Source organism: Pieris rapae, chromosome 13, assembly GCF_905147795.1.
Source record: "Pieris rapae chromosome 13, ilPieRapa1.1, whole genome shotgun sequence".
NCBI lineage: Eukaryota > Metazoa > Arthropoda > Insecta > Lepidoptera > Pieridae > Pieris > Pieris rapae.
In genome coordinates this window covers 8,223,129-8,345,024 of record NC_059521.1, presented here as the reverse complement: position 1 = coordinate 8,345,024, position 121,896 = coordinate 8,223,129, and the positions used below count along the sequence as shown (strand labels likewise).

General features: G+C 33.7%; 4 protein-coding genes and 1 long non-coding RNA gene across 12 annotated transcripts; 3 read left to right on the top strand and 2 right to left on the bottom strand.

The window, feature by feature from the left end:
• The first annotated feature begins 788 nt into the window (after positions 1-788).
• Positions 789-34,813, top strand: LOC111000188 (J domain-containing protein DDB_G0295729). Of its 8 annotated transcripts, XM_022269555.2 has the most exons (14): positions 818-1,255; positions 1,934-2,242; positions 11,328-11,485; positions 25,433-25,570; positions 26,072-26,177; positions 26,361-26,381; positions 27,035-27,126; positions 29,461-29,602; positions 30,566-30,819; positions 30,931-31,014; positions 32,247-32,372; positions 32,926-32,998; positions 33,300-33,352; positions 33,678-34,809. In XM_022269555.2, the coding sequence occupies exons 1-14, from the start codon at positions 1,099-1,101 to the stop codon at positions 33,780-33,782; spliced, it is 1,818 nt and encodes a 605-aa protein (XP_022125247.2). In that variant the 5' UTR covers positions 818-1,098; the 3' UTR covers positions 33,783-34,809. The 8 variants fall into 8 exon arrangements, with proteins under 8 accessions (XP_022125246.2, XP_022125245.2, XP_022125243.2 ...); XM_022269551.2 differs by having other exon boundaries at positions 793-1,255; positions 11,328-11,449; positions 29,461-30,819; positions 33,678-34,812; XM_022269549.2 differs by having other exon boundaries at positions 793-1,255; positions 29,461-30,819; positions 33,678-34,812.
• On the top strand, positions 6,777-11,027 carry LOC123689670. Its single transcript, XR_006750583.1, has 2 exons — positions 6,777-6,879; positions 7,484-11,027. It is a non-coding gene; the product is annotated as an uncharacterized LOC123689670 (long non-coding RNA).
• Positions 34,814-34,826: 13 nt separating the features above from the next.
• LOC111000190 (NADH dehydrogenase [ubiquinone] 1 alpha subcomplex subunit 11) lies at positions 34,827-36,138 on the bottom strand. The gene is made up of 3 exons (XM_022269556.2): positions 35,797-36,138; positions 35,370-35,624; positions 34,827-34,963 (listed from the first exon to the last, which is right to left on the bottom strand). Exons 1-3 carry the CDS (start codon positions 36,038-36,040, stop codon positions 34,953-34,955), a joined length of 510 nt encoding a protein of 169 aa, XP_022125248.1. The 5' UTR covers positions 36,041-36,138; the 3' UTR covers positions 34,827-34,952.
• A 480-nt stretch (positions 36,139-36,618) lies between these two features.
• On the top strand, positions 36,619-38,351 carry LOC111000169 (F-actin-capping protein subunit alpha). Its single transcript, XM_022269529.2, has one exon. It carries the CDS (start codon positions 36,653-36,655, stop codon positions 37,517-37,519), a length of 867 nt encoding a protein of 288 aa, XP_022125221.1. The 5' UTR covers positions 36,619-36,652; the 3' UTR covers positions 37,520-38,351.
• A 926-nt stretch (positions 38,352-39,277) lies between these two features.
• LOC111000178 (alpha-2-macroglobulin-like protein 1) lies at positions 39,278-76,290 on the bottom strand. Its single transcript, XM_045630945.1, has 29 exons — positions 76,111-76,290; positions 71,052-71,221; positions 65,538-65,610; positions 65,205-65,367; positions 62,505-62,675; positions 61,923-62,038; positions 61,172-61,364; positions 60,794-60,919; positions 60,225-60,410; positions 59,445-59,606; positions 58,655-59,002; positions 57,807-58,032; positions 56,886-57,049; positions 56,161-56,307; positions 55,439-55,546; positions 54,773-54,969; positions 54,581-54,663; positions 54,135-54,253; positions 53,213-53,351; positions 52,836-52,960; positions 51,735-51,857; positions 51,017-51,356; positions 50,251-50,408; positions 49,648-49,825; positions 48,963-49,120; positions 48,243-48,360; positions 40,951-41,138; positions 39,901-40,687; positions 39,278-39,534 (listed from the first exon to the last, which is right to left on the bottom strand). The coding sequence occupies exons 1-29, from the start codon at positions 76,182-76,184 to the stop codon at positions 39,428-39,430; spliced, it is 5,247 nt and encodes a 1,748-aa protein (XP_045486901.1). The 5' UTR covers positions 76,185-76,290; the 3' UTR covers positions 39,278-39,427.
• Between the last annotated feature and the right edge of the window lie 45,606 nt (positions 76,291-121,896).

Below are 121,896 nucleotides of genomic sequence, written 5' to 3'. Positions count from 1 at the left end.
GTTGTCTTTCAAATAAGATAGTAGATACTTACGACGCATTAAATTAAAAGTTTCATAACGAACATTACCGCGAATTAATAAGAGTATATACATAGTTCTACATTTCTAGTGCTTATCAGCAATCGTGTTAAGTGCGAAATGGCGTAAACATCTTTAATTATTCGCAGGATCCATTAACTTTAGGTAGCCCACATATAATATTGTTTACAAGTAAAGTTTTTCATACGTACTTAGATATGAATTTAGATAAAATATATACTTATCTACAATAATACGTTACATAAATATATTTACACCGACCGCGGTAAGGCGATTTAGTCCCAGTAAAGCTCGTAGGTACGTTACAACAATTAATAATTTAAATGGATTGAACGTATACGGAAGCACACTACCGTGTTTGTTCGTCATGTTTCATCGATTATGAGGTTACACTCATGGGTGTGACAGTAACATTCCATATTAATACAATCTTACAGCTCACGTGGAGCTTTATGGAAAAATACATCAAAGGTTAGATATACGAGTAGCCGACCATAAGCTACCATCTAATAACAAATGCCTACAAGCGGCTAATTGGTATTCATCTTGCGCGCGTAGACCATACCGCGGTGGGGAAGGGTTATTAGCCAGCGCCGCCTCCGCGCCCAGGCATATTGTACCGAGGCTCCAGAGCGCCGCACGCTCGCTTCTACTTGATAATTATTAAGTCAATATTTGAAACTTATTTAGTGAGTATAGATATCACACAACAAGCCGGTGGCTGGGAAGGCAAGATGTCGGCATAGCTGATTGACTATGATATACGGCTGTGTCACATCGAGCCAGCTCAATCCATCGGCGGTCATCACTAGAAGATTCAAGAAGAAAAGAAGATAAACGCACCGTTGATTCCACGGCTTTCCGATCGCTCCCGTAACGCGGGGTGGAGTCTGAAGGGTTGCCAACTGACAGCTGTGAGCTGTCATTCTAGAGACTGCTTTCTCGTCGCGCAATAAAATCGAGGAAAACTTTATTTAGATCACACACGAATATGTTCCCGTAGAGTGCAACCGGCTGTGCGTGAATTATCGATAACGATACGAAAAACACGACGAAATAATGGCCATTGACGAGGTGTTAGGTCCGCGAAAAACGATGTTGGTTTTAGTGATTGTTGTGGGATGTTTCGCAGTGTTGTGGCCCAGGATTCTGTCTCCTTTGATCGTGGGTCACACACAGGAGCAACTAAAACCGAACAAATTCGACCGGGAGGCAGGTAAATAAGTATTTTTAACTCTTAGCTCAATGTCAATAGTGCGACCTAGAAGCGCGTTAGTAGCGCTAATTATACGTTTTGTGTCCTATAAATTGATTTTGAAGGCTTTATTAAATAATTTTAATGCTTTCGTTATTTAAGCTATTTCGTAGGTTACTTAGAATATCAAAGTTAAGTTTTCTTAGGAATGGATATTCTAATGCAAATATTTCTCAGTCCAGTAACTTGTTGACTTTAAGCAAATGTTTAATTGTTTACATGTGGTGTCATAGGAATGTGCTAGATAATTGTATAACAATAAAATTATATTAAGCTTAAATACTACTAATGATGTGGAGAACCATATACTTGAAAGGAATTTATCATAAAATTATATAGAACCATATTATTTGTATTATTGAATTGGTTTGGGTAAATACTGGACTTCAAGAATTTGTTTTATTAAGGTCAAGCACTACATCCAGCATAAATATTAAACCGTAAAAGGTAGTGAGGTATTTTTTATAAACATGGTTACTGGTTTTCAGTTTCAAATGTAAAATCCATTAGTTCTGTAATTTTTTTATTATATTGTATTTATGTTTCATTATCAAGATTCCAAGTCATTAAACAATTACCAAGCTCATTAGCTTGGAGTATTGACATTAATTTATTTTTAAAATGTTTTTTTAAAACTAGGCTGCTGTGAAGTAATTTTCCAAACTGATGTTGCTGTACTAGAACTAGTAAATGAAGTATGTAATTCAGCACTTGGAGTTGAGAAAATGTCACCACAATCAGCTATTGAATGTAGAAAAGCAGTCAATGAAACTTGCGGTGTAGATATTGCCACATTTCTCAGAAAGGATGAAAATGTTGGAAAAACTACAAAAATGCTGGTTCAAGCTATGAAGAATACAAACAGCTCATGTTTGAGAGAGCATTTTGGTGTGCCAGTCTACAGCTTATCTTCACATTCACCAGCCAATTCATGGACACTCCAAGATTGTTAGTGATTTTTAATTTAAAGTAACAAGCATGAATATGTGACATTTTTCACCTAATCTATAACAGAGAAGATTTTAAATATAATCTAGGCATGGATTTGTTGTGTACTAACTAAAAGCGCCGTATCATACCTAATTTTTGGTAGATGGGTTCTTATATAAAAATACTAGATGCCCTGCAAATTTAGTTTCTCCTTAATGTCATTTTACTTGCCTATCTTTTAAGTACATACCAATATGGAATATTTTGGTGTACTACCTCTATTTAGTTTTCCAGAATTTAAGGTTTTTTTTTTAATTTTTCTCTGTATAACCTCAGAAGTCAATTACTTACTAAATAAAAATAGGGGTAGATTGTAGAGAGGTGATGTATATTTGTATGCGTCTACAAATATACATCACCTGGTATGGTCCACCGATTTTTTCTTTTTATTTAATGTTTGGAGGGTAGAAAAATGGATGCCCGATTCGCAAACCTTACCGATCCACACTAAATTTCACGAACATTGGTCGATCCCTTTTGGAGAAGTTTAATTTTACGGAATTTTTTTATACATATTAAGAGATATTTTATAACAAAAACATATTTTTAGCTACAAACTCCTAATTTTATTTATTCTAATACAATTTATGAACAGTATGAGTATTAGAGATAAATGGACATGTTATAATTTTCTTTAGTGTCCCGTATTGCTCTAAAATCATAGGTTCGCATCAAAACGCTGTTTAGATTACTTGCAAATTAAAATGTCGATATTTTATTTACAACCAATATGGCACATACTTAGGTCATGTGTTAAGAATGTTTAGACAAGTACAAAAATGAACAGATGTCTATATTACGCAAGTCTTGATTATACATTTGGTATAGTCGAGAAATATGTTTCTATGAAGTTCACATATTGCTCTTATTTCTGAGATATCAAGAATAAGGTTTTGATTACCCCTTAGTAATCAAGAGACTTATTTCGGTATAATATTTCATTTAAAGTGTGGGCAGAATTATTATTTAGGCTTATTTTTGACGAAATTAACTTACTCTACACATATGTATTACGTACCTCACACCAACCATTTTAAATATTTCTTAAAGATAATCAATCTTTTATCAATTCAATCATAGTGAGTGATTATCAAGTGTGCATATTGTATTGAGTAATATAATTATATTTGTGTAGGTACTTATTAAATTATTAGCCAATACAATAAACATGGCATTTGTTCGATAATTTTATTCGTCATTGACGATCGTCTAATGTGTTGAAATACAAATAACTTTTACGTGTCGTTTGTTGATATAAAAACCTGTTTAAATGCAGTATGTGCTAAGTGGTAAGGCACGCGTGGCCCACATGATTATATTATCAGATTTACATCAAATCTAAAAAATATCTATATATAAATATCTATATTAATTTTGTTTCAATGGTACAAATTTCACGATTAATTATAGAGAAGGTTAATTATTGTTAGAATATACTAGTATTATTTAAAATAGGAATAGCTGAGTTTTATTTATTAAACCAAATTTTATATAATTTGACTAATTTCATTATATCAGACACAGCGTGTCATTTGCGTAACAATATATCATTTTAAAATGTTGTTTTCTGTATTCCCCTGACTTCTTTGGCTCATTATTGTTTCATCCAATTCGAGTATATTATTTGTATTCATGTTTTAATTGCAGCAGTTTTGTCACTCAAGTTTTGATTGTGGGCCTTGGTTGTTGGGCTTAAACGGTCGCTCGTACAAGAACAAAGTAGTATTGTCCTATTGTCACTTAAGGTCAGCTAACGGTGAAGATTAAGTCATAAGAGTTAGCGATTTTTAAAACATCAAAACTAACCCACATTGATGCACATATTTGAAAGATTGGGAATTATTTTTTTACTTTTAGCTATCTCTAGGTTCCCGTTCGTCTGTTTCGGTAGTCGGTAGAGACCTTCCTTATGCGTCTAATTGCGTTTTAATTATACTCATCTGTCTCCACTGATCACGCTTAAACTCAATTGGACGGAAAGAGACACCACACTACCTTAGTTAATAGGGTGCAGTTCATTTATATGATTTTTATATGAGCGTGGTCAGGGTGGCTTAATTAGCCAAGACCTAACGCAGAACGGACCAAATGGGCGTCTCAGTGCAGAAACTGAGACCACTCTAGATACATTAAGATCTCTATTAGAACGTTCACCTAAACCACGTTTGTATTTTATAACATGGACGGTCTGAAACATCGAACATTCTTGTTCGTGCCTAGTGACCACGTAAGGCAACATTGCAAGAGCAGTTAGTTTTAATTCACGTTGAGCGCGATGTGCTAACGAGTAGGTACTAAATATTCTAAGTGAGGTGACATTGTTCACTGTGACGAAAGCACCCGGTTAGGTCAGCTATTTCAAGTACATGTGTACTTTCTACTTCCATATGCATTGTTTTAAAGCAAATTGTTTATTTATTAAGTTGACCACATCATACTTTAATTGCCATCCATTTAAAATGTATGACAATTAAAGTAACAGATTCAACTTTAATGACGTGGATTAATACTTACCTATATCTTATGTTCCATAATAAACATATTTTTATGTTTACAAAAAAAATATGTTTACTTTCAACAATTAAAATAAGCACACAATGAAATAAAATTACCAAAAATTTTTGGTCGAGCAAATAAAAATCATCAGCAAAACAGAAAATTAGGTTCAAGAAAGGCACCCAACGATGCTTTCTCTAGAAACCGATCAGCCCACTAACGAATATATCCAGCTCCGAATAAGCACTTTTCACTCCAGTCACGAAGAATTCGAACGAGAGGTGCCTGGGGTCTGGACTCCTAGGTTGGTTTTGACAGAAGGAATTTGGAAAATATTGGTGATTTTAGACCTAGGGAAAAAGTAAGGGACGCCAATTTTAATATCCACGGTCACGGCTCTGTATATATATATATATGTATGATTTTTTAACAATTTATATAAGAGTTGTTTAATATAATTAGTGAATTATTATTTAAATGTCCCGCTGTTAAAATTATGACACATGACACGTTTTATTTAAGTATCATGCAAATAAATAGCCTATGTTACTAAGGGATAGGGGTAGGTTTTTTGAAAATTCATTGCTAGCAAACAAGTCATCAAATTACTCCTCTTTAATATAGTGTACATGAAATATTTGATAGCAAAAGTTCACTTTACGTAACATGTTTACGTACACAACATGTACATGTGTACATTTATTAAATGTTTAGTATGGATTAAGTGAAAAGATTAGATAATATATTGATTATAGATATATATTTGAATATAATTTCGACGAAAGTATTTTTGTCAAATTAAACCTATCGTCAAACTAAATAATTTCTAAAAGAATTAATCTTAGAATAATTAGACATAGAAAGATAGTCTTCATACAAGCGCTCTGTCAAAAGTGACGCACTAAACCGGTTCACACAGGCGGGCCGATTACGTGCTTACGCTCGGCGACACGCACACATACACTTGTGTAATGTTGCCAGTGAAGGTCCAGTTTTCCCGAAAGTGGGGTAATGATTCGGCCACTGATAACCATTTGTTTTTGGCAATAATGCATAAATAGCTATGTGTGGTAAAGTGTGGATGTGTAATATTGTTATAATACGGGAATGTTTATTTTTAAGAAACGAATTAAAGAAAACAACAACACGTAAAAATATATATATTTTAATTATTGTATACAATTATGAATTTGTATACTGTGTAACTAAAGTAAACCAATCAAATCAACAATTATTTCTAATCGAATAGTCTTCATATTAAGAAAAAGAAAAAAATAATTATTAAAAAAATAATCAGTTTAGAAACCTGTGAACTGTATTTGTTTCCTGAGTAATTGCCGCTTTGATAGTGCTGTTTTCATTACATTGTCTTTTTTCGACTCGTAAAAAAGACGAATGCGCAAATATCTTTCAATAATGAGCCTTGACAAATTGTTAACATGATTTTTCTCATTTACATGTTCCTCTGCATCAGGGAAAACAGACCTACCAACAAGTTTTTCCATAATTGTCAAAGCAAGTTTTGTCTCTGATGTTTTATCTAAATTATTTGTCTCCGCCATATACTTCCGGAAATAATTTTCGGCTATGCCGCAGATTAAGTAAACAGCTTCTGATACATAAATTAAACCGCCGTTGTCCCTTAGAGTGACCAATTTGTGAAACCACAATTTTTCTTTTGTGAGCATGCTATCGATACAAAAATTACACTTAATTTTTTTCATTAAGTATCTCGCAACATTCCCTGCAATGTAGCCTACGACATAATTTTTGTAGTTTGGGTCATCAGTCGAAGCTATCAGAGAAGCAATGTCTACATCAGGTGCGTGTCTTTCTGATTCTTGGTACGGCTGTTCTTCGTCATCGTCAAAACGTTCAGAAAAAGTGGTTTGATTGATACATTTTATTGCAGAAGAACAAGTCAGGACAGAAATATCTTCTAATGGCACACAGTTGCCTGTTACCACTGCTTGTAGTTCCATGTGGCATAATAGTTTTCTGTATGCACCTTTGAACTGAAGGACATTTGGATTATCATTATGCCCTCCATTCATTCTTATCATGCCGAAGAACAGTTCCAAATGATCTTGGCTCAAACGGTACGTAGAAATATAGACCATTTCTTTTGTATCCTCAACAAGAGTTTTATACAAGTGTTTTAGGCTTTCTATGCATATCAACATTCCTTTAAAACCTTTATTACTTTGAACACTTAAGACTGACTCAAAACTTTTAACTTTTATTCTTATAGCAGCCTCATTTTCATGGTACGTACGCTTCCTAGTAGTTTTTATACTTAAATTTAAGATATATTTTTTGGCTTTTTCAAGAAGATCGAATATATTTACTTTATTATCTTTTGACAATGGCCGACAAAATCCGTATTGTGTTAATCTTCTTGAATTAAAAACATCAAATAGGTCGTTCAAAAGCATAATAAAATTTTCTGTGCCCGCAGATTTTTCAAATTTGTCCAGTTTTAGGGTTTCGCGGCAAAATTTTAGACTGATAGAAACACTTCTGCTAAGAAGTTGCATGGCCAGTTTAACTTTCATAATTGTATTTCTAAATTCTAAATGTCTTCGTGTTAGCTTGTTCGCAATGTTCAGTCCTTCTGTATCCTGCAAATCATTTAAAAGTACCAAGTAGTTCCAATCCACAACATTTTTTTGCTCATCGAGGAATTGGCTTTTGTCTTCCCAGTGATTACGGATAAGCTTAATCATGTGGCATGGATCTAGAAATACCGCCACTTCGTGATCTGATGAAGGGTGCTTAAAGGTGGTTTTCATATTTTTTGGATCTTTCACCCGACAACCTAACAATTCCATCGCTGAAATATTGGTGGGGTGACCATCAAAGGTAAGAGATACAACTTTAATTCCAGCATCATGGCATTTAGCTAAACATATGTTTATTAAATTTTTTTTATGTTTTCCCTCCAAACTGTGAATTAGGAAATATCCCAAAGGGATTTTCCAACGCTCATTCAGGCAAACAAGCATAAAAACATAAGCCTGTGAGGCTTTTATACCACTTGTTGTGCCTGTGCCAACATCTACATTTCCCAGACCTCCTTTAATATTTTGAGGTCTTATCGCCATTTCATCGGCAATCAGTCCACATATTAACGTTTTGTCCGAGCTTTGGGACTTTGATTTTAAAAGTTTAAAGGATTCATTTGTAAAACCCGGTGATCCATCGATGCTGCAATACCAATTATACAACGTTTTTGGGTGTGGAAGACACGTATCAAAAGTATTACGAACGTATGTATATGCTCGAGGACTATGGTAGTGCAATGTAAGACAGAATTTTCTGAACTCAGGTGTGTATTTTGGCATAGGACGCTTTTTATCTTTTTTAATTTTTTTTACCATGTTATTGAATAAATCGGCTGCAAAAACATTTTCAGACAATAAATTAGACACATCATTACTAATGAATCTCTTTTTTTGTAGTTCACTTAAAATTCCTTTGAGCGATTTATTCCTCTTTTGGAGACGCCGGGTCTTTTGTTTTAAAGTTTTTATAACTTTTCTATGTTTGAGATTAAGTAATGTGCTTTTCTTTAACTTTTTTCGAAGGAGGGCCTTACGAGGAGTGTCGAATATATAGTCGAATTCGTCGTCTGATGGGCGCCTCACATTCCCGCGTGACGTACTCTGTAAAATAAAAGTTCTTATAAGTTCATGCCACAATATTTACAAATTCTGGGTGCAACAAGGAAATGACCAATTTAAAAATCTACAGTTAAATTTTAAATACCCAAATTCAACACTTTTGATTGGAATTATTAACGATTACTTACAGGCTGCGATGAACTTTCAGTAACTAAATTTCTATTTGAAGCTCCACGAACACCTTCCGTTTTGTCTTCAGCAGCATTTAAACCCTAAAAAAAGTCAGGTAAGTAAGTTTACTACATAGACAGTTTACTAAAATTAAATAGTTATTAACAACTTCACTGTCTAAAAAACTACCAAACGTCTTTTTCGTTTCTGTAAGGTAAAATAGCATTCACACTAGCACTGTATTAAATAAATATATTTCATAAAAATAGTTGTTTATATTTTATTTTATGACTCAAAAATTGGCGTGGCTAATGGGCGTGGGGAAAAACATTTATTTTCCTAAGAGTCACATGTGACTCATTTGACAGTCAAGTTGTTTATATTAACCATTACACTCACCGATAGCCCATGAACAGGTGAAATCTCATCCACATTATCTTCTTCATCCAATTGATCATCTGTGCCTGTGCATGAAATATGTAAATCCTGAAAAAAGTAATTTTATTATCATTTGCTTCATTTATTTTTATCAACATTGTGTCACAAAATCCCAAAATACACATAATAAGTACTAAATAATGCTTTGATAATTATACCTTAACAGGGACAGCATTTCGACGCAACCTACACGATCCACCCTGTGTTATGTACTTATCTTCATTCTTAAAATGTTTTGAACATATTCGTGTATTTTTGGTTGGCTTCCAATATACTTCTCCACGACTAAGCCTTATATTTTTCACCCACTTGTCAGCAATAACAGGGTCGATGGGAATCCTTTGAACAACAACACGCAATACTCCTATAAGTTGTAATTTTAACAAGTGTGGAAATAAAGTTCGTTTACTTCTCAACTTTCAAGTAATACAATTTCAGGTATACGATATCGCTAAATCACACAAACACCTACATTAAACAACAACAACAGTAAGTAACAGTAGCAACTGTTTTAAAATTAATTTGTCGGAGCAATGAAGTCAGTTAAAATGGGAAAATATTTTAACAATCGGGCAACACTGTGCATTGAATTAAAACTTTTCTGTTTTGTTCTATTTTGACTTAATTAACTACAAGATACTATGAAATACTGAAAGCTTACCTGTGAAAAGTGATGTTATCACATTTCTTTTGTTTTTCAGATGTGTTGTGACACAATTTAACTGCACAAATCGTCATAATAATTTTTTTTTCGCGAGACACGTTCGCCGTGCGTTGACATTGAACACTACGGAGCGGCCCGGCGTTTGGAGCCATTTATGGCTCCAATTAAGGTGCTTCAAAATTGACGCGCGGACTTGGTTTCTATGTCTTATTATTCTAAGGAATTAATATACTGTGGTTGTGTTATCCGTTTCTTCGGGCATTCCAATTATGAAAGTGTCACGGATGTGTCTAGTGTTTGCGATGCGGTACATGAATGGCGAAAGTAAATGAAGTTGACAAACGTTAAACCTTTCGTAACGATATGGATATTCAAATAGAATTTGATGGACTTTCAAGAATTTGATGGCGTTTTCAGAACAGAACGCTTTCTAGATGTTGTAAACGCTATTTAGGCACGTTTTTTTTATAGAACAGGGGGCAAGCGGGCAGTAGATTCACCTGATGTTAAGTTATAAGATATAAACAGTTATGCGAGAACGATATTTATTTATTAAAGTACACAACATCATATAGGTTACAATCTATATATATTCTAAAATCAGTAATTCGGTGACTATGAATTTTACAAAAATATAAAAATTACACTTCCAATTTTTTAGAGATCAGCCTACTACCGAAAATATCATGCGAACGATAAAGATATTGATGTCGAACTTACTTCAAATTGCACAGCTTACATTGAAGAATGGACGACTGACATATTTCGTTATTATTTAAAAACTGTATAGTTAAAATTGGCACAGGTATACATAATCCACATATGTATATGGTTATTATTACTATGATTTATGTCTTCACACATCGGCCAGCTCTCAATACAGAATGTAGAACAGTCGATATGAACTGGCAAGAAACACTACATTTTCAATTTAAATTTGTCATCAAAGTGTTGTTTAAATTGCAGCGCCTTGAAACTGATCCGATCATAATTAAAGCGAAAATTGTTTGGGTTTAGTATTGTACAATGCGTGCCATTAATTAATCCAATATGGCGATAGAACATTTTCCTTATTGTAAGAGAAAATTTATGTATGTATTGATAAAATAATGTTGGTAATATTTGTACAGGTTTTTGCATATTAATTCATAAAACAGTTTGTCACTTTCATCTCGGCGTAAGTATAGTTTGTTAAAAAAAGACGAAAGCGTACTATAACTGCAGGCTGACTAATTTTTTAAGTATAAGCTATAAATAAAGATCCAAGATTTTTGATAATTGATTGTCTAATAACGCACGTATTGTTGATATAAGCATGTAATTGTATGAATAAAAACACATTGAAACTGAATGTTTTTTTACATAGTTTAACCCAAAAGTTCAAAATTAACATAACGTATGTACTGTGAATAATTCTTGCTCTTGTTCATAAACATATTATAAAACTATTTTAATTGTTAATAAATATGTTTTACCACTTTATATATAAAGGAAAAATTAATATTTTTTAAAGCTAGTACGTTTATGAATAAGTATAATTTTCTACAAAAATATTAACAATTGTTGTGCTAAAACCTAAATATAGCTCGGTTTTTCTATTAATTTAAACCTGATACTATCATCCTTCTCCTAACGAGTCTTCTTTCAACAGCAGTAAAACAGGAGCGGCCTGTACGCAGTGTGGGACCCCATCCAGCACTACGAGAGCGAGGGCGTGCCATACCCCCGGGTGTGCCTCCACCCAGTCGACAGCAGATGCCCCCACACGTTAGGGTACGGTCTCCTCTATCTGTGTACTTCGAACTGGAGGTCAGTAGTGATTGGTGCGTAATCGCTTAGTGAAGCAGATACCATCGGAAATCCATTATACTGGGTTAGACAGTGACGTTTAGAATTTATGTCAAATGTCACTTGACAATTATGTTGAAGATTATTTGCATGTATATTGCTAACGGGTTTAGTCTTAGGCAATTGAGTTAAAATAAATTCTTAACCTACATTACCGACTATATGGGCATAGTTTATTAATCTTACAGCTAACACACATATTATAAAATAAAATACTTAAACAATAAACAAAGCTAAAACAGATTACATAGATAAATAATATATATGAAATAGAAAACCAAGTACGTACAATAGCAGAAAACATTAGGTGTGGTATAGCGATTTTACCCTTAAATGGTATTGTCTAAGGTCAAATCTAATGAAAGAAGAAACAAGTAAAAATTAATTAGAAGCTATTTGACAGATTAAAAATCAAGTGTTTATTTTATTCAAGCACACAATCATATGGTTATTAGTCCATATGGTTATTTTATGTAAGTACAATATTTTTTTATATAATAAGAAGCAAATAAGCATCATCAGGGCATCATCATTGCTCCAAAGCTCTTTTAAGACTTAAGTACGCTCTAAAAAGCCCCAAGTCGAGTTAGTTCGGAAATACTTCAGTGGGCTGGTGGTTCTACTTTGTGGTGGTGCGCGGTAGAATTGTCAAGGCAGAAGCCTTGACGTCCGGTGACGAAAGTCAGTTGCAGGTATTATTAGTCTGAATAACTCTGAGCACTCTAAATATTATGCCAGATATACAGCTCGCTTAGGCAATAGGCATCAAGCGTAAAAACTTCCCCATTATTATTAGGAACTAGCGGACCAGACAGACGTCCTTTCTTAACTTAATATGTAATAATAAAAAAAAATGAATTTCGAATTGATATAATTAACTAAAAAAGAAAATGTGTTTATTATTATAATGCTTTATGATATACAACATTCTTTGTTTGTTTTTCTGGCGCATATATAAATAGTTTTGTTGGTTTTCCGACACGAGAACATACGACATATAACTGGCCATGTGAAAAACATGGATTTTCAAGATTAATGCCACAAACAATTAGCGACTTGAATTATTGTATATGTATTTTATCAATATACTCGGAATCACTCTGATTGAAGCATTTGTTTTAAGCAATATTATTTTTTCTTACATCCTATTTGACATTAGCAGCACGCATTCTGTCAATGTTATGTCAAACGTCATAACGATACATCGAAAAGTTTGAATTGTAAAAGAGCTCAGCACAGAAAAAAATTCTATCGTGACAAAAGTCAGGGTTACCTAATATTGTAGTTTAGTTATGATAATTATGAATGTTCAATTTCATATTCAATTCATTTTATAGAATGAAAAAATATAATTTGTGTCGATTATAGTCGCTATTAAAATATTGTGAGGTAGCATTTGTAGTGATTAGGTCTTTTTATTAATTGATATTTAAAATGAATGGATTGAATGAATATTAAATGGTAAATATTAAAATGGTACTAAAAAGTAAACGCATATAATCTGCTTTCACTAATGTAAGATGAAGATTAGGCACAGTTTGCACTGCCAAAGATGGTGTGTACTTGACCGAATTGCCCAATTCGGATTGTATGCATTAAACCTACATGCATATTACAAACCAAAACTTGTTTTATAAGCGGAGCGGAAAGTCTTGTTTACAGAAAATTTTATGGTACACACATATTCTTTTAAAATTTAATGACTCAAACAATATATAATATGTAACGACTTACAGGTTTTAATAATATATATAATAGCAATATTTAAATGCTGACTATGAGTAGGTATATGTAATTAAAACAAATATTTTTGAATTGGATTTCTCCAGGTTCCACCATATTTAAAATAATTTATTTCCTTTTCTACCGAAATAGCCCAAATGTAGTATACCTAATAATAATGGCGATATTGTTTGAAACGCTTTCGCTACTGTACTGCGCGTACGCAGTTTAAATCTAGTGGGATGAACTCCTACTTTTATCTAGCCTTTGTGTTTACTCAATGATTGCAACCAATGTATTATATATTCATCATATTGAGTTGAAAAAGCTTCATCATATCGTTAGTGCGTTAATAGTGCGGCTATCGCCTATGAGCCTTCTGGCAGTGCGAGTGTCCATAGGCGGTTGCTTAACATCAGGAGTGAGGAGAGCTTATTTGCCTCGTTCTATTAAAAAACGTGTTATAGTTCACAAATAGTCAGCTAGAGACTATATTTTATATAGAAATTACTAAAAATACCACTCCGTGTTTACTTGGAGAGCGTTCAGCGTTGTTCGGAGTAATACCTGCAGCTGAGTTTCATGATCGGACGTCGAGGCAGAATACGAAATTCCAACCGTATCACCTCGACGTCGTTTCACAACTGAGCGTTCCTTCAGGCAATTTTTGCCGCACCTCACTACTACGTGGAACTAGCTGCCCAAAGAAGTATTTCCGATTGAGGGTCCTTTAAAGACCGTACCAATTCCTAATAGGCCGACGGCGCTCTTGCGAGTCTTGTGGCAATTTGGGTGTCCATGGGTGATCCTTCACGCCCGTTTGCCTCTTGTTAGATTTTAAAAAAAACTTGTTTTAAGTAAATTCATCTTATTCATTTGCTTAAAAACGTGTAAGCTTACAAATAAATGTTAATTAGAAAATTAATAAATTATGCATTTGGGAGTCGTGTTTCGTTAATTTCGTCATTTATAAGTTTCCAATAATTATAAATGTTTATCTATAAATAATGACTAATATTTAAATATTATTACTTAGCGTCACCCGTGACATAGTTCGCGATACAAAATAAACACGTAATAACTCGTATACACAATACAATGTATGTCTGCAATCTAGTTTTTTAATATTTTTATCAACTGCCCAGTATAATGGAGTTCCAATGTTTTAACGGCAGCTTCGTGTATACTAATGGTGAGTATAGAATAGTTTTGTATTAATAATGCAAATAATGCTTTTTCTAAATGAAAACATTTACACCAATGCTTTTACATATTTTATTGCGTAAGTTTTTTTTCCATGATTTGATTACTTTGAATTTGGTTTAATATAACGGAGAAGAATAATTGAACCAAAAGATAGGGAAAGAATATTTTTTTGTCCCACAAATGTTTGTTAATGGAAACGTACCTAAATAATTTGATATAAAGCCAGAGTTCGCTCTGTAATCATAGGAAATTAAGACTTAATTTTTATGTTGATAACACCGAAAAAGTAACCCTTTAGGTCCCCTCAGATTTCTATATTTGTTACGTGATTTTATAACTGTTTTATCGACTTTTTGGGCAAGTGGCATGCCGGTCTTCTTACTTTCACCGAACGGGCTTGCTTGCCCACCACTAAATTTTCTTTAAATTAAGAAGTTTTATCACCGAATTATCGTCTCTGGTTCTACAGGTGCTTTGTAAATAGAAGTAATATGTTAAAGTGTGACACGCAAATCAGTATGAGTTAGAGTGACACGCTTGCGTTCGTGTCCCGTGAAATCATTTCAAAATAAAGCGACTAAAGATGTTTGACGGGTCGCTTCGCCGTTTAGCGTTGGCGTGGTGAGGATGGTCCAAGTTCTGAGCTTTTCCGGTTAAATTTTCTGAGGAAGCTTTAACATTTTCCTGATAGGTCTATGTTAGGTGAAAATAAGTATGTAGCCATTTTAATACATTGGATACATTCTTAAGATTTATAAACAAGATGATTTCAATTTCTATTTATCTTTAGTTATTCCAAGATCAAATGGGTTAACAAATCTAACCCAGAATCAACTATGTAATATGTCTCAGAATTTGGCAAGATTTACGAATATGATGTAGATGCGCTACGGCGTGACAACTGGGTGACATTTATGTACGCCGACCGACGAACAAGCTCATGACGACTGTCACCGCGCCGTTCGGTTTTCGTAGAAGTTCGCGCACGAGTGACACAATTGTCACTCTCAGCAACGTTCGTTCTCATTCAGATTCTCGACTTTGGTGTGAGAAAAATAGCGTCATTGTCTGCAGAAAAGCGAACATCCTCTTGGATGTTCGTCTACTCAGACGATATTGATGATGACGTCAATAAGACCAGGACTCTATGATAAAAAACTGAAAGTCTACTCTGACATTAATTTGAAAATTAGAGCATCGGAAGATAACATAGTGTAGAACGTAGTAGCCTGTGGGCACTTTGACCCCGTATTATTTTCCCTTTTCTTCTTCACAGTCTTCTAAGATGACAGACAACGACTATCTCTTAAAATCTAAAAAAATCTTAGAAATCCATATCGGAAAATTACGATTCCATTTCTAAAAAAATTGTCACTGGCACGTGCAGTGCGGCGCTGGAGCGGTGCCGCAACGTTATACTACATACAAATTACTACATCATGTCACGCCATGCGTCGCTCCGCAATTGTCTTGCGAAACGAGGCGGGGAGGGGTAAAATGTCAATGTCACACCGCAACATAAATAATTGCGGTGCGCCGCCGCATCGTGTGGCAGTGCGCTTAAGTAATATTTTGATCTAGTCCAATCTGAATAATAAAACGATATTCTATTGTTACGAGCTAGGGGATCGGATAGAAACTGCCGTCGATTTATTCAAGGGTTTATTTTAATAAAATCTACGAGGAATTCGTTTACACTAATATCTTGAAGTTACGCACAGAAAAGCACTAATAACACACACAATTAAACACTGTCACTAATCACTTAAAACACTCAGTACTTTATCACTGGTTCGCACTTATTCGCACTTTTTCTCTTCGCTGTTTATCGCTTGGAATCGCATTCAAAACTGAACTGAGTGATCGCGTTTTGGCTCGCTTATATAGCCCTGGGAAGAATCTCGAACGATGTTTACGAGAACTTTCTAGGCGGGAGCGCAACTGAGTAGCGATCGCCTAATTCTAGAACGCGCGTACTTGCTATCTCTTTCGCACATTGCTACGTGCTTGTCGTACGACGTTCTAGAGTTCTCGGTCTAGCTTCGAGAAGGTTCTTATCTTTTCTCTCTTTCGCGTATCAAACAGAGCTTGTTCCACACCTAGAAAATTCGTTCTAGAATATTCCTTCTTCACAGGGGTATAACCAGGCCTGAAAACGCCTGAAAACGGGTCTGCTGAAAAGTGTACTATTCGTCTATACGTGTTCTGAAACCGACTGAAAAAATGTTTCAGCCTCCTGAAAACTACGGCAACATTACGTAAATTTCGATTTTCTAATATGTGATTGACCCTCTCCCGAAACGTTCATAAATCATATTTCAGCCTGCTGAAAAGTTCTCTAAGTAGTGGAAAAATCTAAAAACATTGCAGTTGACCCGTCTTCGTAACACCACCCTCTCCTTAGACATGCTCGTCCCGAGCATCATCACTTCCTTTCATCATGATCCTTTTCCCTCGCGACCAAGTCTGCGGATCCTTATCGCCTGCACAAGCTTTACATTTCTTGATCCATTCTTCTACATCTTCACGATAATTAATCCAGTAAAATATTTCTTTAACCTTCCTAAGAGTCCCTTTTACTCCTAAATGTCCACTAGATAACTCAATATGACACATTTCTAGTATGTCGCGAACCTTGGATCTTGGCACCACTAACTGCAAATGATCGCCTTGAGCATTTTTCAATTTGCGACATAACACTCCATTATGTAGAACTAAACTGTCCCATTCAGCCCAGTAACTCTTAGTAGTGTTACTTGTAGATGCAACTTCACTCCATTGTGGCTTGACAGCTGAAGATTTCATCCAGTCCAGAATTGGTTTAATGTCACAATCCTCTTGCTGTGCTATCTGCATCAATCTCCCACCGAAATCTGAATGAATGGTAGCTGTTCGAAGCATCCTCACGTTACCATCCCTTCCGTCCTGTTTGGTGACTTTTTCACTTGGCCTTTGAGACGCATCATCTGAACACCTTCTTAGCTCTCTTTCATGGGTCGATAACAAATCAGAAAATTTCTTTAATTGTTCCTCTGCCTTTGCTAGATGTATTGACAAGGCTTCCTCATAGTTATCCGGAACTGTTCGAACTGCGTTCAACTCTTGTTGTTTACTAGCCTGTCCGTTCACATCGATTACTCTACACATGTCATAACCACAATTTGAAGAGTTGCCTTTAAAGGAGACTTCCTGTTCTCCACACTTGAATATCCCTTTTTCCAAATCTATCTTACATTTGTAAAACTTCATAAAGTCTAATCCGATTATACAGTCATCCACTATGTCGGCAAGAACAACCTTGTGTCTGTAAAAACGTTCACCAATCTTGAAGGTCGCGATACCTTCTCCCCGATCGGCTATGCGTTGACCCGTAGCTGTAACAAGCTGTGCAATTCCTCTAGAAGAGTTTCTAGAAAATGTCTTCAGAAGTTGGTGTCTGATTACTGTTCGTGAAGCTCCAGTATCAAGTGTCACATCACACTTAGTTCCATTGACTTCTCCGTCGATGACTAAGGTATTTCCACGTCTAGCCTTTACATCACCTCGGAAGTCTTTCTTAGGGCACGAAAACCTCATGTGCCCTACTTCCCCACAGATGTAACAGGTTGGCCCACGTTGACCAGTAGCTCTTTCCGTAACAGCCCTAATGCGGTAAGGTTGAGGATCTTTCTGAATCGCCTCTACCTCCAACGCATGGGCTAGAGCGTCCTTCAGGTTCTTGTGGTGACCAAGGTTCACTCTCAGCCTCACTTCACGATCTCTTATTCCATCTATGAAGGTTTGCACTAAAATCTTGTCTGCTACATCTGGTAAGGATGCGTAAGCTTTCCTTACCAGCTTCTCTATTTCCAGACCCCATTCTTGCAAGCTCTCACTTGATCGCTGCATTCTCTCCCGTAATTGAGCCCTGTAAACTGGCTCTAAATGTGAGTCTCCATAACGTGACTCCAAGGCATCCAGCAGTCGCGTCAGCGTCACATCTCCTGTCATAACTTCCAACACGTCCAGGGCTTCACCTCGCAGTCCCAACATAAGGGCAGCCACAGCCTGATTATCTTTCCAACCGTTTATCTTGCATAAAGCCTCAAACTGTACCTTGTAGGCGTCCCAAGAAGAAGAACCATTAAAAGTAGGTGCTTCCAGCGTTCCAGATGATTCCACAAATCCAGACATCTTAAGGCACTGAACCTCCTTTTCTAACTCAAGCAATCGTTTCTCCTGTTCAGAGAACCTACGGTCCAGGTTCTCCAACTTTGAATTTAACGTCTCCGTTTTCTTTGTCTGCATCTCTGCACCTGCTGCAGACACTGTCACGAACTTCTCTTGATTCTCCCTTGGAGTAATTGGCATTTTTCTATCCCCAATTCTGACACCAAAATGTTACGAGCTAGGGGATCGGATAGAAACTGCCGTCGATTTATTCAAGGGTTTATTTTAATAAAATCTACGAGGAATTCGTTTACACTAATATCTTGAAGTTACGCACAGAAAAGCACTAATAACACACACAATTAAACACTGTCACTAATCACTTAAAACACTCAGTACTTTATCACTGGTTCGCACTTATTCGCACTTTTTCTCTTCGCTGTTTATCGCTTGGAATCGCATTCAAAACTGAACTGAGTGATCGCGTTTTGGCTCGCTTATATAGCCCTGGGAAGAATCTCGAACGATGTTTACGAGAACTTTCTAGGCGGGAGCGCAACTGAGTAGCGATCGCCTAATTCTAGAACGCGCGTACTTGCTATCTCTTTCGCACATTGCTACGTGCTTGTCGTACGACGTTCTAGAGTTCTCGGTCTAGCTTCGAGAAGGTTCTTATCTTTTCTCTCTTTCGCGTATCAAACAGAGCTTGTTCCACACCTAGAAAATTCGTTCTAGAATATTCCTTCTTCACAGGGGTATAACCAGGCCTGAAAACGCCTGAAAACGGGTCTGCTGAAAAGTGTACTATTCGTCTATACGTGTTCTGAAACCGACTGAAAAAATGTTTCAGCCTCCTGAAAACTACGGCAACATTACGTAAATTTCGATTTTCTAATATGTGATTGACCCTCTCCCGAAACGTTCATAAATCATATTTCAGCCTGCTGAAAAGTTCTCTAAGTAGTGGAAAAATCTAAAAACATTGCAGTTGACCCGTCTTCGTAACACTATGTTGGTTATATTTTCAGCTGTGGAATGGCACTTGAACTCCGTTTCTTGCGTCTTGTGCGGTGTTTTGTACAAAGAATTGGTCATATGATGTCATAGTCATTATTTTTGGAGCGTTGTATTGTGTTCAATTCAATGTTACTTCGTGTGTCACTCGGTTCCATATGGCTAATTTCCTCACTAATATATGTTTCTAGTTTAGCCTCGCCGTGTTTACGCATTGAACTGTACAATGGACATTTTGACTTGGGCTTTGTAACCATTCTTTAAGTAACGTATAAACAATGATTTAAATGATTTATTAAAATCTGGGAAACAAGCTATAGATATATTTGGACTTAATTAAGATTCTGTCGTTCGACTCTGGGTTTTAAATGTGCCTATTACGTTAAAAATTTACATGTATCTGTGTAAATTCACTGTGAACAAAGACAAATCACTAATGAGCCGGGATCTAACGCGTTCTAAGTGTTTAGGTCCTCACTAATACAATGGTACTGCTATTATTGTCACTCCAGAATTGATTTAATGAATACTAAAAATATAAGTCACATTAATAAACTGTAAAAGGTAGCTCCATTTACTTTTGGCTTGCCTTATACAATATATGTTCAACGTCGCTATATAAAGTACCAGCAAAGCCTTGCGGTTTTACTCGCGTAGGTACCTACCGATCCCGTGGTTGAGGAAAGTATACTAAGTCGGTCTATAGTACAGTAGACTATATAGTGAAGTTATACTTATATTACCGCATTAGGGATGAAAATGATGAGAGTAAATTTTTACGATGCGTTTTAAAAAGAAACCGACACCCTGAAACAAACATACATAAAAACACATGTTTCGTCTAATATTATTAGTATATTGGTATAACTGCACTGAATATAGAATAGTGTAAAGTTTTATTATCAAGCGACAAAATAAGGAATGTTAAGTGTGCTTAAGCTAACGTCGACTGGAATTACAGTCGAGTTTAATTATAATTACCACATCAATCGCATGCCAAAGCGATGAATATTACTCGAATAATTTCCATCACTTAGTTTATGTACGGTATAGATTCTCTTTGGTATTTGTTACTTGGATCGTAAAATACTGGACAAATTGTTAAGGTATGCCACTGAATACTCGTAGATTTTTGGGTGCTTCATTTCAAATCTTAAAATAATAAATTTGAGGAAAACTTCCCAAGAGCTTGGTGTCTCTACTCATTAACAATCCTTTTTAAAGTCTGTAAAACAACATGAATAAGCAAGAAGGCCGTGTCGGAAGCACCGTTAGCCAAAGTTCCCACACAATTCTCATGTTAATACGACATGTCCACCGAAAGACCATATTGTGTTACACATGCTTCCCTAATGAGTGGCCTGTTGTTATGTAAAGCCTAGATAATAGATAACATTTTGAATAATATACAAAGAGTACGACTGCGATGTTTTTTTTTAATTCCATGATTCACCCGCTAGAATATTTTTCAGTCCCTTGGTGTATAGTAGGAAGGACCAATATAAAACTAAATTATAGTAACGCCAACTTTCTGATCAATCAAGTCAGCAATACAATACAATAAACTTAATAGGATCCTAAATGTTTACCTTATGAAGTTACGAATTTAAAATAATAATCACCAAGTGGCTGCACTAAACTATGAAGAAACTGAATTACTAGTTTAAAATTAATTTAAACACTAGCATCCTCCAACTCTCATCCCATCCATTCCTTCCAACATTATCACTGTCAGTCACTTCTGGTGTGTACAAGTATCTCATGCAAACCTATATATTTATTTTAGTAGTAAGTCTTAACCTACTAATTTATCAACTATCTCATTGAATCATCGTTGGAAGAGCGAAGTACCCTGGTGCACAGATCTCTCTAGATAATTCCCTATACAGTAACACAAGGAGCCAATTTTATGCTCATTTTAGTTTCATCAACGGACGTCAAGGCAGAATACGAAATTCTACCCGGATTGACGTCCGCAAGTGTTTCTACTGCCACTATTAAGCAGCGAGTGGTAGCTGCATTTTAACGGTTCTTAAAGAAAAGAGCGTACCAATTCTTCTTGATTCTTAAAGAAAAGACCAGCAAACGCACTCGCGAGCCCTGAACTTATCACTTAATATCAGGTGAGCCTGCAGCCCGTTTGCCTGCTTTTCTATGAAGAAGGGAGACAATTGAACAGGTTTAGTATCAGAGCGATAGTGATACTCTGTTATGATAACAATGTTAGAAATTCCTTGCGTTATTTGGTTCAATCTTATTCTTGCTTAACAAGTTCTATGCCAGCTATTAAGTAATATCTCGTTCCAAATTCAAATGTGATCCAAAAGCTAGTAAACGACCTCGTTAAGTCAGTCAGTATCAAGTTAACAATGCAGGGCAGTGCCACTTGCATCAGCGGTCAGCTAATCGATTTATTATCGCCCTTTGAATACCTGCCAAATGCTTGTTACGCTTGCTTGAGTCATCTGGACATGGGTAGAGATTAGAAAAATAAAAGCTATGGTACTCCGGTAGTGACATACTCACAAGATTAAAAATACGTTGCAACCTTTTTCATGTATAGGTATAAGGTATATAACCTTTGTTGGTTGTTATATTTACGTGATGTTGTTACTATTGCACGAAATATTTCTTATCGTAATTTTCCTTCAGAATTTCTCCAATCTACAATTATCGTACTGTTTAATACATGTAGCAAATTATTTAAATGATATGAAATATATTTTAAATTAAACGTATCCTATTAAAATTCTGATGAGAGTAACGAGAAATGTTGAGAGCTGATAAAACTGGCTTTAACCCTTTTTGGTTCTAAAGATTAAGAGAAGCCTTCGTAAACAGATATACTTATTACAGTTCTATGTCTATTACAAGATGTTCTTTGAGTTGACAATCATGTAAATAATATTGACAAATGTAATGATAATGTTAGTAGAATAAATTCTATTGACTGAGGCGTTTATGTGTCTAAAACTCCAGTGTAGTAGTGAGCACTATTGTTTAAAATAATCTCGTATACAAATCTGCTATATTAACCATCGTGTTTTGGCGATCATGAAAAGCGAAAAAAAAGCAATTAAGACTTAGGTATACCTAATATTATGAACGTTAAGTTAAACGTGTATTAGTCTATGAATAGAGGTCAACAATGGTAATAAAAGCCTAAAGCTATGGTTCCTAACTCTATGGTTTACTAGCCCGTTTGAGATAAGGCGTTAAGGAAACTAGCACGTTGTATTGACGCTGACATTGGTAACGACCCACATTGCCGGCCTAGACATACATGACAATATAAATAGACGCAACTCCCGCGCATCGCCCAATATACAACGTTACATAATTTTTGGATACTCGTTAAACTCAAACTCAAATCGACATCGACCGCCATTAGTCTTCGTACCCTCAGCGAAACCTAACCTCTCAAAAAGGGTTCAGATTAACAGACGTTCTAAATTGGCCGTAGAGTGAACTGACAAAAGATTTGCTTCGTGTCAGTTCCTATACTTTCAGAAATTTGTCTTTTTCTAAATTACACCAACATCACCTTGATGGCTGGAAGCCTTCCACAGTCTGTTTCACAAGGCGTTTTCTTTTGCGAACTAGCAAACTGTGGATTCCTGGTGGGGGTCTTCCCTGAGAATAACGACTTCTAACTCAAAATTCGATTGTACTCCTCCCTCAAAAGGCCGGCAACGCACTATTAAAAATTTTTGGGTACCCGCAGGCACCTTTGTCCCCCTATTATGTAATATTTATAAAGGTTTAACGTTGCGTTGTTTTTTAATGTGTTTGTGATGTAAATGTAAATGCATTGGTGTAAAGTCTTTTAGAAGACATCTTTGAGTTGGCAGATATTGATTTTCTGCGGCATTGATTAAAAATACGATGCGACACTTCAAAGCTTAAACAGAATTTGTATGACTGTCGTTGATTCGTCTGTGCGCAACGATTTGCGTTCCATATTTATGACTGTTGGTTTAAAAACGTTAGGTTAATGCGATCATTGGTGGCCCATGATTCGATTATAAGGAACAACAAATATATTTTTAATACTATGAGCCGTAATTAGTTAATTCATAAATCGTCAAGCTTATTGATAAAGCCTTCATAAGGAAAATATATTATGTTTATTTTATTTTATATCAAAAAGCTAACATGCTTATAGTCATTGGAGAAAATTAATATATGTATCGTTTCAAGATACCCCAGGCATCCCATCATCATCATTTGTCCCTCCTTTCAGGAGTAATTGTTTTGGCCAAAAACACCAAAACAAAGACTCACTGATATCCTGTCTAGTCTGGGATCCATAGTTGCTCCCCTCACACTTTGAAAACAATTCTCCTTTACTTTAAGAATCGATGTATTTATCTATTCGTGTTTATTGTTAGCCTATAATTGCTTGGTAAATTAAATCTTATATTTTTTTATGTACTATGTATGAGTGTCGTTTGTTAATAATAATAAATCCCGTTTAATTTTCAATCATGATAACAAAGATAGTATACATCTTATATTTTTTACATTATCTTATTAAAATTTTGGACCGTCGATCGGAACCCCTTCGCGGGTAAAAGCCTCCTCCAGCTTGTTCCAATTGACTCTGTTCATGGCTTTCTTTTTCGCTTCCTGTTCCAGCTTCTATTTCTTGTGCCGGGCCAGTCGTAAATAAGTAGGTGTATAAGCAAATACCTTTCGTCTAGTACAGAAAACATAGATGCAATAAGGCCATAGGTTTTTAGGGCCTTTAATGCGTTGCTAACGGTGCGACTAGTCGCAAGCTTACCCGGTTCTATAGAAAACAGGAAAGCATCAAACCACGACGTCGTAAACAGCTACCGGTGTTTATGAATTCAATTCAGTTTGATGTTCGTCATATCGACTGACGCGCGTTAATCATAATTTATTGGTTGCTCTTGTGAGAACATGGATAAACCTAGTGTGTACAAGGTAAGTGATTAGGAAAACCAGTGAGGGTGAGAATCAGTTGGGTCAGCGCTAAGCATGTCATATTGACAAGTCATAATCAGCGCTGTGACTCGATTATGAATCTTACTCTGACTCTTACGGGAATTTCTTCTCGAATGCTGCGGCAATAACATAACGCTTTAGCAAAGTTTTATTTAAGGTAGTAATAGTGTTAGTGTAGCATTTTTAAGAGTTAGTTATGTGTCGCTAATGCTTGATTGGTTTCAGTCTCGGATGGGACGAAAAATAACACGAACAAGTTCTTTTCGTTTAGAAAATCGTCTCTCAAGCGGTGGATCGCGAGCATTGAGGTCGAGTTTGTTTTAAAAGAGGGTGGCAGTCTTTTGAAGAATAATTAATAAAAAAATCAGTGGGGCTACAACCTCTTTAGGTCCTGGCCTCAGTTTTCTGAATCTATTTCATGATCATTTTTTAATCTAATAGGCAAGTAGGTGATCAGCCTCCAGTACCTGACACACGTCGTCAATTTTTAGGTCTAAGACATGTCGGTTTCCTCACGATGTTTTCCTTCACCGTTCGAGCAATTGTTAAATGCGCACATAGAAAGAAAGTCCTTTGGTCCATTGGCCCGGGATCGAACCTACGACCTCAGTAATGAGACTCGCACGCTGAAGCTAACACTGCTCTTAATAAATACAAACTACATATAAATACAACCGATTCGTTTCACTTTACATACCTACTACTATAATTTTACTTAAATTTTTGGCGTTTCGTCGGTCGCGACATAAAAATGGCTGAGAAATGATGGTTTAGACTATGTGTCCTTCAAACATCTATGCCTGTATTACGTGTTTATATGCTTATAGATTTACTTTAAATCCACAGCCACCACCAATTCCTGGCATGCGGCCACCGCTTGGTTCTCCAGGCGGACCGGTGACTGCTCCCAAGTCATCCATGGGTTTCGTCATGCCCATCTACACCATCTGCATCATTGTCTTCTTCGTGTATACGCTCAGTAAGGTGAGATATACATGTGGTCACATTTTTTGTATTTAACCAGACCTTGACACGATTTTGCTGGGAATCGAAACTTCCGGTACATATTGACGGCACATGAATATTTTAAATAAGCGTTATATATGAGGTTTCTAAAATAACAACCGTCAACCACACTCACACACGCCAATTCACATACTCATACATTTACACACACTTAAGATCCTACACGACTTTTGTTTGATTAAATGTAATCTAAGGGTTCACAATGTTTGAATAAAGTACCAAATAGCTATGCAACACAAATTATTCGGCAGATAAAGTTCAGAATAAAAAACTTCGCATTTCATGACGAATAGCGCTATCTGACAGTCATGAAACGCAACAAACACTAGTTTATCCTACCAATAAGTAATAAATAGCCTATTTGGAACTTAGGCGGACATTGTGAAACAGACTCTAAGATTGCTTTTTCTTTTAATTTTGTTTTAAACATGCCACATATACGTATGTTTTATTCTTCAGATTATATTCAAACGCACCGCGATTCCATACGACCCAGTTACTCCAGACCCTCAGTTCAGAAGACGAGTGTTTCGAGACGATTCTAGAACTTCGCCTGATAAACTAGGTAAGCATTGTTTTTTTATCTTTCATATTTCATTCACAGTAATGATCATAATTTTAGAATCTAAAAGGCTTGTAATGTTTCATTACATTGTGTAATTAGAATCATTAAAATACGCTACATGATATGACATATCAGAAATTATTATGGTTTGTATTTACACAATTTTAATTAACACGCTCCCAGGACACAAGGAAACTGATGCGAGTGAGTACTAATTATTTTATTTAGGCCATTTGCAAGGACTCGTATACATAAATTTTTAATTAGTACCCTTTTTTCCGGCGCAGATTAATATGATTTTAGTAACAGGCAAATACACTACAAAATGTCACACGTGTTGATTAAAAGAAATAGTGGAGAGACCGCGTGGAAGATGTGAAACTTCGTAATGTGGAATTCGTAAAATCGGAAGGGGTAGAACTTGATTTTAGTGAAATCATATTTTAAAATAAATTTTATCACAATGACCGCATCTTTGTGAATGAAATAATTAGGGATGCATCCGATACCGATATATCTCTCCATTGCATTGGAATATTGGACGCTAATCGTTGCTAACGCATGAGTGCCACGCATTAATACTAGCTGTTTCTTTCTAAAACAGCGCGTAGCTTTTTTAAACGTTTCACACAACCTTGATGGAAGTCGCATTAGAAGTTTCACTTCAAAAATATAAACTTTTCAAATATTGCGGCTATAGTCTATCGATACCGGATACCTAACACATCCCAATGGCACTACATATTATATACCTTACAGACATTACTTTATATTACACCTAGCCCCTAGAATGTTAGTTGTAGATAGAAATCCCTGCTTGCCCCATACAAGGTTATTGAAAGGAGTTTGGCATTCAGGAGATATCGAGATAGCGGCCCTGCGCGCCCGTTTAGAGGAGACGGAACGCGCAATGCAACGCATCATGGGTCAGCTTGCACAACGCGATGCGGTACTAAACCTGCCTTAGGTGGAAAGCGATGCGCTTTTCTCGTGTGTACGCGCCCTTAGCATGTTTATATTGGAGTCGATGATTTCGAGCATGTTACAATTTGAAAGTTATTATTTTGCCTCAGATTTAGAAGTTCATTCAAATTTCAATTCCCGTCAGTTCATTCAGTTTGCGATGTAAATATTTAGGCGATTTCTATATTTAACGTATACGAAAGAAGCTCGTTTGTTGATGCGTAATATAAACGATTTCGTATGCGAATGATATATGAATAATACGTTGTTAATCAGCTTTTGATTCTATACTCTTGCAGTACTATTATACTGTCTAAAGCAGGCCTCCCCAACCTCCGTGTTCTTCTCTTCTTCCTCTACATTATTTTTTTATATCTAAAATTAAATTGCTTACTAAAGAAACCTAAATGAAAGGTTTTAGGAAGAAATTACTGGAAAATTTAACGACACCGTAAGTATATATTAAAACAACTGAAAAACTGAAATTACAAATAATTATTCAATTGTTTTATTATAAATTCGAATAGCCCTAGAAGTAGCATTGTACAGTAGACAAAGAAGTCTTTGATTTGTAATATATTTTTTATTATATCTTTGAAAATTATCAAGGCTTATATTGCTCATCGTAATCAAACGTTTTCTAGAAATCGACAATTTGGTTTATTCATCGATTCTAATATTTTCGTGCTACGGGCTAAGGCTTGAATCCTCTGTTGATTCTATTTTGTTAACCTATATTTTGTCTATATTTAACACTTGAAATTGTAGTTTATTGCCAATGTATGAATGATTGATCCAAGTCCAATATTAGAAATGAGTTGCGTGATTTTTCGTTGGTTAGGCGTTTAGATGCTTGAGGCATGGTGACGGTTCTGAATGCTTGTAGAAAAGGATTAGGAGGGAAATAATAAACATATGTACCTATGTGAATTTAATAAGGTAATACGGATTTTATAAGAGTTTATGTCTGTTCACAATGTATGGATAAAGTACCAAATAGCTATGTAACACATAAATTATTCGGAAGAAATTTCGCGCTACGCAACAATAGTATTTATTCTACCAATAAGTAATAAATAACAAAACATCAGTGAGGATTTAATTGAAACATATTATAATGTATGCTAATACAGTATTCATTTTATTATTTCCCTTCTACCTCCATTCTTAAACAATCAACGATGTGTTATGGCGGTTTCTAGGCACATGGTCGGAATGCTTATGTACCCCGAAAAAGAAATATGTTTTGTACCTCCCACAAATAACCGTAACCATTATTATAGGACGTTATATTAATAATATTTTTTTTACAGAATTTACTTTCTAATTGAAAGTATTATATATGATGCGCAAATACTGGTAGTAAATTATCGTAAATCGAGTTTTGGCCGCATTCCAGGATGCAAGCGTGCTATATCAACGAAACTATTTTAGACATGTCCTTCATAATATAAATTACGTTTTTCCTTTATTATTGGAAACACAAATCACCAAATAGTTGATTAATAAGATGAAGTTTACCCTTTAAATCTAAGTAACTTATATACAGGATATATTTTTATGAATTTAATTCATTTCTTATTTTATCAAATCATTTGAAAATCTGTATGCATTTAACCTAGACGTAAAGTGCGGTAGAAGTTTTATTTTTGAATGCTCATGTCCTAATTATTGGTCACAGTTGTCACGGCCATATCTGGCCTGGTAGCGGAGGTGCAACAGCAGATGGAAGCGAGCCAGCAAAGACAGGTCTTGCATGACGTGGATATGTGTTGACAGCATCTCCTTTTTTATGTTTATCCCTTTCATCAGCCATTTTATGCTTTTTGCAGTCGTTTATGTTTTTATTCTTAACAAATGTATGAATAAGTTAATGATTTTGTCCGAGAGAGTTACCCTGAGGTATACCTAATTTCTTCATCTTGCGTCGAAATATTTTTTTATCACTCCATTTTTTAAATTCTTTTCTGTGGTCTTAATCGTCTACCATCTGTCTGTTTACGATGCTACCTCGCCCGATTTAACCTTAACTCTTTCAAATAAAATTAACAGTAAAAAAGATTTGTTAGTATTAGCTACTTAGTAATCAGTATTTGCTTGTTCTGCCTTGTCGTAGAGTTAAGTAGTTAAGATTTAATTAGCGTGATGTGTGTCCAAGACACTTGTTTTTGAATTTTTTTATCTAGCTTTAAACTTTGTTTGAAAAGTTGTAGTTGTTGAAACGTAGTAGATCTTAATTTTATATTACTTCTTTACTAATCAAAATAAACTCTCTTTAAAAGCTTTACAGAAGATTAATAATATTTTGTGTAAATTCCAGGAATCCCAAGATAGCCAAACACGCCCGTACACGAATGGAACAATTCTATTAAATACAGGTCCAGTTCAAATTGTGACCAGCGAATATCAAGAGCCGAAGAAACAAACAGATTCGCCGCAGTGCAAGCAAAATTTATCAGAATGTAAGGAATCATCCCCTGAGTCGCACTCCGCTCATAATACACAAGAACACACATCCAATAAAACCCTTACAACCATACAAGAAGAAATTGCTAAAATAAAAGAAAGTGTGAATGATGAACAGTCTGAAACAGACACAGGAGATAATCCTTCCGTAACTCAATCCTCAGAGGAAATCATTACTGAATCCGAAACTTCTGAATCTGCAGTTCAAAAAGAAATTGAACATTCAAAAGAAAAAAATAATAACTCATCGGAACTAAAAAATACAATCCCTATCCAACAAGACCTATCCTTAAATCAAACAGAAACTCACCCTGAACCTGAATTATCCTTTGACCAATCTTCAGAGCTTAAAAACACTTTCGAAGATCTCAAAGAGTTGTCCCCAGAACATATTACACCTAAATTAGAGGAATCTCTTAAAGAACAAGAAGATTTATCTGTAGAATCTGAAAAAAGTCCCCCAGATCCACTGGATGGTATCGATGAGTCGTTGAAATTGGAGGACTCACCTATAAAGTCTTTAGACACTTGTCTTGACCAAACAGAACCATATCCCAAACCTTCCAACATAGAAGAAATCGAATCATTACCAAAACAATTATCTTTTGAAAATAAACAGTCTTCCAATGCAAAAGAGCCAACCGAGTTAAAAGAAGATAAAGAACAGATGGAAGAAAATGAATTCTTTATAAAAGATTCATCCTTAGAAAAAGAATTAAAAGAACTCTACGAATCTTCCTCTGAGGAAGATGCCATTCCTGAACTTCTCAACCAGGAAGAAAGGGAGGTCTCTATATCACCAGAACCCGAAGCATGTATCACACCTGATCATGTAGCCCTGGTCAAAATTGACTCCATTGATCCTAAATTTACACAATCATCCAAAGAGCCATCTGACGAAGAATTAATCATCCTAGATACTAAAGAACTCACCCCAGAGCCAATTAAATCTCTTTCAGATGCAATTCCGACAGATATTGAAGAAAAACTGTTTCAAGAAAATGACAAGGTGGAAAACGAAAGTGGTAAAAATGATTTAGTTATAGAAAATTTAAAGGAGTCCAATACAGTAAAATCAACGGAAGATTTTCTCAAAGAGGAAAGGGAGGTTGCTACTAAAGATGGACCATCTACGCCAGAACTTTTAGCTGAAGCGCTAAAGGAAGATTCACCAAAGAACGAGATCGAAGATAACGAGGGCTCGGCTGTCAAAGTAAGTACCTAAATGATAAATAAATAGTAAGAAACCCAGTATCAAAATTCTATTTGTTTCCTCTGCTCCATTTATCCTCCAATGACAGAGTTTTATTATATAATGTTATAGGTATTAGGTATGGAGGTAACGGCTCACCCGGTAGATGGCAGCACATGGGCGGGTGAAAGACCCATCGCGCCCCCGAAACCTTCGGTGAGACCTCAATATACTGTCCATATCGTACAGATATTATATGATTAATAAGGAAATGTCAGATTTTGTACTCTATTAAGAAGCCTTACGATTGGACTGTTTATTATCATGGTTATTCAAATTAGTATACAAAAATTAATCTAACTTCAAATATATGTCAATATTATTTACCTAGGTAATTTAATATTATATCCATCAAAAATACTAAACCAATTTTGATTAATTTATTTAAAAAACAATTTGCGCTGTTTACTAAGTTATACATACTAGATGAAAACTCTGTCTTGATGTTACTTTTAGTTTCTCAGTATTTTTTAAATACATTTATAAATATTAAAACACGGCGAAATAGATAATTTTACAAATACAATATAAATCCAAATATAATATATTTTTGAAGTCGGCTTAAGACTACATTTACATTTTTTACATTCCAATTGAAGTTGTTTCAAAGAATAAAATGCTCAATGTTTCTTCTTTTTCACCATTAAAATATGTTCTTTAAAACTCAGTAGTGTAATTTAGTATTAACATGTTTTTCCTACTAATTTTCCATGTTATGTCTTGTCATCACTAGAAGTGTTTGTTTAATCCGTAGTTGATTGCTAATTAAATTTTCCTATACATTAATACATGACTATAAAACTAACAAAGGTAAGTTCAATACATATTAATTTAAAAATATTTTTTTAAATATTATTATTGTAAGTTAAGGAGGATAAATTTAAAGATTTTAATCAATTATAATTCATTTTACTAATGCTACAGAGATATAGGTATGCTATATGAATAGAACTTTCGTCTCAACTCGTAATTTCTTTTGTATCGAATTCTTTTATATGATATAAACGCAACTTTATTACATTTAACTCGCCATATTCTCTTATTCACTAACCATGGGTAGTCAGATAATTCCAAATTTGGACAAAATCTATTTAACGAAATTTTTAATATCAATTTTTTGCCATTTGTCATTGGTAAAACCAATAAAATAGCTGGAAATCTTCCACAGTTCTCTTTAACACATTTATACATTTCCCATTGCACAAAAAACGCGGGAAACTGTAGAGGTATTTCCATGGAAATACAACCTTGAGGTAAAAAAAAGAGCGTAATTCTCCCCCAAATATCGACATGGATGGATGTATTACTAATAAATTTGGTATCTATGGGTTGCGTTTGTTGCCTTTATACGGCCAACCCGCAGGCATTTAATTAAAAGAATTTTACAGCAAGAACACCAGGCTGAAGAAGTGAAGTCCATATTCTTGGAAACGGAGATCCCGCAGCAGTCCCGAGTGCTCATAACTGACTTTGAGGATCGTACACACACACAGAAACCCACGAAGAACGCACCGGTACGTACGTATGGGTCATATATAAATATATTATGATGATCGAAATTTTATTATATTAGACTGGGGATATTTAAATACTATTTAAGATCACGCTTCTACTCATTCTAGCGGAGATTAAATGATAACTTTATTTCCTTTCAGAACTTCTTTGATGGTTGACCTATATTTATATCGTTATTTTATTTCTTAAATCACTAATCAATATTGAATTGTTTTTATGAACATGATAAAAATTCATATTCAAATAAATACAGTATTTATAATTTAACCCGTGTTCTAGAACGTCGATCAAACTTAAAACTAGTTTCAAGAAGTGTCAAACCAATTTGTATGAATTTTGTATTTAATTTTTTAATTTAACAGTGCTCAAGACAATATTATGAGCTGAGACACAAATTAGAATATATACCTTCATTTTGTACGAAATTACCCTTGATATAATTTTAATGTCTGAAAAATCTGTTAATTATAATAGTGGAAAAATGTTAGTGGTGATTTTTTCTAAATTTTATTACTACATATTAGAAATTTAAGTAAATAGTTATTTTTACAGTTGGTTGTCAGTGGTAAAATGACTTTATCACTGATACAAGACGCACCGCGAGACACCCCTGAACGAGATCTCGGTATGTGGTGTTTTCTAATATCTTGCACAGTATTAGTCTTTCGTTTCCATCCGTTATCAAATTCCAGTCCAATTATATACGAAAGAATAGTTCTATTTTTTAAATGTACTTGTGAAAATAAGATTCATACAATTCAATTGTTATCGATGTTATTCCATAAATGCAGTTTTGCTCATTTTTCTTTAGTCAGGTTTCTGTGCCTGACTAACAGTCTTACAAATTCGTGATTATATTAACGGAACAAGAAGGCGTTAAGTACGAAATTTGCACTTATACAGTTCTTCGTATGTTTAACTTTCAGAATCGACATTGGATGAATTCACAACAGCAAGCGCCATGACGCAACCGGCAGAGGTCTGTATAATTCAGTGTGCTTGAGGCCAAATCTGACTTCTTGAATATATCATCTTATGCAATTCAATAATTAATATTCTATACGATCATTCAAGACCAGGGGGGTCCTAAAAAAAAAGAGCGTACCAATTTCGTAAAAGGCCAGCAACGCACTTGCAAGTCTTCTGGCTCAGCCAATGTGAGTGTCCATGGGCTAACTTGAAAAAATTCAAACAAGAATGATTTTTGTATAACCCAGCTCCAAAAACTTGTTTAATAATGTTACAATGAAATTAGTCTTAATTTCAGTGATTTGTGAAATATAATTAAATGTTTGAAATTTCAGAAAGAAGAATTTTCAGATGAGGAGCTGGAAGAAGAGTTAGAGGTAGAAGAGATTGAAGAGGAATTGAGTGATGAAGATGTGGATGAAAAGACAAAGGAAAAGTGAGAAGATATTAGCTGTGCTGAGGACTCAGTGACTGAAATAGTGATAACTCAATACCGATGATCTATGCTTATGTACTTTGAGAGCGTCAAGTTTTTATACTTAATATTTCAACAAAAATATTTTTTTTTCTAATAATGCGGACAATTACTTATATTAATACTTTTCTTAAAAAAAGTTTTAGTTTGAAAGGTACTTAATCAACTAACTTGCATCTGAAATGAAATGAGATAAAAAAATTAAAAAAAGAGTTTACATATTTTATTAGTCATGATAGGCAGCGAGTACTTTGTGCCTTTTATTTTTACTTAAAAGCACATCTTTTGCTCATGTACAATTCAGAATAAATTATTTGAATTAGATAATTTTCAGAGTCCTTAGCACATTATTTAGCAATAATAAAGTGTGTTTTAAGTAGCTAAAGACGTTTATCCTGAATTTTTAAACAATTGGTATTTCATTATGTGCCAAATTTTTAATAGCTTACATTTTTACATGTTATATTGATGCTTGTTAAACTTAAATTTATACCATTATTTAATTACTGCGACATATTGTGTGCAAGTCTGTTTGCCAAATTTTTTAAAGTATATTTAGAACTAAGATAACTAAATGTCATTTTCTATAAATTTTGTCTTTGCTTCACATACTTTATAAATCCGTCCCCAAGGTTTGTTTCCAAATTTTATGTTATCTGGTATTCAAACATATTTGTAGTGATACATTGTTTAGGTTTAAAAATACCCTATATTGACATGTTAAAATAATTGCATTTAATCTGTTTTCATTGTCTATGCTCATTGCTTTTTATTAGTTTATGCTTTCAGAATTTACATTTGTTTCCAGTTAAAAATATTAAGCTTGCCATCTGTTGAATGAAAAGGGAGGACTTTTATACACTCTAACATTCCTTTTCAAATACTTTATTGTAAGAATTTTTATTATTTGCACAGTTTTTGACTAATATTAAGTTACTTTTACTAGGTTTTATGTTGTAGTTGGCTTATGGAGTTATATTGTTTTCACTAGATGTAATAATAAATTGAAAACAAAAAATCTCTTTTATTTTGCAACAACTGAAGTAATCATACAATAAAGAAGAGCTAAATATGATCATTTATTATAACTTAAATAGTATTTTACTGTACACTACTTCCATTAACATTGTGGTATTTAATTGGAGCCTGAAAAAAAAAATCTTACTGGAGAGCTGGCTTATTAAAGATAAACTATTCTATTGCAAAAACAAAACAAGCACCTAAAACTTAATATGCTCTAAGTTCTATTTAAGTTAATTCTTTTAAATTTGAATGTCCATAGTAGTCTGTATAAGTTGTAAATCTTTACAAAAAGACATGTAAAATAACTCAATTTTTTATTGGATTTTAAATACAAGCAAAACTATTTATTGCAAATAGCCTTCCTATTTGGTAATCTATTGTGTTTGAATTACCAACTTGAATTAATTTTTTTATTTATCTAAGTATGAACCCAATCCAAACATAATCTCTGGCTAACTAAAATAGAGGTCATCAATACCACCTACTTGTAGTTTTAATAATACTCTATAACAATACAAAAATTAATTACCTTTTTCCCAATTCTTTAATCCATCTATGTCTTTAACAAGGGTCCAATCTCTCCTTACTGAGTTTATACTTTCTTTTCCTGAATGCATCTTAGGGAAGAAGGAGAAGTCATTGTCTATACCAGTTTTCTTCACTACACCGCAGGCTCCTAGTATAATAGCTGCCGGTAGAGCAATAACTGGCTGTCTACGCAGAGAGGCAAATACTGCTCCAGCAGCTGCTCCACCCAAGAAGTAGTTGAACTCATCATTTTTACCTGAAGTGTTAATGCAGTCTTTAATAATTATTAGCTTTGATAGCATTCAGTATTAAACAGTATCAAGGCTTTGAATCTTCTAGAATAATTTCATAAAGAGAATAGATTAGACCAGAAGTAATAACCGAATAAGTCTCTAGTGTTCGAAATATCAGAATATTATGATACCTACCTCTTACATTCTGAGCAATATTGGTAGTTAAAGTAAAAGCTGTTGCCATGCTAATTGCTGGACCAAGATAAGATCCATACCGCATAACAGTTTGGAAGATTCCCTTGGGGTGGGAATAGAGGAGCACATCAAAAGTAGCTACAGGTAAACTTGACAGGATTGCATATTTTGTCGTGACGAAGGTTTTTTTGAATATATCCTGGCCCTCTGGCGTATCGTAATATTTATAAGTTAGCAAAGACATATCAAAATTAAGGTATTAACAATTATTAATTGTATAATTTGTATATTTAGAGTTACACAACTTCTTCATCAATGGCTGGATAGGAAATTTTATTGAGAGTTTACATTTGGAGTTTGACATTGACACATAACATCATGAAAAAGTGGCCATCATAAAATTTTAATTCTCTTTTCCTTTATTAGCCCTAGAAGCTTTACTTAACTCTTTTTTACTTTAAGTCATAGTAATTGATATTTGACAAAAACAGCGTTGGCGCTGTGGTGTGTGAAGACGTTGGCACTTGGCAACCTTATATAATGTACTGGCAATAACTTCTATTTGACGAAAACATCTTGGTTTTGTAACAATTTACAAATTAATTCTAGAAATATTTATGAAATTTTAATTTAAGCCTTTTTTATAAATGCATTTTCTTTTTTTCTCAAAGTTTTTTACATAATTTTATTACGGACGTATTATTATTAAATGATTTCGTAGTTGTTTTGATCCGTTATAAGATGGTGCAGTCTGTAAGAAACATGCTTGTTGTCAATTGTCGTGATGTTCAAGAATGTCGCACTTTGTCGAATTTGAATTCAAAGTGTCAAAAACATAAAAGTACCAAAATCAAAAATGGCGGCGGAGGGTGACGAAGTGATATCGGATCAGGAAAAAGTTAGAATTGTGTCGGATTTTATTTTACATTCTCCTCCGGGTGAATTCAATGAAGTGTTCAACGATGTGAGAGTATTATTGAATAACGATACATTGCTCAAGGAGGGTGCGAGTGGTGCTTTTTCGCAGTACAACAAGGATCAACTCACACCCGTGCGTCTTGAAGGCTCCGAACTTCATACGCTTATTACAGACCATAATGAGCTTGGTGGTGGTCGATTCTTTGACCCTCGTTCAAAGCGGTCCTTTAAATACGATCACCTACGAAAGGATGCGTCAGAATACGAGCCATATGAACCCGACAAGGTGGCGGAGCCCTGGCGGGCCGCTCTAGATGTAGAGTTGACTAATTATGTTGCTGAGCACTACAAACACGGCGCTAGTTTAGTTGTGGGACGAGCATTAGAGTCTGGATCGGTTTCGCTTGTCGCTTGTATCGAAGACCATCAGTTCCAGCCTAAAAACTATTGGAACGGGCGGTGGAGATCTGTCTGGTCGCTAACGGTGGGCAGTGGCGCAGCCGAACTGCGTGGTATGCTGCGAGTGCAAGTACATTACTACGAGGATGGTAATGTACAGTTGGTTAGTTCAAAAGAGGTCCGTGCACCTCTCGTTGCGACCGGTGAGGTAGCCACTGCGAAAGAGTTCGTAAGACTTGTCTGTGATGCGGAAAATGCCTACCAGACAGCAATATCGGATAATTACAAGACTATGAGCGACACAACATTTAAGGCATTGCGACGACAGTTGCCAGTAACACGCAGTAAGATTGATTGGGCACGCTTGGTTTCATACACGATTGGTAAGGAGCTGAAGAGCCAATGATGTCTCGCCGCTGCGCTCTGAGTTGCAGCGTGGTCCATGCCTCTGTACATATTCATATAAGAGAAAATCTTGTTCAAATGTTTACTGGCTCCGAGGGGCGCATCCCCGGTGCATATTTATCTATGATATAGAGAATCGCTATTGTAAACTGTTAAATTTTATTGCATTTTGTTACTCTCAGTATGGAAGAATAATGAGTATTTAATTATTCCCAGCTTCATGTGCTGTTCCCAATAGAGTCCATGACAGATTTGAGTTTTCAATAGCAGAGATTATAGAAAGATTGTACATTGTAATTAGTAACCTCCTAGAGTTTATGCAGTACCACAGCCTTCATTCAGTTGTTTTTGTCTACAAATGGTTTGTGTAAGCAATGTCTCAAACTTCTTTGGTAAATGAATGTCAATTAAAAATTTCAATTTTCTTTTTCAGTATATCAGTTTCAAAATCCATCCATCAGAGGACAGTATTATTTGTATTTTTATTTGATATTGCTTGCATATGATATGTGCGCTGTCAGCTAAACATGAAAAGGTTTCTAATGGTGCATTTAATTATAGTTAATTTTAATTGTCCATGTAGCTTTAATGCAAGTTTATGGGCAGAGAGCACAATATATTGTCTTTGAAAATTATGCCTACAACAGTTGCTCAAATACAACAGTAAAATTATGTCCATAAATTATGTCATTGAGAGTGATTGAAAGCATTTTTTATAAGTAACAATATAACTCCCAATTAATAATTATTTTTATTGAAAAAAAAACCTTAAAATTATTCTGTATTGTATGATTTAATTAATTTGAATAAAAGTATATATAAAATGTTGCTAAGACATTGTTTTCTTTATTATTAGCAAAGCTAGTTCAATTTATAAAGATACTATTACATACTTCTACTAAACCATTATTATCATCATAATATGGACAGGAAGGAAAACCTAAAATAAATTTTACTGGTTTCTTACTAACTTTAGTAACAATGTATTCCTCCCTAAATGCAAAAAAATTACTATGATGACAATAGTTGAGAATCAATGTTCTATTTATACTGTTTCAAAATGCAAACTTGACTTAAAATATATTTTATTAGTTTTTAATTATTAAATAAACATTTTACTGCTATTTCATATTATGTCCGATGCATGTTGCGTGATTCAAGGCAATGTGGATGAGTCACAGTCGCCCTTCGAATGTTGCACGCTTTACCGGACGTCAACCTTTATCAATTCGTTCTTGTCGTTAATAGTCATTGATGGCAGTTATGTATTCCTCTTTTAATGTATTCAATCCGATGGAGCTGTCCATATTTAAAGTAAGATGAAAACAACTCTACAACTAAAGATAGTAACTTTCTGTAGACATATCCAGAGACAAAATAAAATAAAAAAATATTTTTGACAGATGGAAGTCATTAGCGTTAGCTCATGCAACTGCAACTTAGATTGCGTAAACCATGAAGATCTGTCTAGTAATTTTGTTAATGAAAAGAAATGAAATGTTGACTTCAAACATTCACCGAACTATCTGACGTCTGAAAATAATTTTATTTTGTTGTTTAGTTTTAAATGACACCATACTCAATGTTTAATGCAATTGAATTTGTTGATAAACAAAGAATAATTATCAACTTGTCCATACATATTTGTATTAGTCACATTTTTAAATATCGATTACTAAGAGATTAAGATAATGAAAATTCAGAAACCTTATCTTTTTGTAAGTACTCAAATCATATATAAAAATGTGTAGGGATATCGTAAATAATAACATTATTAAAAAATATTTTTTATTCACAGCCAACCCTTGCTGTCTTGTGCCTACATACAATAAATAAAATAGTTTTAATTTATAATTAGTTCACCTTAATTATGCCATTAAATAAGGAAATCAGTCTTCATTAACTTAAATTATATTGTCCTTATATTTCTATAATATTGATGATTATAATACGGTTGAATAAAATACGTTGGCGATGAGTATAGCTTACGTCTTTGTTCAAACTGCTGAAATTGGCCTGAAAAAAAAAGCCTTAGTGAATCGAGTGTTTCTAATTTAATTGTCGGCAGCATTTCTTTTAAGTATTATATTATAGTTCGCGTTATATAAGCTAAAAAATTGTACTGATAAAATTTCAAAATCGTTATTCCTGCCCATACAATACAGTTTATAATATTTATTTTGAATAATTATTTCTGGGTAGAACGGCGTATTTTGTCATACAGACATTTGTTAGCTTTCTTCTCCGGCCATTGGTATTCCACTAATTATTTATAGTAATCCGATATTACGACTCAAGAATGTTGACTCTTACAGATATAATTTAAATATTTTTACATAATTATCATTAGCGGCAATTATATTTCTATAAACAAGTACCTACCAGAATTTGCAAAAAAGTTATCCGGTGGTAGTACTATTGAGGGCACTGGTCCTTCTATTCCAGTAGGAACATCCAAATCTTTCTCTGAATCGATTACGTGGAAATTTGCAAACGGATCAGTGTCTTTGTTGCTGTCTTCTTTGAATTCAGAACCTGAAGTTGTTTCTTGTTCTGATTTTATCGCTTGAAATTGAGCATTTTGTTTTATATTTGAATTGTCTTCTGAATCTTGTATATTGTGTTTGTCAGATTCATCTGAAGCAACACCACCGTTATACATAACATTAATTTCTTCTGCTTTGCCTTTATTTTCATTATTATCAGTTTGGCTATCAACATTAAAAAGCTCGATGTTATTCGGTTTCGTTTCGGGACTATTATAGTCAAATAAGTCTCGTTTGCTTTCAATATTTCTTGCTTTATTCGTATCTATTTCCACATTAGCTGGAACATTTATGCTATCATTCATCGTTAAAGTTTCTTCATTGATCTTATCATGTGTTTCTTCCGTGTACTTTTTTTGGTATTTTAAATCATCAGCTCCCAATATTTCATTTTCACTGTCGATTGTTATGTTACTGTTTTCGTCTTTGTTTCTTTGAGTTAAATTGTCGTAAAGGGGATCTTCTAGTGGGAAGCCTTCTGGTATATCTTCAAAAGAAAAGTCGTAGTTTATCAAGATATCTCCATTTATAGATCGTGCTTTGTTAAATATATTCTCCGATAATAACATATCTTTGGTATCGTCGCTAATCCTGGACCGGCATTCTTCAGGGACTGAGTACATCTAAAAAAAGGAAATCTCTACAATATTTTGAGGATGACGATATTACTTTAAAGTTAAAAAAAATGTAAATTTTGCGTGGACCAATCGCAAAGTGTTTGAGTCAGTAAATTAAGACTAGCACTTCATACATATATTTTTTCACGCGCCTAATAATTTATACAAAATATAGTGCAGCCGATGTAAGGAAACTATATTAATATTTTATTAAGTTCATGGCCATTATGTCAATCAAATACTTGCAATTTCGGATTATTTAGTCTTACTTGTATATCATTGATTTCGGGGCGATAATAATCAAGTATCTTGGCGTAGGCAGGTTTGGTCTTTGCTTTGGGTCCCACTGCGTGTATTTTGTAGCACTGGTGCCCACCTCTTGAGGTATCGTCATTTCGTGAGCCCAGGTATAAAGTTACACGTCCATTGTTCGCCGATACTTCTATACGCCGGAGGACTATAAAAAAAGATAATTGTAAATAATAAAGTACAATTTTATAAGAGTACTAGCGGACGTCCTGTTAAATCAAAAATAATTAAAAAGAAACATCTATTTGTACATCTAAACTATTCTCGACTTGAATCCACTTGAACACACATATAAAATTATATATACACATAAAGAATAAATCGGTTTAGGTCATTAATAACAAATTAAAGAGATATATACAGTAACATTCAATATAAACCTTTGTTTATGATTATGGTTTTGGTTTTTATTATACATATACCATAACTTCCCCAATTTTTAAATTAGCCAAATTGGTCCAGCCATTCTCTTTTAGCTGGACAGTAATTAATTTATATAATGTAGATATTATAAGACGATTTATTTTCAATATGGCCATTTATGAAAAATACAGAGATATCTTTTTCGCTGCAATAAAACTTCGTTATTGATCGCCTATAAAAAAGATTGTCATCGAAATTAAACAACAAAATATCACGTATCATTTTATATATAAAAAATATCTTTTAATTGGATCTAGCAAAATTCAACTGAACGGCGTAAAATTAAATAGAAAGCTTAACATTGATGGATGCGTACTTCGCGTCAAGGGCTTTAATGATCTCACTACACAGGACGTGAATTGTGGGAAACCTGCAATGAAACCGGTCTGCCACCCTCTATTAACTCACTAAGGTAACAAACATAAATCCTGTATCTCAGACAAGTTCTGATATTTCATGGTGCGGATCATCGGTGATTCGACCGTGATTTACATAGTTAGGAGGAATAGTTTAAAAGTTTGGTAAACGCAATAAATGTAGATAGAGAGATAGAGATAAATATTTTAAAATCTGATGTTTTAACGTATACTTTTAAAGTTTGGTTATGAAATCTTTATTTGGTAATAAATATATGAAAACATTTATAACAGTTTGAATACATATTTATTAGCGTAAAAAAGTAGTTTGACTATTCTGTATTTGGCTGATATAAAATATAATTCTTAATAAAATAGGACTAAAATGCGAAAAAGACTAACGCAGTTAGCAAATGCAATCACATGTAAGCCTAAAGATATAATGCATTTCACATTTATGCTGTCTTTACTCAAGGATCTAGAGTTTAATGATATGTGCAAAGCTAAAGCTGAAATAGAAACCGCGAAGCTCAGCTATTCAGGTTAATGTGACATCAAATGTGGATTACGTCATGTCGGTCTGTGCATCATCCTGCACTCGAAATAGATATGTTGCTTTCGCTAAATTAAGTTGTGTTTATAGGTTTTTATACTTGGTGAAATTATTTATATAAAGTCTGGGTATATTATAAGGAAAAATATGTTATTTTAAAACATCTTTTAAGTATACAACAAAGCCCAGTAAGTCATATTCAATACTAAAACCAATTTACCTTCTATACAAGAACATAGTAAGTTTCGAACGCAAATTGAGTTATTTATTTATTTCGTAGTCCTACAACTAATTAAAATTATATAACAAAGAAATTTGGTTGTCTGTAAAGTCAGTTTACTGACGATAGTTGAACGTGATAACGTCCTAAGAAAATACCGATGGAATGGTTGCAATTTTAATTTTATTTGTTTGATAGATATTTTTTTACTTATTCAAATATTCAATTCAATCGAAAATTCAATTAAATGAAACGCCTCAGAGCTTGGTAACGCCCCATGCGTCATGTTTTCCGTGCGTGCAGCCGGCTCCATCGCATTGTAAGACGTTGTCTTGACCATTCTGTATCTGTTTTATGTCATTTTGTAATTGGCAAGTAGGTAACCTTCTGCGCCTGACACTTGCGGTAGACTTTTTGGGTCTAAGGACCTACCTGGAGCCATTAGGCTAACACTGCCCGTTTTGTACTTTTTAACGCGACAAATCTAAATGGCAGTTGCCTGTTTGGAATGTTAGATCTTTGCTACTTACAAAACATAGGGACTAAATAGTTACATCGCCATCCTGAGGCTTCCGTGATCAGTCAATGAACATAACTAAGTATCAGCGGTTAATAATTTTTCTAACTCAATCCTTTAAAGTGGAAACGTCTCTTTTATCATTCACAATTTTATATGAAATATTTTTAATTAGCGTTTTACTCTGTATTGTGTTCGCAGCCGTGACCGAGTGACCCGGTTGGGTTTTGTATACGTCACAACTAGACTTGCGTCGAGTGGACGAGATTGCTTCTGCAAGTCTTTGTTTGTATTTTTAGGATTTCGGGGTTTTCTGTAGTTGAGATTTAGAAAAGGACGGACGCCGCGGGTATGAAAGACTAATAAATCTCTGTTTTTCAAACAACAAAGACTTTTCTTTTTAAGTTATTGGGTGAATAATCAAATTTAAAAAAATCAAATCAAAGTGGCATATGGTAATCAGAAACAAAACTTAGTGCCAAGTCAGACGTTATATTCGGGAGTAATAGATTGCGTTATGTCTTGAGTCAATGTCACCCACAGATAACCCTATTTTTTTTATTATGATAAAAATGTGTTTATGAAGGCCGTCGTCGTCGAGCTTGCCGCGGGTAACATGGGCATCTAAACTGAAAGCCCTTTGCTATTCATAGGGTTACGAGACCCTACTTACTAAAAACACCTCAGCCCTTCCTTAAGATGGGCACTCCGGACCCACAGATTACCAGTATGTTATGCCAGTATAACCTTTATTCATCCTATCAACATGTATGTAACATTAAAACAAATGCTGGAATAACTTTATGTTACAATTTCTACAACGCTCCATTGTAATATTTCTTGCAAACAAATTAGGTTAATGGAAAGCTTTAGTTCGAGTGGAGTGTCATCGGAAACGGCTCTTGTCAATCTTGATAAGGAATATCACATATATAATGCAAGACTGATGAACCAGTAGAGCAGAAATTTAGCTTGTAATTTTGTATACATTATAGTGCCATATCCTCTCGAAGGTTGTATTTGTCCACACACGCACATTGTCTTGTATGATTAGTTGAAGGAGCTCGTGTTGTCTGGTGTTTCGTTAGACGTGTTGGAAATATTTGGTTTTCTTATACCGTCATAAGTTCTTCTGCAGTCCAGAACGACAATCCAGATTTAATATTGTATATAGAATTCCATCCTCCATTTGTATATGAAATTCCATACTAAGATTTTATTTTTTTCCATTTATCCCAAGTATCGATTTGCCCATATAAAATAAATATTATGTATAAAAGATTGTAAGGGCGTGTTGAGAATTAAACCCAATTGTCCTTAAGAAAGTAATTTATTGTTCTGCTTGATACAATATTGAGTTCATTACAGTAAGTAGATACATACAATTTGAGTAACCTAGCATTGAACCGTAGGGAGGACGCGGGGCATCGCAACCCTTATGTTCACCTAGCTACTGCTTAACTTGACGACGCCGGGCATCGGTCAAGAAAAACTACTGAAGATCCACGAGCAGACGACCCGGGGGGCTATCGTACTCGCAGACGTCTAGCTAGCGAATGCCACGAGCTTGGTCGGACATCGCATTATATAGCAGCCGCGCGCTTCTATGTGTGCGTTGCGTGTAAGCGTCTTGGCCGTAGTGTGACATTGTTTACGCCAACGCGAGTCTGTCGCGTTACATCCTCCCCCTCTGGTACTCGGTCAGTCGTCCCGATGAGAGTACCAGCTTTATCAATGGCAGGAGTTTTCCTTGGACGTCCTCTTTTTCTAATAGGCAAGACTGCTTCTGGAACATCTTCTTGTTCTCTTTGTTCAAACTTCCTTATTGCTGATGTATGAAATTTACCAATTGATTGACTTGGATTACTTATATTTGCAACTTCATAAAGTGAAGATCCTATCTTCCTTATGATTGTGTAAGATCCATCTCTTCTTGGTGCTAACTTTGATGTAAAATTTTTATTTTGATTACTTAATGGATGAGTTTCAATTAACACTAAATCACCACATTTGTAACCAGGATCGGGTGTACGTTTCATGTTAGCTTTGTCTCGATTGTATTCTTGTAGTTTTTCTACATTGACTTTTGCAATTCTTAAATCCCTTGTTAGTTTCTTCAATATACCCTCTAAATTTAGATACCGCCCAGACAATTGCAAGGGCTTCTTTTTCAGTCACTGTGTAGTTCTTTTCCGCTGCAGTTAATAATCTACTAGCATATTCTACAACATGTTCATTTTGGTCCTCCCCCTGCAATAAAGCTGCTCCAATAGCATAGTTACTTGCGTCGGTTTTTAAGGTAAATGGTTCGTCATTTATAGCTTGACGTAATATTGGTGCAGTAGTTAATGCTTCTTTTAGTAAATTGAATGCATTTTGTTGATCATTATCCCATAGCCAAGTCGCATTTTTCTTTGTTAGAAGAGTATATTTATATTATGCGCCAGTCGTAAGACGCGTTGATAATATTGCGGGTTGATTAAAATACACCCGTCTCTTTGTTTATATTGTGTTGAAAATATTGCAGATCTTTTAATTGTTATTAAACCCGTCTTCTTCTTTTTACGTTGCGTGCCAATTGTAAGGTGTTTTGACAAATTTGCGGGTCTTTTGAAAATTTTTCACCCGTCTTTTCTTTTACGTTGGGCGCCAGATGTAAGGGCGTGTTGAGAATTAAACCCAATTGTCCTTAAGAAAGTAATTTATTGTTCTGCTTGATACAATATTGAGTTCATTACAGTAAGTAGATACATACAATTTGAGTAACCTAGCATTGAACCGTGGGAGGACGCGGGGCATCGCAACCCTTATGTTCACCTAGCTAATGCTTAACTTGACGACGCCGGGCATCGGTCAAGAAAAGCTACTGAAGATCCACGAGCAGACGACCCGGGGGGCTATCGTACTCGCAGACGTCTAGCTAGCGAATGCCACGAGCTTTTTTTTTTTTTGAATGGAATCTCGCTGTTGGCCTTAAGGGCCTTTACAGCTCAGCACGGGCTGTTTGGCGAGCTTAGCTCAGCCGGAAAGGGGGGGTTTCCCGCGACTCGCGCAAGGGCGTCTCCTGTGAGACTCGAACCTCGGCTTGGGCCGTCGCGTGGGGTGCCACGAGCTTGGTCGGACATCGCATTATATAGCAGCCGCGCGCTTCTATGTGTGCGTTGCGTGTAAGCGTCTTGGCCGTAGTGTGACATTGTTTACGCCAACGCGAGTCTGTCGCGTTACAAGATATGATTTGATGATTTTTAAAAAAGACTTCAGGTGAACATATTATATAATCAAATCATTTAATCCAATCAGACCACTTAAAATCGAACTTTTGAACGCTATATTTATATTTATTAATCCATAGAAAAACACACTATCCTTTATCGGGACTAAAATACATTAATTACATATGATATAGGTACAATATCGGTACTGTAAAGTTCTGTATGCTCTTTTTTATATTATACGTATAGGTATAATCAATTTGTATAGTTAATATACGTAAAATTGTAGGTAGGTCATACTAGCATGAATTGTATTTTTAAAAATAATTTTTAGTTTACCCAAAGATAATGCCACCATTTAGTATTTACGGAACACGGTCCAAAAAGCTTTGCGACAATGCTTCATATTGAGGATGTTGTGAATTGTTCCTTTGTGTTCGTTACAATGGTGCATCCTGTCACGCGATATCAACGTTTTTGAATATTCAAGTACAAATAAATGCGGATTTTAAAATTATTATATATATTATAAAGATCATGCAGTTTTTCACGGAACAAATGGGACAAGGGGCTTATGTAATTTGTCAGTTTTGTTGATATTTTTCCAGTGCAAGATGACACACAACTTTTTAGGTCTAAAAATTGTTGTTTTCAAATGAAAATTTTTTTCTTATCTCCTAGTATGTGAACTCAACAAATATTTATGTACTATTGGAGCTAAACCGTACTTTGAGAATCGTTCGTTTTACCAGTAAGCTGCTATTTAATGTTCTCATTATCAATATGCATGTACGAGATTTCTCGTAAATAATAAAAAATATAAATCTATTCTCGTGAATACAAAGTACTTGCCAACTTGCATTTCACTTGGAATGACCCAGTGGTAATACAAATGGCGTCTTCCCTAATTTCTTACGATAGTAACATATATAGTACTTTATTAAAAATAGCTATACATAGTATATCTTTGTTATCATTTACGGAAAATCTCGTGCATGCAAATTGACATTGCGAACACTAAATATTAGAAACCTGGGAAGATGGAATGAAAGGAATAGCGGGTGCATTGGAAAATTGTGACGAGGAAGAGAGACAAGCGGAAGAATTTGAAGGAGGCTTTCACTCCTCGGAGGTCGAGTACTAGTGTAAGAGATGAGTGACATGGAGTTTATTTAACCTAATGTAGTAGTTATCTTTATAATACCGAAAACAATGATAGTAATAATTCTATTATAATTGATGAAATTCTAATCTTAGTAGTAATACAGTAAAATGAAGTAATTGTATTATTTGTATTCATGATAATAAAAGACTTTTGTTAAACTTTATTTAACCAATTTCTGTAAAGTTGCATACCTATAGTATAGCATTTTCGAAAAAAAAAGGTTATGAAGAAGTTTCACTTCTTACTAGTACACGCACACATTTTTTATTTTACTTGTTAAATTTAAATTTTCTGACTTTATAGATACAGAAGTGTTTTGATTTAAAAAGTGTCCTAATACGAGAGAATCGTATTTCACATGTTTTTTTTTTTTTTTCTTTATGTAATATGAGACAAAAGGGCAGGAGGCTCAGCTAAGTTAAGTGACAGTGAACCGCCGCCCATGGACACTCACATAGCCAGAAAACTTGCCAGTGCGTTGCCGGCTTTTCAAGAATTGGTACGCTCTTTTCTTGAAGGACCTTAATTCGAATTGGTTCGGATACTTCAGTGGGCAGCTGGTTCCACAAAGCATACTGTATGTGGCAAATACTGCCTTAAAAACGCTCAGTCTAAAGAATAAAGGTATTCTTTTATAAATGATATTTGTGATTACATATATCGAAAATGTTATTGCATAAGATAAACTTGATTTACAGAATATAAAACAAAAATAACGTTACAGCGGTCGTAGCGCTATAAAGCCATTTTCAAACAACCGTATATTGTGACGTGAATAAATCTATAAGACAATACTAATTACTTACGTGTATTGGTACGAAGCTGTTGTTGATAAAGAAGTTTTGTTTCGGCGCCAAAGCCACCTGGGAGTGAGATTTCTATCAGCGCCATCTCTGGGAATATTCCGCTCCATTCTGCACACACCTGCAAATATTAAATGAAAAATATTGTTATTATGTGTACACTTCAGCTAAGTCACACACATATAGGTAAACAAGTACACTTATGAACGTCAAAAATAAAAAAATTAATAAAAATTCCACAGAGTATTGAAATTGCGCGCCAAAAACAATAATAAAACTGCTTGGTGGAATTGACCTTTGACGTCGTTTTTTTAAGTTTGGCTATGTCTATGAACTTCTGTTACTATACAACTTTACAATCCGTTACAATAAAGCCATAAGATAACAACGCGAATATGTTTATTTTATTATCTTCAATATTATTTAAATTTTTTAACGAAAAAAGTATGATTTTCAAACTCTTCAGAGGCAGACATTTTGCGCGGGCTTTTGTTTATGTTATCTGTCCTGCGTTTACTTTTCTTTTACTTAACATAGGTGTAATAGATATGATGATCATGGAAGACGCACGGAAACCTTTCCAATGTTTTGATGACTGAAGATTTATTACAAAAATACTATGTATTATAATGTGACGATGATGTACAAGATTTGAGTAAAAATAAATTTGAGATAAATTCAAATTTGATACATATGTTACGTGCGTATTGAAATATTACAAACCTCCACAATGGCAGCACAGAAGCAGGTATTATTTCCATCACAGTTAAACGTTCCGTCGGTCTGTACATCCACTTGAACTTTGAGCAATTTGTTTTGTTTCTCGTCTGGCTTTAGAGTGTTATATTGGCGAGTTGCTTGGACTAACGCACATCCCGTACCTATGCGGAACAAGTAAAAATCTTCATAAAAATCATTTTCAAATAAAATTATTTAAAGATAAGAGGATATGTGATTATTTATTGTTTCAAAAATTCTCAATGTTTCAGTTAGTACTTGATATGTTTAGGAGGGCATTAAGCTGAAGATAGACTGAACTGTCCGAATGTTACGCGATATGATAAAGGACATGGATCATTATTATAAGATCGCGAGTATTGGACGGGGAATCCCCCACGACAGTGTCAGACTCTTTTGCGGGAATCCCCGAATTCTACGTAGAGCTGTGTGATAGCAGAGGATTTCTTGAAAAATAAATTTTTATGCTAGCGAATTTTTGTTTGTTTGATCTTTGCCACGCCACTGTAAATATGACTAAAGACCTAGTGGGTTTATAAAGAAAGCACATACAAGTCCATTGAGATCGAACCTACGACCTCAGTGATGAGAGTCACACCCTTTAGCCGCTAGGCCACATTGCTCACACCGAAACGTACCACGTATTATATTTTAATAGAAGATGACTTACCATCAACAGTTACATCGACATCCCCAATTGGTAGCTTGATGACCTCTGGCAGTTTGCTGGATGACGTGATGGCAACGGTTTTGCTGACCACCCCACTTGCCACCCTCACTGATAGACTACTGTTTGCGGGTACAATCGAAGACCATGTCGTGAGACCTTCTAGAGCGACAAGTGTGTCCTAGAAACATAGTATGATTTTTATGTAAAACTCTGGAATGCAAATAAATTAAAAGATCGTTGTGTTTAAAGGCAAAGTTTAAAATAATAATAAAGTTCTTATGACACGGGACATGGAGCACGAGTCTGTTTCTCTTTCCTAGGAAATTACAAAATATTATTACTAAGGGAATCGAACTCGATTTTAATAAAAACCTCTATATGATATACATTGGTTCCAAAACATACGTATTCTCTCTACAAATTTGAGATTCATTGGATTCCTACAAAGTAGTTGTTTTGTTTCCAATAAAGCAAGAATCCGTGAAATAAGTAAGTAAATAACCGCGGAAACTTGCGCGGGAGTAGTTTTTAAGTATTCAACTGGATTTCGAAAAATCTGGCGACACTAAAGAAATATTATACGTTCTATTTATACTAAAATACCTGTGTAGAAACGAATCCGCCGGCAGCGTTAGTGTGTGTAGCGAGCCACAAGGTGGCGCGAGTTGCGTCGCTTGCGCATGTATTGCGCAAGTCTGCCATGCACTCTGACAGCGCAAGCAGCGCATACCCAGTTGCTTCGATAGATGTCGCTAGGCTGCCTTTATGAACAATAGATGTTATTTTACTTATAAGTAACTTGTCAATTTTTTTTACTTTACACATACATTTACAAATTTTCTCAACCTCCAAAGAAATAATAAAAAAATGCAATAAATAGAAAATTAAAATAATTTTTAACGTTTGGTCCAGTACCTTTAATGCGGGCAGCATTTCCTCACTGTACTTATTTTGCATATAAGTGTTTTATTAAAATTAGACATTATTGTTACATTTTTTTAACAAAGCTGCAATTTTCACAGGCGTAGTGGTCGGAGACCAGTAGGTCGGCCTAGGTAACGCTTGATCTACAGAGTGGAGAAGGATCTGTTGCAGCTGAAAGCTAGTCTGAAAGTCAGTCTCCTTTTTGCGTTTAAGGCAAGCCGGTTTCCTCACGATGCTTTCTTTCACCAAACGAGTATTCATAAACGCGCACTTATACAGTCGTTGGTGCCGGGGTTTAAAACCTGAAAGGTTACCTTACCCATACACATTGCCAATTTTATGTCTTAGGCATGCCGATTCCCTCATGATGACTTCTTTCACCTTACGAGCAAGCATGCGCCCATAAAACTAACACTTTAATAAACCTTTTAAAATACAAACTTACCACTCTCCCACCACACGTAGTTGCCACTCCTCTTCGCCATCTTCAATAGTCCCACCAGCTCCCTCATCTCCTCATCAATCTCCAATCCTAATCCCCAACTCGTCGCCTCATTACTCTGCTTTAAGTCTCTCTCATACCGCCTTAACCTCATAAAGGCATAGGTTATTATGCTATACGCATATGCCCTAGAGGGGTTCTTCTTAGGAGGCAATGCTCTGAGGCAAGACAGGGAGTTCTGTATCACTTTATGGGGAATTGGTATTGTACTCTCAATGAGAGAGGTTATGACGTAAGCGGTAAGGGTAACACTTGCTATTTCTCCGTCTTCGTTGAGGCCACCCTATTATGGAAATAAATTAACTTATGTAACATGCTTTTTAATATGTATGATTTGTATATTATGGTAACGAAGTGCTATATATCACTAAAGATCGCTATATATCAGATGAAATCAAAATGTTATTTATTCGTGTGGATACATAATAATAAGTATATATTCTTAGGCGTAGTCTTGATCTTTCGCGAATTTTGTAAGCGTTTTGAACATTCATAAGCATGCGCATTTAAACTGAATAAACATATTTTGATTTTTATTTTGACTCCTAGATCTTTGATAAAATGGTGATCTTATGGCAGTAAAAGATAAATATTTAACGCTGGAATGTTTGAGGTTCAAGTTATGATTATGTTTTTCTCTCCGCTATTAAATTTGTGTTACCTTGAGTTCTCTGTGGAAGACTTGCCCCTCATTCCGGAAGCAGCCATTCTCCATTTGTTGAGATAACAACCATTTTTCTGCTGTTTCCACTGCTCGGGGTATGGGCTGTCCTGGTGATATTACCTAAGATAGATAAAAAATATATCTAAAGAAAATGTACTAAAAGTATTGAAATTTTTGTATTTGTATAAAAATTATATTTGTGTGTTAATTATACAAAACTAATTTTATATGTATTGTGTTACATTAATACAAACCACAGCGGCTTTCTAATGTAATATACTGTGATATATTATATTATTTTGTAAAATAAACAATAATAATAATAAAAATAAAGTTATTTTTGTACATAAGTTGAATTACTAACCACTCACTTTGATTGAGGATCTTTGACAATTTGAGACAAATCTTTGTTTTAATTTATATTATTATTATTTATTACTGAAGCTCTCATGTGTAACAATGAAACGAAAGAACGTTGTGTAAAACAAAAAGAAACTTGGCGATTAAAAAGAGTGGCGGAGAGTTTATTGCCAGTTCTTCTCTTCCGTTCTACGCCCTTGATTTGAGAACTGGCAATAAATGTAAAATTAGAAGCATTTAATGTATATTTTTTTGACGTTCATAAGTCCTACATTGTGTTACCTATATGAATAAATGAATTTTGATTTTTACTTAATTTCGTTAGTGTATTTATGTCCACAAATTTCATAGCAAAATAAGCCTCAAAGCTCAATAGTCAACATATCAAAATAATTAAAATCAGTATATATCGGAGTAGTGTTTGCTTAGAGGCTTCAGCGTGGGGCTCTCACTGGACTGTGCACCAATGGACTTTCTTTTTATGTGCGGACGAAAACATCGTGAGAAACCTGGTTTACCTCAGACCCAAAAAGTCCAGGGCGTGCGTCAGACACAATGATTAACTAACAAATGATCATGAAAAAGATATAGAAATCTGAGGCCCAGACCTAAAAAGGTTTACCACCGATTTATGAATTTTATATTAGAGAACAGTTCCAGTTTCATCAAATGGTTTAAAGAGTTTTTTTTATAAATGCGTTTCTTTTCAGTGTATTTTTTAATACAAATGAATCATACTTGATGTGCTCTTCTAAGATATCGCACAGAGAAAGCTGTAAGCCAGGTGGAAGGTAGAAGGTCGGAAGACCCGAACGCACTGAAGCCTCCAGAGGTATGCACATATTGGAGTTGACGAGCGAAACCTGGAAATAGCATTATTTAAGTAATTCTGAAAACATTAAACAAATATTAAAAGTGATTTTTTTTAATTTTTATCAAAATTTCAAAAGAAATGTAAAATACTTTAAAACCTTTTAGAATTTTTTAAAATAATATTTAATAAATTGGAAATAATAAAAAATATTCGCGTTGTAAATAAATGCAAAAATAACAAGGATTCTTCTGTTTCTCTTCAAAAAAGTGATAAATAATTATATATTATAAAATATACTGACCTCTTGCGACGTGATCTTTTGCGGTGTACGCAGCAGGTGAATTGGGATGGAGTTGCGCAAGCGCAAGCAAGTTGGTCGCGAGTCGAGCCATGTTCTGCTCACCACAGCCACGAGGCAACAGCACTAATGCGTCGGCGTCCTATACGATGATTATATCAATATATCTATTGGTTTTCTAAGTTTTGTACACATTTTATTATTTATTAATAATTACTAAAAGTATATTTTTTATGTATTAATATATAATAAAACGACTTCTTTGCTGAACAATTTGTTAAGTTGACAGAAAGAGACGGAGAAGTACCTACTTTACTTAAAAGCAATAGGACTTATTTATTATTATGAGTTAGTAATTTCGATTACTGCAAAAAAAATAACAAATTTAATGATTCTTAAAAAAACATTGTATAAATTCTTAATAGGTTGGAATCGTGTTGGTAGTGTATGCCCATGGGCGGTAGTGTCAGTTAACGTTAAATGAGCCTCATGCCCGTTTGCCTGTTATTATATATAATGGCGCTGACAATAACACCATTGCTCCTTCATTAATAAGATTACGATATCACTACAGACTATCAAAAGCCTGCTAATTTGTAGATCTTGTAATATTGGCAAATCACATAAACCACATAACAGTTTTGAACTATTTTGCCTTTGAAGTTATTAAATTATAATGACGATTGGAGCTGACACTAACAACATGATGATATTACTAGTTACTACAGACGGCGCGGCCACACAAGTTACAAATGCGGCGCACTTGCGGTGCAACGCTGTCGTGTGACGTGGTATAGCTGTCTGTCTGTCCGTTTGTCCCTGTATATGAAAAAAGTTTCGGAGCCAACAAACAAACAAAAAAACGTACCCCTGAATGACATTACAGTAGATTAAAAATTAAATGTTTTGTTAAGAAAAATCTTACAGCCAGAAGAGGTCCAGTGATATCACTCGCCGCCCAGACAGTCACAGATTCAGTTCCCGGTACAACATCCACTCTTGTCCAATTCCAATGGACTTTGGACTCTACCGACCCAGGCACGTCTGAAAATTTTGATAGTAGTACTAGAGTACTCGGTCTCTTTCTATCACAGCCTAAATATATTTTGACAGGAAGAGACGGAAGTACTTTTGTTAGTAGCACTGTTATTTGTATATACCTATTATTTTTGCCTCTTTATTTTTCATTATTGTCTTAATTGACCTGCTAATTATGCTAGTTGACTGCGACATATATAAAACAGTTATATTAAATATCAATTTAATTGTATTTTTTGGTTTGGTTTAAATACCTATAAACTCTATAAAAATTTAAATAACTTACAAAATAAGTTTTACGTAATTACCAAGTCTTTTAAATTAAAGTCTCACCTCTGTCACACAGCATGATAGACTTATGTTCTTGTATGGGGACACCTTCCGGGTCTACTTGAATCTGTACGACTACTTCGTCGCTGAAAGTATTTTAATAAAAACATATATTATATTTCCACTGCTTTTCAATATATAGTATTTTTTTAAATATTATTGAGTTGGGAATATTCCCCATGCTCCAAAACGTACCTTATTTGTTTATAGGTAAATCTCGTCTCATTACAGGATTGAGCGGTAGACGCGCGTATACTGAGGAAGGCTGCACCAGGTCTCTTGGCGATGACTTTGACCCTCCGCCCAATGGAACTACGACCTTGGATGCAAGCGGGTTGAGGGTCCTCGTTGATTGCTTCCAAATGAGGGCCTGTTATGATTTCCACTTGGACCTGGAGATGTTGATCAACACAAAATTTTACTTTTGACTTTAGGTCCTAACACGAAAGAAAAGTCATGTAAAAGTTTGCTTTTGTATTTAGAGCCCTTAAACGATATTTTACCAAATTTAAAAAAAAACGTGGTTTAAATAAATTGAAGATAAAAAAACCGTTCAAATTTAGATGTTAAGTTTTACTACTCAAATAACTTACAAAATGCGGTTAATAATTTAGAAGTACTTTTACTTTATATTTTATGTTAATACACTCTCTTAATAACCCCTAAATATAATCAAAGAGTAGTAAAACGATAACTATCACAATGCAATAATTATAAGAAAAGAACTCTCTTTTTTTAGCGAAATTACTCAAAATATAAAATAAACTTAATGACACAATAAAATTTGGAGTCGTGTAATTCCAGATAAATATTACAATAATATTTAATTATGGTTACTGATTAATTACAATCTGTACTTACACTAAGAGGCTGATAGAGGTAATTAAAGAGTCGATATCGTAGCACAGTCTCGTCTCCGCTACGCAGTTTGCGGGATGCGTCCGCATGAATGAAGAACTCGCGAAATACCTAAAAAAACATTTAAATAAATAAACTTCAAAAATAGAGACTCAAGGTAGATATTATTATATCGTTCGGCCGATGGCTGGCCATGCGTCATACTCGTGAACGGGTGCTACTTGTGGTGACTGGTCGTAATTGAATTCGTGTATGCGGTGATATTAATTGTTTATACTACGTATTTGCGTTGTTCTCACGAGTATGTAAGTGCGTGCTCCTATTTCACCATGCCTCCTGTTGATAGAGGCCAAATCTTTGTTTTTAATTTATTTTATTATTCTTTATTACTCAAGATGTCATATGGAACGTGGTGTAATGGTTGTAGCTCGTTACAAGCATTGTGTAAAAAAACTTGGCGATTAAAAAGTGGCGGAGAGTTTATTGCCAGTTTTTCTCTTTCGTTCTACGCCCTTGATTTGAGAACTTGCAGTAAATGTAAAATTAGAATCATTTAATGTATATTTCTTTCCTTTCTTTGACGTTCATAAGTGTACATTATATTACCTATATGAATAAATGATTTTTGATTTGTTTTGATTTTCTATTAAACAGTTAGACACAGCAATGCGAGCCGTGCGAAAGCGTGACGCTAGTATATTATGTTATATAAAAGATACACTTACTTGTAAAACAGCAGGCTGTGATATTGCGATTCCGGTCTTGGAAACACAGAAGGCGGAAGCTTCGAACCGTGTAATTGAGTCTGGAGCACGAGCTGTCGCCAGCACTGAGCCATTGGCGCCTACCATCACAAGCTTCCATAACCACGACTGTAATTATTTTAGTACCACAAAATGAAAATCTGTTTTGAGGAAAATTTTGAATAGGTTTTAAAATGTTAGAAATTTAGTCATCTTTACAAATTTTAACTCGTGTATTGAAAATGAGTTAATTCCAAAACATGTCCTGATAATAGTTTATTTATATATCATTGTAATAAGAGAGCAAGGATGACGTCATGTGATATGATTAATTTAAGACAACACCGACTATAACACAACACCATATCGCACAGAAATCATGTTGTGCGCATCAAAATTTATTGCTAATTTAATTGCTTATTTCATTACAATTCATTTACATGAAAATTCTTAAATTACTTTCCGCTGAAAAGTCAAGCAGGATTTTAAAATAAGCCTCCAAAACAACAACAACATTTCAAGCTAAAATTTTCATTTTCGAATGAATCACATATTCCATAAATTTCTCAAATTTTTGTATCAGTGATTGAGTGTGCCATTATGCGTTTTAAATCTCTTCGAAAACTATTTATGCCTCCCGTATACGCTCTTGACACAAAGGAGTCATACTTAGCGCTCAGTAAACTCTCAACACCTGAGCACTGTACCTCAGAGAAGTCACTCCTAAGCAGATTGTCATCGGCTGTAAGTAAGGCTGGTGGAGTGTCACACTGCTTCCGGAAGGTTTTTCCTCCCAAAAGTCTTACTCCGGCATTACTTAACCACATTTCGGCTAAGTTACTGCTGGGCAGTTGGGACAGTTCTTCAGAAGCTAAAAACAATTATGGTATAAAATTATTATAACAGGGATTTACCTGTGTCATTGGATCTATGCCCAGCAGATCTATGACCACAAATTAAATTTTTTAAAGGTTTAAGTTGGAGCTTCGAAAATAGTACTGGTGACCCCAGCTAGTGCTGCCAATGAATAGGTATCGTAATACAGCTAGGAATTGCTGCCAGCATTAAAGGTACACTGACACGGGGACCAAACGTTTTAAATTTATCTAGATCTCTGTTAATATGTTTTTTAAAAGGTATTTCTTCAATATTCAAAACAAATACATAATAAATAAAAATATACCTAATAACTAACCTTAAAATTTAATAATTAAAAAATATTATTAAAAGGAGTCCCGTTAGGCAAGGTTCCGAAGATACTGGCAGCTTTCCCCCTTTGAATAGCTAGACTAATTTAATTATGATTATTATTACTGTATAACCTACATTAAAGAATCAGATTTCTGTATCTGTTTCAAGATCATTTGTCCATCTACTAGGCACGTAAGTGATCAGCCTACTGACATACGCCGTCGACATTTTGAGGTCTAAGCCAAGCCGGTTTCCTCACGATGACCACCACGATCTCGCACGTTAAACGCGCACATAGAAACAAAGTCTATTGGTATACAGTCGGGTCAGCTTAAGGATGAGAGTCACAAGCTGAAGCCACTTGGCCAACACAACACACACACTTCATACGGGGCCTAAAAAATGTCCTATAGTATCTATTCTATTGAAATACTCACAAAAGAAACATTCCCCCGCCGCGTCATATTCAGTCATATTTCTGTGTCCATCAATCAATTTTCTAAGGCTCTTCATGATGAGGTCCCGAATAGTCTCTCCTGGCTGAATCCATTTTGATGCGGTATCCAGTACAGAAAGGGCACAAAGAGCCGGTCCTGGAGTTGATAGATGAAGGCTTGCCATAGAACCTGGTGCGGTTTGACGATTCGACCAGGTTGCTTCTACCTAAAGTATTCGTAATATTGGCCTCAACTGTCTTGTCAAATTCAATTGTTTTTAGTGGCATAGTGGGTAGTTTGAGGTATTCTGACAATAATATAAACCAACCTATATATAACCAACGTTACATACCTTTTGAGACTGGGTACGCTTTTTTCTTGAAGGACCCTAAGTCCTAACCAAAGTAATAAAGTTAGTCTTACTCATACCATACCCATGTTTAACGTCACTAGAATTCAGCAATTTATTTTTTCTGTAATATTACCACAGATTCGTATTATATATATTTTTTAAGTGAAACTTTAGGCGCATGAGGGTAAATTTTTATACGCACGAAACGTCACGAAGATGTGCAGCGTTTTTGTCGAAGGAAACTGAGAGAGCGTTTGAGACCGATAAGTGAGTGAGAAATGGAAATCGAGAAAAAATACACGTTATTGGTTGATCGGTTAGTAGTTTTTTTTATAGAACAGGGGGCAAACGGGCAGAAGGCTCACGTAATGTTAAGTGAAACTTCTAGTTTCACTTCTAACATATTAACTTTGTACGCATGCACTTTTTTATTGCAATATCTTTCACACTTCTTTGAAGGAAGTAAGAATTAAAGCTTTGATTTACCAATACATACCTTATTAGCAAAACACTCGTCCATCTCAAGATGTTTGCTTGCACTAATCAATTCATTATTATAATAAAAATACGCAACCAAATGGCTGTCTGGGCACATTTGGTGCGTCACTTTTATCGGTAGCATTATCTTCAGCAATTTCCCATCTAGAAGGGAGTCCATTGCATCTGTTGTATTCGACCCAACGGCAAAATTTTGGAAGCTGTCAAATGTTTTGCCAATGTTGCCAGGTTTGTTGCGGAGGTTCTCACAGTTGGAGTTTCTGTTTGCGGTAAGAATTTGGTCGGAACTGGATGGGCATTGTGTTGTAGCACCCCATCGGTAGATTATGCCCCCACGAGTGATTACCTATTGGTAATATGGGTTTTGAATTGTTAACTTCTTTCTCTTAGGCTAAATCGCTTAGGTCAACAAAACTAATGAGCAGGGTTTTGTTTATAATAGCGATTAAGATTTCAGAATGATTGTGAATGATTTCAGAGATTAAAACTAAATTGTAATTTAATTGAAATGCATTCTGCCAATCGGAAGTTGAGATTGATTTTACAGAGTTAACCCTTCTTAAAGCATTAATTTTAAATAAATTTTAATATTTATTTTTAGTGTGTATGAATAATGGTCATATTAATTACAAATATATTTACAGCTATTTATTGAATATATACTTATAGCCATAACTAAAGCAATCATTTCTTTCATTTTCTGTGAATTTATTTTTGAAGTGTTCTTAAATATATTGAAACAATCACAAAAACATATACCAATTGTATAAAAACTTATTTGTACTTACCACAAAGTGCACAGTGAGTGGTTGTATGACGTTGTCTAGATTGACGTATAGAGGCACTAAGGTTTTGGCCGAAGATTGCGCGCGCAACGGACCTAATGCCGCTCGACCAGTGCTCGAACCTACTATCAACTGGAGGCTTGTTGATGCATTTTTACATGTGGCCTGAAAATATACCGACTTATATCCTCCATCCATCTTTTATTTGAATTATACTAAACGTACGCCAGTCTCTTTTCATCACAGTGTTAAACACAATTCAACAGAAAGAGACAAAATCCGATTTCGTTATATTCAAGCGAATTAAGTAACGGAAATCTATTATTTTAGACTAGGACATTAAAATAAAATACATTAAAATAAGTTTACTATAGAATGTAAGATACAGGTATCATTTATTCCACGTCATTTAAATGGTATCGGTAGACATCCCTACTCATCGGCAAAGAGTAGGGATGTCTATATCTATATAAACTATACTATTTATAGCATATGTTATTTAAAGAAAGTTTACGTAGTATCAAATTTTGATTACAGAAAAAAGGTTCGAATTGATATTTTGTGTGTTGTTAAACTATACTGATCTTATATTTTAAATAATATGAAGCTAAACACATAAATAACACAAACACATTAATATTAATATCATGTAGATAAATACACTAGCAGCTTGCTACTACAGTAAATAAAATAAAAATAAGAATAATTGTTAGGAAATAGATAAATAAATATTTTTAATTAGAAACTATATATTGTGAGATTTTTAATTTGTAATGCACATACCTGAAATGCGTAGTACGGACCTCCATTTGCCGTAAACATAACTCTCGTAATGCCTTTATCATCTGTGAGTGACTCTATGCAAGAGGAATTATCTACTATGAATTTTTCTAGAGATTTAGCCGCCGATTTGCAGATTCGTATATTCTCGTTTGAAGCTGGTTTGTCATCCCAACGAATGGCTTTTACCTAATATAGATAATTTTAAAAATAAAAAGTTTACTATATTTATAGTATTTACAATAACTTCACCTACACACTAATAATAATAAAAGGCTGTGTTCGATGTGCTTAGGCCCTTATGAGCTAAATTTTACGTTACCAAAAATAATATTAGAAAATTTAAACAAATTGTAATAGTTATACAGGTACAATATAACAATTTTTTTACTAATTTATAATTTTTCTATGTATGAAACATCATGGTATACTAGGTAATAACAGTGAATTATGATTTAATCACTTGATTGTAACGAATTAAATGTATAGTTCCTAAGAAGAATTTTTTCCTAACAAGATTTTTTTTTAATTGAAAAAAAAAGAAAAAAAAACGCCAGTGTAAAATCACTTACTTTTAATTTGTACGGTAATCCTGAAGATATGACCGTCCTCTGTCTGGTCAGAAACTCCAACGTGACGGGATTGTCAACAACTTCAGAAACCACAGTCGTATTCTGCCACACCCTAGTACCTTCTTCCTAAAATATTAAAAAAATATTTCCTTAAATCTGTACGGAAATGGAACCGTGTGATTCGAAGTTGTAACGCTGTGACGTCATTATAGTTTGACAGTAATCATTTAGGTATATTTTTTACGCTGGCGCGAAGGCCTCGGTGTCTAAGAGTAGTTAGAAGAGTCATTGGAGGCCTTCTTTAGGGATATCAGGGTATGACGTCAATGCAACGTTTTGTAAGCGCAGATTCTAGGTGTGTTAATTCATAACTATTACCTGAAAAGAAAAATCAGCTACAATAACGTCTGGTGGGTTGTCTCCCAATAGACCGATGCGTCGGGCGGCGGCTGCATGTCGGTGGCAGGCCCTAGGTGCGCGTATACGAGTCGCTGTTCGGATACCGCCCGATGAACCAGCTCCACGGATTCGGATTACTAGCATCCCTTCTACTGCTTCTGACCAGGGATATCTTAAACCACGTTCAGTATAAATTACGCGAGCTCTTTACTCGCCTCTACTATAGTTTTTTCGTATACATATTTTGCTTCAAATTTATGATAGGCATAATTAAATAATGTATATAGTATTATTATTAAATTTAGAATTCCAGCCAGGACTGTGTAGAGTGCACAGCACGTTACTCATATATTTTTTTAATGCTGCGTAGGACAATTTTTTTTAGAAAAAATGGTAATAATTTAATGGACTCGGTGATTCGGGCCCGCAATTTTTCTCTAACCAAAACATAAATAGCGCCATAATCCAGGATGGCACCGCGCATGCGCAAAGTTTGCGCTGCCACAGATAAGTTAAATTTGGAATTTGCTATAGATGATGGAACCTTCTTGGTGAAAAGATAAAAAAATATTTTAAATTTGTTTTAGTTTTTTTTATATTTTTTTTTTGCGTGTTAATAATTTTCTAATTTTCAGTTATATTCATTTTCTAATTTCTTCTTTTAAATTGATATTTCCTTTATTATTTTTACGTTGAAATATCAAATTATTAAAATTTTAAATTATTTTACCTTACACAGACCGTCCATACAAGCCGTTCGCTAGTTCGGAGTATTCTTGGCGCGTGTCGAACCGTCAACTGAAATGGCGGTATGTCATAATTTCCTACTGAAAAAACGGCTGATCCCTGAAACAATGAGTTCAGTGTGATGAATCGTATATATAAACAGTACAACGTCTTATAAGTAAAAATTATAGGCTGTTGCTTGGTTTGGCGTAGATATATTTTCGTTAGAATTTTGTTACGTTAAGACGGAGAAACATTTTTATTAGATAAATATAGAATAATTAGTATTATACCGATTTTTGATAAGAATTTTTTTAACGTTTTTATTGAAAGAGTCAAGATTATCTTCACAATTATTTTCTTTTATTACTTTTTAGTTTAATTAGGGTTGCCTTGCCAGGCATTGTACACTTAGCGATAAGACCGCCCGTTGCCCCAGGTTTTAAAAGTTTTTTTACTATCATTTAACTGGGTAAATAAATAATATGACATTAATTAAGCCATTAAGGTTAGACAAATCATTAAGAAAATAACTGCACTATTTATAGAATATAATTGGCAAGTAGTTTATGAAAGAAATGTTAACCTGAGTTCCATCTGCAAGTCTGCCTCTCAAAGTCCACTTCCCAGTTGGTGACAGCTCGTCTAATTGATACTGAAGTTGGGCAACTCCGAGCCGAGTCCTCACATGTGACCACTGAGCTAGTCTCGAACCCTCCCAGGCACCACGAGGACCTTCTAACCATACTTCATCTAGCTGAAAAATTTTCAAATATGTTCCAAATAACTTCTTTAGAACGTGTTATTTTTTTTACAAGAGCGCATCATGCAATCAGTCTTCAGACTATGAGCAGATAGGTTGCAGGAGGATTGCACGATGCGCTCTTGAAAAAAAAAAGAACGTATTATTTTCGCTTATTCCAGTGAGCGTCCAGTCCTTCATGGCCCAAATCGGAAAGCCGGAGAAGCAGGAATCACTGAACATTCAGGTTCAGCCCCAGATGAGCTGTCAAAGCCTGACCGATGCAAAAAATTATTTCCAACGTTTTAGAACTTATTATCTGTATGTTTCAAAAGCTAAATTTATTTTTAACAGTCGTGCCCATGCGCTGCTTTATATTATCTCTATTAATTAAATGGAATCTAAGGGCGTAAGCCTGCTAAATGTAACTAAACTCAGTTCTGTGTGTGTCAAAAACATACTTTGACACTACAAGAATCAATGTCATTTCTGAATGTAAGCCACCCTTACAAATGTAAGTACTCCTGTTAAATGGTTTTTATCTTTAAAAGGCTGATTATAGATGGATAAAGAAAAATTCAAAACTCAATTATCAATCAGATCCCGTTTTAGTTGAGTATTTAACAATATTACACTTTCGTGTTAATTTTAACTTTTTACAGAAAGATTTACGACAATAGTATGCACCCGGAAGTATATTTTATGTATAATATCTTTCCTATTAGAAAGTTCGAGGAAATGTAATGGCTGACTTATTAAAACGTTGCAATAAATAATACTTGTGATCAATTAAGTAAACAAATTATTTGCATACGTGCAGAGCGTGTTCTAAACTGTGTCAGTGTGACGCAGACTTTTATAAATATGCTGTTGTCAAATTTGAAGCCGGCCTTTTACGAATAGAGCCAAATAAGAGTAAGAGCAAATGGCCATATTTTAAGGTGGAAACTGAAACTTATGCCCATTATCTTAATATTAGTAGTAGTTGTAAAAGTTCTAAGATTATATACAAATTAGGAAATGTAACTATTAATTGCGGATTAATAAATTTATAAAGTAAAGTGCAGGGAAATAACTGTTTTTCTAGATAATATAAAAATATTTAGTTAGGATGTCAAAAACGTATTTGGACATACGGTAGTTTTATAATCTATCTTATTAAACCTATCTATATCTTATTAAAACTATCTTAGCAAATAAACGATTTCATTTCATATGTATATAGCTTTTAGACATGAAAAGGAAAAGTGAAACATTTATATGCAATCTAGTGTTATAAACGAGGAGTAAAAAAAATGTTTTTTTCTAACAAAATCCGTATAATATTTCGTTGTTATAAGTCATGTTATTTGACGGTAACATGAATACAACCGCAGGACCGGTTGGAAGGCTTTTCAAATAATGGATATACTGTTAATACGAGTTGTGACACTAATGAACAGTTAAACTCTCTTTTCAATGTTTATTTTAATTTCTCTTAAAATTAAAAAGGTCAGTTTTCTTGTTTTTAAACTTATTCTCCGTAATTTTATTCGAAACTGTAGATGCATGCAATTTAAGGTTTAAAGCATATTCTTTTTCAAGACACTTTTTTTTTAATGTCTTAAAGACACAGAGTATTTACAATATAGACACAGAGTACTTACATAGTAATAATAATAATTCAATTTGGATAACTAAATTAAATTTAAAAGATCTCTTTTGTAGAAGTAACTTTAATAATAATACTTAAATGTAATTTATCTTCCGAATCTCAAAAAATCGTCAATGTAACGCACAATACTCAATCAAGATTTTATTATTCTTCATAAGCATAACTGAATACTAGTTTAATATACCGTTAATATGTACAAGGAATTGTTGTAAATTTAGAATTGTTAATGATTATTCTAAACTTTTTGTTTTTTAATGATATTTTCATTTGAGGAATTAGGCCATAAATCTAGTTATCGTAGTGTATAAAAGAATGTCGTCTAACAAGATAGGTTTTTATCGCGCATTGGACCCGTGTCCTTGCAATCCTTGGAGTTGAAATATTCCATACTAAAAATAAACAGACGGTTATCAGAGAAATTTAAATCTATGTATCGCGTTTTCGTAATAATAATGAATATTACGAAATTAATTACTTTTAAGAAACAATTTACTTGTGTTACTTTAATAAAATTGATGAAAAGAAAAAGTCTACTATTGCTTTAAGTAGGGTTTTTTTTTTGTTTTTTTTAGTAAATAATGCATATGTTTTCAAAATATTATTATGTTTTGATTATTAATCTTTATAAATATAAATTATTCACAAAGTATGTTGCTAAATGGATGGATAAATTAGAGTATTTTTTGTTTATTCCTCAAACTCCTGAAAGGGAGGATTTTTTACGGATAACCCAAATCCAGGTTTAATTTCGAAAAAGGGAACAATCTCTATGGGGTAGCATAGACAAATGTTTCATATGTACTTACTAAAAAGGTAGGTAAAGTAAAAAAATCGTATTATAGCAGACAGACAGCAATATTTATAAATATTAATATATAGGTGCTACTTACAGTAGTGTGTGCCGGCGTCAAGTCTGCTTTTAAAGCCAGGAGACGAAATCTCACAGAATCTCCAGGTCTGTAGCGGGCACGCTCTGAATTAATGACCAACAGTTTACCGCTGGAAATTCGGATTGGCAAGTGACGCTCCCAGGTGCAACCGACTTCTGGATATCTGTTTAACATTTAATTTTATACTTCTGTATTATTCTTACTAATCAAAACTGCTGATGCGATTAAAAATTGTGGGAAAGGTGAATATGCGAATTATGGTGACAAATCTAATATTTTTAGTACGACGACATGAAAAATTGTTATTGTCTAAAGTAATAAAAAATTTCTTACCTAATATTTACACTTAGTTCTGCTTTAGTATTAGGCTGGAGTGGCACCGAGATGTCCAAACAGCCTCCGTCACCTGAAAAATATTTAATAATATTTTTCATTTCATAAGGTAATTTCTATTTTTTTGTTTTTCTCTAGATTAAGGTTCCATATATAAATATAAAGAAAAAATAAATACTTTTTTCTTTACTTACTCAGGTTGCCTAAAAGAAATCGCTTGTTAGTGAAAAGGCCGCCCAAAGGGTCAAATCGCCAAAAGGGAAGCAACATCCCTTGTAATTATTATGTTTTTTTTTTTTTTTTTTTTTTTTTTTTCAAGAGCGCATCGTGCAATCAGTCTTCTGACTATGAGCAGATGAGTTGTAGGAGGACTGACGGGTGGAGACATTCCTCAATAGGAATATCTACCATAATAATATTAGCTCAGACAATGTTGCCGAGTTCAAGGGTTCTTCGTCTTTTGAGACGGCTTATACACTCGGGTAGGGTGAGTTGAACAGCTAGGTGGTTAGGATGATTTTCCAGCCTAGTCTTGTACTTCTGGGCGTACAATTTTATTTCCGCTTTAACTGTAGGTATGCCCAGGTGTTCATGTACTTCAGCGTTTTTAATAAACCACGGCGAGTTGCTTATTTGTTTAAGGATGTAATTTTGTGTTCTTTGAATTTTAGTTTTGTTAGAGTCGCATGTTGCTCCCCACAATTGTATTCCGTAGGTCCACACGGGTTTTATAACAGAATTGTAAATAAGGAGTTTGTTGTCGATGGACAATTTCGAGTTTCTACCCAATAACCAGTGCAGCCTCTTGTATTTCAAGTTTATTTCAAGCCGTTTTGCCTCGATATGCCTTTGCCATGTCAACCTACGGTCCAGGTGCAGTCCAAGATATTTGACTGTATCACTTTGAGGCAGCTCCCTTCCTCCTAGGTTGACAGGCGGGCATGTCCTTCTTCCCAGAGCGAATGTCACCTGCACTGACTTGCCCGTGTTCACCCCGATTCTCCATTTATCGAACCAGTTGCTTATTTCATTTAGGCTTCGCTGGAGCTTTAACGTGGCTTCTTCCGGTTGTTTACTCGAAGCCAGGATTGCGGTATCGTCTGCATAGGTTGCAATATTGACGCCAGGGGTACATGGTAGATCTGAGGTATATATGGTGTACAGCACTGGACCAAGTACAGAGCCCTGAGGTACCCCTGCAAGTATATCATGGAAGCCTGATGTACAATCCATCTCTTTCACTTGGAATATTCTATCGGTGATATAAGACTCTAGGATTCCATAGTAACTATGAGGCAGAAGTGACTTGATCTTGCATAAGAGCCCCTTGTGCCATACCCGATCGAATGCCTGATGAACGTCCAGAAAAGCTGAGGAGCAGTACTCTTTTAGCTCGAGGCTATTGCTTATGAATTTACACACCCTGTGAGTTTGTTCAATGGTGCCATGTTGTGCTCTAAACCCGAATTGGTGATCTGGAGTTACAGAATTTTCATTCATAGCTTGCAAGAGTCGTCGCAGTAATACCTTTTCTAGTACTTTAGAGACAATCGGGAGAAGACTTATAGGTCGGTAAGATGAGACTTCATGTGGCGATTTCCCGGGCTTATGGACCATAATCACTTGAGAAACCTTCCATAGCGCTGGAAAGTATCCAACACTTATAATCCGGTTGAAAAGGGTTGTCAAGTAGGTTATAGCCTTACGAGGCAATTCGGAAAGAACCTTTTTGTCAATGAGGTCGAAACCTGGTGCCTTTCTATTCTCCATTTGTTGTATAGTTCTTTGTACCTCCCTTGGTGTTACTGTCTTCAAGGGCAAATCCAATTGGAAATCCTGCTGGAGAATATCATCTATTTCTGCTTCATCCGACCCTGGAGTGGCTTCGTTTGGTACAAATACTTTAGCTAGATGGTCAGCAAAAGCATTTGCTTTTTCTAGTTTAGATCTAGCCCACTTGCTTCTATCTAGACGTATAGGTGGTTTAGGGTTTGTTGGTTGATTTAGATTTTTGCATGCCTTCCAGAGAGAGTAGTCGGTGTCTTTTGTAGCTGTTAACGACTTCAGGTTTTCCTCAATAGTAGCATCTAGATTATCTTTTATAGCCTGTTTAAGGTGTTTAGCGTAGATGTTTAGTGCTGTTTTGTCAGCGGGATGACGACTATTGTGCCACACTCTACGTAATCTTCTCTTCTCTAGGATCATGCCCTGAATTTCGTGGGGTACAGAGAGCTGTCTGGTGTTTTTCCGACCCACTTCCTCAGAACTCCTCCAGCATGCATCCTGCACCACCCTCGTAAATGCCAAGACTGCCTCATCTATTTCCTCCTCATTCTTTAGTGAAATCCGCAGAAGTAGGGCGTCCTCAACGAGTTCACGAAACATTTGCCAATTTGTTCTATTGTTATACAGTACTAGTTTCCGTTGGCACTCCAGGACGTTGGTACTAATAGTTAATATCACTGGGATGTGGGCTGAAGAGCCATCGAGAAAGCCATCAATGTGATGAAAGAGTCGTGAGAGACCCTTCATTAGAAAGAAGTCCAGGACATCAGGCAATCTTCCAGGGTCGCTTGGCCAGTGGGTAGGCTCGGGGGTGGAGATTGTTGTTAAGTGGTTTTTATCAACGCATTTTTTAAGTTCTCTACCTCGCGTGGTAATCAATCTCGACCCCCAATGCAGATGCTTTGAATTCCAATCTCCACCTGCTATGAACCTTGGACCGAGACTGTTTATATATGTGGTGAAGTGTTTCTCAGTTATAGCGTGCTTTGGAGGACAATAAGCCGAGGAGATACAGAAATTCCCATTTTCATCCTGTATATTTATTGAGGTGGCTTGAATGAATTCAGATCGAAATTGTGGGAGTTCATAATGTTCTATGGATGATCTAATTATAATAGCAGTGCCTCCATGTGCAGTGCCATCGGGATGATTTGTTGAATACACGTTATAGTTTTGTATATGAATTTGGCTGTTCGATGTAAGGTGCGCCTCAGAAATAAGCAAGACATCCAGATTATGCATTTTTAGTAGGATTTCAGCTTCACTTTTCTTAGGCGATAGGCCATCTATGTTCCAGGTAGCAATTTTGAGTTTATTTATTTTTGTGATAAGTTGGTAACTAGAGTAGTCAAGAGCCCCAGAATGGTGCTCATTTGTTGTAGGATTGTATCAATTTTTTGTGATTGCTTTATAAATATTTCCTCAATTCTGTTATTCATTGATTGATGATCCAGTACAGACTGTTGGTTTGTGCATCGATCTAAAGGATTACTTTTAGCCACTTCATTATACCTCTTAAGTGTATTACTTGTTGGTGGGTTCGAGGGTTGGTTTGTAGGTTGTGAGTTTGGGCTTATAACATTATTGGGAGAGCGTGACGTAGCAGCTTTTCTCGTGCTTACAGACAAACGCTGTGTTTTTCTGGCTAGGATTTCTTTATATACCTCGCAACCTTTATAATTCGCAGGGTGAGGGCCGAGACATAGTGCACATTTCGCAGGGGTACTGCGGTCCACTTTAGGACAATCTTTAGTTAAGTGTGATTCTGCACACTTGAGGCATCGACCTGGTCTCATACAGTAGTTTTTGGTGTGACCATACTGCTGGCATCTTTGACACTGAACTATAGTGGTCCTCTTTTTTGGGTCTTCTATAGTAACAATTTGGTGGAAAATATGTCTAATTTCCTTGGCTGCTTTATTATGCTGACTAGGCTGCAGGTTAACAAAGAAGGTTGAGGTAGGTTTTTTATCAGGCCCAAATCTGGCATTGATAATCTCTCCAACTACTATGTTTCCCGTTTTCTCAAATTCAGTTTTTATAGCATCAAGTGGAGTAGTGTGGTGCAAGTTTCTTACTACTAGTCTGTAATTTCTATCTTCTTTTCGGTTGAATGTATGGCCAATGAGACCCTTCTCTCTTACAGCTGTAATAAGTTTTTTGTAAACATCTATATCTTCACTAATAATTCTAATTTGTGTTTTGTTTACTATCTTAAACTTGAATGTGGATCTTTCAGTTGCAGATTCAAGAAATTCCGTTAGTTTATTTACATCTTGGACTCCATATAATATGATTGGAGGCGGATTGCTGGGCTTCTTTCCTTTAGTTTGAATAGGATCTTCAACTAGAGGTAGTCCGTCGAACATATTCGAAGTAGCTACACTTTCGGGGGACTGATTTGAGAGTTTCCTTTTTTTATTCGGCTTTCTATTCACTGGAGCCGTTTGCCACTCAGGTAAGTTGGTATCGCAGGCTACTTCTTGAGAGTTCTGTGGTGCCTTCTCCTCATTTCTGGTAGGCAGTAAATTCCCAACTGATACACTTCTCTGTCTTATAAACAGGCTTGGATGGAAGGCTTGTTGTACATATTTCTTACTTTGACCAGTTGCATTCACTGTCACGGGGGCCTGAGTACCCACCCTCGTGTTGTCTTCCAGCCCGGGTGGAAGGCACCGGGGGTTAGCCGGATCGCAAGACAGATCACATTCGCTTTCATTATACATTTGGTGTGGCAAAATTTTTGCCTCCCCAGAATACGAGGGATAGCCTGGGGATTGCTTTGAGATGTCGATTTTCGAAGATTTAGGTGGTGTTCTTTGCATGATGTTCCCACGAGTAGGGTCGAATAAACTGGTCGCTTCTAGGGTGACGCCCTTTTTCCCAGAAGAAGGCACATTACGACAACGTTTGCCAGGTTCGTTGAAGTTGGACGCTAGAGACTGAATTATCCCATCAGCCATATACACCCCATGTAGGGGCATACACATCCCTTGGCACGTTTCCCACCGTAGGATAGGGGTAATTTATTATAGAGGTTTTCTTCCTCGCGGCCCAGATGATGAAGTCCAGACTCCCGTTCCCGTAGGTTTACGGTTTGAGGTGACTCTTTCGAGACACACTTGATGCTTGATCGGTTTTGAGGCGCCGATGACTCGCCTTCGCCCGTCACAGTCAGCAGTACAGACCCCGAGGAGGATGTTTTGTGTGAAACCCGTTAACAGATCTGTACAGTACCCAGGGGAGGCGACGAGGACGCCCGTGAATCGGGCTTTCGGGTGCGCGCAATATAGCCAAGCTACACACTCGCAAGGCGTACGCTAGCAAACACAGCATTTTTTAAGCATGCATCCAGCATCGATGCACACCACCGTGTACTTGATACCCTTTCCCCCCCTAATTATTATGTAATTATTATGTATTGTTTTATTTGTGTTTCTTTGCAACGCATTGTGAATAAATAAAATAAATAAATAGGAAGACGGCATAATATGCAAAAATCTACAAAATACAAACACAATACACTACAATAATAACGAATAACGATAACAACGTAGATTTTTTTCTGTTTAATATTATTTGATTATATGACGTTAAAACGTTTTTAAAGTAAAATAATAAATCTTCATATTAATAGTAAACTATAAAATTTGAAGACACCTTTGAAACAAATATACATATTTTTCCATCCTAGGTACTTATATAGTATTATAGTAAAATGTTTCTTACCTGGATTCAGTTGCCTTGTAGATGTAACGGTTTCGCCATTAACATTTAAAGTGAGTAGTAATTTGGCGGGTCCATCTGGGTAGAAACGAGAGACACAGGCGCGGCTACTGCCTCCACCTGTCAATACTCCTGGGACCAGCACCAAGTGGTTCTGATCTGTACATGGATTGCTGAAAAAATATAATAGTATTTCTAAAATCTACACGCCACACTCCAACTTTTAAGGTTTCTATAGAATATGCCATTGGTAGTGCAAAGGTTTATTTAAAATACTTTTAAATAAGAAATTCCTTTTATGAAGTACGAAAATGTATTGATGGCGCCAAAAATATGTAGACTACAGATCGCCGCGATTGCGCTAAAGCGGTGGCCACAGTTTAAAAAAAATATCGTCCATAGACATGGCGTAGGTCGACTAGGCAGTAGGCACCCAATTAAGTTCCATATTCAAGTGAAATAATTTTGAATATCGAACACGGAATAACTTTAGACTTGGTCGTATTATAGTCAATTATAACATAGTTTTAGCGGAAGCACTTTGATATAGATTTGTTTGTTATTCGAAATTATGCTTTGCTAAATTCCAATAGTAAGTTATGAATATTTAAATTAATGTTAGATAATGATGTAAGACCCTTCGCATACTTATTATTAATACTTTCTTTTTACAAAGCCCAGGTTGTTGCATATAATTTTTTTTTCTGGTCAGATGCATTTGTAATTTTAAAGATTTTTGCCAATTTCAATTTTATTTATCAATATCGTCAGTTTTTTGTGCTTGTAATTATTATGTCTTGTTAACTTTTTGTATATTTATTGAAAGGCAAAGAATATCAAATTTTAATGTATCAACCTTTCCCATTGTTAATGTATTAATTAATATTCTGAAAATGGTGTGAATATTTCCCTAAGTGAGTAATATACATTGTTAATACTATATATTGTAATATATATTGTTAATATTTCTGTGTGTTTGTCGAACCGTTCATTGTTTTACAGTCATATAAATATGTTTTAACTCATTATTTTGAGAACTTAATAAATTTAACAGAGCTTTTATACTCCCAATAAATACATGTATACAATAAAACACCGGAAGATTACAGATGAATCTTCGCACATTATAAGGAAATGGTCGAGAGTGGGTCAATGCCATCTAGAGAGTGACGCTACAAGCTCACCTACAAGGTTGCTATTGAGGTCACGAAGACACAGCAAACAAAAATATATGGATTTTCTGCGCACTTTTTTGCCATCTCACCTAAATTAAGGTTTTTATTGAACTAGTTCTCTAGAATATGGAATATCTAAAGGAAAGAGTGTTTTATGTGAGCTTTGGCCAAGCTTAATCGAATCTAGTATGTATCTATGTTTATAAACGCTTATACGTTTATAAGACGCTGATTGTATTTTTAACAGTTTTTGTTATTAGTTACACTACACAAATTGTCGTTTTGTATGGGAGGAACGAACATTTTTTTAAACAGAATAAATTAATCGAAGTATGTACCATTGCTATCTATTCATTTTTGCCATCTTATACGTAGTTCATTGACCCCTTTACAAAAAACCATTCAGATGAGAATCAATAAAATCTTTAAGGAGGTTTTGACTGCCCTAACAGTATTACCCTTACAAAAAGTGAAAAAAGTTCGAAAAAAATGTTAATCTGTTGGAGCAAGGTCCGGGGAGTACGGTGGATGTCTTAGAACAATTGAAGCTTGTCTAATTTGGTAGTATGTATTGGTTCACAGAGCGTCAAAACTCAAAGCGGCAAGTATAAGAAGGCTTAAGTTGGGAACCGCCGCATATTGTTTAGAGAACCTAACGACATTAATACATATTTAACTTCTATCCCGAGCTTTATTGCATTTAACATAATGTGCATTATTATTATTAAGTAATCTTAGTCAGCGAATAACATTATTTTGTAAGTGCCTATAATAATTAGTTGATATTTTTCATTTTTTTAAATTCTTTAGTTTATTTTGTATATCTTTTTTATGAGATAACCATTCTTGTTTTTTGGGTTTAAGTTAATTAAGTTTTGTTTTTATTGTAAATAATGATATATCGTCTCACACAGAACCAAAGACAATTAGTCTTAGATATAACTTACGCATGCGTACATATTAATAGGTGGCGTATCGATAGCCAACAATGGTAATAAGCAACAACAATGTATCATTTTTATCACCTTCGATGAATTAAGTTTGGTGGCGATTTTTTTGTATCGATATGTTTACATAAATCAATTTATTTGTAGCTGGGTAGGAGCTGACTTTAATGGTTTAAATTTTAAAATATGAGCTTATTTTTTATTTATTTTATTTATTTATTTAATACTCCTACAGCTAACATAAATTATACATAATTACATACAAATACACTGAGAATATAGCCAAATATGGAATACATGATACATTTAACAATAAAAAGATTTATAAAAGGGAACAAACAAACAAAAATTATTTAATACATTTGACTAATTGTGATTTAATTTATTTAACTAAGCTGAGCTGAACTAACTGAGCTTATAACTAGCACAGAATTACGGGTAGTTGTTTTACGAAGCTAAAACTTACTTGGCTTATCTAAAAGTTTACAAATCTAAATGTCACTTATGTTATTCGTCATTTTCCGAAATAAGAATGTTAAAATACAATTTATGAGTGTGATAAAAACTAAATGGCTCAATATTGACGAGTGTGAGAAACAATTATTGTTTACATTTTGTTTACGCTTCTAATTTATATTACTAATCAAAATATTTATGCAACTTAGTAGTTAGGTTAGTAATTTATAACATATAGTTAAGTTTCATTGTTTTATAAGCGGATTGCATTTTGCTATATTTTCCGTTTAGTAGCCGATACGATTAGCTTTTTTATAATTGCAGTTGTTTTATATGCTTTCACATATAAAAAAAATATTACGTGTAGATAATTATGAAAAAGGGTTTCATATATACGAGCAATATATATTAAAGTGCGGATAGTGAAGTCGGGTTGGGTAGGATTTGGAACTGGACGTCCTACGTCCAGTTTGACCAAATCTTCCATTCTCTTATCAATATATATCCATTATTATATGTTACTAAATACATATGTTTATAAAGAAAACGGACGTAATTCAATCACATCCGTGACTATAAGGTTTCTTTGTTTGCAATTGAAATTGACCGCAACAGTTTATGCAGTTGACACTAAGCCAATGACTTCATATAACAAAGTATTTTGTCTCTGCTGAAAGTAATTTAGAAAACGCCGTAAAAAGTGTCACACAGTTGAAGAGCAGCAGGTCTCTGCCTCTAAAAAAATACTGACAAAACAATAACAATTAACGGATTAGATTTGAAAGTTTTGCTTTGGATCTCGTAAATAGAGGTCGAATATAATATACCATAACCGAAATCGTGATTGCAGTTACAGGGTAAGCTTGCATCATACAAACACGTTAAGTATGCATCTTGAAACCTGTGAAATAATAAAAACTTTATTTGGAAAATCTTCTTCAGTCGCGCTCTTCAATTCTGAAGAGTTTCGCCGGATAATTTATTTCACTTGCCCCTGGCGAACCACAGCGCCTGGGTGATGGTAATAGAGCATACAGCGAGTACCCTTTACTCTGGTCACAGTTTTTCTGGATCAACGTGTACGTCCAAAGAATTTCATGATCCGTTGGTAACAAAGTGTCGAGAGACCAGATTTTCACTGATTTAAATTTTCAACGATCTTAGTGAGGATACGATTGTCATTTTTCAATTTACTTGAAATAAACTAAAAAATAAACTGTATTTAATTTATTATTTATTTAAAAGTTCTTACAATTTGGTCTACGGATTTAATAAACAATATATGTTATCTAAATTCACATAATTATTGTCACTACACTCGTCCATTATACTTCTTATTTGTCAATTATCTTCGGAAAACACCATCAACGTTGTGGTTTGCCGATATCAATAACAGTTTGAAGAATTTCGTTTCGAGTTTGAGAGTGGCGGGAAGTACTGTTTGATCAACTGGCTGAATATCTTTCAGGCCGCTAATTAAACGGCGCTGTTTCTGTTAATAGGCGAAGCTGTTGATTTAACGGCTAACTAAACTAGTTGGCTACGACATCTAAACACAATGTTCTAAAACCGTTTTTAGTATAAAACTCGGTAATTGTAGCTAAAGCAACCTTCCAGTACTCAGGAAAAACAATCAGATTGCAAAGCAATTATTCAAAACAAAGGAAAAAATATTGTTATAGAACTGACTCATTATATTGTTAAAAGTTACCGTTTTGCTGAAAATCGCGAAAAACTCTTTTTTTATCTTTTTAACTCATTTTGACCTTGAATTAAAAATGTTCCAAACAGGGGAAAGATGGGGAGAATAAACTTTCAAATTTTTTTTGTCGTATTTTTAACAATCTTATTGATTTTCAGCTCGATTGGAATTTATGTACCTTTGCTCTAATTTTTAGGTCTAGATTGACCGGTCTATTATATTATTTCAAATTTTTTTGAAACCGAGAAGAACGAACATGGAATATTATCCTAGCACAAAACGAAATAAATTATTTTAAACCTGAATACTTTTAAGCAAACATACACAAAACAGGAATACGATAAATTGTTATCCACTTGAAGGGGTTTTAAAGTTCATTAAAAATGAAGGGTTACATATTAATTTCCATGATTTTTTCCTAGAAACTATTAATTAAATACTGTGTAGTAATTAAAATACAAGATTTGTTACGAATAATGTATAATATAAGGTAAGTAATTTTTGAGGTTTAAGTTCGTTACAAATATCTTTATAAAATTAGCATAGATTTACTTTTTATTGATTATTTAGAAACTGTAAGCGATTTTACTAAGTAGGTACGAAGAAATGGATCCACTTATTATATATTAAAATATATTATTGTACAACAATATCGGTTCTGTTTGTAGTTTGAGTATTTCAAGACAGACTATAGAACATTTAAAAAATTGAGTTCATATTCAAGTACATTGTGTAGAAGTTTTTGTTTATCGAAATTGTATTAACAACTAAAATATACTAACCTAGTAATATTCTCAGCGTAATTCGCAAACACAGGCGTCAAAAACAAACAAATGATAACAATGAACAACATCATAAAAATTTCAATACACGAAACACATAACTAGCACTTAATATCACGTTAAACATTTAAAAATTAAATATTAAGATGCGTCCGCGCAAACGGTCGCATTGCCACTCCGGCTGGGAATGTGTGAGTTCAGTCGTCTGCAACATTTTTTGCTTTATACAGATGATCACAGTTATATGAACTACAATATACATTACAGATTACTTTTAATAAATCTATTACAGTCTGCTATGTATAAGTTGGCGTGTGGCAAAAAGGAAATAATTTTAACAAATGTATATATTTTGACGATTCCAAAGTTTGGTAGTGTTCGAAGTGTCGATAATGTTGTTCACAAATTCCTTCTGAATCTGTGACAAACGCAAAATTTTGCATTTGTTATGTATATTTATATAATGGTAATAATACAGCTTACGTACAATAGACGCCATTGGATCGAACGACGGATTTGGAAATGGATAGGCACTCGGAATTTATTCTAATTATATCCCCAACAAAACATGCAAGCCTTTGATTGGAACCGACAAGGTAAGCGGAACTGTGGCAATCTCAAGCAGTTGCAGATGAGGCAAAGAGATCTGGGCATAAAAGACGTTAACTCAAGCCGAGACTAGATAGATATAAACTTATTTCATTAATCGATAGAACATATCTTTAAGTATTTATTAATAAACAAAATAAAAAAGTGTCGAACCAGGAGTGTTAGCCTAGTCCTTAAACGAAGCCTAAACCTGAGGAGAACCTATTTAAACCCCAATAAGCTTTTTGTAAGTGCGCTTCACTGTAAATAGAAGAACTTGAGAACGATTTACTGGGTATATGTTAACCATTAAATAAAAAAAAAATTACAATTTCTCACTCTGTCCCACTGAGGCTTGAAACTTCATACTATATTATCCCATACACAACTATAACTTCAACTTACGTAATTAAGATGAACACGATATATCTATAAGAAACAGTTAGAACAATCAAATTATTTTAGCATTGATTGACATACGGTTCACGATAATGATTTTTTTATGAGCGTAAATTGCCTTGTAATATAAGTGATTACAGTTCATAAATTCGTATAAATGTATACCTTTTGCGTCATGATAAAATTTCATTTTAAAATACATATTATATGACCATTGAAAAGGCTTAGTACACTACTACTGTTTTGGAAAATAATTTATTAATGGAAAACAACAATTAACTTAAAAATAGAAATGAAATATTGCGTTTATATTTATCTATAGAATATGCTTTTTAATATATGTATTAATGTCGATTAAGTATTAACTACGATGTATTAATAAATTATATATAAGTTCTTGTGTTGTTATTATATTAAATGTGGTGTAATTTGATTATGAATTCATTAAATGGTTGACAATCTCTGAATAGGTCAATAGAGCGTGCGTTGACCGAAGCAAATGTATAATTATTCAACTATTAATTAATTCTTTTTTAATCCCAAGTTTTAAAGATTTTTTCTAGTAGCTGGGCCATGACTTTGGTTTACTTTCAGAGAATGGTTCATGGTTACGCGCAAAAGCCGCCAACCAAAACAGTTTTCATTTTAATATTTTATTATCACGAAATAAATGTAAATTTACAATTAATTTAATTTTCTGACGTTCATAAGTGTAATCGTTTACTTATATGAATAAAGATATTTTGATTTTTTAAATTTAAATAATGTCTTAATTCTACGAAAAAATTCTAAATCATTCTGTTGCATTAGAATTCAAATTTATTTCGACTGACACATACAAGAAAAACAAATATAGAACATAATTAAATTTTATTTTATTCATTTAAACTGTAAATAAATTTATAAACATTATCAGATATATTTCATCTTTCTTTCTTAGGTTATATATAAATTTTTTTGAAAGTCAGAATAATAATGAAATATTTGTGTAAAAAAGCGACACCTAGTATTAATAAAGAAAACTAACCTTATAAGTTTTTATGTTTGGACAGGGCGACCTTGTCATTGACAGCTGCTATATTATATTAGTACGAAAGTATAAATCTAGATGGCAGTTTTTTAAAAATAATATTTGACGTGAAAAGTAACGTCACTAACATTTTAATAATGGTAGTATGATACATATTACTGATTTATTATCTCCAAATTCTAAAGTTCTGAAAAGATACCCTATGTTGCTACTCCTTCTGAAGACACTCTTCTTAATGCCACTTGGTGTTGACATATCGAACAACGTTCACTTCCGTGGTCATTTGGAGGAAAAATGTAAAGTGGTCTTCCAGAAGTTCACTTCCACTGCAACGACATAAAGCGCAAATTCCCCCACATGGAGTATTGTCCTCACCTCAGGGCGGGTGCTGATCAAAACGTCAACGATCAATTCTTATCCAAGCAGCTAAATACTGTGGGGTTGGTTAGAGATGTGGGGTCTCTCTGTATGAGGATACAGAGAGACCCCACATCTCCAGTCATCATCAGTCTCCTTTTTAAATGCGGTAGAGATACCGCATTTAAAAAGGAGACTGTTCAGAGGAGTTGTTCGAAAAAAAGGTATGAATTTTTGAAACCTGGCAGAAAACAGAAAAAAGAAACAAAAAAAGAAATTATAACAAATACATGGGGTATTTTCGTACACAGGTATGAGGAAGCTAAAAAAATTATTGACGTAACTAGTTGGACCACTATGTACATAAAAAATGAACCTACTGGTATAATCTTAATATCGTAAAGCTCAACCCCTGTTAGAAATGCCTTTTTTCACCTGGCAATATTCCAAGCGTTGAACTCAAAGCGCCAAATAAAAATTAATTATCACCCCTTTTCGCTTCGTTCATTGTACTCCGATGAAATATAAAGCGAGTTTACAAGCTATTGTGGTGTCAATTGAGTTTTTAAAAGCTAATACACTCAAATGTAGAGTTTTAAATATATGGAATTGGTTACATTGTGCGTTGTGCGTTTAAACACTGACACGTTTTGAAATATGGATTTTATTTTTTTATGGGGTTTTAACGTTAAATTAAACAAATTGGCACATATTAGGACCTCATACAAATAAGCTAGCAAAATACAATGATTAACATAAATTAAACTTTCATAAAAAATCTCATAATTAAAATTAACCTAAATTAATAAAATGAGGGCGCCAGGAGGATTATACTTTCATATTTTTATTTTATTGTTTATTTATTTATTTTCTATTCTTACACCTAGCCAGATATAGAATACATAATTTACAAAAGGCTTCAAACATTTACGAAAGGAAAAAATCATTAAAATTAAATACATTTATCTAGGCTAAAAACTACCTAATTCTGGTGTTTTGTGTGATGATGTAGGAGTGTGCGTCTGTACATGAGGGTGTGTGTGTAGAGTGTGCTCCTGATGCACGTTGTTTAGTGTTATGGATATTCTTATACTTCTTTTAGGCATATTCCGCAAGCTTTAGTTTTTGTTGTTGAAAATTTTAGTTAATTTCAATTTAATATTGAACTTATGTGTCTACATTAATTATTGTTTTGAAATAATAGAGTGTTAATTATACATTCAGCATTATGATTGAAAATGGTATTAAATATAAATTTTATTTATTTATATACATTTTTATTTTTATTAACATTATAAATTCTTAAAATAAAACAAAATTATATCGAAATATGTGTTTGTTATTAAAGTAAATTGTAGTTTACGAATTAAAAATATGTATTAATTTAGTTATAACAATTTGTTGATCCTGAAGAGTTGCTTCGTTAGCGCCAGTCTCAAGTTAGTTAAACATTTTAGTAAGTGAACTCCAGATGTATGGATAGAAGAAAATTGTCTACGGGTCATATTCTAGACAGTTCTTGTAATATTTTTTAATTTATGGTCGGGGCCACAATTTTTATACATTTTAATATTTTTATCTGTTTACCGAAACTTAATTCATATCAATTAAAAAAAAAATATTTAAAATTGTATGTATTTTTAGCCTAAGTATTTAAATTTTATTACGAGTATATCTTTCGTAGCAAGATAATGTCACCTATTTTTGCAGACGTCAATAAGACAATAAAACATAGGACCTCATTAAGAATATCAATTTACCATTCTTATTTCAAACCATGGTTGTGCTTCTATTCTTTGTTTTTGCAGTTGTTTTAGACAAGACAATTCAAAAATTTTAAAAATCGAATAAGCCGTTGTGTTTTTAATTAAAAATATAATTAGACACAAAATAAATTTATTTATACAATAAAATAATTCCAAACTATTTATGGTTGACGGTACAGTGTTTAGTTCTGTTAATTACAGTTGAGAAGAGCCGAATCTGTGGCGAGCACGCTCCCAACCCAGACAAGACCGACTTTACTCATTACTGACTGATTGATCAGTGGCCAAGTTCTACCTTCTGTCATTTGGATTAGGCTTTTTACTACTGTATAGGTATTTTTTCAACGACCAAACTATTATTATTTTCTTTAAGTATCGTATTCTTACGAATTATTTCTACTACAAATTATAGAACTGACTGAAAAATCTAATTAATTAGTAAACAGCTTTAAAGTACAGTGCCATAGGTCAAGCCTTTTTTTTACTTTTTTTTAAAGTCATATTAATTAATTATTAATACTACGTAGCTTAAGAATATTGTAAATAATTGTATATTTGTGCGTTAGAAATAAATATATTAAAATAAAGACACGTAACTCAGTGTTATACAAACGAACAAGTTACAGTGAAACCTTTACGTTACAATACAAACATATATTTTATATTTTACCAGTGAACCCGACAGACGTTGTCCTGCATGATATTTCATGCGATTAGAATATGAAACACAGTATGAAAGTACTGACTGCAATGCCATCTGCCGGGCTGATTTATGAATCAAAAGTATCCAGGGCTCCACCCAAACGGATAGAAAAAATAATCAATCAAATCGGTGCAGCCGTTTAAGAGGAGTACAGTGACATACACATGTACTGTAAAATTATATATATACATATAATATGTATGTGAAAGCCACTCTATCTTTTAACGTAGATCAAACTGCAGACGGTGTGCAAATTTGATTAAAATCGGTTCAGTAGTTTAGGAGTCCTCAGCGGTCAAACAACGTTATGCGTAATTTATATATGAAGATAGAATCCCAATTTTATGTAGAATAAAATATAATGCTAAGTATTTTTGTTATTGAAACCGGGCGTTAGAAAAATAGTTTCCCAACTTACAAACCAAATGCAAGTTCAGATTAGAACGCACGCTGTATATTAAAATTCTTTTAGCGAAGAGGGGTGAGGAGCGACATCTAGTGACATTTCTAAAATGAAATCACGACATTCCTTTCAAGACGAGCTACGAATGTTAATAATAAAATATATGTTTAGGAAAACATTCTATGCTAAACGGAGTTATACCTTCTCCTTGCTGTTTTCCTTGTTTGTATTAGTGGAAACTATTTATATATGTTTTAGCTTTTATGTCAATTTTTTTTTCAATTAGACTTAGGGTCCTTCAAGAAAAGAGCGTACCAATTCTTAAAAGGCCGGCAACGCACTCGCGAGGCCTCTGGCATTGAGAGTGTCCATGGGCGGCGGTGTCACTTAACATCAGATGAGCCTCCTGCCCGTTTGCCCAGTTCTATAAAAAAAAGTCTCGTAATCGAGTAAGCGTTGGGCATAAGCTCGTAATGATATTTTTAAATTTTGGGTATTATCTTAAAATAATCTTCATTTGTAGTTATTTGTTGCGTGTGTCTGTAATTAAACTCCTAAAGCGCCTTAGATGAAATTTTTGTGTGTCCTGGTGGATTCGAATTGGTTAAGATTTACAATTAGATTTTTTTGTTTTAGACGCGTGTTTTGTGTGAGAATTCAGTCGACTCTTTTAATTTGATTAATTACGGCTTGTCTATCGGCTATGGCCCCGCATAAGCTATTTCCCCGGAACAGATATATTTGTTGCTAGTCATAGACTCCAGTAACAGTTGAATATTCATAGTTTAAACGGAACCACGTATGTTAGTACACTAAAGCTAGTATAAAACTAATAACTATATCATATAAAATATATATCATTAGCATTAAGTTGAAACTTTGTGTTTTTGTAAAATTGTGTAACAAATACAATTTAGCACTATAATAGAAACTCCTTGGTCATGGATGGGCTTAATTCATGTAAAACTTTTTAAATATCGTATGCTTAGACAATAGGATCATTTTGGTGTTTTTTATTCAAATATTATACTGGAGTATTAAACTGTATTATTACAATTCGATGGAGACATCAGCTCATACTATAAACGTAAAAGCCAAATCCATACGTCGCCTAAACGCACCTGCACAAAATAGATACAGCTCTGAGAAAAATAGGAAAATACTACGTCGAGCTGTCACGTGTTACATTTATTCACCATTTCAGTTTTGAATTTATTCTTGGATTTGAACAAATGTCATTGCGGTAACCATAATTCATGGGATAATGGGACTTTTGGTGTATTTTATAGCCGCGACTTCAACGTTGAATTAGGATACTTATATCTATTACTTTGTAGGTATATAAAGTCATTTTTTATGTTTGAAAGAAGCTGTACAGATGAACATGTATGCTAGATTTTTGTACACGGTGTTTATCATGTCTCATTCTAATAGGTAAGTAGATGATTAGTCCTATACCTGACTCACGCCGTCCTATTCGGCAAGGCAAGCCGGTTTCCAGACGATGTTTTCCTTCACCGTTCAAGCGTATATATACATACAAAGTAAGTCCATTGGTGTACAGCCGTGGATAGAATCTACCACCTCAGGGATGAGAGTCGATCGTTTAAGCCACTAGGTTATCACTTCTGTAGTAGTTATTTATAAATATTTTCTTTAGATTAAGCTAAATATTATCTACACTAATAATATTAATAAGAGGAAAACTTTGTTTGTTTGTTTGATTGTAATGAATAGGCTCATAAACTACTGGACCGATTATAAAAATTCTTTCACCATTCGAAAGCTACTCCATTATTAATATTATTTATTTATTATTTAAATATAATAATAATATTATTATCCACGAGTAAAATAGGCTATATTTAATTTTGAACAAAATTAGTGTTCCGTAAGATATTAGGGTTTTTAAAAAATAAAAAAGGGGGTAGCATAGCAAAATGTTCCATGTTGGCATGTACTAAAAAGGTAGGTTAGGCATTAAGGTGAAACGAAGTTCGCGGAAGCAGCTAGTTATGTTAATAAAGATGGATCTTAGGCGCCGCAAGCGTGCTGTAACAAATTTTCATATGTTACGAAATAGTATGATTTGCCCATCTTAATTATTCCCTCCACCCATTAAGACTTTTCCGTTTAATTTTTTTATATAATATTAAAGCCCAGGCATGCCTACATACATAAATACATTTTTCTTTTGCAAAACAGTAACTTCAAGTTTAATTGGCATTGATTTTATCATCTGTTTCAAAACAAAATTACTAGTTAGATTAGTTCTAGCAAAAACCATAAATTTCATGTAAAACGATTCAGTTTGTTTAATAAGAATTGAAATCTGCTGCATAATCTGGGGCCACGGTCGTAGCATCCTTTTCTCGCAGCTGTTCACGTCATATTCGAGCTCTTTTAAGTTCGGGGATAACGTTAGAAGACTTAATTTTTTACCAAGCAGGGATTTTATAAACATACTAGCTGCCTCCGCAAACTTCGTTTCTCCTTAATGCCTAGACTATATTTTAGTATATTTATCTATATTCAATTCAAATTTTATTCAATTTGAACCTGTAGTTTAAAAATGATAACAGTCTATTTTCTTACTTCTGTCTTACACTCACTGAATCACTGACCCATCGTAAAAAAAGGCAGTTTCAAAATAAATTTAGAATACAATTAGTGCGTATAAAGGACTTAACAATCTAACTTAATATGTATTACTTGTGAGAAAAAGTTTCCGTGCCATGGCAAGTATATATATTTATTTAAACATAAGATATGTAATTTTTGTGGTCACTATAAGATGTCATTAGATTAGCTAATTACGTAATAACTTAAGACGGAAGGTCACTTAACTAGGAACTGAATTAAAAACCGACTTAGTATTACATGGATATTACCACTTTATACGGTAGAAGAACTTCGTTGCGAGATTCGGTTTTTTCACAATTTATGTGTTACTGACATATTATCATAGAGAATTAAAACATAACTCCTAACCTAAAGCAATGCTTGATCTTTCATCTCGAGCTTAAAGCTGAGCCCAAAATAAGCTTATATCCGTGTAAGCGATAAAATACCGGGCCGAAATTGGGTGAGTGCCACTACACTGAATGTTGCACGTTGAATATGTTCTGTATTTAGTACACGGCTTGGGAAACAATAAATTGTTAGTGAAATCGAAGTCACTGCAACGGGCTACGTGGACTGTGGAGCGGTAGGAATGCGCACTAGCTTATGCTTCGCGATTATTTTATTATTTTTATGACTTTGTTTTATAACTGATGGCCTTTCGGAGTATTAGCCTATACAAGCAATGTCTTCCAGAAATATAATAAATGAAAATATGGTAAAGTTCTAGTAGTATGAAACTACATATAGGTACATTGAGAGTATGAACTCAGTCAATAATCAGAATATAGTATATAGTCTTGCAAAGAAATTGACACTTTACTTTTTTATATACCTTTTTTTGAGTTATTATAAGGAAAAGGTTTTTATTAATTTGAAGATCATCATTAAACTGGCTTGATACATTTATTTTGATTGTTATAAAAAAGTTATTACAACTTATTATTGCTTTAACTTTTTTTAAACGAATTAATTTAAAACTTTTATAATTATTATGCGAATTAAATAATTGATTCATTATTTTTACATTAAATACCACTTTCTGATATGACTGATAAAGCGATAACGGTAGAATTATATTCCAACTTAAATAAAGTTTATTCCCAAATTTATATGTCTCGATGGCTAATTGTGAGTCGTTCAACTCTCCAAGCAGACTTCGCAACGGTATCTGGAAGATTTTCAGTCATAAGAAGACCTGGTTCAGGAAGATGCTTCGTACTGAGTCATATTAGTCCTAAATTACATATTTTAATTAATTAATATATATATATATTTATATAATTATATATATATATATTTTTTTCTTTTTTGTCATTAAGTTTAATATGTGTATGTTGTGTGGTTGATATTTAGTGTAAAATGCTGTGTATAGATGTAATTGGGTTTCAGATTTTCAAATGTTGTTTAGTGTGTAATAACTATATGAATCTAATCAATCTATTTTCTGTTTATGTACCTAAATGTAAAAATAAAAAAAAATAAAGAATATAATAAGCGTATTGTCAAGAGAGTTATGTAAGTTAAGACAAATAAAATAATCATACAAGACATTTATTTTCGTATAACGATGTTTAGTTTTATCTTACGATGAAGAAGGCTTAATTATGAATTCTAGTATGTTTACTGGGACATAGCTATAGTTGGTGAAAGACCTAAAGTCTACAGGTCAGCGTTAAATCATAGTCGAATCTGGGGCTTACACGGCAGCTTCGTATGATGCATTTTCATGCTGCCTCCATTATATTAAACGACCCAACACTAGAATATCACTTACAAGCATATTGAAGTTCCTTGTACGCTTATAATAACGTGAGTAATGGTTATTAAAAACTATCTAATCATGCCGATTTTGAGCGCCTAGTTGTAAAATTGCAGAATCTGGCATATAAAAAAGATCATCAAAATAAAAATAATAAGAACAGTTACTATGATTCATTATTTATATTTGTTGTCAAAACGAATGGTTAAAATCCTATTATGATTGCTTGCCGTCCACTCCTTTGTTCTCGGTAGCCTATTTTTATTGTTAGTCATAATTAATTATTTAGTTAAATCTAGATATGTCAAAAATCGCAAATCTCAACTAAAGATTGCATAGTTCCCAGTTTACCTCATTATTAATGCTAAATCTCGAAATATTATAACTTTAGTTTTTATCTGTTTTTTCTCATTAGTTTTTTAAAAAAGCAATACGGCTTTTAATAAAACGTGTTAGTTATAAGTTTGTTACATTCCAGGAATTAATGTACACTGGACATGTAGCACTATAAATTTTTATTGAACATTGAATAAAGAATTTTTGAAATTAAAAAAATGAATGGTTAAAATACTCAATATCCAAAGTTCAAATATATTATAATATAAGCTAACATTAATCCGTTAAAAAAGTGTTTTTCTTTAAATGTGTAAAAGTTATGTTAACAAAAGGCAATACTATGACCTAAATGCAGTTCAGTTAGTTCGTCGTTAAATTATGCCATGAATACTAGCGTAACCGGCCAAGCGGCTAAACCATTTATGGATCTAAACTGCAACAAAACTGGATGGTTTAAAAATGTATACTAGGTTAAAGAATACTTCTAAAGCAGTCAGTGATTTGAAGTGCGCTAGCTATTTGGTAAAATCGAGATAAATTGAATGTATCACACCTAATCCCGATGCAGAAACACAAATCACACGGTGTTGCTAGTGCTATTTCAAAAACATGCATCGATATTCTCCCGGAAAACCGATAAATAACACATGTGTTGCCAGTTTCGTGTTACGCATACTGGCTTTGATTGGGGACATGTGAATTTTTATCGCTAATGTTTCTTACATTAGACAAAAAAAGAAATGTGAATGAACGAACGAATGAAAATAATGAACCTTAATAAAGCAAGACAATTCTCTTACTTAAATCCTGAATTAAAATTTTCTTCTTAATTCAGTAACTAAAATAATCTAATTTAATTCTTAATTCAGTAACTAAAATAATTCTGCTGCCGAATGCATCCATTTCTTTGATAATGTCATCTGTTTTTGACATACATTGTAAATGATTACACCTGCCGATGTTTTCTTTTCGCGAAGAAGTGTGAATTGCGCACAGATAGTAAAATCTATTGCACAGCCGTGATTCCAACGCACGACCTTAGGAGTGGCACGCTAAATCTACTGCACTGTGAGCATGCTCTGTGATGGCGTATACCATTAATCAATCTCAAATTGCATCTATAATAATAGATTTATTTCACAATTTAATGTCGAAGCAAGAAATTCGAGGTTAAATAAATTTCAGATCTTAATTGAATTGGTAATGTTGGCCTGATCAATATTTACAGTCTGCCTTTGAACAGAATTAATGTTAGTTTACTTCTAATTTAACTATTATCGTTCCACAAATGAGCGTTTTTTAAGGCAGTTTTCACCGCCCACTACCACTATGGCACTTGCCACTGAACTATTTCCGACCCAATACGACTTAGGGCACTCGCCTATAAGACGCACTCGCGAGCCTTCCGATATTGGGACTGTCCATGGGTGGAGGAATAACTTCGAATAGAATGGGATAAAGTCGAAGAACCTCAGAATTGTTTAGGATATACTTCACTGGTTTTTCCCCCATAAGGTTGTGCGAAAGAAATTTTTTTTTTCATATACAGTTATCTACATTAAAATAAAATAACCTAAAGAAATATACGTACTTGTATGAATAAAAAGCAGTAAAAACTCGCATATTTGCAAAGAACAGAAGATAAATAAGTATTTGATTGTGCGAAGCGAATGTTACCATTATTAAAATTTACCGAGGCATGTGTTCGCGATATTGTTTGCAAATGTACCTGGGTGATATTAACATAATTCCGGCGTCGTCAGAGATGTAATTTATTTTGTCGAGTTCGATACAGTTGCTGTTTTATTATATTTATTACGTAGTACATGTATTGTACTTGTGTAAAAACAACACAATTTTTTGCACATATGACGTTGATTGATGATGTGGGTTTAAATTTAATACTAGTAATTAATAAAATAAACATGATCGGATAAAAATAAGGATATATTCATGAAATTATAAAGAAAATCTTATTAAAGTTTACCGTGTAAAAAAAAATTGTTGATTTCTTTTTGTATCTTTTATTATCTATAGTTGTTTCTATTATCATTTTTTTGAAGTATTTAAAAAAAATAGTAAAAATTATATTAAAATGATTATACTACTTTTACGGCCATTTTTAAAGTAATAAATTACGTCGATAATTAATCATTGGTGATTGATTTTTATATCCTCGCAATTAATATTATCCAACTTTATTAGTATGTGTACGTATAATTAATGTAAAATGTCAAGCTACAATTCAATTGTAGATGTTATCTCGACAGTTCATAAATGTATTTCAATTAGCCAACGGAAATTAATTATATAATTCTATATATTTTTAATGTTTATATAAATTTATCAATGAAACTTAACACTATTTGTTATTAACATCCATAATATGTGTAGTTTGTTGTTGAACTTAAAATTTATGTAAGTGAATTTATGTGTACCGAGAAATATATGGATTCTTCCCAAATTCATGATATACCCTCTGATTTGAAGCCTAACGTAACTTTTTCAAGTCTAATGACTGTCTATGACTGTTCAACAACAACATTGTTTTACGGTCTGGTAAGATAGAAATCTTTGTCTTTAGAGATGTAAAACATCATTTGAAAACTTAGTACATTTAGCACTGAGTCTAAATTCTTAATCACACCCTTCCTTTCCCCAGTTTGTATACAGGATATCTAACTTATTCGTTTTTTTGTTTGGCTAGACATTGGTCATAAGATGTAGAAATATAAATTTACATACATTTTCTTAATGCAAACCAATATTTCCTTAACGCATTCAGTCACAAAACAAGTATGGATTACCCTACATATCAAAATTGGATTACAATCTTTTCTTTTAACGAAATTTAGTAGATTTCCGGATCATTAACTATAGAGAGCTTCACTTCCCGTCCCTTAAAGTGATTGAATAGTATTGATTTCAAATTGAAATGTCTTTGTTTGAATAGTCCCTAATCACAGAACTCGAGGTTATTATGTAGGATGTGATTATAGATATCACCAAGTGATTTGATAACGGAAAAAATGGTTTTTTTTTTTCATATGAGTATTCCAAAGACGAAATATCTTTATATGTTTGTAAGCTAATATCAACTAGTGGACTGATTTAAAAAAATTATTCAACATGTATAACCAAGAGGCATTTGTACTATATACTCGTTTTGGGGATTATATAAGCTATTCATATTCCATACATATTCCACTGCTTTAACTTAAGTACCCGTTCACCCATATTTTTCTAATTGCATTTGAGTTGTTCAGAGCAGCCGGCTGAGTTTCATAATCCAACGTCGCGGCAGAATACGAAATTCTTTACGTATCGACGTCCGTCGATCCACAACTGAGCGCTTTGTAAGGCAGTTTTTGCCGGGCACCACTACGTAGAACCAGCTGCCCACTGAAGTATTTCCGAACCTTCAAGAAAAAAGCGTATTAATTATGAAAATACCGGCAACGCACTCTCGTGTCTCTCAACATCAGGTGAGAATCCAGTCCATTTGCCCTATAAAAAAATTAAAAAAATTAAAAAAATTAAAAATGAGGGATTCTGAAGTGACTATTTAATTCATTTTTAATATTTTATATAATTTTATAATTTTATTATATATTTATAATATAATTTAATAGTTGTATTTAACTGTATTGTAAAAATCAACAATGAACTGTATATATGTATGTGCGTATATATTGCATTATATAAATTTCCTCGTTTCTACGGAGATAGAACCATCTATTTCTCTGCAGTTGACAATAATAGGTTCCTGTTGACAGTTACTATATCCGTGTGTATGAAGTTTCTATTGTTTTAATAATATGATGTGATTGCATTTACAATTACGACTTTAAAATTATGTATAATATTCAAGGAAAAGGCTTTTTTACAGTGACAAACTTTTCTTCGCTTTTCTAAGACTAGAATAACGATTTGTAGTATATATATTTTCGGCATATGACTCGTCACCATAAAGAACTATGTCGCCTCTCACTAGACTCTTGAATACCTTAATACTTACCATCTTGATTCTCATGTTATTTTTACACATGTATATCATTTCTATAACATATATTTATAAGTATCGAATTGCCATTCTTGTAACTTATGTGATATTTGAGATGATCATGTTTTGGGTGAGCTTATAAGCTAAACAATAATTTTTTTAGCGTCTTTGTCCTTCTGTGTAACAAAACAAAAGGATAAAGAAGATGCTAAGAAAAAGTGGCTATTTGACACCTTCTTCGTTCGTTGCAACTTTGAAGCTTGTTACAAACGACAAAATTTTTATTAACACATTAAGTGCTCTTTTCTCGGATCCGAGTGAAGTGGGGCCATATTAGCGGTGCCAACCACTCGGATCCGTGCTAGCGTCCCATTGATTTTTTAAACCATTGCTATCCCTCTCATCCCTGCTCTCGTATCCAAGTATTCAGCACTCGACATGCTGTATTCCGACCACTCGGATCCGATCTAATTTTTTAAATAAAAATAATAATATATATTTATACATATTTTCAAACATTCATATTTTCTCAATCAAAATTCGCCATAAAAAGTTTTGGATTCCGGCTATTACTTTGTTTCCATTGTTTAAGCACTCAATGTGTTAAATTGTTCAATAAAAGTTATTTAATTGTTATAAATTACATAAAAATGACGTAAATTTGACATATGTTTGACCTCTAATGTAACCTAGAGTCTCAGTTCAGAGCCCGAGCCCGTTTGCCGATAGTTGAAAGTTGAACAAATTAGGTTAGTACTTTGTTAGTTCAATATATAAACATTTTAGTGGCTACAGGTTTAACGAATTATTTCAATGCACAAATACGTAAATTTTGTAGAGATAATGTAATCATGGACTGAATGGTAGAATTATAAGCATTTGTTTTTGGTAAATTGTCTTTATTAGGAAAATGAACTGCCTAAAATATTCGAGACATTTTCTCCGTGTTATTATTAATGTCATATTAAATTGATCCATTTGTTAGTCAGGGTTCGACCGAATTACACGCGTTTAACCACTAGGCTAACACTTAAAAGACGGGATTTATTTTTAATAGCTGTAAATGCAATATTATTTCTTCTCTTGTGATATACATTTCTTCTCTTGTCATGTCATACGAACTTCGTATTTATTTAAATTAAATTCTACTTATTACAATACTGACAATTCAACAATTCTTTTTACAAACCGATTTTGACAACAAAAGATTAAATAACGGTTCAGATATTATAAATGCACTTCCTAAGTAAAATTCATTTTTCCGAACACAAAAGCAAGAAGGAATTAACAATGGTCCAATATTTTGCCAGCGACTTCAATGAGAACGATTTAACGAGGAAATACTTAGAAAAATAGGTTTTTACGATACTAATTCAGGTAAATATTGTTTATGGTAATCGATTTTTTGCAAAGAAAGTGGTACTTTCAGATTGTTTAATTAAAAAAAAAATCCCCGTATAAAAATGGGCACGTAAATGTCATATTAATTATCATAATGTCATAGTAATAAGAGTAGCTTAGTTAATTGTTATCAAAACTTATGGTCTAAATACTCTTCCAGGCTGAAAAGATACCTTGTTATTAAAAATTTATTAAGATCACAATTTTTTTAATACATCGTCGTGCACATGCCGGCCCCATCAGCCGGGTTGGATCGCGCGGTAGACGCAGGCGAGTCTCTTTAAATGTTTTGCATAATTGAACATACGTTTTTTACCGTGAATTTTATTTATTCACACTTCGTTGCTAGAAAGAAACACAAATAACACAATACATATAAATTACAAGGGATGCAACGGGCGGCCTTATCGCTAACAAGCGATCTCTTCCAGGCAACCCTATTAAGAAAAGAAAACAATAAATAAATAATGATGAGTGCAAGAAGTGCATAACCAGAAGTTATATAAAAAACAAAATATATTTATATTAATCTATAGAACCTTAATCTAGAGAAAATAAAAAAACAATATTAATAGTTTTAGTATATTTATCCTACACGGATAAAATATTCTCTAATACAAAATCACAAGAGTATAAATAATAGAAAATGTTAGTTGTAGAGCGTTAAAACTACCAGAAAGCTAACAAATATAGTCCGTCCTCTCATATTAAATTCCAAGTAAATGTTAGATATGATTATGAATTAAAAAAATTGTACGAAGTTAAATAAACATTCTTGTATAGATATAAACGCGAGTGGATTTAGAAACTCAATGTTTCCAGTGGTCTGTAGTCACAAATTCTGTCTAGTCTGCTGTCTGTACGTCAAGTTGACAGATTTGACAACGGACGTGACTTTTGAAATGTTGCCATTTTATCGTCATTCATTGCGCAAGATTTACTTTAAATATAAACACATATTCTCGATGGTTTGATTAGACAATCCTTTCATTTACCAGCTGTTACTTAATGAAGTTCAAACTTAGAAGAGGCAATTAATCTAAGGGTGTTTCAATTTTAGAGGCAACATGGCCAAGTGAATATTTAATCTAAGGTATTTAATACCCGTTTAGTCCGGGCTATGTATCATTCGAGCTTAGCGTCTTGGCGGCCTTCCTTAATATTCAATTTAATTGTGAACAATGAGCTTACGCGCGCTATTTCGAAGATTGCCGAGACTTTACCGGAAGTTATTCGAATGTAATGGTTTCATTAAGGCTTTTGAGGCTTTTATCTTGTTGCTTAATTACTAATTAAAGCTTTATAATAATTGACTCTAGAGATATGTATATTTCAATTAAAGTCTATTTGATTTTGGATGTTATTTACGGCACGGATTATTACGGATGTATTTTGATTACACGGTAACACAAATTTATGTATACACGTGTATTGCTGACCTAAGAAATGATGAATAAGTCAGCCATTTATTATTATTTAAAAAAAACTGGAAGAATTTATGTCCTAAAACTGTTGGATCTTTAATTTTGACAATGGTTTAAAATTTGAACCGGCTAGTGCTAGAAACGTTTAAATATATGATTTGAAACTTTACGAGGTAAGGGAAAAACTTTGTAAAGTCAGGTTTGAGTTGATAAAGTTTATTCAAAAGGCTTGGTTAAATATTTGAACGCTTAAATAAACCTGTTTCTAACGACCACGTCAGCAATGTAAACTAACATTTATTTATAGACGAGAAAAATCACAGAATGCGTATTTTAGAAATTTGTTTGTCATTGATGCTGGAATGCTTTCACGCTGTTTCCTAAACTTCTTCATTTTACAGTAATTAGACTTATTATTGTATATTTAATTTAATTATTACCTTAACATATAATACATAATAAATAATAAATTTTCGGCCTTTAATCAATAAAAAAAAGGAAAGAGCAGTGTTGGCCTAGTGGCTTCAGCGTTCGCCTCTCATACCTGACATCGTAGGTTCGATCCCCGGCCGTGCACCAATGGACTTTCTATGTGCGAATTTAACATTTTCTCGAACGGTGAAGGAAAACATCGTGAGAAAATCGACATGTCTCAGACCCAAAAAGTTGACGACGTGTGTCAAGCACTGGAGACTGATCATCTACTTGCCTATTAGATTTAAATATGATCATGAAACAGATTCAGAAATCTGAGGCCAAGACCTAAAAAAGGTTGTAGCGCCACAAATTTATTTATTTATTAAATAAAGAAGAATATTATTTGTAATATATAAATCATTATTTCTCTAGGTCTCGGTGACTAATTTTTTCAAATAACAGTTTTCTGATGAACTGCAAAAGTCTAATTCAGTGGAGCATTTTTAGAATAAAATACATTCTTAATAATAAATCTCTAATTCGTAATCCGATCCGATGTAAAATAAATATTTTATATTTAATCCGATTAAGTCTAATTTATTTTACGTAGTATTGAAAGCCATAAATAGATTAAGTTTTTAGAGACTCTCAAAATTATGGAAAGTCGAATGAAATGGCTGTATTGAATTGCCTATTAAATTATTACGCTTGCGCTTAATCAGTGTAATTAAAAAGATACATTGACAATTTTGAGGTTATAAAAAAAATATTAGATTACTATGTACCAGACACACTTATTTGATGATTTTTGGGTCTAAAATATGCTGGTTTCCTTTATAGAAGGGTAAGTATGAATTTCGCACATACAACAAAAACTATGTTTATACGCAGCCGGGATTTGAATTTAAGACTCAGGTTTGAAAATCGGACTAGGTTGACACTACGGTACTAATTTAAAATGAGGACGCAATTTTATGAGAGCCCGGGATAGTGCAAATATAAAATAAAATCAGGTATAAAAAGAAACTATGAATAAATAATTTTTGTCTTCTGTCTATAGATACCGAAGTTTTTTTTTAATATAGAACGGGACAAACAGGCAGGAGGCTCACTGATGTTAAGTGATACCGCCGCCCATGGACACTCTCGATGCTGGAGGGCTCGCGAGTGCGTTGCCGGCCTTTTAAGAATTTGTACGCTCTTTTCTTGAAGGACCCTAAGTCAAATTGGTTCGGAAATACTTCTGTAAGCAGCTGGTTTCACAAGGTGGTGGTGCGTTGTGTTAGCAATCTGTCATGCTTTATTTAAGTTTCACTCCCTTACTCATCCATCTATACATTAGCGAGTGGTAAAAGGAACTAATTTTGACAATTTTCACGATAAATTTGTAAAAAATAATGAAATTCGGTAACACACAGGCGCCGCCACTAGATCTCTAAGATATACTTGACCTGTACTGAATACGTGTGAACTCTCTTGTTACAAATAAATGAACGTTTAGAACTGAGGCTTGCTATTTTAATAAGAGATTTTCTTGGATAATATTATTACAGTTATTCCTGAAGTTAATTATGTAGATCTTGTGATATGATGATTAAATTCATATTATCCGGGCGTTGAGGGCGACGCAGGCTGCATTAGTGCTATCACAGGCATTCAGGCTGCGTTGCACCTATTACTTTTTTTATAGGGTTACTTAACTGACAGTTAAGAAAATTATTAAACTTATTAGTAATAAGATTTAAATAATTTTACCATAGAAGCAGTCTCAAAAGTCTGAGTTGCAACTTTCCGATACATATAAGTAAAAATATTATTAGATAGGATATATTTTTAAACTGTTCAAAGAATAGAATTAATGTGTATTTTTCAAAATGTTTTTGAAAATATTTTAGGCACGTTTTATCGAGGCCGATTATTTTATAGGATTTAGTTGATCCGAGTGGAGAGAAATATTTGTAAATGATTTATTGTGAATCGTAACTTATATTTGAAATGTCATAGTGAGTTATGACTTAAATAAAATATAAAGTTTTTATTGATGTGATAATTTTTTTAACACTAATTTACCTAAGATTCGGAAAAACTTAAAATAACATCTCGTGTGTCTTGCCTACAATTCAAACACTGTTTAAAATATTTATTACCAATAAAATCAATTAACTCTCTTAAATTGTAATTGTCTAGACATCACATCATCAATTAAAAATAGAAAGTAGTTCGGCAAATAATTCTATACAGATGATTATACACATCCGGTTCTAGTTCGTTTAATAGCGTCCGAATTTGTTTAACTCAATGCTGAATTTGGTTTGTTAGTCAAAATTAAACAAATTTTACTGCTGAGGGTTTATCCGATAGTGGGTTAATGATTTGCATATTATTTTGTCAAAAAGACTATTCTTTCGTCTTTACTGTTTGTGGGTGAGCCACATAACATTTTTAGTTAATATTTGGCAAATACGCGAATTAAATAAATAAATATAATAATACTCCGACTAGAAAATTCACTCCAACCAAAAACTAGGAGCAAACAGGAATGTTCAAGTATGTACCAGTGTCTCTTCATTACTGGAGTTTGGCTGTCTGTTGAGAAGAGTGTCTCGTCCTCTGGATTCAGCTGATCTTCCGCAGTCGCAATATCCATCCACTGCCTCACGTTACGAAGCCATTATTTTTTCCTTGTACCAACACGCTGATTCAGATTGTAGCCTGTCTACAAAAATATATAACTTTATTATTATTATTTATAAAGTACCACGTTTGAACATTTACAAAGAATGATCATCACATAATTACAACAAATGTTCTAATCGCACAGATTCGTAATATTAACATCTGCCAGCCATTGTCAGTCAAATGCTGTAAGCTCTTTATTTGTGTAAATTCTAAATGTTATGCACAAACGTTATGCTAAATGAGCGCGCCGAAACCTAAATAGATGCCGACATGAATAGAACATTTAATGTGATTATGTTTCAAAGCGTTCAATCTGAAATAAACGCCGAAATTACTACATTATGTATAAACAGACCAGTTCTCTATTTACCTAGTTAAGGTGCTTTGTAATACCCAATTGTGATTGCGGTACTGTACTGCGCGATTCTAAATTAACGACATCACAGCTACGATTCTTGGCGAACGACTTGCATACAACAAGATACTGGGTGTCGTTCTAAAAGTTGAAGTTTTTCCTAGTAACTTTACTTACGTATATAAATGTAATATAATTATGTAATATAGGGAGGAAGTGTCGGCAGAATCAAGACTTTTTAATAGCTATAGTATTTATTAACTCTTTGTTGTAATACAAAAATACAGTACAAATAAAACAATTACATAAAAAGGAGATGCGCGGTGCTTTCAAGCGATCTGTTTCAGACAACTTCTATACAGTATACAATATAGCTGGATTTATTAGCCTTATACTGTTCCAACCTTGGAGTTGTCAAAGACCTCGAAAACAATAGGGATTCGAAGTTGGACGCTGGATGCAATGGATAGATTGCGATGGCGAAGTGTACTTGAAGAGGCTAAGTTCCTCTTATAGTTTTTGGTAGATCTGTAGTGTATCTGTATCTGTAGTGTATAATCAACATAATATATTGCCATGGGCCGTGTCTAAATCTTTTCGAAAGATGATCGCCATTCCCGTCGGATATCAATGTCACACGAACAATCTCATTAGCCGCGAATTTCGTGAAATCCATTGTAAGATCCGATTTTCCTTAATGTTTCTAGTACCAGGCGCAAAAAACCAGCGAATCAGCAAAAGAGGCACGTAATTTAATAGGAAGTTTTAGTAAGGAATTAGTGGGAAGTTTTTTATTGTGAGCAGTGTTAGCCTAGTGGTATGTACCCATTAATCATGAGGGTGGGCAATTGAGGCACATTTTTCCGTTATGCGCCATCTTTTACTCGTCTATACCACAGTTGATTCGAAGCCAGTAATAACAAAAATATATAATAACGATAGCAATGATAGTAATAATGTCTATTACAATTAATGAAATTCTGTAATAATCTTAGTAGTAATAACGTCAAATGAAACAATTTTATTATTTGAATTCATGTCTATGATAATAAGCCAAAATAAGACAATAAGACAAAAGTTAAACCCTTTTTAATTTAACTTTATTTAACCAATTTCTGCAAAGTTGCATATAGCAAAATTTTCACTCCTTACGTGTGTACACTAGTACACGCTCAATTTTTTTAATAAAAGATTTAAGTCACGTCCATTTCTTTAAGCAAAGCACTGTGAGGATGGCTGAGAGCCGAAAAGCTGATCGTCAACTTGCCTATTGCCTAACAATAATAGATTATAACGAAATAAATACATACATATCCAAGTCATATAGGGGCGCCCCTTTTTTAAGTTTATTATCGCTAGAGCTTATAACTTGTCGGAGTATAAATTATCGTGATAATAGTCTTCATCCAAAGGAATTAAATTGCGAATCGCTATCAATTACGCCGCTGTCCCTTCGCCCGCATAAGACATATTTTATTCCCAGTTTATCCATATTTTAATGCGTTTCTGATTTTTTCATTTGTTTCTAAGATTGTTCAGGATATTTCCTGCTTTGTAAGTATAGAGATTATAGAATAGACAACTTTGATAGATTCTCTAAATCTCAATTTAGAAAATATTATTAAGTCAATAAGGTAATTTATGCATTGCCTTTACAATAGTGTAAAATCTTGATAATACATATATGTTTATGAAACATTATTTGTCTCCATACTTTGTTTGTTAAATGTGTATTTTGTTGTATCTTTTCTGTCTGAATGCAACTAATATTTATGTAACTTACTAACAAACAGTAATGTACTATTAACCGCCCGATACCTAATGACTTATGTGACCAGCTTTTTTAAAATGCATGTTTAACGAAGTGTAAATAAATAAATATTATTATGAATGTTAGACTAATAATCACTTTCGGTATTTTCTTGGATATCCCACAATTTGGATGTCTTCTCTATGCCCAACAAACAATATAAATAACCTTATCCCTGAGGTCGTAGGTTCCAACCCCGGATGTGAACCAATGGACTCTTCCTATGCGCTCATTAAACATTAGATCAAACGGTGAAGGAAAACATTGCGAGAAATCCGGCTAGTCTTAGACCTAAAAAGTCGACGGCGTGTGTCAGGCACAGGAGGCACTGATCACCTACTTGCCTATTAGATTGAGGATCGTGAAATAGATATCTAAGTCCCAGACGTAAAACGTTCCACCACAGATTTAGTAATGTAAATAACATTAAAAAAACTATGAAAATGATAATTACTTTAAAAATAATTTAGATTATATTTCGCACAATATGGGCGATTTGAATGAATTATCAGTATGTTATCGTTTTACCCGTGTGAGAGAGGACACGCTATATTAATACGGGCTGAGCACGCGAATATTGTGCATATGGTTTTAAAGAATTGGAGATCTGATAAATGGTTTTAATGAGGAAAATAAAATGCAGAAATAATGATGATTATTGTTGGGTTAGAAGCTTGAGCGTTAATCAAGGTTGTGCACTAAATCGACCTTTCTTTATACGAACACATTTTACTCGTACGGTTAAGGCATACATCGTGAGGAATTCGGCACGCCCTAGACTCAAGAACCTTCGATCTTGATCGGGTATAGAAGGTATGTACCTGTTAAGAATATTAGAAAAGAAAGAAAGAAGAATAACTAATCAGAAAACAGACAAAAGATTCTGCTGCTAAAACTCAGGAGATTATTTGTCATTAAGAATTTACTTACATAATAAATATATATAACATTAAGCTAGCTCATGAACTACACTAGTAAAAAAATACAGGCAAGCATACCTAGACAATCAACAGAAGAGGATTTTCAGATAACAAATTATGATTACAATTTTTGATAAATTAAAAATACTAACAGGGATGTGAGGGTATTTCGATAATTGTTTGATGCGCAAACAGAATCATATCGCCTAAAAAGCGACCATAAAATGCCAAGAATGTTCGCCACAGTTTTTTTTTAATTTGAAAAATAGCTTAAACTTAAGATTTATGATTGAAGATAGAAATTAATGCCATACAAGATAATACGTTATTTTCTCAGCTAAAATTCAGAGATCACCTCCAAATGGCCACAGGAACATTTAAGAAATCCATAAAATACGTTTAGTAGTACTATCAACAGTGCGTAGATTCTCTCATTAGTCGTTCTAAAATCATGTACATATAAAAACAATGTTTGTAAATAAAACACCATAATCTAAATGATGGTTGTTCTAACGTGGGTAGCGGTATTGTAGTCGTGGGGAAGTAGGCGATATACACTATCTGTGTGTAAGATCTTGGCTACCTGACTATCGTACATCGCGTGAAAACATACGCTTAACAATATGTGAAATAAACCTCACAATTATAAGAACTACAACTTCTTGAAAAAAATAACATTAATTTACTAATAACAATATAAACGATAATAGATAGATATATATAGTTATCTGAATGTATGAATAAAATGTTCAAAATACGTATATTTTTTAATTATAATATGACGGTATGAAATCATGAATACTGTGCTACAAAACGTAATACCGGCAGCCGAATTATTTTTCTTTCATAATAATTGGCAACAGTGGTCATACACCCATTGAAAAGTAAAAATTATACGTTTTGCTTTTTCTAAAAGCCTTTGACGAACCCTTTTATTATCATTATATTGCCCTGCGTCTGTCATTATTGGTAGTTTCAGAGCTTTGGAATTTGCTTTTAAGAGAAATACCAATCCATTATAACATTATCCAATATTTGAATAAATAATAGCGCTCCTATACGTGCGTAGGTAATTGAATTCCTTAGGAGTTTGAATAAACTTTTGTATAATACTAGCTGACTCGATGTTTTGTTATATTATTATAGATCGCTATTTTGCTATTATAAATGCAGAATTGCGATATTTTTAAATTAAATTGAGGGTTTATTGTTTAATACCACATTAAGAAAATCTAAAAAAGTATACGATATTTTTTTGACTTACCAAATATACCTAAATTTTCTCAAAAATCGGTCAAACCTGTACGGAAAGAAATTTTATATGAAACTACAATTAAATTCAGGTTTAATTGGAGTGCCCTGAGTTCATACTCCAAATTTCTAACCTAGTGATCTAGTACTGTAACGTAGAAGCTTAAGTTCTAAATTCTATTCGCCCCGAAATTTGTCGAATCATTTTGAGATCTTTTTATTTTTTTATATAACAGTTGCGATAAATTTAAAAATAAAAATCCGTGTGTGTTTATTTCCTTTGACCTCAGTTCTCTTTCATGGCACATACTGATTAAGCGCACGGCTTAGCATTCTCGTTCATGCAAATTCTTTATTACGTCATTTTAGTTGACAATTTTAGAATTGTATGACAATTTAAATGTTTAATATAAATACTCTTACGAGCTGGGAATGCGTTTATAAAGTATTCTTTAATTGATTTTATGACAGACATAAATAATACATAAGTGTGGACGATCTTAAATCTAGCCAGATTATTGTAAAAAATATTGTATTTCCAATGAAAATCACTCATTAAATTAAATTTAATGGTAATGCGGTTTCAAATTGATTGAAAACTGCAATCAGTGCCAATCCAATTACAAAAGCTAGAAAAAGAGAGTTTTATTTCAAAGTACGCTACTTTTAAAAGAATTTCTTATTTCAATTATTGTTATCGAATGGTCATTTGGATAATGGTTGTGTGTATTTAGGTGTTCTTTAATAAATAGCAATGTGTTATTTTTAAACTAAGAAAAATATTTTAGATAATATAGAAGAAGCCTTTATAGCTCGTGAAGGTAATCATAAATTTTTAAACTTTTATGCGTATATTTATGCTCAAAAGAGATAAATTTATTGCAAACATTATACTTTTTAGTCAGGCATTAATTTTAATAAAAATAATTTGCATAATATTTTTTAAAAATTTGATTACACAAATAATGTCTACATACATCTTAAATATAACTGAAAGATGTCATAGACCTTAAACCCTATTCATAATATTTGTGCTACGTGTATCTACGCCACAATTTCGTAGCAAATATCTACGATAATATCACACTTCTACGCTCTGCGTTTACATAAGATTTACATATTTTAAGTATCAAATGAAGAATTTCAAAGATAATTATTAATCCATTTAACGTACTCATATAAATAAGACTGTAATAGATTTTTTCCAATACACAGATATACCTAATTTTAATATTCTTAACCTACGTAGTAATAATAATTAAAAAATTATCAATAAAAAATTAAAAAAAATTTAAAATGTTTGTTCTCTATGCCAGTGTACCTTTAACGCTGGCAGCATTTCCTCCAGGTATTATGTTGCTCCAGATACTTTGATTAATTATTTACAACCTAAAATGTTGTAAACACCACATATAACATAAATATGCGAGGCACCTCGTATTTATTAAAAAATAGTACAAGACCGGTACACAATGTAGACATCTCTTTCTGTCAATTTATATTTGAGAAGTAACAGAGATATGCCTTAGTGAAACAATGTTACTACTATAAATCATGTGCATTTTGAGTGGATTTTGATCTCTTCAACAATGATCTTTAAAAAACACTACCAACTGTTGGTAGAAACTGTACAATCTCGGTAGTTGACGAGGTTGTATATAAAAACGGATAGATGCGTTAACTAAAATAAATAAATGAGTGTCACTACAACCTTTTTGGATTTGGACCTCAGATTTCGGAACCTATTTCATAATCAATTGCATTGGCAAGTAGATGATCAGCCTCCTATGCCTGACTCACGCCGTCGAATTTTTGTGTCTAAGACATGCTGGTTTCCACATCATGTTATCCGAGCGCATGTTAAATACGCACCTAGCATCCGGTGCACAGCTGAGGATCGAACCTACGACCTCAGGGATGAGAGTCGCTTGCTGAAGCTGTTAGGCCAAGAACTGCAGCAGCATACGTATAATATGGAGTGAATATAACCAACATATTATAATATGGGTTTTGCATACAAGTTCACGAACATTGTTTGGAAACCGAACAGACTTTATCAATATACTAATTCACGCTTGTGTGGCGATAGTCTATGAGTTACCGATTCTGTTTGAGTTAGTTATGGTTTTCGGTTTGCTTTATTGTATTAGCACGTGAATATTTCACGAACATATTTGATTTTATGACGTATTGTATCTTTGATTTGTGTTGTCAATAGTTTTATTCGACTTTAGGCATTTTTAAAGTAACTCTGTATTTATTTACTAAACATTTTTTATTTGTAAACCGGTGTTGCCTTATATTCATACAAATAATAAACTTGTCTTATTTGTATGAATAATACAAGTATATTATTTGTATGAATGATAACTCTGTTGTTGGTTATTGTTTTTAAGTCTACAAAAGTTTTTTTAACACTTGCATTAACTAAATATTTAGAAAGGTAAAATAAAATACATACAATATAAAAACTAACCACGAAAAAAATAAAACAGTTAATAGATATTGCTCATTATATTTCATATACATATAAAGTATAATAAACGAGGTAGCGATTTTTGACTAGTTTCGACTATCATTTGACGTGATCAGAATTAGCTAGATAGGTAGGTATTGTAGTTTAGAAGCTTACAATCAACTGACTTCATATTTCTATATATACAGATAGAAACGATATCGATATCATAGATCATAATATAGAAATGTAGAGTGGATCGAACATAAACAAGAGAAGACATGTACTATAATTTGTATACAAAATATGTTCGTCAACACTTAATTTGTTTGTAAAACGCTTTAAAGAAGGCAGTATATTATTGAGCAATACATTTCCGTATCGGTCACCCGTTAATTACGCAAACTTTCCGTCCGTCTGTCAGCACCCGACAAGATTAATTGCAACAACTTTTTGTGCAATAATTAAAACGAAATACGAATCTGTGCTATGAAATGTTAATTACATGTTTAAAGTTACAATTTCTATATAAAAATTATATTTCATACAAATATGTCAATACAGCGACACATTTCAATAAAAATGATATTTAATAATGCTTTTAATAGACCTTAAAGTATGTCTTGTAGCGCAATGTTTTTGGCCACCACTATGTGGAACCAGCCGCTCACTTAAGTATTTCCGAATCGTACTAAATCTTAAAAAAAACCGGCAACGCACTTGCGACTCGCTGGGAAATGTGATTGTATTTATCACATAACATCAGGTCATCCTGCCCTGTTTGCCTACTATTACATTAGAAAAGACAATCTGGTAAAATTGCTGACAATTTTAAAAACTTTTAGATTCTACTAAGCTCCAACTCAAAATATCTTTATTCATGTAGGTAAAGTTGCTATGCTATGCTAGTACACTAAAGAACGTCAAAAAAACTAATTTAAGCAATTGTAAATTTACATTTACTACCAGTTAACAAGTCAAGGGCGTAGAGCGGGCAAGAAAACTGGCAAGAAACCCTCCGCCACTCTTTTCAATCGCCAAAATTTGTGTCATACATATTGTTTGAACTGAAGCAAAACAATCCTTGGGATTGTTTTGATTGTATCATTTAAGTATTCTTCAAATTAATAAAAAGCTTTATTGATTACTTTTAACGAGGGCTTTGTGTATTGTGAGAATTCTCTAATTTCGCTTAGGAGTAAAATTAGCAATATTCTATACCACCATGGACTTAAACCAAGTTCTTTAGGCAAGTACAAGTCACAGTCATGAATGAGACTTCGAACATAAAATACATTATAATATAATTACATACATACCGTTAGTGCGACTGTATGCTCGCTCAATCTAATGCCTTCACTAACCATGACGGTAAACTGGGAGTATAAAGTTTAAAAGATTTTTTTAGTTACACTTGGTTGACAATGAGAGCAGTACGACTCTGATTCCTTTGGTCAAAGATTCAAAAGCTTTATTTATTTACACACATTAAACACGAGGTATCTGTGTCGTATGTACTGTGCCACTCTCTGCCATCCATGTGCTGTTTCTTTAATTTCTGTACCTTGGGCACTTATTTAGAAGTAATTTTCCAATAAAAAAGATAATAATAATAATAATTTATTTATTTTTCTCCCTTAAACATTAACAATAATAATTCTTAATATAGTAACAGTATTGGGAGACTGGTTTCCAAACTAGGTAAGAACCTGTAATATGGATAACCAGGCTTCCATTCCATAGCATATACATAACAAAAAGGAAGTTTGTAAGGGATTGTGTATGTGAGTGTGTGTGATAGTGGGGAAGGGTACGCATGCGTGTGTTAGTGAGTGTTAAAGGGTGTTTGACATGACAAGAACATATTATGTGAAAATTATTATTTTATTACTTCTAGTAGAATCAAATAATAAAAGAGATCTAAATGCTTGTCACGCCACTGGTTTATTTTGGTTGACACAAGCAATACGAGTGTCCAATTAGATTATTTATTGCGAAAGTGATATAACAGATATTGACGTGAAACATTGTTTGCCAATTTATAGAGAAATGTAAGCGATACATTATGCCTGTGGCGTTTCTAGTGAACTCATTATGAACTTATTTTAAACATATCGTAATAAGCAATTATAAAATTTAAATTAATATTTCATGGAAATACCAACATGGTGGAATCGACATATTGTTTGATACATTTAAATATACGCAAATTGTTTCAGACGTTACTTAAATTGTGAGGTGTTTTTAGAATTTATTCAGAGCTTGCGTGCTCAAGCTCAGGCAAATTCTTAGGTTTTATTAACGTCATTTGACTCGTATACTGAGTCTAGATACGAAATATGAATTTTAAACAGAATAAGATTCAGAGTGGAGACTGTATCACTGATTCACGTATGTTAAATTTAAAATGACAGACTCGCCAAAGTAATGTTTAAGTTTCATATTGTTAATTTATTGAAGTGAAACTTCTTTATCGGCGTTGGGAAAAAATACCGTCACATGTTTACGTTACGCGTCACAATTATACGTTACGCGCAAAGAAAAACTTGGTAGGGATAGCACGGTTGACTTGAAGCCATTAATAACAATAATATATAATAACGATAACAATGATAATAATAATTCTAATACAATTAATGAAATTTTGTATTACAATTATTATTATAATAATCTTAGTAGTAAAAATAATAGTATTGTTTGATTCAGGTCTATGATAATAAAAGCTTTTTTTAAACTTTATTTAAACAATTTCTGTAATGTTGCATATAGTATGTAAATCATTTTTCGAAAAATAAGGTCATAAAGAAGTTTCACGTCTTACGTGTGTTCATAAGTACACGCCCACATTTTTATTTATTTATTCATAAGTCACACACATATATTCACTGAAAAGCGAAGACTTCCACATCAGTAAGACAAAATATATTTAAAGAACAAGCAACAATCACAATATTAAATAATTTAGGATTATGAAAGCCGATTATTATGGTATTGCATTGAATTCTTTTATTATTTTAAATGGCCAATCGGTAAAGCGCGAGGTAATTTGTGGTACCCGCTAAGTTTAATGACAAAAGTTAAAATTGATGCTCAATCGAATAAAACTCCGGGATGTCTTTATTCTTGAAGTTAGAAGCAGTAAACTAGTTTAACTTATTACTAAACTACGTGCTTGATTTATATAATATATTTCTTGAGCCCTTCACTAGTACTGTTTCGTCTCTCAAATGTGTTTACGCTATGAAGAAAAGAGATAATAGATAACAGTGCAATTAGATCAGATCAAATCAAAATCTAAATGATTCATTTGGCCAACACAATGTACACTTATGAACTTTTTTTTTAAATGGCTTTAATTTGTGCCAACTGGGCAGAAGGTACCTCTCCAATGTCGTGTTGATGGAGAAGGCAGGAAGGAGATTGATCGGTGAAAATAATAATTATACACCTAAAAAAATAGTTGAAATTCCATTGTTAGTTTAAAGACAGCATAGGTAACACAATTATGAGTAATAACATGATTAAATAATTATGAACGTTAAAATGAAATACATATTAAATGCTTCTAATTTGACATTAATTGCCAGTTCCCAAATCAAGGGCAGTAAACTCCGCCACTCTTTTAAATCGCCAAGTTTTTTTTAAACAATGTTTTGTAAGAAGTTGCAACCGTTACACCATGTTCCACACGAAATTTTAAGTAATTTATAAGAAAGAAAGAAATAAAGAAATAACTTTATTAGACACAAAATACATTAATGTTTCTATAAAGTAGAGTGCACTGGCCCCCACACTAGGATTCCCTGTGTTGTGGGCAGCCAGTCTCTTCCTTTTACATCTAAACGTTACTTAATTAATTAATTTTACTTAACAAATTTATACCTATACTATTTTTGTACGATAAGAATGTTTTCTGTATTAGTATAGGACAGCTTAACAAGATATTTTTTGAGTTTTTTAGTGAAAGTATGTAAAGTGATTTTTGAAATGTTAGTGATAATTTTATTTTTGATTGGTAAGTGGTTAAAGATGAATGGAATAGAAAATTTATTCATTCTTATTACTCGTAGAAGATAAATTTAAAAAAGAAAACTCCGTCCTCTATCAGCATGAGGCATGGTGAAATAGGAGACGCACTTGCATTCTTGTGGGAATAACATGCATTTTTATTATAAGGAGGCATATACGAAATTTATATTTTATGGAAAACTACTACGGCAAGGTGGTACTTGAAAGTAAACAGATGAAACCAACATAGTTTGATTAGATCGTGAATTTTGTAATTTTTCAATGATGTCAATTTCGAGAAAATTTCGATACGTGAAGATATTATATTGTAATGTTTTAAAGAAATCCTACCATAACTCAACCAAAAATGTATTTAGGTTTTACCAAATTCCAGACACCACTTATTATTAAGGCCCAGCGAAAGATCTGCTTCTATGGTTACCCAAACTTTTGTTTATATCATAATAAAAATAGGGACTTCTTTATTTAAAATGACATTCGAATAATTAAAAATGTACACGAGACGAAGAAGTCTGTTTCTAGTGCACTATAAAGTGCGCCTCATTTCGGCAAGAGTGCGCTCGTCCGGTCGAAATCTCGTCCCAAATCCCTTTGTTTGTGTTAATGTGTCAGTTTTTACTTTTTAATGAGCCGCCATCCTTTCAAAGGAGTAATACTTGAAGATGTTTTTTGATTTCATTTAAATTGTAAAGATGATATTTAGTTTATACTCTCTTTCTTAAAGAATTATTATTCTGCCTAAAATCGAAACCATCAAGTGCGTTAATTAAAACAAAAATATCTACTTAAGGCAGTGTCTATGCTCTTTTTTTCAATAAAACAAAGGCGCAAGAGTCGAACAACTATTCGGAACTTTCTCCGTGGTAAAGGCGGTAGAACATATAGAGGGCCCGGTTCTACGCATCAAGCCACAAGAAATTCAAATTTCACATTCAAAAACACTTATGAAGGTCAAAACAGAAATGTATATGAAATGCTTCTTTTTTTACATTTATTGCCAATCACGGTCATAGAACGAAACAGAAGAACTGGCAGTAAACTCTCGTCACTCTTTTTTTGGTTCGCCAAGTTTTTGTCTCGTTATCTATTTATACTGAAGCAATTCATATCTAAGGACGACGATCGTTTAATTATTCATTTGTATAATAATAGGCCTTAGCAAGCAGCTTTTCTATAACGTACAATTTAAATTTATTTATTACTCGTTTTATGCAAAAGGGATGAAGGAAGGTTTATGCAAGGGAAGCTACTCTAGACACGGTCATGTGGAAGGAGCAGGAACTGTGCTGAGCGGGAGCTCAGAGTTGAAAAGGTACTTCATGTGGAGCCAAATTTGCGCTTTATACAGTGGCATGCGATAGCCCGAACTGCCTTCCCTTGCTGACCACAAATAGCTTTTTAGAGGCTAAATCTTTTCCCTACAAATGTCAAGTCTTTAAAAAGAGTATTAGCGACCAAGGGGTTTGAAATGCTTACCTGAAGTTAATCTTTAAACCACTAGATTGTATGGTGCTCAGTTATCCTTGCTTATAGGTACAAAGAAACTAATGCTATCTAGTGCTTTAGACACATGTAGATAGGTAATTGAATAGAGACTAGTCAGCGTAAGATTGAAACTTGGACTTAATTAATCAAACAGTCCATAATAAATTCAATATCAAAGACGAATCCAGTGGCAAGTAATTAAATCACATGGCCTCTGCCGTGACAAAGTGGTTCATTGAAGACGTTTAATCTTAGCGAGAAATTAATAATGTATTGAGTTGAGACTGTTCTAGCATACCTTACCATACGTGCACTTTCAAATTACTGGTACTATCCACTTTGATACCAATAAAGCTATTGTATAATTAAGTAATTTAATTTGCATGCATGATACTAATATCAAATTGACAAAGGCTCCTAACAGACCTGGCAATGAATCATTGCAGACTGGTCGGACTTGGAGTAAACCGTAAACTAGTCCATGTAAGGTAGTAAAGGTACTGAATATACTCCTTACTCCATGAAGTGACTATGAGACCTTTAACCAAGTAATAAATGAATCAATCAGTGGTGCTACATTTTTTTTTCTCTAGGCCTCAAGTTTCTGTATCTGTTTCATGACCTTTAATACATTTAATGGGCAATCAGCCTCCTGAGACACGCCGTCGACTTTTTTGGTCTCACTAAGCCAGTTTCTTCACGATGTTTTCCTTCACCGTTTGAGAGGAATGTTTATTACACACATATAACGTCCATTGGTGCACAGCCGGGGAAGGAACCTACGACTCAGGGATGAGAGTCGCACGCTGAAGCTCCTAGGCCAACACTGTTTCTTTAAACAAGTAGGTCACAGAATTACACAGATCATGAAGCTTCAAGTGTGCGTCATATGTGCATACAGAAATTTGGGGACATTTCTGCATAATTTATTGATATTTTTTATGGATTTCCAACCCACTCTTTAATACTAATACTAATCTTGTCAATATTGTATTGATAGGCTTTGATGTTTATATATAAAGTATTAACATGTTGGTCTTTCGTAGTTGCTTTATACCCAATTTCAGCACTATTTAAATAAAAGAACCACTGCTTTTCCATTCTACGGACCAAGTAGGTAAAGTTTGATCTGAAATTACTTATTCCTTGAAAAGAATAATTCAAAACTAGCGCTACCGGATTATTCAACAAACGTTTCTATGGCCATTAAAAAATATGAAACAAAGTTATGTCTTTTTTATATTTTATAAACTTATATTACATATTACATAATATGTTAAATAGCGTTTCGTTTTGACTGAAAGTATGACTAAAAGAAAAATATACATATCCATTAGTAAATTCCATAAAAACATTTGTATTGATGATATCGATTACAAAACCTTTATATTATTATTGTTATCATATGAAAAACATGCTTCGACTAAATGGAAAGCACACTTTATATGGAACACGTCATCGTGAATCCACAATGTTATTTTTCCAGGCGTAAAAATTTAACTCAACATGCCAAGTGGTTTATTAGCCCGGGCCAAAGTGGAACACTGTGAACTCGAGACGTCGTGTAAGTTTGGGACTTAGTTCCGTGTTGGGACTTAAGGCCGAGTACACATGACTTGAAAATGCCTACGTTTAATTAACTGTTTAACAGATGTTCGGGTTGTATTTAATTTGTACCGAGAGTTAAGTTTAGTGGCGATAGTTGAATGTCTAGTAAATAAAACTCGTGTTGTTGTTTGAAACAAGGTGTCGTTTGAAACAAGAGCTTATAACTAACAACAAACTGTGGCTAGATTTATTTATGTGTTTTTAAAACTAAGGAAACACAAACGTTACCTATAAAGAATATAAATGATGTCATTCTCGGAAAGGAGAATTATGAAAAACTAAAGAGCTCATTTATCATTACCAAAACTGACATTTTACACTCACTGGCTACAAGTGTAAGATTAGCATTTCGTTTGTTTTTATCTTTTACTAATAAATATATATATGGAACTTAACCACTCTAATATACGGGCCGCCGCTTAAATAACTTTGAGTTATAAAACTGGAGATATAAATGGTTTTTCGTATTTATCTTTGCATGCGGTAGGTTTTGTATTCGATGTATACAAAACCTATCCTGTATTAATGTAAGTTAATCTTACATTAATACAGATTGTTTTTATGTAAGTTAATCTATCTATCTATCTATCTCTATATAAAAATAAATTGCTGTTTGTTAGTCGCACTAAAACTCGAGAACGGCTGGACCGATTTGGAGCATTTTGTTCTTGAATTATTTGAGAAGATTTAAACGATGGGAAACATAAAATATAAGTATTAAAAAAATACTAAAAACAACAATTGAATTTTCCAATTAATTCAAATCCTATGTTTAAATAAATATTAAAACTAGGCCGACGCTTTCTTTCTTCTTGTGAGCTGGTCGGGATTCTGAACAGGAAGAGTCGACAAAACCAAGTCATCACGTGATCCAACTGAATAAATGTATTTTGATTTTTACTTTGAGTTTGTCTTTGGTAAAAAAAATGTTTTATTAACGTTTTGACACAAATTCATGTCGGTGGTAAACTTTGTTTCATATCTTGTAATGGCCATAGAAACGTTTATTGAATAATACAGTACAGCTAGTTTTGAATGAATTTTTTCAAGGAATAAATTATTTCTGATCAAACTACGTTCCATCCAGATTATGTTAGTAACAAAACTGATAACTGTGGTAGCGGGTAATGGTGACAATAATTGGAGTGTCCCTAGCGACAAAATCAGCGTTAATGCGCAAAAACCAAGTTTCACTAACATCCGCCGGACATAGTTGAATTGAGTTTGGTTTTCGATTCAATTTCCTACTCTTTATAGGATACGACATAAGTTCTGTACGTTATAATAATACTTCTGATAATACTGTATAATGTATAATGTTTTTCGTTGAAATAATTTTTAAATGATAAGATGATACAAAATATTTTCTCCAGGACCATATCGGTATTTATAGCATTTATAGTATAAGAAACAATTAAAATAAATAGCAAATATAACTAATAATAGTACACATAAACATAGCATTTCTTACTAACCTGTAAAGAAACACACAAAATAACAATAATCAAAGAAAAAAAAAGAAAAACAAAATGTAAAAAAGGAATGAGAGGTAACAATTTTTTTTAAAGAACAAGGTATGTTTTGAGTATTTAATGCGTGTGAGCTGTGGTTGTATTTGGGCCTGGCTCAGCATTATGCTGAGGAGCAGAGTGTTCCGTGCTGGTCATTCTGCCAGAGAGCGCAGCAGCCTAGTTTACGCCCCAATCGCAGAAAGAATAGAAATTTAATAATATATAATAGAAAAAATAATAATAATAGTAAGTGTTAGCAGTGTAAGTAATGAAATCTTGTTTAATAAAATGTAATAAAAAAGAAGAATAAAAGCAAAAGATAAACAAATATTTTTGAGCGGATTAAATCCTTAAAAAATATGTATTGCAAGTTTTTTGTTTTTTATAACTGCGACTAAAATTTGATTTAGTTGAAGATTTTTCGGAGGAGGGATATTATTCTAACATTTGGTCGCGCTATATTTAAAACTCCCATGAAATGAAGCCGTCCAATGCTGAGAAGTGGCGAGCTCCTGAGTACTAATCCTAACTTTAGTCTAGTTGAAATTACTACGCCAGAGGAGTTCTTTGTAAAGATATTCAGGTTGTTTAGTATATACTACTTACAATAACAAACAAGCCAAATACTATTTTTGTCGACCTTTTATTGTTAAAAAGTTAAGGTTATTCAAATAGGGGGTGACTTGTGACCGAGTCTGGTAGGTATGGTAATACAAAATTGGGCGATGCATTTTGTGCCCTCTGAATCACCCGTTATGCCTTACCAGTTACACAAGTTCCGTACACCGGAAGAGCTAGGTAATCTTTGAGAGTACAATGCTTTCAAAGTCTAATACGAATATCGACACTTAAGAAAGGAAATGAAAGGAAGGAAGGAAAAAATGGAATTACGAACTTGATTTGTAACATAATCTTCGAACCTCAAATTATTATCTAAGTCAACGCCCAGATTTCTTGCATATTTATTATTATTAATGTATGAGGGCACGATATTAGGAGATGCTAGGTATAACTATACCATGACCGGAAAGAACATGCTTCTAATTAAAACTGTTCTTAGCTAGTTATGTTCATGTTTTTTTGTATTTTAGATATTACAGATTGTTACTTTGTTGTCATATATCGATAGATGCCTTAAGAAATTTGTATTCCATAGCTTAGTATGAGCGCTCATTCTGTTTTAAAAATGTTGACACTAGTATATGTATGTGATAAGTTCACCGGGTTATCTATTACCTAATAAATAAACAAGCAGTGAATGAGGACATCTAAAATATAATAAATATTGTATAATATTAAAAAAAAGTAAAGTTGGAATATCGGATCGTGAACTATAAACCTGTTTGCGGTGGAAGTTGCAGTTAGATTGTATCATGAATAAATTTATACAATCTCGAGAACATTCCTGATTCCCAATTTGTACTTTTCAAGTTTCAGACTTTAAATTCTTTCGCAATTTTCAGTGACTTCATTAGTGCATCGCATTCTTTTTATATTTGAAGAACCTAATTTAAGACCTGGTTTGCTTTGCCCATCAATTTATACTGAGTTCCATTCAACTTAATGAGTCTGTTATAGTTTTTATTTTAAGTCTCTGTCTCTGTGTTAATATAACATGAAAACATATATGAGTATCAATATAAAAAGGAATAAATTGTATGGCATGCGTGCTGTCTTCTTTTCGCTTTAATATGGTTTTTTACTTAGCCTAGCTTTTTAGTAGCTACATACTAATATAAATAACTATTTATATAGAGATTTGTCCGCTTTTCGAAAACAATATCCTTAGTATAATATTATTTTTTTCTCCTTGAAGAGTGGAGGATGGCTTATTTAAACAGTAATAAAAATGTTTTTTTTTTTATTTATTGCTATATTTTATTAGAAATAATTACAAATTTACCGAATAATTTATCAATAATTTGCTAAAATATAATATTTTTTATATTCCTGTGTATTCTCTATATGTAATATCTATGCTTGAATATAAAAAAAAGATTATTAAGTATGAACCAGGAATTAAATTAAACAGTTAAGCAAAGTATCTTAATATTGCGATCACGCCCGATACAAACATGATTTTGTAATGAAGTTAGCTACTGTCAACGTAAGGAAAGATAAAATGTGTTTGCATTTAATTTGTAGCTAGCTTCCGATTGTGTAGCATACCAATTTGTTAATGAAAGATTTGAATAATTAATACTGTTCTAAACTAACATGAAAAGATAATAATAATTTCTTTACAAGAATATGGTGGTACAATCTCAAGTCGGAAAATTCTGGCACACATAATATCGTGTAATGTTTTAAAAGGTAAAATAGAAGTTACAATTACATTATGAATCTTATCATTATCGTCAATTCTTATATTATTTTAACACTCTATCATCACACTATTAAAATATATTATTATGTTATAAAAATTAATATTAATTATAATTCTTCTTAAACGAAAATAAGATATATAGATAGTTCCACAAAGTGAACTACTACATTTTTGGAGTTATAGTTCTTTAGGCACGTGAAGGAAAAATGAGGAGAGTAACTTTTTACGTTGTGCGCGCACACCGTCACAAGAAACGGACACCCGCACACCGTCACAAAAAACAGACACCCTGAAGTGAGCATAGGTATTGCGTTATAATAAAACTTTCAATGTTCAATTAATTCCTTTTTTCTATTGTAAGTATTGCTTTTCTACACGCGTAGAATAAGGCGAAAGATAAAATTCTTGAAAAGATTTTTATCTTGTTACGCCATAGAAGTATCAGTCTAACGCGTGTACATAAGTAACACATGTTTTTTAGCCTTAAGTTTTTTTTTTTTTTTTTTATAGAACAGGGGGCAAACGGGCAGGAGGCTCACCTGATGTTAAGTGATACCGCCGCCCATGGACACACAAGTAAATTCCTAATCCTATTTGCTTCAACTGGATTTCCACAAACTATAATTCCATATCTATGTATGGATGAGACATGTGCATGATAAACAGCTGATACCGTATCATGGTTAACAGTTCCCTTTAGTCGTTTAAACACATAAATGAAGTTGTCTACATTGTTGTCTTATGAAGTTTTCTAACGTGTATGCCAAATACAAAATTTATTCAGACTTATACCCAAAAACACGCACTCGTTCATTATGTCTCATTTAGTTTTAATAAAATGTAATATTGTATTAGTTTTAATAAGTAATTTGTTACCCAGGAATGCACACTTCCACTTATTCATAATGTTTATAGTTACACACACATTTTATCGGATATATACTTATTGGAATACTTTAAAAAATTACGACAAGTTTATAAAATTTTATAAACGAAAATATAATCAAGTAACGCGCAGTGCTTTGCAAACTTAGACAAAACACGGAGGCCTTTATTTATGTAGCGTAAGAATATTGTAATAACTTAGTTTAAAATAAATTTATTTCTTCATAATGCACACGCAATTGAAGATTAAAGCGCGAAGCTCAACAAAATTGGAGTTTACTTTGAATTTGATTAAAAACCTTAGCGATGCGCTTAATATGTGTCCCGGACATGAGACACACTGGGTGCAAAAGCATATCAAAATAAATCGTCTTTTATTTATTGCACTTCTATGTCGACTATTTAACTCCTAGTGAAATGACTGAAAAGGAAAAAACCATTTGAACTAGTCAATTTGTGTTAGTGCACTTTTGTATTAAGTGCTAAAAAATGTGTGAAAATAGAACACAATAGAGTATTATCTTTGGCACTTTCTTATGTTAAAAATCTTTATTTGTAAATTACATCATAAAGGTATCTAAGGAAAAATGGATGGAGAACAGGAATGTTTAGGAGGCTTTGACCCAAAATGGGTCCTGTTCCATGTTTAACACGGAGAAAATCTATATATATTCTTGCTCTATTTGGTCCATTGAGGTTATGATATCAGTAACTTTATTATATTGTTGATAAAGGCTTTGAAAATTTTCAAATAATGAGCTCAGTGTGCCACTGTAGTTATAGGCTGGATTATTCTAGCCAGGTAGTTGAACAGGTAAATTGAATTTCAAGTTGTTTAATCTCAAAAGTTCTTGTAGAATTAGATGTTTTATCCATTCGAGATGTCCTGGAATTTTACTTAGGTTTAATTTACTACAACGACTGTATTTAAATTGTATAACAAGTTGTTAATGCATGATTTATAAGTTTGAAACACGTAAATAGGTGACGGCCAAAAGTAGTAAAGTTTGTTTTTAAGGAAAAACTATGGCTACTTGTAATTTATCAATTTGTTGCCTGAGCTTTAAATCGTGCTGAGTTTCGTTACGAAAAATGTATATGATATCAATAGTTTGTAACTAATTTTATTATATTGTAATCATTCTTCTGATGTTTTTAGGGGTCAGTCCATGAATCTCCTATAAATCTGTTAACAACTTGACACATATCTTCCAGTAGTTGTGACAGATCTGGCAGTTTTGATGCCTGTTCACTCCTATAACAATAGTATATTTTAACTATGAAATTTCCAGGACTTTCTAGCTCTGAGTTTCTAAAAATAGGACTCCACGATTGCGGAAACCGTTACATAGTATAGCATCGTAAGTAAACAAAGTAGTTTCATTCCGAAGTGGGTGATAGCTACTCCAATGTTATTAGCTCCAAGTTGTAAACTTTTTTGAGTACACAATTCTCAGTCTGGTTAAACTTTTAACGAGTTACATTAAATTGGCCTCGCGCTGGCTTGTTATGTGTCCCGCAAACGTATAACTTTTTTCTGATTTTTACCAACTTCGCCTGAAAGGGGATACTGATTTTGTACTTTGCTTAAGTTGATTAGAACTTATAATATGTATTGTGTACATATAAGTTTTTGATATATTTTTCTCGAACAGGTTAGAGTATTATAATAATTCTATTTTAGTTAAAGAACGAATGTCTATTTTTATGTTATTAGTTTTATAATCGTTCCAGTTACGACCTGAGAGTGAAATCCCGCCACCGGCCTTCTTTTTAGTCTTTTAATTGGCATATTTATTGTACTTTTTTAACTGCTAAACTTTTTTATGTGAATCGATAATATAAAGCTAAAAATATATTTGTTTCATTTAATCATCTCTATAACACATAAATCGTACAATAGTAAGCTTAATTAAGTGTTAATTAAAGTTATTATGTCATTTCATTTTTGACGTTTATAAGTGTACACTTTACATTATGTTACCTACATGAATAAATGATCTAGATTTTTAATAAATTAGAGATCCATACATATATCTTAAGTTTTTAGTATTGTTTATTAAATTTAAAGAGGTTAGAAAGGCAGCACAAAGTCATGTATGTAAGTTTTAACTCTACCCTCAAAGGTCAGCAGTTAAATGGCAAGAGCATGTGGAAAACACGGAGAAGGCCGCAAAGCGAACGGTTTCGATGGAGCGTAATGAAATGTACGCTAATTTCCGCTTCGGGATTGAGGTTCAGACCAGGAGATGGTACAAGACGACAATTTAAATAGAACCTTTTTATGGACAAAAAATCATTTAAATCGGTGGACAATTTAATGTTCGTATTACGAGTACGACGAAAGGCTAAGAAGATAAAAATATATAAAATGATAAAAATCTGCGACCATTGATTTCAGTGATGTGTATTTAAACTAACCTATAGTTTTTAGAGCCATTCTGAAAAAGAACCATTTGAGTGATTAGTTTTTTAGCGAATGATTTTTCGAGCGAAAACAAAATTGACGTAAAGTTATTTAAAATTGTTAGTGACATTTCAAGATTTATTGTGAGAATCTAAAAAAATGACTATAAATTGATTGCTTTTCGTTTGCCTACTTATGATCATCAAGATCAGAAATATTTGTGAGAGTTGGAAACATAAATAATGAGTAAAGAACAATACTTAAAACGATAATTGAAGTACCCAATATCACGATCTCTTATGTATTTTCAAAAATACAAAATTTGTTCCTTGGTTGTCATATATTATATATTTATGCAGATGCCATAAAAAATATATGTTTCTCTTTGGTTTGTTATAAAAATATTGTATAACTTTTGACACAAATATCTAGAATGAAACAGTCAAATGGTCATCTTATACGTATATACACTTAAATATATTTTAAATTAAAAATTAATTGTTTTACCGAGATGGGTTCATGATATCATAAATCCGGTTTAACCTTTACGGAAATAAAATATTAAAAAAAATATATATTAGCTCTTAGACTAGTCAAACATCACACGGAACGATGGCACAGTTACCCGTTACTGAGAAAGGTCTAATAAATTCCAGTTGGTCCTTACATTCTACGTTATAACGCGTTCTTATATTCTTTTACAAAGTTCTATTCAATTTTGTTAACGAATTTTGCTAAAGTATTACTTTTTATGAAAAATCAATTCTATTACGAATAAATTCTATTTTTGAAGTTATACCTATTTTGGCGCGTTAGGGAAAAATTATAAAAGTAAATTTTTACGACACAAGCATGCACACCGTCGCAAAAAATCGACACCCTTAATTTAGCTTTAGAAAACATTTAAGTTTATGTGAAGTTCTATCTTGTTATAAATCACAACCCATTTTTATCTTGGTTAATTAATTTATAATCTTATATAAGACACGCTCAAGGAAAAAATATATATACACTCGTCTTAAAAGTCTGTTCTGACGTCTGATTTCTTCTTTTCTTAGTGTCCTATATTTATGTTGCCACATACATCAAAATCTTATAGAATATAGATAATTATATACACAATATAGTGTGTACGTTTTCAGTGCGTATCTACGGTACTATACTGTTTTTTTTTCTTTTGTTAGTGTCGTTTATTCTACAAACGTAGGATAAGGCAAAAGATAAAAGTTCTGAAAAGATTTTTATTTATATTTTAATCGCCAAGTTCTTTCTTTAACACAAAATTTGTAAGAAGCTGCAACCATTACACCATGTTTCATAGGACATTTTAAGTAATAAAGAATAATAAAATAATTAAAAAAAAATTTGGGCTCTATCAACAGGAGGCATGGTGAAATAGGAGCACGCACTTACATACTTGTGAGAACAACACTCAAATACGTAGTAGGTATAAGTACGGTATGTCTGCACCAAGATACCACAGGTAACAGACGGAGTCCAACGGGTAGGATGAAAGCTTCGAGGTGATGGGATTATCTCAAAGCTGTTGGGCAGGCTAACCACGATAATAATTAAGGGCTTGAAGTAGTCTTCGCCACTTTGAAAGGAAGCGAGACATGAATAAGACATATTTAAATCTGATTTATTGTCAACACAATATCTTAAATAATACTTACATCTATTCACACATACATGATATTATTCAAGTGAGCTGATGTATTACACACCTACAGCTATTTACAATTAGACGACCACGTATGCCGTCTCAGAAGTTGATCAATATTCAAATTATATAAATTTAAAATTATTCTACAGCTGTTAAGGCTTGAACAGTGCTCAAATCGGTCAACTAGCCCTAGTTTAAATTAAATTGTTGGAAGAACTGTCGCTCATATGCATTTGAAAAAAATATATATTGTGGGTTGAAGCCTACTGTATCGATTGATAAAATCAAAAAAGATAAAAGCAATACCAATTTCCCAAAAAAAAATTTACCATCGAACCGTAGATTAGACATAAATTACAAATTCGCTCCAAAACGGTTTATGCGATTTATTTTAATCTTACACGTATTATTAGATATAGCATATATTATTATTTTGATAAAAAAAAATTTGTATTAATTCGTTTCCTGGGCATGGAAAGTAATAAAAGGTAAATAAACTCAAGCGCAATGGGCTTCCCTCCGCAATTTCACACCCGCGAGCCCTGCATGCGGCTTGTCTTCAGTCCACCTCAACGCTTTGCGACGGGAGGACTACGCTTGTGTGTCGAAGCCAATAATAATTAAATATTTGCGTATTTTAGTTTTTACCCGCGGATTTTTTTAGAAATGCCAAAATATAAAAAGAAATATCAAGTGAGGCGAGGACATGAACTTCGGAAATTATTGTATGTTATAAGTATATGTATATAAGTACCTACCCAAACAAAACTCAAATTTAGAGTTGTCAAGTTTCAAGTGCAACTTGTACAACCAAGTAAAATAAGTCGCTGAACCTGATACCTGATGGAATCTGAAAGTGGGTACTGGATCTCGAGGATGGTAAGCAGTAGACATACCGTCATTGAGCTCGTTGTAATCAGCTCAGCGAGACGATACTAGAAATGTGACTAAATGAACCTGATGATGGACTCCGAAGGTGGGTACTGGGTCTCGAGGATGGCAAGCAGTAAACATACCGTCATTGAGCTCGTTGTAATCAGCTCAGCGAGACGATACTAGAAATGTGACTATATGAACCTGATGATGGACTCCGAAGGTGGGTACAGAGTCTCGAGGATGATAAGCAGTAAACATACCGTCATTGAGCTCGTTGTAATCAGCTCAGCGAGACGATACTAGAAATGTGACTATATGAACCTGATGATGGACTCCGAAGGTGGGTACAGAGTCTCGAGGATGATAAGCAGTAAACATACCGTCATTGAGCTCGTTGTAATCAGCTTAGCGAAACGATACTAGAAATGTGACTATATGAACCTGATGATGGACTCCGAAGGTGGATACTGGATCTCGAGGATGGTAAGCAGTAGACATACCGTCATTGAGCTCGTTGTAATCAGCTCAGCGAGACGATACTAGAAATGTGACTAAATGAACCTGATGATGGACTCCGAAGGTGGGTACTGGGTCTCGAGGATGGCAAGCAGTAAACATACCGTCATTGAGCTCGTTGTAATCAGCTCAGCAAGACGATACTAGAAATGTGACTATATGAACCTGATGATGAACTCCGAAGGTGGGTACTGGATCTCGAGGATGGTAAGCAGTAGACATACCGTCATTGAGCTCGTTGTAATCAGCTTAGCGAAACGATACTAGAAATGTGACTATATGAACCTGATGATGGACTCCGAAGGTGGATACTGAGTCTCGAGGATGGTAAACAGTAGACATACCGTCATTGAGCTCGTTGTAATCAGCTCAGCGAAACGATACTAGAAATGTGACTATATGAACCTGATGATGGACTCCGAAGGTGGATACTGAGTCTCGAGGATGGTAAACAGTAGACATACCGTCATTGAGCTCGTTGTAATCAGCTCAGCGAGACGATACAAGAAATTTGACTATATGAACCTGATAATGGTCTCCGAAGGTGGGGACCGGATCTCGAGGATGGTAAGCAGTAGACATGCCGTCATTGAGCTCGTTGTAATCAGCTCAGTGAGACGATACTAGAAATGTGTTATATGAACGTGATGGTGGACTCCGAAGGTGGGTACTGGGTCTGATTGACTCTGATTTCATTTTCGGGCTTAGATATAACATGCTGCACTCGTAGGTTTCAGAACCAAGAAAAATATTTAAAATTTCAACTGGAAGACGAATCGTTGAAATTGATTATTTTTTCAATAAACTCAAAGAAATATAGTGGTATTATAGTAAATATTACCTAATATTTATTTAATATTAAATATTAATAAGTTCATATAGTCACATTTCTAGTATCGTCTCGCTGAGCTGATTACAACGAGCTCAATGATGGTATGTCTACTGCTTACCATCCTCGAGATCCAGTACCCACCTTCGGAGTCCATTATCAGGTTCATATAACACATTTCTAGTATCGTCTCGCTAAGCTGATTACAACGAGCTCAATGATGGTATGTCTACTGCTTACCATCCTCGAGATCCAGTACCCACCTTCGGAGTCCATTATCAGGTTCATATAACACATTTCTAGTATCGTCTCGCTAAGCTGATTACAACGAGCTCAATGACGGTATGTCTGCTGCTTACCATCCTCGAGACCCAGTACCCACCTTCGGAGTCTATCATCAGCTTCATATAGTCACATTTCTAGTATCGTCTCGCTGAGCTGATTACAACGAGCTAAATGACGGTATGTCTACTGCTAACCATCCTCGAGATCCAGTACCCACCTTCGGAGTCCATTATCAGGTTCATATAGTCACATTTCTCGTATCGTCTCGCTGAGCTGATTACAACGAGCTCAATGACGGTATGTCTACTGCTTACCATCCTCGAGATCCAGTACCCACCTTCGGAGTCCATTATCAGGTTCATATAGTCACATTTCTAGTATCGTCTCGCTGAGCTGATTACAAGGAGCTCAATGACGGTATGTCTACTGCTTACCATCCTCGAGACCCAGTACCCACCTTCGGAGTCCATCATCAGGTTCATATAGTCACATTTCTTGTATCGTCTCGCTGAGCTGATTACAACGAGCTCAATGACGGTATGTCTACTGCTTACCATCCTCGAGATCCAGTACCCACCTTCGGAGTCCATCGTCAGCTGATGATGATGACTCGGTTTCGGTATTTTAGCAATACTGACATTAAAAAGTTTTAACCTCAGAACGAATTAAACATGTAAAAAAA

Coding starts and splice junctions, on each gene's coding strand:
- LOC111000188 (XM_022269549.2), top strand. CDS start 1,099: ATGGCCATTGACGAGGTGTTAGGTCCGCGAAAAACGATGTTGGTTTTA. Junction 27,127..29,460: donor AGCTTGCACAACGCGATGCG/GTACTAAACCTG, acceptor TGTAAATTCCAG/GAATCCCAAGATAGCCAAAC. Junction 31,015..32,246: donor TCGCGCCCCCGAAACCTTCG/GTGAGACCTCAA, acceptor AGAATTTTACAG/CAAGAACACCAGGCTGAAGA.
- LOC111000190 (XM_022269556.2), bottom strand. CDS start 36,040: ATGTCTTTGCTAACTTATAAATATTACGATACGCCAGAGGGCCAGGAT. Junction 35,625..35,796: donor TATTGCTCAGAATGTAAGAG/GTAGGTATCATA, acceptor TTAACACTTCAG/GTAAAAATGATGAGTTCAAC.
- LOC111000169 (XM_022269529.2), top strand. CDS start 36,653: ATGGCGGCGGAGGGTGACGAAGTGATATCGGATCAGGAAAAAGTTAGA.
- LOC111000178 (XM_045630945.1), bottom strand. CDS start 76,184: ATGATGTTGTTCATTGTTATCATTTGTTTGTTTTTGACGCCTGTGTTT. Junction 65,611..71,051: donor TACAAGGCAACTGAATCCAG/GTAAGAAACATT, acceptor AATATTTTTCAG/GTGACGGAGGCTGTTTGGAC. Junction 65,368..65,537: donor GAACTAAGTGTAAATATTAG/GTAAGAAATTTT, acceptor AATGTTAAACAG/ATATCCAGAAGTCGGTTGCA.